The 101,451-nt window shown below is 37.8% G+C and overlaps 2 protein-coding genes across 9 annotated transcripts in view; both read right to left on the bottom strand.

Annotated features, from left to right (window-relative positions):
• The window catches only part of LOC140340223 (complement decay-accelerating factor-like), a 51,693-nt gene extending 49,892 nt beyond the window's left edge, over positions 1 to 1,801 (bottom strand). The window contains exon 1 of the mRNA XM_072425288.1: positions 1,725 to 1,801. The gene's annotated coding sequence lies outside the window, so the exon portion shown is untranslated. The remainder of the gene's footprint in view (positions 1 to 1,724) is intronic.
• Positions 1,802 to 23,162: 21,361 nt separating this feature from the next.
• LOC140340150 (C4b-binding protein alpha chain-like) lies at positions 23,163 to 95,425 on the bottom strand. 8 transcript variants are annotated; one of them, XM_072425213.1, is made up of 26 exons: positions 95,215 to 95,425; positions 85,988 to 86,080; positions 84,207 to 84,275; positions 78,636 to 78,689; positions 77,193 to 77,246; positions 74,998 to 75,051; positions 74,298 to 74,345; positions 67,904 to 67,948; positions 64,936 to 65,127; positions 62,525 to 62,719; positions 61,890 to 61,986; positions 61,552 to 61,631; positions 59,735 to 59,914; positions 58,762 to 58,941; positions 56,187 to 56,393; positions 53,095 to 53,191; positions 46,096 to 46,178; positions 42,970 to 43,149; positions 41,621 to 41,812; positions 40,017 to 40,113; positions 37,281 to 37,360; positions 35,188 to 35,364; positions 33,871 to 34,062; positions 31,573 to 31,675; positions 30,431 to 30,510; positions 23,163 to 23,974 (listed from the first exon to the last, which is right to left on the bottom strand). In XM_072425213.1, exons 2-26 carry the CDS (start codon positions 86,067 to 86,069, stop codon positions 23,811 to 23,813), a joined length of 2,982 nt encoding a protein of 993 aa, XP_072281314.1. In that variant the 5' UTR covers positions 86,070 to 86,080; positions 95,215 to 95,425; the 3' UTR covers positions 23,163 to 23,810. The 8 variants fall into 8 exon arrangements, with proteins under 8 accessions (XP_072281314.1, XP_072281323.1, XP_072281332.1 ...); XM_072425222.1 differs by having other exon boundaries at positions 74,998 to 75,048; XM_072425231.1 differs by lacking the exon at positions 74,298 to 74,345.
• Between the last annotated feature and the right edge of the window lie 6,026 nt (positions 95,426 to 101,451).

Below are 101,451 nucleotides of genomic sequence, written 5' to 3'. Positions count from 1 at the left end.
ATCCATTCCAGGTTTCCTGGATCACCCAGCTTCACTGAAGAAAGTGTATCTTCTCAAGCCTTGGAGAGCTTTAATAAATCAGCCCCCATGAGTATATGTTGGACTGATGGTCCTAAGGTGTAATATACGTAAGTCAGATCTAAATAAGAGTGGACATGAAATTACAGACTGATCAACATCTACTGCCCTTTTTGTGACCAAAAGCAAACAGCCTGAAAGAAGTCAAAGTTTTAAGAATGCAAAACTTTGTAACATGCTGTACTCATTTGTTAAAGAAAGCTGAATCAAATAGATTCTTTGTAATGATCTGATGATATTTTATTTTTAGGCAAGTATTATTTACTCAGCAGTCTTCTTGTTTGCTCATAAATAAACTCCTTGTTTCCAATCTGTTTTGCAATATATTTGTGAAAGGTGTGTTACAGACAACTGTTAAATTCATTTATGAAGTGCCGGTTCTCTGAAGTTTTCATGTACAACACAGGACCAGTAGTCCATCTACATCCCAAAAGCATCAAGAAAACAGCACTGGCTGCCAGGTGAACAATGCAGCCAACAGCTCAAAACCACTTAAAAACTCCTATAAACAACCCAAATGCTTCCATTGACATGAATAGGGTCTTGGGGCATTTGGGAGGAGTTTTTCATTACTGTAACATATCTGGGTTTAAAATGTCTTTAAATGCTGTATGGGTTATTATATGCATTTAAAAGTAAACTCAACAAGCTTTAGAATGTTGCAGTTATTTCAAAAGTATGAATGGAAAAATTCTTCTCTCTGGAACAAGTTCTAAGGTAGGCTGGAATGGTGTGATTCCTGTTTTACAAGGAGAAAGGCATTATTACAACAATTAAATCCTAACTGTGAAATTGAATATTCGCTCCACACCACCAACCCGTATTAAAAAAAAACAAAAAAACATAGGTATACTTTTACCTTAAATAAAAGACATAACAATAAACATTGTGAGTAAAATTTGCATGTGGACTCTTTACTGGATTTTAAAAAAAATGAAGCTTTTATTAAATCAGAACTTGTAAATATACACCAAGTTTTAACCTTTAAAAACAAACAGTTGTTAAGACTCAAGTATAATTCATAAGCAACCAAAGTTAGATATCTTAATGCATAACCAAATACTTTAAGAATATAAAGAATGCAATGACACATGGGCCAGTTGCTTATTAACTATTTATAATAAAGGTTAATAGGACAGGGGAGGGGGTGCCAAGGTGTGCCATAATTGTCATGACCTAGACATCATCATCAAGTTCATTTCCAGCCACAGCAATCTAGCATGTAACATAGTAATATAGTAGGTTAGGTTGAAACAAGACATAAGTCCATCAAGTTCAACCACTAGGGAAATAAACATATCCCAGATATAAAACCCTATAAGACATAGTTGATCCAGTGCAATTACAGGTTTTATCTGTGGAATCTTGAAAATTTATAAGATACCCAATGCTCACTACACAGCATACACACAAAGAATCTTTATGTTTCCAAAATGTAACAATTGTTATCAACCAATTAAATAGTGTCAGTCACTTGGCTAAAATATGATCCTTACGTTCAAGTTTTTTGTAAATACCATAACATAATCCAAAGACTTAACTAAAAAACACATGGGGTGTGCCTGTTAAGGTGCAGCAGTTTGCAGAAAAAAGGCTGTGCCTGAAACAATTGTACAGATTCATCATAGTCACTTCGCTATATGTACCTTTTAGCAGTATCCCACAGACAGCCTTGACCTATACAGCGCTTCTTCTCACACCTTCACTGTTTAAGGAAATGTTGAGGGATCTGTGCACCAACTTATTGTCCACCTTCATAATGTCACTAGCAAATGATTGATCCTTTCTGTTCTTTGAAACACAGCACCTCTGGTATCCCTGTAGATGGGTTTGCAGATTCTTCCTCCTGACTTGGTGAGTTCTTATAAGATACTAGATAAGGGGCCCAAGTAAGTTTTTTATTTTTATTTATTTTTTGTGTTTGCCTCTAAATAATAGGAATAGCTGATCTACAGATCTCCTTTCAGGACAAAGTCTGGTTTAAAGAACATAAAGGGACATTTATATATGATAGGGCACCAAGGTTTGGTAGGAGTGCTGAAGTTTTCGCGGTGGGCATCCACAAGAGTCCCCCACTTATCTTACATTTCCCCTTTTCCCTACTGTTAAATAGCAATTGGGGTTCACAGAAGGTAAGTGGCCAGATTTTTTTGACAAGTGGCATATGTTACGGATCTGCAAAAATAAAGGTATCTTTTTTTTCATTTTAGTTCCATCCCTGGTTCATCTTAGCATTTTAGGATTCAGGTTGCTGCAATTAGGTTTGGTATCAGCTCTCAAGTCACCCTTGTGTACCTTGAAAATTTACAACATTCAGTGTGAAGGTTTATACATGTGCGTAATGACAGCAGAATGGACACAGCTCTCATTCTGCTGGTGTACGATAGGTAGAATTATTTCACAGTGCAAGGTGGGTGGGGAGCAGCACATCCCCCCCCCCCCCCCCAACTCCCCTGCCATGGTTTGCGGCCTGGGGGGTTGGGGACCACTGCTCCAATAAACACCATCAGCCAAATCAAATGGTCAGTCTTTTGTCCAAAACCTAGTGTTGGCCTCTAAATAATAGGAATAGCTGATCTACAGATTCTGCATTGTGATATATTTAGGTCACATCCATATGCTCTCTCTTCCAACTCTTTGTAAGACAAGCAGTGACCAGCTATGGTACTGGTCAAATGCTGCCCCTTGAGTAAACTGATGCTGTGTATGTCTAACAATTAAATGTGTGTGTGTACACACACACACACATACACACTTGCCCTTGATTTTCAGACACCATGTTGGGAGTAACATCCTAACTACTACTGACACTCACACTGAACATTCACTCACTATGGATACATCTTCTTCCATATTTCTATCTTTAAGAACAGGTTGGCAAAGTTTATGAGAAACAAGTCCAGTATTGAAACATATCAAAGGACCATTTCCTATTCTTTGTGTGCCCTTTACAGCTCTTGTGGTCTTCAACATCATTAAGCCACATTTGTCTGTTTTCCTGCAGTTCAAATCAGAGTAAGTCGGTGGTGCAGAAAGGAAAGTGACCTCTAACTGCACAAAACAGTAAACCTTGGTACTTCTGCTACAATTTCTTCTCTAACTGCCTGAGGAAATATACTGATATTGCCCAGTGGATTACTAGTATTTATCTTAGAAAGGCTGTTTTAGAGCTTTACTTTCCACTCTGGCTGAGAAGAGTCCCTTTCACTTTCCTAAAGCTCATCTGCTAATGCAAATATGACTTCAAACCTTCCTACCAGATTACCTGTTATTCTTAAATAAGCTTCGGGTTCAACTTCTGCTTCATTTGCAATAATCGTTTTCTCTGTGTCATAGGAAACAGTGACCTGGTATCTGATAAGGCTGGTTCTTTGAGGAATCTCTTGTAAATACTGGATTCTGCAAGCCACCCCGACAAATCCACTGATGTGGTATACTTTTGGTCATTAGCCTAGAATTTAACAACAGACCCATCCCCCCCCCCCCTTAGTAAATGTGTGGGTATAAGCTTATGTATCTGGTCCTTTATTAGCCATTTGTATCTTTTAATCAAGCCAGCTGCCTGTGGATGGCATGGGGTGTAGCACAGCCACTGTTGTACTGTTACTCCAGAGAAGTGTGATCCGTTATCACTTTGGAGTATTTTGGCATTAGCAGCAATTTATTTTGTGGAGCATTTGAAGTGTCGTAGCTTGATCTACACGTTTGCAAGGATGGACATTGTCCATCTTTTTGCAGAGGCCATTGACGTACTTCTCCACTGCGCAGTTTCCTATTACATTCTTTCTCATGTGCATTGTTATAGACAATTCTCTTTGACGCCCAGTCATATGTCTCTTTCTGCCTCAAATGTCCTGATTGCCTGTGTGCCCGGATGGTCAAGTTTATCAAAACAGGGTCAACTAGCACAGTTTCAGCCGCCCTTGCATTCAAATGGGCCACTTTGTTGTAGGTCTCAAAAACTGGGACTAGGGGCACATGTGCATCAACACCCCACTTTTATAGTGTGGGAGTGGGCTTCTTTACAAATGTATTCCCATCATTCCATCAGATATAATTTTCTACCCACACCACCTATCCATGTATCATCTAGTCATTGGACTTCCACGTAGGCATCAGTTGTCAGTCCCCTAAAAAACGCCTAGCTTTTAATGTAGATAATAACATTGGAAGAAGAATCCTAATGTAGAGATATTAATACAGCTTTTAACTCGACATATCGACTAGTTTTCAATCTCCTGCAGAATGGTCAGTTCTTGGATTGTAAGATGCAGCTTTCCACGGACACCCAAATGAGGTGACTATGGATGAACCATCAGTGAACCATGCTGATCCTTTTTGTCATCCTCTGACAAATATTCAAATCTCTCAATGTCTCTAGAATGGGAGGAGACTGCACCACAGGAATCACTTCTTCTGGCTTCGTACTTGTAAAGGGGACTAGCCCTGTAAGCAGTTTTCTGACATCCTCGTCTGCAATAACCCGCCACTTCTGAAGGTAACACATCCATATCATCAGTGTCTGGTTCAGGGCTACTGTTACCCTAGTGGACAGTCCATTGTCCCTAAACCCATTCTGATATTGGCAGTGCTGTATGGATGATGACAGGAAACAACCCAGTAAGTGCTGTGTAGCCCCCAAAGAGGTACTTCTCAAGACTCATGTATCTTTTCTGAATTAGTCAGCTGCTTAGACCAAAATCCAATGGTAATTGCCTCCTTTACATTCTTTTCATTTGGCTGCCACAGACTCCAAGATAAGATACTGTTCTGCTCCACTACATCCAGCTGGAATGGTACCTTTGGTCTCAAGGGTTCCAGTCCTCAGGCCTATGGTTTCTTTAGCAGCAAGGAATGCAGTCTGCTGTTCTGAACCCTTTGAGAACTTAGCCTTTTTTCTTATTACATTGTATATGGACCTTAAGATTGTGAGATGAATGATTCCCAGAATCCCACGACTCTAATGAATTTCTATGCCTCCTTTTTGGCAGTATAGGCTGACAGTATCTTGATAGTTTGCACAACTGATTTTCCCTTGTGGCCCAGTCCACATCATTCCAAGGAATTTCACCTCTGTAGCAGGTCCCTGAACTTTTTTTCGATTTACAGCCCATTCTCTATTTTCCATGTGCTGTATTAGAATGTGCAGTGCTTTATTTACATCCTTTTTGGTTCCAGAAATCATATTGTCATCATGTCATGTCGTCATATAGTGAAACACTGACTTTGAAATTTAACATGCTCAGATCTGGTGCAATTAGTCCATGAAAAATTGTTGGTGAGTAAAGGTATCCTTGAGAAAGTACAGTGAAAGTGTACTGATGGCCATCCCGCATGCAGACACTCTGGGTCTATTGGAGAACACATCCTTACAATCCCAATTGTTATATGTGATTACAGCAAATACACTGGTTTATGGCCCTTCTTTTTTCATAAGGCATTTATCGATTTAGTCATGAGGGTTGCACACCTTTTCTCCAAATCATGAGTAGCAATTGATCATACACACTCCTAAGGTCTCTTCTAATTTCTAATTTCAGCCTCTGCTTCCTCCCTTGTTTGAATGTCAGTACATAGAGCATGAAGGAAATTGGATGAAGCATGAAGGATGTGGGACACATTTGCTATCTACTTATATAGCTGTTAGTCTAGTTCTCTCTGTAAAGCCCAAAGAAACACAGTTTTTCAGATCTGGTGCAATTAGTCCATGAAAAATTGTTGGTGAGTAAAGGTATCCTTGAGAAAGTACAGTGAAAGTGTACTGATGGCCATCCCGCATGAAGGCGAACTGGTTCTGACACTCTGGGTCTATTGGAATGGAAAAGAAAACATTAGCCAGATCTATCACAACATGATATTTTCCTGCCTCCTTTGTGATTATTTTGAGTGATGGAGATCATATCAGGTACAGCTGAGGTGCCTGAGGTTTTTTTTAGGCCTCTGTAATCTGTGGCCATTCTTCATGTCCCATCAGGCTTCCTACAGGGAACACTGGAGCTGAAAAAAGGCTTTCAGCAGGATCTGTTTTCTGAACAACTATTGAAAAAAGTTTTTTTGTGGCATCGTTGCAGTCTGTACTGCTTGAGACAGACAGGCCTATCTGATGGGATAATGTAGAAATGTGTAGAGAAGATGGGCTTCCCCCACCATACATTTGGTCTCCTGCGGTCACTGCTATCAATTGAGACCTGCCTTCTCATCGCAATGGATAAGGAACCTCCCAGCCTTCCTCCCCGTGACTCCCCAACTCCTCTACAGGATAGAGGGATTTGGGTTTGGATTCTGGCCCAGTGTTAGAAATTGATTTTAGGACTAACAGGAGGAGTATGTTCTGTTCATTCTTATTGTAGGCTAATGCTATCATCATTAGTGGTGCTTCTAACTCTGACAGTTTTCCTAATTCAGTGTTTCTCCCTGCTTTATTTATTCATCTGTAGAAACCTAATCTGGTCTTCTGCCTGTACAGGTTTGGTTTTAGTTACCTTTAGCTCCCCCAATTGGTTTAAAAGGGTAGTGGTTCCATGAATCTTGTTAACCACCAGGCCTCCCAGCAAGGACAATAATAAAAGATTAAATGGTGAAGATTTCATCAGGTTGCAGAGCTGGCATGAAGGGACCCATCCATTCTTGAATCTAAGCAAGTCCAGATATACAGCCAATCTCAGATAATCTGGCAATATCCTCTCTTATTGTTCTCCAAGGGAAGGTATTTTCCATGTCACTGGGACAAGCATATACTTGGACTATTCCATCTCTCACAAGATCTAAAGCTGCGTACACACTTCCAATTTTTGTCGTTGGAAAGGATCTTTCACGATCCTTTCCAACGACAAGGGAGTGCACGATGCATGAACGGTGCTGTACATACAGCACCGTTCATGCTCTATGGAGAGGGGAGGGGGAGAGCGACGGAGCGGCACCCTGCTGCGCGCTCTCCCCTTCCCTTTCATTAGGATCGGCTGTTGTCCATCGTCCGTGGATCCGGCAGGTCGGTCGTCCAGATGGTCGGACGATGGACGACACCGACTGTGCACACGGCAGATTTTCGCCCGATAATTGGCCGATGCCGATTATCGGGCGATAAAAATCTGACGTGTGTACGTAGCTTAACAGTGTAAAAATTCACAGTAAACTTTCAGGCCATGTCTGGTGTAATTCTGAATCATGGGTTAACACTCCCATAGCCATGACTTCATTACCTGACAAAACAACACTTTCCACCTCTTCATCCCACAAACATAGGTGCCAACCTAACAGGGGTTCTGCAGACCTTTGCCTGTGTTGTTTAGAAAGCTCTTGGCGTTCAGTTTGGGTAAATTCTCCAAATTCTACATCTCTGGGATTGTGGAAAGATACATCCCCATCTGCCATATCCTCTCTATCTTGCTGTCTTTTTCTATGCCTATTTATAAGAGGTCTGGCACACTTTTTCTTTCTCACAGAGTGATCATCATCATTTATATCAAATTCTATTTTTTTATACTATCACTTGAGGAGAACACATCCTTACAATTCCAATTGTTATGTATGTCATGTTGTATGTGATTACAGCAACTACACTGGTTTATGGCCCTTCTTTTTTCATAAGGCATTTATGAATTTAGTCATGAGGGTTGCACACCTTTTCTCCAAATCATGAGTAGCAATTGATCATACACACTCCTAAGGTCTCATAAAGTTCTAATTTCAGCCTCTGCTTTCTCCCTTGTTTGAATGTCAGTACATAGAGCATGAAGGAATTTGGATGAAGCATGAAGGATGTGGGACACATTTGCTATCTACTTATATAGCTGTTAGTCTAGTTCTCTCTGTAAAGCCCAAAGAAACACAGTTTTATGCTTTTACTCTTACTCTTTTACTAAACTATGCATACATACACACACATGCACATGCAGTCTAACCCTTCCTAGCAAGTGAACACTGATAATGTATACAAAAGAACACACTAAATGTTACTTACCTTCAGTAAGAGCTTTTCACAATTTCAGTCAGTGGAGATCAGGTACTTGATCTTGAATCATTGTTAAAGTTTCAAAGTGGTCCCATGTCAGACAGGATTCTTTCCAAGTTTCCCCAATTTCTGGCTTATCCTTGTCCTCTTGAGTGCCCCGATCCATCTCAGATGGAAACCATTTATCAGGAAAGTTTGTGGCCACTCCTAGTCGGTCTGCAAACTTGACTAGGGTAGCTCGGACCTCACAGCCCATCATACCCCCGCACACTCCCCCAACCTGTTTACCAACCATTCCTCTCCAAAAACACACCGACTCCCATTTGCGTTTAAATTGGCTGGCAAGCAGCCGTTTATTTACCAAATAAATAAATAATTACATAGCCATAAATAACCATAGCATAAAATATAAATAACCAACAATTAAATATAAGAAGAGAACAACCTAAATTATATAAACAAACATATAAGCAATCTTTCTTTAAATCAAATTAAAGATTAAAATTTACCTTGCAACCTTAAAGAATTAAACATTAACGACCAGGTTGCAGGTCATAATTCCAAACAAACCACACCACCTTGGCCCCTAGCCGCCCAGCACGCCTCAGCCATAACCATCATACCACTTAAAGAGGGACCCTAACACAGAGAATCCCTCTTACCACCAAAAGTGTCTGCCATGTCCAGGATTCCTGCCTTCTAAAATCCCAACCGCCACAGTGATCAGGCGTGACACCTCACACCTGAGCGCCCCTCCAAACTTTCAGGGCTCGTTGCACACCATCTTGAAGCCCAAGGCACCATAAGTCTGTGCCAATTGCATTCAAATGCACCCCGTCCTGCCTCAGGTACCAGCAGGTCTCCTCCTCCAACTCTTTATGCCTTTTCACTATACCAACATTTCCAGCAATAAATCTGCCAACCTCTCTGTTAATCTTTATTCCAGCCTTGTTAACCTTCTCAATTGGCCAGGCCCCCCTCCAACAAGTCCTGGCTATGATTTCAGACCAAACCACCACTAGGCCAGGAAACTCAATCCGCCACCTCTAGAAATCCAATCGAATATCCCTAATGAGCTTCTTCATGGAGCGCTTCCCAAGATCATTGCCCCCAGCATGTACAACTACTACCCCCGGAGGCCTATGTAAAACTGCATACTTTCTAATTTCGGGCACCCCCCTACTCCAAAGCAAACCAGGCACCCCGATCCAGTGCAAAATTGCTTCCTCCCCAGATTTCTCAAGCTGCTGTCCGTCAGGCCACACTGCCACTCACTTGGCTCGTCATGAAAGATATGAGTGCCCAATGATCCAGACAAGGCAGGCTGATCCTCCTATAAAATAAAGACACAACAAGTACTAAACACATACAACAACTCCCCCCCACCCAAAAAACTATTTGCAAATCTAGCCTTATAATAGATGAGGCTGCACATACACATTAAACCTCCTTGTCTCCCAGCGCCCAATGTGCTTAATAACCTCCTCTCCCAGGCCCCACCTGGCCTCCTCTGTTGGGGCCCCAATGCAAAAAGAGTCCGAGGTATAACCGTCCCCCGACATCCCCAATCTAGCCAAACACCTCCTAAACACCGCCACAAATTAAAATTTCGACAAACAAACCCCATTCTCATAAATCAGCAATGACCCCTCCATTCTCGGCCACACCCCACATAAATGACTCACCTCCCTTACTGGGCACACCTCAGACTCTTCCAACTGAAAAAGGACCACCCTAAAACCTCTACCCCTTTGATCCGTCCTAGATCGCCTAATAAGAAAACTTACCTGATCCAGCGACAAGACCACATTCTGCAACAAAATGCCACCCCACCGATCAACTCACCACCCCACTGTTGGACTCACCAACTCACTGATCCTTAAAGCACCAAAGAATGCCACCACAAATGCTGACTTGAACAAAATAGTCTTATATTCGTTTGCATAAACCTCCGCACCAACACTCCCACTAATCTCCACAACAATGAAAAGGACACTGGTCGTCGCAGGTCTGAAACCCTCTTCCCTTTTCTATACCCCTTGACAGCCTGTCTAACCACAAAATCTTTTGTCACATCCTGGAAAACATGCAACTTCAATCAAAAAGCCATTCCCGCTAACTTACTCCCAACCGAAGCCCCAGACATCCCAGCAACAAAGTCTTTGGCAAGCCAAAACAACAATAGCTGCACAAAATCCTCAGAAGCTACTTTTTCCCCAACCCCACTACGCAACTCATACCAAGCACGCCACACCCCAGAATAAGCCCACCATGTGGACGCACTCACCGAGTTCTGAATCAACCTGCTGATGATCCGGTCGCCACCCGCCACAGATACTCCGGACAAGGCTGACCATGCAGCTCTGCCTCCAGTGCCAGCTCATGAAACCTGTCCCACTGGAAACGGGACAATGCATCAGCCAAAGCATTGTGAACTCCAGGAATACGTTGTGCAAAAATATAAAAAGTGTACTGTAGACATCGTAACACCAAATGCCTCATTAACCGCACTGCTGGACCTGAACTCACCGAAAAGCGATTAATGGCCTGAACTACCCCCAAATTACAATGGAACTGCACTTTTGTATTTGACAACTCTTGGCCCCATAGTTCCACTGTCACCACGATAGGAAACAGCTCCAAAACCACTAAATCGCGCACAATCCCTAGCTCCACCCACTCTCTAGACCACACCCCTGCACACCACTTACCCCCAAAATAAGCCCTAAAACCATACGCTCCAGCCCCATCTGTATACAACTCCATGTCCATCGCACTTGGCCCATCCAACCCCAAGGCCGTCCCATTAAACGATTCCAAAAACAACTGCCACGCCTTGAAATCAGCCTGCAGTACTCTGGACACCCTAATAAAATGGGATGGCACCACCACCCCCGCTGTCGCAGCAGCCAACCTTCTACAAAAAATCCACCCCATTCTCATAACCCTGCAAGCCAAATTTAACTTACCCAACAACGATTGCAATTCTTGTAAACACAACTTCCTCCGTCCCCACACCAACCGAACCTCCTCCTTCAATCGGCAGTCTACTCTCCATGGCCACCGAATCCGACTCGATTGCAAAAACACCAATGACGTGGAAGGCCCTTCCATCTGTTCTGCCGCCAAAGGGATTCCAAATCGTTCTGCTACATGTTGCAGCGTGGCCAACAACACCCTACAAATCAAACTATTTGGCAGCCCTAATTACAAGAAATCATCAAAATAATGGATGACCGAATCAACCTCAGAGACTGTCCGCACCACCCACTCCACAAAGGTGCTGAACTTCTCAAACAGAGCGCAAGAAATGAAGCAACCCTCCCAAACTATTCCCAACAACCTCAAACTATCCGGATGTACCAGAAGCATCCGAAATGCAGTTTCAATATTTGCCTTTGCCAGCAGTGCCCGCGGCTCTTACCATCTAACCCACTGAATCGCTGCGTCAAAGGATGTGTAGGCCACTGCACAAATGCCCGGGTCAATACCATCATTTACCCATCCTCCTAGGGGAAATGACAAATGATGTATTAACCTAAACTTACCTGCCTCCTTCTTTGGAACAAGTCCCAGCGGTGACACAATCAAACCCTGAAGCAGGGCTCAAAAAAGAGGCCGCTCATCCTCCCAATACTCATCTCCTTTTGCAAATTCTATTTTACCACCTTACCAACCCCCTTGCTCCCACTATTTTTAAAGCAATGTGAGAATCTGTGCGCGCCACCCCAAACACTCATGTTTAAATCTGCATCCGGCACCAAACTTGCAGCCCTCCTCATTGAAGAGCCAACAGACTCCTTTCTTTTTAGCGTCCGACGATCCTCTGACCTGCTGACTGCCGCCTCCCCCTGAAAAAACTGCCCAGCCCCATGCCTACCAGACACCATCAACCTCATCCACAAACTAATGTCTTTATGATCCCACCTTAAGGAAGGCCGAATGGCCTTTCGCTGCTTGAACTGCTCATCGTAGTGCAGCCAAGCCACCTCACCTCCTGAATAGTGTCCAGATATCAAAACAACGCTGAACAGTGGCCCGGCTGCCGTTCCCCAATACCACTTGCCATAATCCCAAAAGCTTGCAACCTAAGAACGTGCAAGGAATTGAGCGATGGCACCTTTGTTCGAGAATAAGTCCACAAAATCCCCCTTCCAAATTTTTTCCCCGAACGTCTTCTTTCAGGTGCGCACCCAAAGGCCCCTCAAAACAAACATATACCTCCCCCTTGCTGAATCACTAAGGGACACCCCATCTGCTGATGACATCCCTTCCACCAGACCCCCTTTACTCCCTTGCACTTGCACCACAGCACTGCTAGCATCACTCCCTCGGTCCTCCACCCCCTGCCCCCCCGCTACCGTCCAGTCTGCGCATCACCTCTTTAAGCTCTTCCAATACAGCTGCAGCCTGACCCCGCTCCCCCTGACCCCTCTGTTAACCCCCCATGCCACACAACCCGCCTCCTCATGTACACTATCTGACCGTCCCCCTACTTGAAGCCCCTCCACCCCCCAAACCCCTGTGCTCATCAAAAAAACCCTGCTGCTGCTCACTAAAACTACAAATACACTCTCCCCCCACCCCCCTTCAGAAACCCCACTGCACCTACCTGGCCTTGGAAAGTTTATCAAACACATCCACAAAGGGGGGCATGGTCACGCTATGGTGGTTTGAGGACGTGCTTGCTGGGAGCTCCGTGCAACCTGCGGCTTTTCTCCAGTCTGGTCTCCCTGCTCGCATTGAGAATTCACTTAAGAGGGAAATAGAGGGGCTCAGGCAGCATATTACAACTGTTACCACCAGAGTTGCTGTGCTTGAGTCCACGTCCTCCAGTGTGGAGACCCGTCTTTTGGCGTTAGAATCTTCCTCGGCCACTATAAAGTCTCATCTTATTTATTTATATTTGATAAGATAACGAGAATAGAAATTGCAGAAACAACATAAGAATTAGGGGCATTCCTGAAGCTACTGCCAACACAGATCTGAGGTCTACTGTCACTGCTATTCTTAATAGCTTCCTAAACCGTCCGCCAACTGCTGCCCTTGAATTGGATAGAGTACATCGGGTGAATGGGCCGCGGGATGTTGGTAGACCCCTGCCTAGAGATGTATTATGTCGTGTACACTTTTATAGTATTAAAGAAGAAATAATGCGCCAAGCGTGGTGAAATGGTCCTATGGAATTTGATGGGGCACCCATACAATTGTTACCAGATCTCTCAAGCAGCACGTTGAGAACGCGTCGGGTCCTGCGACCCCTACTGGATGTTATCCATACTGCACAAGCTTCCTACAGATGGGGCTATCCATTTCACTTGGTGATCACTAAACGTGACTCTGTCTTTGCATTGCATAGACACTCTCAACTACCAGCTCTGTTTGAATTTCTGCAGCTGCCACCAATTGATCTCCCGGACTGGCTGGCCATGCCTGTTGAGGTCCCTTCTACCTCCCCAAGGATCACGAGACCGCGGAGCACCCCGAGAAGGCGGCAGACCGGCCGTACAGGCTCGCTATTCCACCCACAAGTTGGCCCTAATGTAACTTAAGTATTGGGACAATATATGTGAGCTTATTGTTGTGCTGGTGATATGGGCGATATAGTTATTATGGCGGGCCCCATGTTTGAGTGCTAATTTTGCACTGGAGGGTATATTCTTGCTGCTGTATACTATATGCTACCTGAGTTTTACTGCTAGCTGTACATGCATGTGTATGTGGTTATTACCGGCTCAGGCAATTTGGTGGGGACGGGTATTTCCGGGGTAATTCCATGTATTTAGGTGGGGGCTCCCGGGAGATCCGGATCCATGTCTTATTGGTAGCCTGGAAATGAGGCATTATATGCACTCTCCGTTTAGAAAATATGGCGCTGCAACTTTACTTGAGAGTGCCTACTAGCTGCTATTGATGCTATGCGGGTATAGAGTTGATTACTGTTTACATGGGTTGGTTATTGGCGGCTTCGTGTTGCTCAGTGGTTGTTAAAGCCGCTGGCGAGCATGTGCTCGCCGCTGTGGTGTACCTCCTCCCCACTTAGGTTGGCTCCTCCTTCCTGGAAGGGAATTTTTATAATTTTGGAGCCAATAAGATTTGATACTTAGTTTTTTATTGGTTTTATTTTTGTCTTTGCTTTTCTTTTCCTTTTTCTCATTTTTGTGTCTAACCCAATCCCCTACTCTCCTCCCACCCATGGCATTACAAATTACCTCACTCAATGTAAAAGGGCTGAATTCCCCATTTAAACGTTCCATAGTTCTCCGGGAACTGTACAGATGTAAGTATCAAGTGGCGTTCTTACAAGAAACCCACTTTAAATATGGGCATGTACAGAAAATGACTGATCGCTATTTTGATAAGTCATATCATAGTACCTCCGCTGAGTCCAAAACAAGGTAATATGTATCTTGTTACATAAATTGGTTCGTTGGTCACTCCTAGCCTGTTACACTGATCCTGAGGGTAGATATGTTAGAATTAAGGGGTCAATTGATTCACATATCTATACCTTTGTTAATGTTTACTTTCCCAACAATGGCCTGGTATTATTTTTGGAGTCTCTAATCAAAGGTATTGAAGATTTTAGTGAGGGCACACTGATTTTGGGTGGTGACTTTAATTTTGCCCCCAATCCTTTGGTGGATGTAACCAGGGGTGCTTCAGCTATATCTGAAGCAGCCCTAAGGAAGATCAAACGTATCCTACACACACATCAACTAGTAGATAAATGGCGTATCCTACACCCCACTGAGAAAGACTTCACCTTCTATTCTCATATGCACAAAACTTATTCCAGAATTGACCTCTTTCTCATCAAACACTGCTCAATAGTGACAGTGATATCTGCGGACGTGGGTGTGATTTCTATTTCAGGTCATGCCCCGATTGCCTTGACTGTGCGGGCTTCGCCTACTGAGCCGAAATCTTCCTCCTGGAGACTAAATGACTCCTTGTTGGATGCACCGGAGATACGTGATAAAATAGAGACTGAGCTCAGGTCCTATTTCTTAATTAATGCTACCTCTGTGGATAATCCACTTCATCTATAGGAAGCGCACAAATGTTACATACGAGGCTTGCTCATTCAGGCGGGTCATAGGTGCAAAAAGGAAAGGGAAGCGAATCTGAATTGGCTTCTGGCAGAATTACATGATTTAAAGACCACTCATAAATGGCAGCACGCGGTGGAAGTTGAACAACAGATTGTGGGAGTTAGAGAGCGTATTAGAGAAATTCTGCGTTACAAGACTAAATTTATGTTAACCAAATTCAGGGGTTACTACTATGAATATTCCAACAAATGTGCCAAGGGTCTCACTCAGGCACTTCGAGAAAAGAGGGCCAAAACGTTTATTCCCAGTGTGGATTCCCCGTCGGGCGGGCGAGTGCACACCTCCTCAGATATTGCGGAGACCTTCAGGTCCTTTTTTGATAAGTTATACAATTTAGACTGAGATACGGTTCCTGCAGCGGGTCCCACAAGGGTGGAGCTGATTAAGGCATATCTGGGTTCCTCGGGACTTCCCTCCTTGTCTTCTGAGGCGGTGGAGTCCCAGGGGGCTCCAATCACGGCAGAGGAATTAGCGCTTGCTAGAGCGCCCACTGGGAAGGCAACGCTGCCGTGTTATAAAAAATTCCTCTCAATACTTTCCCCATACTATCTATCAGCATTTAATGCCTTGACGGAGGGTTAGACTCTACCCAGGGACACATTGGCACCACACATTTCTTTAATTCTGAAACCTGATAAGGACCCTAACTCATGTGCTAGTTATAGGCCAATCTCACTTTTGAACTGTGACATTAAGCTATTTAGCAGCATTCTGGCAAACCGCCTGACGCCCCAGATCCAATCTATTGTACACTCAGATCAGAGAGGTTTTCTACCAGGATGTGAGGCTAGAGACAATACTGTTAGAACGCTGAATTTAATTAATTATATTCATTCTCGTAAACTTCAGGCACTACTACTAGCAGCGGATGCTGAAAAAACCTTTGACCGTGTTGACTGGGAGTTTGTGAAATGTACCCTGGCCCATATTGGCCTACCCTCTGCCTTGGTGACCTGGATTGGATCTCTATACTCTACCCCTACGGAACAGGTTAAAGTGAATGGTTTACTGTCCAGACCTTTCTCTATTACCAATGGCACGCGACAGGGGTGCCCCCTGTCTCCTCTCTTGTTTATACTGATCCTGGAACCTTTTCTGAGGCAAGTTAGAGCAAACCCAAGTATTCATGGGATTGAAGTACATGATCAGGTGCATAAAGTGGCGGTCTATGCCGATGATCTCCTTTTTTTTGTTTCCTCTCCTAGGGTCTCTTTGCCTAATTTATTACACGAGATTCATAGATATTCAGTGCTATCTAAGTATAAAATCAATTTGCAGAAGTCATAGGCATTATCCATTACATTGTCTGTTCGGTTAGTGGACTCCCTGACACCGTGCTTTCCTTTTAAGTGGGCAAAATCAGATATCTCGTATTTGGGCACCAGGATCCCTAGGGATTTGTCCTCAGTGGTTAACCTGAACTTTCTGCCTCTACTAAACAGGGTGAGACAGGACCTGCAGCGGTGGAAGCAACATGCATTCTCCTGGTTTGGTAGATGCAACATTCTGAAAATGCCGAGATTGCTATATTTGCCACAACAGGTACTCTGCAGGTTTAGGCAGGAGTTTCTCCACTTTGTCTGGGGGGGTGACAGCCCTCGTATCGGGCGACGGGTTTTAAGGTTGCCTAAAGTACGTGAAAGTATTGCCCTTCCTGATCCCCTATTGTACCACCTGGCTACACATGTGAGACGGTTGATAGACTGGTGCAGAAACGGAGGCTTTAAGCCATGGGTAACGCTTCTCAAGCTGCCGCTGATAGGAACGACCCTCCGTGTTGTGCAGAATTACCCTGTTTCTCCGATTATAAGGCACTGTCTTATGTTTTTTGAAATGCCAAAATATGCCCTAGGTCCTTTTTTCAGGGGGATGTCTTATTTTTCTATGAAGAAGACTACAGTACACATTTATTGAAATGTACAGTACACATTTATTGAAAATCACTCATGATCACTCATGTGCCATTGATTGTCCCCTTCTGAGCACTCATGTGCCATTGATTGTCCCCTTCTGAGCACTCATGTGCCATTCATCAGGTAACTCCGTTAGGGCAGGGATCTCCGTTAGGGCAGGGATCAGCAGCTTGCTTCCTGGCTCAGAATCGCGGGGGCGCGTGTGCCGGCTTCTTACTTTCAGTTTGGCTCTGCACTGCAGCCAGAAGGAGACACACACTGCAGCCAGCATCGAGGAGACACACACAGGATCGGATATCGGAGGATGTCTTATTCACGGGTGAGTGCCTTATTTTAATTATTTTTTCAAAAATCGGGGGTGGCTTTTTTTAATGGGGATGGCTTATAATCGGGGAAACACAGTATTTCAGGGTCTCTGGTGTGTGTACTTACCCTTTGCCATTGTCTCCTATTCTGGGACACCCGGGGTTTTCCCCGGGTGCATCAGATCCTAGGTTACGCTCATGGAGGGAAAGGGGAATTTTCAGAGCATCTCATTTTTTGAGGGGTACGGAGTGGGCACCTGTCTCGGATTTGACAACTGCTCATGAACTTCTAGAGCTGGGACCCTGGCGCAGCTTACAGCTGTGTCATTTTCTTCGCTCTCTCTCACTGCCATCCAGGTTTGTGCGCCCCCTATCACAGGTGGAGGGGGTGTGTGTGGCCCAGGCACCATTAGGGGGAATCTCTCTAGTGCCTACCAGATGCTATTGACGGATACTGCCCCCTCGACTTCAACTTTACCATTTTTGCGTAAATGGGAAGGTGACCTTGACACCACGTTCTCGCCAGAACAGCAGGATCGTCTCCTGTACACGGGTCATAAAGCCGCTCTCAGCAACTCTTATCAGGAACTGAACTATAAATTGCTCACGCAGTGGTACGGGGGGCCCACTGTGTTAGCCAAAATGTATGCGGGAGTAGATGATAGATGCTGGAGTTGTGAAGCGGTCTGTTTCATATATTCTGGGAGTGCTCTAAGTTGCAGTCTTTCTGGTCAGGGGTGGCGGCGGTTATTGAAGAATTAACAGAGGTAGATATACGTAACAGCCCGGAGCTAGCCCTTTTACATTTGAATGATTGTTCTAAAAAGAAATACCATGCTTCTTTACTCAAACATCTTTTAAATGCTGCTAAGGCCTGTATTCCGGCTCTGTGGAAACAATCCTCTCCTCCCACGTTGTTACAATGGTTTGGAAGAGTGAATGACATTATGGCAATGGAAGACCTTATTACCAGCCGGGACGGTAGATCGGATAAATTACGAAATACTTGGTTCTATTGGATACAGTATACCACTACTCAAGCGTACCTTTCAGTATACAGTGAGGCTGATAATGCCGAAAATGCTGAAAATGATCTGTTTTGAATGCAGAGGATATCATTTAATTATTGCTATGTGTTCCCTACTGTGTTAAATCTGGCCTTTCTTCAATCTGGCCTGCAATGCCGTGCCCCTCCCCCTCCTCTCCCTCCCACTCTTCCTCTATTTTGCTTTCTATTTCTCTTTTCTTTGGTTATTTTTGTTAATACTTTGAAAATTGCCTGTGCTCAATCATTCTGCTTGTTTGTTCATAATATGTTTGTGATGCGGGAAGATGATAACACAGTTGGTGATTTGTATGTTTTAATGTTTAATACCAGTATGTATGACCATTCACTGAATAAAAAAAAAAAATATAAAAAATAAAAAAAACACATCCACAAAGAAAGCAAGGTCATACCCTCTGCAGTATGCCAGCAGGGAAGAGGCTGTTCTACTCAGGGTGTGGCTGCTTTTTAAAGAATGCTAACTGCAGATACAAATACATATATATTGTGTGCTTCAAAGTTTATGCGCACTGGCATGCACTTTTACATTCACTGTCACCGCACAAACCCCAACTTTTCACCTGCCACCGGTACATCAGTGTGCAGTTACACACTCAATAGCACTCCATCAATGCACATTGATTTAAATGCACACTGATTCACTCACTGCCACTTCACTGGCATCCACTGCCTTTGCACTGACATACACATATGCTTTGGCTGCCACCATATCAGCATGCACATGTTGACTTACTGTTACTACACCGCCATTACACTTTTGCATTTACCACTACTGACACACATATCCAAATGTATAACATTCAATAAACTAGCAGGGACTAGTCTTTATTTAAATATTTAGATATTAATATAACTATTATTAACAATGGGTCCAAATCAAAAATTCAAAAGGTTTCCTGAGAATGTAATTATTTGATTTTTATTTATTCAGAAGAAACAATTAAGATACCAAAAAGTTTGGGCCTATCTTTGGAATCCAGTTTTTTGTTCGAGTAGCGCTAAAAAGAACAAAGAAAGGTAGGCCTGGAGCGTACGAAAGGAAGAACGTGCGGGAGAAGGGGAAGGGGGGGGGGGGTTGTAGAGAGGGGATGATAGGAAGAGTCAGTAGGAGTTCAGGAAACGGAAATAGAGTCCTTTTTCACAAGGGACAGCAGGAAAGGTAAAGTTTTCCCACCCTCCCTCCCTTTTTTGTACATTCTGGTTGCTAGGTATGTCAAATGATGTTTTGGCGGTTGAGATCTTCGGGGCTGGGGGGGCTAGTGTGCTTTTTGTTGATAATTATGTTTGAGGGACCCATCAAAGTTATGGAGTCCCCGGTTTGGTAAATTGGTTGGTGGGGTCTGCACAAGTAAGGTCATCGCATTCCCAAGCTGGGTCTATGGGTGGCTGGGAACAACTGTTTGTAAGGTGCAGAGCCCAAGGTTTTTAAAAGTAGTGGACCTCTGAGGACCTGCAACTAGTAAACAATAATTCAGAGTGTATTGTAATATTATTGTTGATTTGTAATTTTGTTATAATATTACATATTTATTTGTTCAGTTGAATAATTACATATTTGTAATGATTATTTATATATATATTTCTATTATTATTTTGTTATACGATTTCTTATTCGTTATTAATATGTTATTTATTGATAATTGGTTAAAAAAAGGCCTGCGGTCCATTGAACCACCTGGTTAGCCCGCGCTTGGTTCGGGGTAAGAAAACTTGCTAGGATTGGTTACCCCGAACCAGGCGCGGGGTAGCTAAAAATATAAACACGCGTTACAGTGCAATCCGATTGTCATACAACATTGTATGAGAATCGGATTACAACTGAAAATAAATACTTACCTTGTCCCTTCAGCTCCTCCGGAGATGTCTGTCCTCTTCTGTCTTCATCCGGCGTGTGCAGTGACGATCTTCGGGGGTTTCCCAGTGACGTCGCTGCAAGCGTCGTTGCGGGCGGGAGGTGGGGCGGGAAATTTAAATAACTTTGTATTGAACACAATACAAAAAAGCTGTATTGAGTCCAGTACAAAGAAATATATATAATTTATATATATAATTATATTATATATATATATATATATATATATATATATATTATATAAGCTACTGTACATTTAGATTACATTATGCACCATTTCTTTTAAAAAGATTTTTTTTAAAATGTTTTATAAATTTTTTTATTATTAAATTTATTAAATTTTGGACATATTTTAGTAAATTATGCCTAAGAATTATAGCCTACAATCTAAAATAAATTTCCATGCAAAAAATGTTTTTTTTTTCTTTTTGCATGGAAGTACGGAAAGAATTAGAACACCTGGCGTTCGTGTACGCATCCCTCGGTGATTCTTGATGATGTCAGTGCATATACCCGTCGACGGGGGTCGTAGCGGGAAATTCAAATATTTTGTATTGGATTCAATACAAAGTCCTGTATCCAATCCAATCCAAAATAATACAAAATATATTTATGTGGTTTTGTCTATAGGTATGTGACGTTGGACTCTGTTTTAAAATTTACCACAATAGGGAGGTGTTTTAGAAAAATATATTACTATACAGTATACCGAATTATCGCATTTTCTGTAATTTTTATTTATTTATGCATTCTTGTTTAAACTGATTTTTGTGTTTTTATTTAATTTTAATAATAATTTTTTTTTTACGTTTGTGTGTTTCAAACTTTAATATATTCAGGATATCTACTAGACCCTTGTTCAGACATATTTCTGTAAGTTACAGGTCTACAATTTAAAAAATAAAGAAAATTTCATGAAAAACAGTGTACCGCTTTTGGTACAGAAATCCAGACATCAGTGTAACGCCCAGGTGGTTAAGCAATGTTGTTTGATTTAATGTGTAAAACGGGGGCTTAAACAAATAGGGGGTGGGGGATTTAGTGGTGGGAAACGTTTTGGGGAAAATGTTATTGGTTAAGTTTTAGTGGAAAAGTTTGGGAGAAGATTTCGAAGGGTTAGTTTGGAGGTGGGGGGGGTAGGCAAGTTGACAGGGCTATGTTTTTCCGCAGTCATGATTTCAAAGCTTCTCCCAGTATTTTTTATTTGTGTTCCCTGATCTGTAGGAATCATATGCTTCAGCCTTCATACATCTGAAAGGACAGGTATGCCGATAGAACATATGATTTATGAAGAAGCCAATAAAGTGATTATAAAAGTATTAATTTTCATATGTAGCCTTTATTCTTTTTTTCTTTAAATTGCTATGAACAGTCATATTCTTGATACGTTTCTAATGATAACACTAGCTTAAATAGGGAGGTATTCTTAAATTGAGGATTACTCTGTAGAATCCATCAAATACTTCCTACTAATGATGACCAACTTCAAGAGGTAAATTTTTTACTTTTATGCAAATTGCACAACTAAAGTGAATTTTATAGTTAGTTTAAGTTTATATTCCATTATGCCTTAAGAAAATGCCCTTAAGAAAAGGCAAAAGAAAAAGAGTCCGGGATTGGTAAGAGCAACAGGTTTCAATGATTAATTTATTTCAGGGCTTTCAAATCTATAATGGAAAGGAAGGTACTGGGAGGGCCTTCCCATTTAATCCGGGTACACCCAATGGTTTGGCTACAGCAGACTGCAGGTCTCTTATAAGTAGCTCAGGTGTTTTATAGTATGTTTGACTTTGTTTACATTTAGCAGCAGCACCCCAATCCACTTTAGTTGGAGGCTGTAGCAGGAATGGTAGGGCTTTCTGGTGCTAGCACTAGAGAGCTACTGAAGAGTTATTCTTTTTTTAAGAATACAAAAAACATGGAATACTGAATACACGTATTGTGAATGTACAGATGGATTTGTATAAATAGTCTGTGCCCTTGTGATCATCCTGTGTCCTCCTTCCCACAGTAGGTTGGGGTGGGAGTGACCTGATAAGTAAAAAGTTATGTCTGTTATGCCCCAATAGGTCATGAGAAAGAAACCAGCTGGTAATATACAAAATATATCATCATAGGTGCATGTTTTTAACAGTATAATGTAGGGATGACTGAGCAAGTTCTTAAAACTCCTTCCAAAGTTTTAAGCGAGAACAGCCAGTGTAAATTCACAGATCAAGGTCAAGTTTTAAATTAAATAAAAAAAAAAATCTCTCTGGATTTTTACAACAGTGTGCGATTCGCAGCACTAGAGGTTAATTAACTTCTAGTGCCCTGGGGATCACAAACAGGAGTATTCCCAGGGAATCCCCTGTGAATCCTCGATCTTCTGATGGTATCGCAAAATCGGTTCGCGGAAATTTCACTGAACCATCAGAAGTTCGAGAAAATTTTCACGAGAATGCCAGAGGCTTTCTCGCTCATCCCTAGTAACAAGAATGTTTGGCCAAAATGAGCTAGCTATGGTCCTATAACAATCTTGGTGTATAATTGTAAGCTACAGATATCATGGAATTAAGTGCCGACACTTTCTGGATACGTGTAAACAAATGCAAGTTTCTCCCTGCTTGACTCTTCCCATTTAGAAGAAATGAAAATACTTGTGCAAATTTTACCTGCCCAAAGGCGGCCAGCAGAATAGTGCTATATCAACACTAAATATAATCTTGTATGTTTTTTTTTTTCTGTGTAGTTAAACAAGGACTTTTTTCAACCTGACTAACTATGTAACCTTTAATAGCATTCAGCTGTAAACAATATATAATAAAACACATACTGTATTGGTGTTGTTGCAAATAGCTATGAATCAAAATAAAAAATGACACAATATAAAAAATACAGGCCTATTTGCACCAGTTTATTTATTTGCAATTATAAAAAAAGCATGCATGACATGCTGCATTTTTGATCATTTAGCAACTTTGTAAGCTGTATCAAAGTTTTACTACTGCATGAATCAAAGGCATTTTATTCAATTTTTTGGTAATAATATATTATATCATGGTTAGCATTTACCATCTAAGTCTATTATATAAGCGGCCTTTTTTGTTTTGTTACATTTTGTTATATTACGCTGATTAATCTTGTGACATTTATCTTTACTACTTAAAAGGTAAAAGGGAGGCATGGTTTAAGGTAGACCAACTTGAAAACAATTCTTTTACAACTTGCCTTCTATTGAAATCAATAGATTAAAAATGGTGTAAAATGTGGTCAAAATATCTCATGGATCAAAAAGGGCACAGCCCTTTCAGAAATTGGGAAGCAACCTTCAAAGAAGATTTGGCTGAACTATTTTCACCTTTTTTGATATTTGGTGAACTTAAGCGCAGAAACTGCTCTGTGAGAACTGCTTTTTCCCGATACAGAAGCAAACTTGGACACATTTGGACATCTACAGTATAAATAACCTATTTACTCATTACATTCTGTTTGTTGTCTGTTGTATTCTTCCTCTTCTTAGCTGTAGCTAAGAGTAAGCTGTAGATTTTTTACTTCTCACTCAACTTCTTCTTCTTAATTTCAATATCCAGCTTTAGATTCTCTATCTGAAGGTAGAGGTACTGCACTTGAAGATATTTGATCCACTCATCTGGAGTTGATGTACATTTTCTAGCTTCTTCTTGCAGTTCCCAAATGTTATCACATATAGATTCTGTGAAAAGAGATTATGTCAATAAATAAAACAATAAATCACTTTAATAAACTGAATCTAAAATGTGATCCTCTAATTTCAGGTTACATTTCTGAGAATACATTTATAAAAACAATATTACTGTGTGTAAATACCATTGAACACACAACCATACATATAAGGTAAATGTAATGCCAAAAAAGTAACCCCCCTTGGGAATTTTAAACCTTTTTACAACTATCTAGGTAGCTGAATAGTTTTGGAGCAAGCAGATACAATCAAAGATGCCCTTGGAGCATGCCACATGCAAGAAGATAAATTGTGATTGCATAAAAAATGATACTCAGGTTAACAAAAACTACTGCCGGTAATGCTAACCGAAAAATTCCACCAGTATGTTAGTGTAAAAGTTGCAATGTGACCATGAACCACTAAAGTATTTAAAGTATTCTGCTTACACAAACTGGTACAACTGCTGCAAGTTACTCAGGAATGTTGTTTATCAAACTGAAATTTAACTGGACTACAACAAATATTTCTGGAAAAATTATGGATGGGGATAATCAAATATTGTAAATTATGCACCACTGGTGATTTAAGCAATATAACTGTTGCAGTGACAAAACCTTCTCTACTGACTTCTTTAAATTGTACGCCTATTTTGAACCTGGGATTATTGATTTAATGTAATAAAGATTGGGGATTAGTGGGGGGAAAAAAAACAGCAGAAAACACAAACATGCATAGTGTATACTCATACCGTCCAGCTTTGGATGTTGAGAAACAGAAAATCATTGGTATATAAAATGCAAGCACAGAAAACAGGTGTGGCTAATTTGTGCTATATTAAAGGTGTGGTCTTAAAAAACATGCCTAAATAGAGACCACGACTACATATAGGGCCTGATTTTTTAAAGCTCTCCAAGACTGGAGAAAATAAACTTTCATGGGTGAACCTTGGGCATCCAGCAGACCTGGAATTGATCTGGTTCAGATATGAAATCATTTGCCAACAAATAGAATTTGTAATGAAATTCATTCCAGGTTTACTGGATCACTCACTAGAGTCTATTTCCTCCAGTCTTGGAGAGCTTTTAAAATACAGACCTATTGTATACACTGAACGCTGTCTGTAGTCCATGAACATACATATACAAACTACATAACAAAAAATCCATAGTTACTGTGGGATACAAAAAATCATATACACAGAGAGCTAAAACTTTATCTGAATTTCCCTATAGAAGAGCCACCTTAGTTTTCCTCGCATTACTGGGACAAAAAAAGAAATCCAGTGTCATTGGATAGGGGGGATGTGGGGGGGGGGGGGGTATAATGCCTAACATAGTGTGAGGAATAAATAGTATTCAGAGACAGGAAGAGAGTGCTGTGTTTGGCAGCACAGCACAGGACACCACAGGGCAGATCAGTGCAGGGCGCTGCGGGACCTGACAGGTATTGTGGCACCAACAGATTGGGTAAAGAAGTGAGGAAGAATATAAGGTCATCTGCGAAGGCTTCGACTTTATGATGAGTTTGTCTAGTTTCAATACCTTGTATATTCTGATTCAATCTAATTGTGCAGAGATCAAAAATGAATCTGAATGAGTGCACGCCATTAGGTCCACTATCCACTATCCAGGATAGGGCCCCTATCCCCTGAAGAATAGAAGGTTGTAAGCCAGTAAATTGGAGTGTGGAATGTAAAAAAGTCCAGTCTACCTTGTCAAATGCCTTTTCTGCATCAGCGGATAGGACAAGCATAGGCTTTGCCCTCTTTTTAGCTAGGTGTATCAAGTTAATAGCCCTAATAGTATTACCTTGTGCTTCTATGGTGGGTAGAAAACCAACTTGATCCAGATGTAAAACGAATGGGAGATGGGGGTCAGTCTGTTGGCCAAAATTTAGCAAAAAGTTTTAGCTCACAATTCAAAGATTGTTCGGTAATTGGTGTGCTCCTTACCATCCTTAGCAATAACTATAATATGTGCACAGAGTGTATCATATTGTATGATATGTATGATTGTATAGTGATACCATCTGGGATTGCATTTTATGCATTTTAAAAATGAGGGGCAAGAAGGGATTAAAAGAATTTCTAATAAGGAATGCTAAACCCATTAGGGCATGGAGCCTTCCCAGGTTTAGAGGTAGAGATAGCTATGGCAATTTCCTCTGGACTGATAGTCCCTCTACCACCTCCTCGGGTAAGTTTTCACTACCCGATTCTTCCAAGTATGAAGTAATACGTTAATGCTAAAATTGGGTAACCAATGGGTCATCTGGGGGATATAAATTGTACAAATCTTTATAACAAAAAAGGCAAAAAGCTTGCACTATGTCTGATTGTAAGTGCTCTGAGGTATCCGTAGAACTTTCCACTATATGTACATACTAACATATTTACATACTGTACGTGACTGAGCTTGCTTTCTACAGAGTCTGTAGCCAAAAGTCTACCAGGCTTGACGCCAAATTAAAAAACTTATGGCGGCATTTTGCCAATGTTGCTTAAGCCTTGTAGCAGAGCAGTTAAGGATTCCCTCGCAGTTAACAGTTGAGCTACATGTTCTGCTAATAAAGGGCATTTGGACAGGGACTCTTAATGGGCCACCCTGGCTATCAACCTATCTCTGGTACTCCATTTTAATTCTGGATCCATGTTTGAATAAAACCCCTTATAGCAGAATTTATAAGACTTCCACAACAACAAGAGGTTGTCAGTGGCGTTCACGTTTGTGGAGAAAAAAATCAGTTAATTCCTTGGTGACATCAGCCACCACTTCTAGGGTTTTTAAAAGTTGTTCTTTTTACCTCTAACTCCATGGAGATGGTTGAGGCTAAAGTTAGATCAACATAGACTGGAAAAAGAGTGGGATCCTATGTAGAAAGCAGTAACTGTGCCCAGGGCACAATGAGGTACTAATATGTAGTCTATACATGAATAACTTTTGTGGACAGCAGAGTAATACATGTAGTCTCTGGTGTTCGGGTGCTGGAGATGCCAAACATCTATCAGCTGGAATTCAGAAAGTAGTTTATTAATTCTCTTTGGAGTGGTGCAGGAAAGGTGGGATGCCCCTCTGGAAATACCTAAGAGAGGGTCTATTGCAACAATAAAGTCTCCACCAATCACACAGTACCCAAAGAGAACTCTTTTAGTTGTGTGAGGGCTTCTTGTAAGAAAGAAAGCTGCTTAATGTTCAAAACATAAAAACAGGTAATAGTAAAATTATGTTGTTGGATGACCCCCTTTACAAACGCATATGGGGATTACACTGCACTTCCACACATTTCCATTGTAGGGCTCAAGAAATTAAAATACAAATTCCCTTGAATTTAGAATCTAATGATAGTCTATGATAGCTTCAGATAAAATGTAATGCACAGAGGCCTAGTTGGGGGAAAACGTGGGAGCCAAAGAGATGAGGGAGTCGGTAAGCAGTGGGAGACTATAATAATAGTATTAATATAACATGCCTAGTACAATTTATTATGAAAACAAAAAACAAATTATTTAACCATAAATCCTGAACTAGCTGTGGTAAATATAGTTGGACATCACACTGAGAAATCTGAAATTCAGAGGCCTAGGGGATTCTGAATCCTGTCCGCATAGCATGTGTCATGGTCAATATGGGACAGCAAAAGGAAATAGCAAGTGAACGAAAGCACTAGCTTCAAAGCTACTAGTAAAGCAATATATTACCGTAATTTTCATCCATTTACACTGAACTAACTCTAATAGTTAGAGTTGCACAACCAACATAGAGAAAACTCAGCAATAAATATATGCAGTATATACAGTAAATTTAAATATACAGTAAATAATAGTCATGAAAATAATAGCAAAAATGTCCAGTGCTAGTAATAGCTAGAAAAAGGATATGGATCTGTTAGGTTAGGTAAAGAGAGCTGGTCCATGGTCAGGATTCCATATTATGGAATTCATTTCCTAAAAGTAATTTGCTTTTTGTTTACTGATATGTTCCATGAAATAATTACTAAGAAAAAGATTTCCCTATATATATCTCAATATATTTCCTTTATATTTAGAAAATGTTTGTGTGAATATCTGTTTGTTTGTTTATATATGTAGAATAGACCATGACTGTATATTTATAATATCCAAGTAAATCTAATTGAGGAACCAAAGCAAGGGCCAGACAAATAATGTCTTGGCTTATTATATGTCTTTATCATGAAACAAATTATACAAGGCAGCAAACTCTGAGGAAACAATTGTCCATTGGATATCTGAATAATTGTAATACAAGATAGTAATAACACAATTTGATTTTAGAGATATTTGTGACTGATTATTAGGATGTATTAAAACTATAAGATAAATTATCTCAGTTCATATCTCGGTGTGCAAGGAATGGTATTTCAAGGGAGGCAACATTCTTTTCTTCAAGGGGGAGATTCATTAATTTTCCACTGACATGCAGAACTAACTGGCCTACTTTAATCTTGGATGATCTCAATTTATTGAGAATTCCAAAGCTTTCTTTCTTTCATTATTTATTTACCAGGAGTTTTGCATAACCAATTTTAAAGGCCCTACTGCACATATTATTATTAGCCAGTATTTATATAGCACCAACATATTACGCACCTATTTAAAAAGTCTATAGACATGTCACCAGCTGTCCCTCAATGGGGCTCTCAATCTAATGTCCCTATCATAATCATATGTCATTAACACAGTCTAAGGTCAAAGAAACCCACACAGACACAGGTAGAGCATACAAACACCTTGCAGATAGGCCAAATGCTAACCAGGGAGCCAACCATGCTGTACATACACAAGTAGTGTAGTAGTGCTTAGGGTGTGTATGCATACCCAAACAACAATTACTGTATGTACCACATATTAAGTATCGCTTTGCACTCTGGAGTGGGACAATGATTTTAAGCCACTATTTAATGTTGATAAGGTTAAAGGTGTTTAATTCATCCTCTAGGGACACATTTTGGTATCAAAGTTTGCTATTGTTTCAAACTCATTTGAAGGGGCATTTTAGCCCTATTATGAAAGCAAAAAATTAAATGAAAATATATAGTGTATAAAATAAACATACAATAACATAAACAATATTAATAACATTTATAAAAGCCCCGACTGTAAAAAGTAACACAAATGTATGCTTAGGGCATGCAAAAAATTAAGTCACAGATGTCAGACAGAACAAGAAATGAGATTTTATTCTGCTCTTTGTCCTCATGAGGGAGGGATTTTTCTTTACTCCCTATACAGGCTGATTGGTCTGCATTCTGCTCTAAAGAATACATACAAAGAATATACATGTGTCACAATTTCTTACATTGTGCATCATGAATGTGGGTGTTTACACTTGTAGTCTCAGCTATTTACAAAACACTAGGGTGGCTACAAATTAGGACATTCTAAACAGAGCATGAGCATGACAAGCATAAAACATTCATAGTTTAATGCAAAGGGTATAAAGTATTTCTGGAGAATAATTCAACAGATATTGTTAGAGCATGAAGAATAAATCTATCATTAAGGCATACAACAAATATGATTTTGTTTTCGACTCTTTAAACAATGTTCTAGAACCTCTTTCCTCTGAGCCAAAATATGCTTGGTAGATAGGTTTAACCAATTAACACTATTTTTATTATTGCTAAGGAAAAACAGTGAATTTTTTTCACAGTTTTCTTCAAATGCATTTTACTTTCTGCAGTGTATACCTTTACTACACTAAGCTTATATTACTCAAAAAATTACATTTTTAGTAGGTCAATACATCTAACATTAATGCAAACACCCACATCTGCAAGTTTTTATTTTCTAATTTAAATATTTTTTCTACTGCTTTCTACTCCTCTAAGCATATACAATATGAAAGGATTATCCTTTGATGACTATCTTTTACAAAGTGTCCTGAACTTAAGGGTAGCTGAAATCTAAATTCATCCATCCAAGGATGCTTCACCCAATCCATACTCTATAGGGCTAAAACGACACTGCTAAATGTAACTAATAGATCATGGACACCAGGTTCCTGGTAAGTAAGAATGTCTGGTGGTTAGGTCAGGAAACGACAGAATGCATGTTAACTGTATATTGTTAACTGTTTAAAATTTCATTTATTTAAAGCCCTGCTGCCCAACATGTAGCCTGTCTATATTTTAGCTTTTTTTTTCAGAAACAAATCTTGCTGAAAGAACTATCAAATGTGGTACAAGGTAATTTTAAGGCAGCTGTAAGAAGTATGAATATGTAAAAAGGGAAATGTACTCTAAAACAGTTGTAAGTGTTTCTCCAATGAAAGGGTTATTTTCTGTTGATACCTCAAAATTTTGATTTCTCACGCATTCAGTCCAACTTACAATGGTCACCATGACTAACTGAGCAAACGTTTTATCCCCTCCATAACTCCATGACTTTAAAACCTGAAAAAGTTAAACCTTGGATACACTTTTATTAATCATTTATGGATGGTTCACCTTTACACACTGGTGGTTTACCACTCCAAGTTCCATCTGCTTGGCAATCACGGTAGTTCTTTCTTGAAAACATAGTATATCTGAAAAATTTGAATAATCAGACTTAGTCATTTGACAGTGGTAGGAGCCAGTCAGTCCTATTTACAAAATATATTAGGCAATTCCAATTCCAATTGTTACATTGTATTTAAAGCTTGAAAACATTTGTTTGCTCCAGAACTTTGAGATGATTTGGCTGATATTTCAACTTATTATTAATAATTTATTATTATAATATTTCACCATTTATTCTGGGCATTAGGTGACCATACACTTTTTTCTTTTATTTTGTTAATTTGTTACATTAAAAACTCCTAGGAACCCCCATATTTTTTAATCCGAGTTTAAAACAGCAATGACATATATATATTTCTTATATCCTTTTTCTGATTTGTATCAATTAACATTTTCATTACAGGTAGTCCCTGAGTTAAGGACATCCAACATACAGATGACTCCTAGATCTTAACGGGGCTTCCTTGCAGGATGGAGGCTGGATGGGGGAGGGGGGCGGTTTGCATGACTTGCAGAAGAAATCTTTTGCTGTTCTGCAGCCTCTTGTAACTCTTGAATGATGAAGACAAACTCTGCAGTTGTTTCTTTTTGCATATCAAAACACAGCTTGCTCCAGAAGGTAATGAAATTCTAGGCTCCATAATGTTATTTTTTTTTGTTTGTGTATTTTTTTGCTTAGTTTGTGATTAACTCACAGTGAGGTTTTTGTATAGTAACTGAGGCCACACTGCCTAATATGTGGAGACAAACATCTGTCCTTATTGCATTTATTAAAATAATGTACCTGTTGCAACTTACATACAAATTTAACTTGAAAACAAACCTACAAACCCTATCTAATATGTAACCCGCGGACTACCTATATTTAAATTTTTTTTACTACTTTATTTCTATTTATCGTCTTCATATCTTCAGTCTTAAGGAACAGGATTTGCACACATTTCTCCTGAAACAGACAGTAGTATACTTAAGGTATGCTTTGCCAAGGCAGAAAAGACTATATTAATGAAAACTTGCCATGCATGTTGCCCCCAAGGACTGGAGTTCGACAGCCCAGAGCTAGACTTATTACACAATAATACACTTACCCTTGTTCCTCTTTACATGTATAATTTACACTTGATTCAAACAAAAAGTCTTTATAATGCATTTGTCCATGAGCAATGTCTGCTGGTTTGTCACATGACAGGCCTGCAAGAAAGAAAAGGTACAGTATTATTTTTCATCAACAAGTAGGAACTTTTTAATCTTATTTATTTAAATCCCAATATACTATTGTATATTTGCCAGAGTAATGGTCATCAGGGTGCAACCTATGCAGACGCCTGTGCATTACCCATGCCTTTAATGAATTTGGTCATACACATTACTGCAGCTTTGCAGAGCCATCTATATTAGCCTCAGGTGTTTTTCCTTGAACTCTCCTCCTGGTCTATGTAGATGGGTTGGGGGAAGTTGGTAATGCTATTAGGGGATGCCAAGTTGGCTGTGACTTCCTTGGGAACACTTGTGCTGTGCCATGAACTCACCCAGCAGTTTGAGCCTAGAGCTTGGACCCAAGATTTCTGGTGCACTTTTTTATATTCAGCCCCAGTATTGGGAACATGGTCACCCCAACTGTGAGGATCAGTTTGCAGATAGCTTAGGTCTTCTTAGCAGTGGGCATTCTGGATTGGGCACCCACTGGTTTGTCTTCAGCTGACCTCTTTAAGGTGAAGTATGATGGCAGGCTGCCTTCATCCTTCTTCAGTTTGTTGGGTGGGTACTGTCAAGGCTCCATACAGCTGAACAGGAATGGGAAATGGTGTGGAAATGGAAGACACAAGAGGTGTACAGAAACTTTATCTGGTGATTATACCACATAATATAGTTGTGTGTCATTACACGGTTTATTAAATTGTATTACATTGCTTGACTATGTCATATGTTTTATAATGTCCTGGGTGGGAGTTATATAGTTAGGTTGAAAAAAGTCCATCAAGTTTAACCACTAGAGAAATATAGCTGATCCAATGGAGGGCAACACTTATAAAGCATAGTTTATATTGCTGCAACAAGGGAAAAAAATCTTTCCTGATCCCGTGAGGCAGTCGGGACTTCCCTGGATCAAGAGTCTCCATAGTATTTAAGTTAAAACTTTAATACCAAGTTCTATTTTGAAATGCTAGTAAAAAATCTTGCACAGAGCAATACTTAAGTTAAAGAGGAAGTAAACCAAAAATCTACCCAAAACAAAAAAAAAAAAACACACCTTCAATCCCGCAGAGCAGTTGATCGGTATCCCCCTTCGGGCCTGCGCAGAGGGAGCCACCATCCTCTTCTCTCTTCTTCCTGGTTCTTTTTCCTACATCACCCAATGTAGACGCTAGATCGGGTGACGTAGATTGGACAAAACTTAACGATCTCACAGGGCATGCATGAGGTCGGCAATTCTTTCCCATTTGATAAAAGGGCTCCTTCTGCGTATGCCCAAGATGCTCTGTGCTCCCTTTCATTCTTGATTGCCTAGGCGATCGAGAATTAAGGGGTTGGTGCTGCACTATTTTTTTTTTAAAAGGGTGTTGCACCTGAAAAAACACAAACAGAATTTTTTCTTTAAATAAAAGGGTTGACTACCCTTTTATGTAAAGTCAAAATTCTGAGTTTGGGTAAGCTTTAGGACTGACTCAAACTGATAAACAAACAAAATGCATCTGGTCACAAATATAAGCTTGGGTCTCATGATTGTATAATTATTTTTTGTATAGACATGCTCACTTTCTAATTATTACAGTATTGCTATTAAAGAACTACATGTTTGTATTTTACATTTTTCATTTAATTGAGTGCATGCTTGAGATTTCTAAATCAGTAAATCTCCAAACATTCTCTGGTAGAGAATCAATCTCTGCCATTGAATACAAATAAAATATTATTTACCAAAGAATCTTTAGTGAATGTCTGAAATGTTAAAAAAGTAGTGTATGGTCTGAATACTTTATGATCTGTTCTGGATCAGTGATTCCCCAAATAATTATAGATCCACAGTTAGAAAGTAAGGCAAGTGAACTCATTACTAGCAATGCATGGGCTAGTAAACACTCATCATGTTTTCCCAGATTATAAAAAGACATTCAGGAATATTTATGCTGATCGAGGATCTGATAGCTGTGTCCACAGCATAGTCCTGCAAGTATGCAAGCCTAGCACAAGGGGAGAAGTGCAATAAAATGTATAAGCTATTCTTTTTGCAAGTGTCATTCTCTAAGGTGTCTGTGTATAGTGTTATGTTTATACATATATTTATATTTCGGGGAGGCATAATATTCAACACATATATTAGTAAAAAGCATAGTGAGCACATACAATTAAATCTAGTCTTATAGCACTCAGATGTACAAACTTACGTTCACAAAACACTTCAGGCTCCGACCATGTAAGGTTATCAAGACAAGTAATTTCATTGCTTTTTTTTTCCACAGGAATGTAACCTGGTCGGCATTTAAATTTCAAGGTTGTACCGATTTTAAAATACATATTTTTATCAAGTGAATTTTCTAGCACTCCATACTTAGGTTCAGCTGGGACCTTGCAGACAGCTGTCAAAAAAGAAAAAAAAGGCATTACAAATTTACAACTTTTTTTCTGGTTTAGAACTGAATTTGTAAACCGTCCTAATTTAATATCTTTAGAATACATAGGAATCTCTAGCTAAAATGATCAATGACTCTTTGGAATGCAATTCTAATTCATAGCTCTTTAAATCAACAGTATTTCTTTTTTTTTTTTAAAGTGTTATTTTAAAATGCTAATCTACAGTGCTTTTCAGGTAAATAAGTTTTAACTGCTGTCAATTATTAATAAACAGCATTGATATAGTGCCAACATATTACACAGTGCTGTACATTAAACAGGGGTTGCAAATGACTGAGTGCAAAAGAGGAATACAGACAGAGGCACAAGAGGAGCAGAAGACCCTGCCCCAAGGAGCTTACAATCTAGAGGATATGTTATTAGTGGAACTTAAGCAAGAAGTTAGTTTCTCAAGTGTTAAAAGCATTATCTGTGTATTGTTCAAAAATGTTTTTGTAATAGAAGTTTGCACTACAAAAACCTTGAGTTTTTAAGTTAAATAATTTGCTATTGTCAAATGTTTAAAGTCCTGGACCAGATCCATTAAAGGTTTGCTGGTTCACCCAGGTTCTCCTATGATAGTCTATCTTTTTCAGTCTTGGAGAATTAGTGCATCAATTGCATTAATAAATCAGGCCCAAAATTTCCATAAACATAAAATAATCTTTATTACTCAATTATGTCCCATTTGGATGTTGATAAAAAGCAAATATATATAGGGGCCTGTAAATTCACAAGAGGTCTCTTCACAAAGAATTTCTGACATTTACTGTATCATTCCCTGGTGTGAATCAATTACTGCCATTTAAACACGTGAAGATTCTCAACCAGAGAATGTTTCTGTGAATGCCAAATACCTAGCTTTTAAATAAAACCCTATGAAAAACTGAAAGGGAATTGTCACAATGTGTGATTGTTGATTTTTTTTTTTACAAAACATATTTTAGAATAGAGAGAGGTATGATATGAAGAAAAAATCCATGATGTTTAGTACTAAGCATATACAAGCAAAACAATGCTTTTTAATTTCTTTCCCCTTAACTTAAAACCCAAATTCATACATAGAAAGGAGCACATTTTGTCTTTCTAACCTTTACATTCTGGTGCCTTAGATGACCATGTTCCTTCAGCTGTACAATAGACTGAAGCTTCACCAACAAGTGTTAGGTTATCACATGAGTAAGTCACCTTATCTTCAAAAGTATATATTGGCTTTTCAATGCTGTATGATCCATATTCGATATCCTTAGGTGGAGAACAAGTCTGAACTGTAATAAAAATTCAGGGTGTTGTATATATAGTACACCAAAGCAAACAAAAGAGCATTCTACATGAGAAAAACGAATTTTAGCTGTGAACATTTTTCATTACATATAAACCTTTTGTACACATCAACCAACGTAGCAAGTTTTACAAACCACTTATAACAGAAAATGTTTCCTAATGTAATCTTAAATTGTGATAGCTGTGTTATAAGAAATATGAAATTATTATGTTATATTATCTGTCAGGACAGAAAGAAATTATAGACAAAGAAAAATATGTGCATTTTCATTTGCTTTAACGATAATTATATATACACACACAACAATAATATATGAAAATTACAAAATGACTACATGATGACAAATACCAAAAAAAAGTTTAAAAAATATTTTAAAAAATGTTAATATATCAGTTCCTTTACTTTGCCTCACGTTGAGCACAGGTCAATGCGTTTGAACACTTTATTCTTGTGTTTGCAGTGAAGTTTTTGTCTGAAGGAGAAAAGTAAATCCAATGGCAATCAGCACCATGTTGCATCCAAGAACCATGTCACAACCCCACTGCAATGCAAAAGCACAACTACAGGTAGAATGGCACCCCAGGCTAGGTAGCAGCTTCGGCATCCCCTCCTTTAGGTGACTTTAATAAAGGATGAAATAGGAACAGAAATAGCCTTATCCGAGTATTGAACTCTCCTCTTCAGAAATTGGAGGCCTACAACTCTATTTTCCCTTGTGAAGTGACAACCAGGTGCACAGCTCTAAAGAACTGTGCTAATTCTCTGTTTTATTGGAGAAACATGAAGGTTGCAGCTGGAACAACTTGTTATCTACTGGGTGGTATGGATGATCTAACTTTGATTTAGAGGATATATATGGAAAACAATTCTCTATAACATTCAATGGATCTGCTCCAGAATTCCATCACATTTTTTGTCATCAGATTCTTATTGAAAATATGGTACAGATTGACAATCGCAAATCCGGCCATCGATAATCTGGATCTTTCAGTTTCCTGGCATGAATTTCGGATCGCATTTACAATACAGGGACTGCAGTACACTGTTTGGCCACTAATGTTTTCATGGCGCTGTTCTGTGTGGTTCTTGCTTGCTAAACTAAATACATGCTGAGATGTCCCTGCTGCCTGCTCCTGCTCCCTGGAACTGTGCCAGATGTCCGCAGTGCTGCAAGAGGAAGACTGGCCTGTGTGTGGAGGTAAGTATAAAAAAAAATCTGGAATTTTCAAAAATCTTACACTTAGGTCCGGAGGTTGCCTGTCAACCTCTACAGTCTTTTGATTTATTTACAGTCTCAACTTTTGGGATAGAAGGGGTTCAGAGAGTAAAGCTGCTATCAGTTAGCAAGTCTGCGGACTCTCTGTGTAAATGCAGTCTTATGATGGTAGTAGTTTTAACACGGGCAACTCAGGCAGTTGTTTATTGCAGAAAGAGACAGGCGATGTTCTTTCCATATTATTGTTACTACCAGCCTTGATCTACAACCTGTCAAAATGTGCTGAGCTGCATATGTGCTCAGTGTTGGCTGCCAGGAATACTGACTTCCCTTGACGTGCCTTGCGTGGTAGTTACTCCTTTTTTGTATTATCTACTGGAAGTAAAGAAGAAGGAAGATGTCGGTGCCCTGAGATGGAACTGAAATAGGGGGACTAATCATGGGTTTAGTTCTGTTTTAACTGTACACAGTCCAACATAATTCAGTCATTTAAACTGTAGTGTTTTAACTAATTTTTATTAAAAAAACAAAATAGGTTTATTTATAAATGTGTTCACCCATATCATTAAGTCATTATTAAAATTAAAAGTTACCACTTTTTTTTAATTTATTTAAATGCAAAAAAACACATTTTGGATAAAATTTTAGTATAGAGATATTTTTACTTAATAGAACATTTTTACCTTTACATTGTGGGACAGGTTCACTCCACTTTTTGGTATGCAAGCATTTTCTGGAGTTGATCCCAGCCACCATTTTGTATCTAGAAATTAAATGTTATCAAAATGTAATATCAATGTTACAAAGAAACAGTTTAATAATGTATATTAATATGGTGACAAGCTCCTAACATTTATTGCATATAGTGCATACCACTTATTACTAGATCATTCACCACTGTATTTACATTTAGACAGTCTTGATTGTGTTTACTGTGGCAATCCATGGCAAACATATAGGTAACTTGACTTGGATCCAAACCCATATAAAGTATTAAACTTTTTGTTTATTATTTACACCCTAATGCTTGCTTCATATTTTCCACCTACTTTGACCAAAATGTTAGTTTTTGCTAACACAAAAGGAAAAAGGCTGCTCTATTTTAATATATTGGTTTCTAAAACTCTATGGTTGATGTTGATTGTCTAGGGTAGATTGTAAGCTCTTCGGGGCAGGGTCCTCTCCTCCTGTATCACTGTCTGTATAAGTCTGTCATTTGCAATCCCTATTTAATGTACATTGCTGCGTAATATGTTGGCGCTATATAAATCCTGTTTAATAATAATAATTACATATTTTAAGACTCCAGAAAATATTTTGTCCTGGAGCTTGACCAGGGAAAAGAGTGAGAGGATTTCCCTGGTCCACCAGAGTCATGTCTGGGTTTTCACATATGGAGGTGAAGCACAGGTGTGCCTTTATTCAGACAGTATTATGCTGCCAGGAGCTTAGTGTATTCCCAAAACTTGGAGGGAACAGAACTCCATAGAACAAACCTTAAATTGGAATTTGCTGTATTGACTTAAGGTGACTTTAATTTTGTTTTGCCTTTTCTCTACAAGTTTTGTGGAACCGCTGTCCGCTTCCTCAGGAGAATATTATGTAGATTGTTCAACCTCTCCTACATATCAAATACCAAGATGCATATATGTCCCCAGTGTGACAGGAAACTCATGGCACTTGGGCTTTGTATTTTCCTTTTATATAACAATTTTTCTATGATTGCAGTTCAATATATTGTATTTAGCTTATCCATGAATTAAATTCGTACAGGACCAAAAAACGCCAAGTGACAACCTAAACCTTATCCACAATCTACCATTTAATAAATTATTTTTAATTTTAATGAATTTACAGAAATGACATCAGTTTTATTGAATTGGCTCTAGTTCTTGTGATACAGGAATCATAATAATCAATGTTATTGGTAGATAGAGAGGCTCTACCCAAGAACACAAACTACAGTTCTGGTAAAGCTGTCAGCTCTGCTCCCTTGATTGCTCTTGCAGGTCCCGGAAAAATTCAAATTCACAAGGCCGTTCTCACCTACATGTTCGGTAGGCAAGAAAGGCTCAATTCGCAGCGAGAGCGAATTTACAAATCTCGCTCGCTCATTCCTAATAATGGATTATTAGGAATTCCTAATAATTTCTAATAATTCCAATCGGTCACTCAACAAAACCTGAATAAGAATATGAATATGGTCTTACAAAAGCTTTGCTATCATGAATACCAATGGTCCATATGTGTTGATTTAAAAATGGGGAACTTCCTACTTGGACAGCAAAGTGGATACACAGAGTACCCATGTTTCATCTGCTTGTGGGATAGTAGAGCAAAGCAGGTTCACTGGAAAAAAGTGACATGGCCTCCAAGGGAAAACATGAAAAAAGGTGCAATGAACATCATTAACAAGCCAATGGTTGACAAAGAAAAGTCATTCTCCCTCCATTACACATAAAGTTGAGATTATTGAAGCAATTTGTTAGAGCTCTGAACAAGGACGGTGATTGCTTCAAATACATTTGTAGATTCTTCCCTGGATTGAGTACTGAAAAATCAAAAGCAGGAATCTTTGATGGACCCCAGATTTGGAAACTGATAAATGATTCAAATTTCACAAGTTACATGACTGATACTGAAGCTTCTGCCTGGCACAGCTATGTCATGGTTGTCAAGAACTTCTTGGGTAACCATAAGGAACACAATTATGAAGAACTGGTACAAAACTTGCTCTTAAACTTTAAAAATGTGGGTGGTGCTATGAGCATAAAGGTACACTATCTCCAAAGCAATATGCAAAAATTTCCACAAAAACCTTGGCGATTTCAGTGAGGAACAAAGGGAGAGGTTCCATCAAGATATAAAGGTGATGGAAGAAAGGTTTCAGGGCAGATGGGATAGACACATGATGGCAGACTACTGCTGGAGCCTTTAAAGTGATTGTCCTGATCATCAGCATAAAAGAAATCATACAAACTGAGTTTTTCAATGACTTGTTTGTGATTAGTTCTGTAAATATGGAATATATTGACAATAGATATTTCAAAAATTTAATTTTGTATACGTAAGCATATCTAGTTTTGTTTTGTTTAATTTTCATGTTTCATTCGTTTTCCATGAGGTTATTATTGAGGTGATTTTTTCAGAAACTAGAGCCAATACCAATACCACCAATACCATATTTGGAATCTGTGCATCAAACATAACCTAAAATGACTTTATTCTGTTTGGCAAGAAAATATTTGTTGACCAGTGTTATAAATGATAATTTGTTGTATTATGCTATTTTAATAAATTGCTGTTAATTAAATGGATTATTCATTCATTACTGCCCGAAATGTCCCATAGATTTTTTTTGTAAGTTCTTTGTATGTGGTATTTTAACATGTTAATATCTCATAGTCTATTGAACTCACCCATGTGTACACTTATAGACTGCTTCGGAGCCAAACAAATAGTCATCTGCTTTATATACTGCATTAGGTATATTTTCAGGAGGACCACAAGATATTCCTGCAAAAAGTTATCACATTCATTTAATCAGTCACAAACAAAAATTTAGACAGAAGAACAGCAAATGAAGTTTTTGTCCAATTCAGTTGCTGGCACATATCATACACTTTTAGCTTAAATGAAGAGCTGGGAATGGGGGACAAACAAGACCTTACAACTTCAAGTCACAGTAAAACAGTTTATCAGCTGACGTTAACATATCTTTATGCAATTTTTTAACTCTGTTAACTTATTCAAAAGCCATTATTGGCTCCACTTCTATGCCTCCTAGCCATAGTCCAAGATCATATGGTGCACCGGGGTTAAAAACAAATGCCCAGACAAGTTTGGATGAATAATATGGACTTTTAAAACTAGGAAAGTGTGATTGCAGTGAATGTTAAAATATAACTGCAAATTTTTGTATACTGTATGAAATTTCATGTAACGTATTGTAGCTAAAGTTCCCCAACCATGCACTGAGCACCATGAACCGAATAAGTTACAAAAAATTCTAGTTCTAATTTACATGCCTTTGCAATCGGTAAACTAAGGCTTTACTTTAATTCTATCAGTATGATATGGTGTGGATTACAAGAATAAAGGTTGAACACAAACTACTTCAATATGTTCAAGTTAATTGTGTTGACTATCAACAGGTTCTGTTTAAGTAAATTGTTTAAATAGAAGTAGTTCTGCTCCCTCTGGATTCTCGTTATTTCAATTTGTTTTTCTCTATCTTCCTTTGATGATGTAATTTCCTAAGAGCTTAGGACGTAGGTGTCCATTATAGGGAACACATTTGTACTCCTCCTGATACATTCATATCTATCTCTGTTCACTTGTCATAGTGAGATGTGTATTTCGTTGAACATATGTACATTGAATGTAAACTTTGAGATTATGTAATTCTGTTAATGCGGAATAAACTAAAAAAAAAAAAAGAAAATCACTCCCCTTTACTTTTCAGATCTGTTGATCCCTTTGGAGGTTTTATGGATTGGGTACTGCATTGTCCTGGAGTCCTCCTTTGACCTAGCACAGAGGATACGCTTGGTGCCGCCTTCTTTTTTGCAATTTGGGTGCAGTAGATGGGCAAAAAAAGTGCCTATCTCATGGCGCATGCGTGAGATCAGCATTTTATTTTTTCCCATATTGAAGAAAAAGTTCCTTCTGTGCATGCTTGAGACCAGGAATGTGCAGAAGGGATAGCCGCAGCAATAAAAACAAAGGTTTTACCTTTTTTCTTTTTTTTTTTTTTAAAAAAAAGTGTTTTAATCCCCCCTTTTCAAAACAAAAAAGGAAGGTTATTAATAAAATATAAAAGCATTGTCTACCCTTTTATGTAAAGTAAAAATTTAAGTTTTGGTCCGCTTTTTTCCTAAATTTACTTTCTCTCAGTTATACAGTTTCCTGTATAGTGATTGGGAGAAAGTTGTCTGTCTAATCATTATGAACAATAAGTAGGGAAGAACATGGATTATTGCCTAATAACTTAAATGTCATGTAAAGTACAATGTATACTTACGTGTGCAAAAATTTGTAGAATGCGACCATTTAAAAGTTCCCAAGCAAGTTCTATTAATTTTATATTCGTGATAATTTGTATAACCGTTTATGCAAACGAAATTAACTGTTTCGCCTTTATAGAAGATTGTTTTATTTATGTGGGAGAAACTCAGCTTTGCGTTCTTTAATTCAGTAGGTGTATGACAAATACCTGTAAAGAAAGTATAAGTATATTACATGAAGTGAATCTTTTCTTGTTTCAGCTGATAGCATCTGGCTGATAAAAAACACCATTATTTGTCTATCACGGCAAACATACTTAATTGAAATATTGAGATTGGCCCTATTCTAAATATTCTATATAATAATGTACAAAATTTTTTATTTGAAATATACGCTTTTATAAATGTATTGTTAATCCCACAGTTCATGTCTGTCATCCACCAAATAATTTGCCAACACCTGAAGAAGCAGATGCATTTTAATATGCAAAACGCATTGGGATTTACTTCATATGACAACTTTTAGGATTCCACACCTAGAAAGAAGATCAAATCAGTTATGATTTTTACCAGCTACATTTGATGACTTGCTGAAAAACATCAATCCCAAGAAGAACTGAAAGCATCTTTGAATCTTATACATCGGTTTTGAATTGGTCAATGTTTGTAAAACTATTATTGAATTATGCAAAATTGTTTTGCTGTAACCTTAAAAATCCCCCCTCTTCTTTCTCATTGGAATGACTCCTGACCAATAATCAATTATTTATGCCAATAGACAATTTTAGCGTTAAACAGTCAGTAGACAAAAATAGCTGGCATTTGGAAATGGCTTTCCCTGCCTATATTTTAATATTTGTATTACAACTATGATTTATGGAAACATCCATTTTTCCATTCCTCTTTCTTTTGGGACGTGAGACTTTTAGGTACCCCAGACATCCCTAACTATTTTGGCGACAATTTAGTTCAAGGTCTTTGCAATTAATTTGGCCACTATAGACTTCAAATACAATTTGTTGTTGAAATTTTAAAAGTTGAATCAAAATTTCTACAAGAAACTCAAAATTTTTAAAGGCTAAAAAAGTTCTCAAGAAATTATTAGAAATGTTATCACATATATACTAGAAGACAGCAAAAATTAAAAAAGCAGTGTGCATTGATTTTTTTTCCTTTTACATGTGAGGCACAGTCAAAGAGGTTGAAATGCACTGTGTGTCTGTGTGGTAGCTGAATGTATTATAAAGTGCAGTGTGAAAGATGTAAAAAATGTGCAAATTATGTTGTGCGCACTTCAGGTGTTGTTGGCAGCTTTGCATAATAATAAAATCCCTATAAATTTCTACACAAACAATCTGTAACTTACCTATGCAAGTAGGTAGGTCTGGAACCCATTTTCCTTCATGATTACAGTTACTTTGAAAACTTCCATTGAGCTCATACCCTTCATCACAGCTGAAATTAAGTCTATCATTATACTGGTACTGGGGTTTTTCAGGGGTAAAAGAAGTTCCCAATGTTTTGATAGGACTTGGGCATGTTTGAACTAAAACAAAAATAAACAGAAGTAAATAATTTAGATATAACAGTAACAATACAAAATTGAACAAAGCAAAGTGACACAGAGCAGCTTCCTGGAATTATATTTTACTAATCTGTTCACTGTTTAATAAAATGTGGTTGCTTGTTCTCACATAAAAGGGCCCCCATTTAAACTCAGTAAAATATTAACATACTGTACTTCTTAATGAATCAAAAACATCTTACAAGTAAAATTTAACATGTTAACATATCAAAACCTATTGTAATGATTGCTGCATTGTATACATTTAATCAAAACAAACATTTTTACACCCATGTAATAAGTAGTAAGATTCAAAAGAAAAATTAATTTATGTGAAACATTTATTTGAATGATGTTACACGTTTTACCTTAAATATATTTTCAATTGTCATGTAGTACACTTGGTATACTGTCATTTGCTGGGACAGTATTTAACATCCTTAAATTCATAAGTAAGGTCTCTGATCAAAAAATCTTTTTAACATGTATACTGAAAATGGTTTATTTTACTTTGTTATACCTTCATCCTTAATGATTTAAACCCACTTAATGTGCCAAAAATTATTTCCTTTTTAATTGTAGACAATTTGTTTTTAATTTAAAGCTATTTTATTGGGAAGTCTAGCTGCCTCTCAAAAAAACAATTTGCAGTTTTCATAATGATTGGGCCTGAAGTTTTACCACTTTTAGTAAAGAACATTGTTTCCCGATGATTTTCAAAACATTGTGTGACTTGGAATAGACCTCACAAAATAATGCAAAAAATAGCTCTTTATCATCTGTAGAGTGACAAGAAGGGTAATTTTTGCCAACAGCATTTACCTCTAATATTTACATCTAAATTCCTAAACTGGTATGCACTTTGTGTTCATAAGTCATTGGTCAATCCTTTTCCAGAAATTGTTGTGTCAGAATTCCTAATAATTAATCTTTTGAAACAGTCTGAAGGTTTGAGGCTGTTGCCACTCGTGTGACCCAAGCTACAATATTTTATAGGATGGAAAACATGAGGTGCTCAACATGAAACCCATCTAACCCTTTACTAAGATAAGTAAAATTTGTTATGGGTAATAATACATTTAGTCAATAGTTAACTAAAGGTTAATAGTGCTGCACACATATTAAGACAATGTATGTACATATAATTAAAGTGTTGCATCAACATATAAATGTATAAAAAAGTGAACCACAGCCCAAAATCACTTTACTCACTAAGAGTTCAGTTTTGATCTTAGAAACCTTCAGTAATGTGAAAAATGGTGGTGGTAGGAATGGCGGCTGTAAAGAGATTTGTAAGTACTCAAAAAGTTCAGTGAAATTATTTTAATAAATGCTTTCAGTAAACACTGAATTACAATCATAAGTAAAATCATACTGTACCTTCACATTCAGGAAAGTGAACATATTTGTACAAAAAGGAAAATGGTAGAGCTCAAGTCCGAATTGCCAATAGCAATGTCACTGCCTTGAACAAGCCACAATGGCTTTAAAATTGGTAGGAGAAAAGCCGGATAAAAGTAAGGTTGATAAAGCACCAGGACCTGATGAATTACATCCATGTGCCCTCAAAGAGGTGAGCTCAGTCATTTCAAAGCCATTTTTTTTTTAGGGATTCTTTAACCTGGCATGGTATCAATGGATTGGTGTAAGACTAATATGGTTCCTATTTTCACAAAGGGAGACAATTCATTACCAAGTAACTACAGACTGGTAAGTTTAACTTCCATAGTTGGAAAGGTCCTAGAAAATTTAATAAAGAACAACATAGAGGAGTTTCTGCTAGGAAATAATATTTATATAATAAGTGATAGTAAGCATGGATTCAAGAAAGACCAAAGTTGTCAAACAAATTTACTCCCCTATTTTATTTTAAGTAAGTAAACAGGTAGTGAAGTAGCAGCTTATTTAGTGTACTTAAGACTTTGCTTGGAATTAAGCCTGCACAGCATGTTTATGATCTACAAGCAGACATAGATGTATTGTTTAATTGGGCAGCCAAGTGGCAAATGACATTTAATATAGATAAATGTAAAGTTATGCACTTGGGGTCTAGCAACATGCATGCTTCATACTGTCTAGGTGGAATACATTTCGGGGAGTCAGAAATGGAAAAGGATCTGGGGGTTCTGGTATATCATAGACTTAATACCAGCATGCGATGCCAAGCTGCAATATCTAAAGCTAGCAAAGTACTTTCTTGTATTAAAAGAGGAATAGACTGCAGAGATGGAGACATAATCCTGCCCCTGTATAAAACATTGGTCAGACCACATCTGGAATATGCAGTCCAGATTTGGGCACCAGTTCACAAAAAGGGCATTGTGGAATTAAATTATTGTGGAATCCTAACTAATAAAAGGAGTGGAGGAGTGCACATATGAGGAGAGATTAGCAGAACTAAATTGATTCTCCCTTGAGAAGAGACGTTTAAGGGGGATATGATCAACCTATACAAATATATAAATGGTGCATTCAGAGAACGTGCTTCTCAATTATTCACTTTAAGGTAATTATAAAGGACAAGAGAGCTCTATTTGGAGGAAAATAAATTCTTCACTGTAAGGTCTATGAAAATTTCTATGAAAATCCCTCCAGGAAGTAGTTTTAGCACATTCTTTAGATTGCTTTAGGAAAAAGCTGAATGCTTTTCTTGAAGCATATAATTTAACTGGGTATTAATGTTTTAATCTAAAGACAACAGAAACTGTTTATCCAGGGAACATCAGATTGCCTCAAGGAATCAGGAAGGAATTTTTCCCCTGTTGGAGCACATTGAACCAGGGTTTTTCTGCCTTCTTTTGTACCAACTATGCCCATAGGGTTTTTATCTGGGATTATTTTATTTCCCTAGTGGTTGAACATGATGGATGTATGTTTTTTTTCAACCTATGTAACTATGTGACAATCCTAAGTAAAATCATACTGTACCTTCACATTCAGGAATAGGCAAACTCAAGCTTCCATCTGCCTGACATCTTCTCTTGTTTGTACTGTTAGCCTTGATTTTGTACCTAAATGTTAAAGAATAAACAATCAAGATACAGAAAACATGATCAACTGTCTCTGTGACAGAAAACATATTTATGATGATCATATCAATAGGTCAGCAAGAATATTACACTCAAGGCACAAAAACATTTTAATATATTGCAAAATGCATGATTAGCTCAGCAACTTCAAGCTGCCCAGATCATAAGCAGCAAGCAACCGCAAACAATACATTTGCATCACTGTGCTACACTGTTAGTATAAAGATTTGTCCTGAAAATGTGTCTTGTTTTAACTCAATTGATTTATTAAAGCTCTCAAAGGCTGGAGAGGATACACTTTCATCAGTGAAGCTGGGTGATCCAGCAAACCTGTAATGGATGTCCAGGATTGAAGCCATTTACTAACAAATACCAAATGACTTTAAAGAAATCCATTGCTGGATCACCCAGTTTCACTGATGAAAATGAATCCTCTTAAGCCTTGTAGAACTTTAATTAATCAGGGCCAATATGCTTACTATTACTGTGGCCAAGCAATTCATTTTTGATTATTCAGTCTATGGCACATTTTTCCAGATGGACAGGTCTTTAGCTATATGTAAATAGCAAACTTTAGACTTGCTTTTAAGTTTTTGAACATTTTCATGGTACACCTGCCATGTAAAATATGTTGGCACAATCTCTTTCAGATTTTAGATGCATTCACTTTGATGCTGATGAATGCAAAAGTAACCTGAGCATTTTACAGATGTTGGAGTTTTTTCAAATAAGGCAGGGGGTGCCTCAATGCTTAAATTCACTTAAAAGTATTACAATCAGGATCACACAAGTAGAGGATATTGTAATTATTTAAACAAAGTATTCAGTTGCTAGTTGAGAGTTCTATTGTCAGGTAAGTTAAATATTTATGATATTTATAAAATATTTCATTAGAATTGTCTTGTCATTTAAAAATTCCTAATTCAGCAGTGAGGATAAGTGCTATCATTAGCTGGATCCAGAACTAAAGGCCTATGATATTAGTACATTTCCTCACTGATGAATTAAAGAAAAATTGGAAACTGTTCCATATACACAGTGTTTCTAATGGATTAGCCATTTGTATGTTATACCTACATACATACTCACTAACTCAAAAAATGACAGTTCTCCCTTTGCTGGATTGGCTGAAGGCCAAACAAATTAACTGCAAAAAAGAAAACTGCCCTCATGTGCCCTTGGGGAATAAATTTCACAGGAGATTTGGCATTTGCCAGTGTCAGAAGGAAAAGAGCGGCGGAGGACATGGGGCATCTTAGCAAGGGATCTGAAGCACAAAGCACAGGAATAACAGGAGTTGTTGTGGGACACTTTTTTACAAATCACTGGATCACAAGGGTAAGTATTATGAGTTAAAAAAAAACACAATAAAGAGATTTGATAAAAATAAGTGTGATGGTTCTAGGGAATTTTATTTATTTTTAGGCTTTATGGGAATGAGTAAGGGTTACTATGTACTACTGCATTATTACCTCAGAGTGAGCAGGTGAATTTCTTAGGGCCTCCCTATTAAAGGAGACTTCGAGATTCCAAATAAGTCCCCGGCACACATACCCCCCCCCCAATAATGCCCCTTGCCATCTGGTCAGGTTTTATCAAAAGTGAAAGAGGCTACTTGCTTTTTGCTCCTTTCCTTTTTGTCAAGACAGACTCCAGAGGACCTTTTTTATGGATAGGAGGGGAGGTACATACACTTGTTGCCCCATTTTACTTGAGAAATGTTCCTATAGGACCCCTGGCTCCTGCAGCAATTTTGGTGGGGATACTATATTTAGTAGTTTGCAATAAACATAACAAATCTGTGGCCAGCAATACCCCTCATTTGAAGAATGGATATTCCCACCTTTATTTTGACCTTACCTTTTACAAAATGACATGTAAAAAGTCAGAATTTACAAAATTTGGAATTCTTACAAATTCAATTTTTTTCAATTCTAATCACCACCTGAAGGTAAGCTCATGATGGTGCTTCTTTTGCCATGAGCAACACGTGTAAATACAAAGTAGGACTAGGCACATAGTATTCAACATCTTCCCCTCAAAAATATTTGTGTCTGTTTCAGCAGATCCTACAGTTAAAAGTGGATTTGCGGCCTTGCAGAGACAGAGTGGGCTCCCATTTAAGAAAAAAAAAAAAACAGCTGTGACCTGTCTATTATTATTATTATCATTAAACAGGATTTATATAGTGCCATCATACTATGCAGTGCTGTACATTAAATACGTACTAGAATTCAATATTACATAAGCTAAACTACCCGTATGAGCAAATAAAAATGGTAACTGACTATAGGTTGCATCATAGCACAAAGACAAGAAGTTTGGATTTCTTTGACCGAAGGCAGTGGTAGCTTTTTAAAGACGTGTTATGTGGTAAAGCCTGCAAAGTACGCCAAAGTAAATTTGTCAGCTGGGAAAACAGTGGCATTGATTATGTCATTGTGTTCATTTTCAGGTTGGAAGCTACAGTGGATTTATTGAACCAGAAGGAAGTGGAGGAACACTTTCCTCCTTTGTTGTTTGCAGTACAGAATAGGAATTGTATGAGCAATGTCCATTGCAGCACGCGGTAGAGGGCAGTGGCCTACATCAAGTAAATGAGGAGGAGGAAGAGCAAGAAGAGATGATGTAGGGAGAATTGTAAGGTATGACACTAGGAGGATACACAGGTCATCACCAATCAAATAGACATCTTTGAGACCATAGGAAGGATGAGAAAGTGGATGAAGACCAGTGAGGGAAAGAAGGAGCTGAGTCTGAGTTTTACCTGTACTAGGTAAACCTTCTTTAAAAAAACATACAGTACATACTGTCCAAATTCCTAGAAAAGTGATTTAGCATGAAAAAGCACAGCAAAAAATATGAGTGATTTTAATTATCAACAATGAGGAAATCCATAGCAATATTTGAAGTTATACATGGGAATTTTTTTTCATTGTGGCATTTTTGCCAAAAATTGATTCAGGCTGCTCCAATACAGCACCAGATTTCTAAAACTGGCTATAGAAGCCTTTGCTAGTGATTTTGCACCAAAAAGTCAAAATATGAGAAAACTGACAATGTGGAAACTATTTGTGACTGATAGAGCAGCATTTGTTTGCAGGTATACATGGCATTAAATGGCATACAATCTGCTTTTTTATGCTCAATTGGAAGTAACCCAATCATAAATCAGGATTCAGACAGACCCAATACTAAAACTGGCTAAAGAAACCGTTCCTAATTATTTTCCACCAAAATTAAGCATTGTAAACCTTTTTTTTAGTTTGAACTTCTGCACCTCTACTAATGCATGTGATTCAGATGGTGACCAGGTCCAACACCAATGCTTAATCTCCCACCAATCAACAAATTTGGTGTGATAGTCATCTCCTATGTGAAAGGCTCTGCAAGGTATGCCTTTCCTGCACGTAGCTACCCCCAGGGTTAAGGTATGCTAAAGGATGGTGTTAAGTAGACAAGAACTGGTAGGGACACTTGCTGCCTATTGTGAAGCCCTGGATATTGAGGATTTGTTTAAAAATGACTTCATTGTATTATCTAGAATTCTAGAAAAAATAGAACAATTATTTAGCATAAATGTGTTTCTATATCCATTATTTAAAAATATATACATAAGCTGTGTAATGAAAACTTTTTGGCGTGAAGACCAAGGCCTTCTACCTTTAATGGAGGGGGGGGGGGAGGTGTTTGTGCACTGTCACCACCTAATCAATACAAAAAAATTGTCCTTTCCCATGTCTTCATTGCTACCAAATTTTGTTTTTCTACCAAATTGCTGAAGCCAAATAGCCAGAGATGACATGTTACACTAAAACTCCACTTGGGCTTTTTGGGTGCTTTTCCACACAATGGCTATAGAAGTTTCATGTGCGGCCTGTGCTGAAGGACCCTCAAGCTGTGGAAAATGCTGTACTCCCGTCTTTCTCCTAACACACTGTCCCCCATGACTCTTACCCTTTCCCACTCTTTCTCCCCAGCATACTGGTCCCTGGAAAATCTCCTTATTGTGAATACACCTAAAGCACTCCTAGGTGCCCCCTCTCTTTTTTGCCTCCTGTCAGATACCTTGGTTTCAGTATCCAATAGATCTTTGGCCTAACTTGGTTTTGATTTCTTTACAGTATAATTATTGAGCACTTTTACAATCCTGTCTATCTTAAATATTGTCTTGTAATTTCCTTAACATTTTACCATGTTACCATACTGTATTGTGTACTGTGCTGTTTTTTTTTTTATTTTATTTTTTGCTTAAACACTCTTTTTGGGTGAATTATACCTATAAATGACGTAAACAGTATATGTGTGGCCCATTTTTGTTTTTAGATCAGTATAATAGGCATACAGTCTCTACAAAATCATATACAGCCACTTTCTCCAGAGCCTCAACTGACAGATTGGTAGAGGTTTGAATTAAAGGTCAAATAAACTTGAGTTCACTGGATCATAATATAGTAATATAGTATAAAACATGCACTATGCATGCACATAATATCTGGATATAGAACATAAAATCTCCCTATCACTTGTGGTGGGCAATCCACATCCCAAGTTCTAGTAAACATTGCTCTCTACTCGAATTCAATAAAATAACAACCAAACCTTTATCTTCTGGAAGATGCAATCAATTCATTACACTGCACAACAACAAATTTGCTACTGGGAATAACACATGTGATTTACATGATATTGAGTGTGCCGATTCCAATCCTGAGCTCAGAATTTGCCTATCAGGTACAGATTTTTTAATATAGCTGTTCAAATGGTGGGTTACTGGGTAATGTATTTTTACATGGGAACATTTTAACAGTTGCAGCTATCACTATGCCTGCTGCCACCTCAGCTGAATCACGTCCCCTGGTGGCATGCATGTTTCAGTTGCAGCTGGGCATGTCTGGACAAGTCAGCAGATGTTAGAAATAGATATATAAGGTGAGATGGACCAAGGGCTTGTCTCCAGTGTGTAACCATGGTATTGGATAGTACAGCTAGGCCATAGTGAGTCTGTTTTAAGCTAAAGGTGAGTAGGCACAGCTGTTGCGATTCAGATTTGCTTTGGTTGTGAAATTGGAGATCCGGATAAAAGCTGGGCACCTCATATCTGCTGTCAGGTGTGTTACGTTGGCCTAACACAATCATTGAATGGGAAAGGAATAACATGCCTTTTGCTGTGCCTATGGTTTGGTGTGAGCCAAAAGACCATAACTCGGACTGCTACTTCTGTATGAGTAAAACTGCTGGGGTTTTAAAGAAGAATAAGTCAAAAATCGTCTATTCTGATTGTGAATCTGCTCTGAAGCCTGTGCCACATGATGTGGAGAATCAATTGCCAGTCCCTCCTACATCTGTTGTTACTGACAGTGACATCGGACAGGAGGATGATGCCAATGTTAATGAATGTTATGAACCCCAATTTGAAGAGGGTAAGCCACATTTTAAAAGCCAATAAGATTTAGATGAACTAGTAAGGGACCTGTCTTTGTCAAAAGAGAAGTCTGAACTGTTAGCCTCCAGATTAAAGAAGTGGAATTTGCTACAAAATGAAAGGACAACTTCACACTTTCGTGATCGTCACACAAAGTTCGCAGGTTATTACAGGCTGGAAAATGACATTTGCTTCTGTACCGAGGTGGTGTGATGATGGAGTTAGGTTGCGAATACATACCAGACAGTGGAGTTTGTGCTTTCTGTGACTGAGGAACAGTCGTGATGACAGCAACCATTACAAAGTGAATGAATGGCCACCCAGACCTGAACACTGTTGGCCTGTACAATGTGAAGCATAAATCACTCATTGATCCACAGAAAGTTTACCTTCCACTGCTTCATAATAAACTTGGATTAATGAAAAACTTTGTTGTGGCAATGGATTGTGATGGTATGGGTTTTCAGTATCTGAAGGACAAGTTTGGAAAAGTTATAACAGATGTTAAACTGAAAGCAGGCATTTTTGTTGGTCCCCAAATCTGCAATTTAATGCGTGATGCCACATTCAGAGACAAACTCAACCCACTTGAACTTGCTGCTTGGGATTCATTTGTGCTAGTTGCACAAAACTTTCTGGGCAACCAGCAAGCTGAAAACCACCCAGAACGTGTGAACAACATGCTAACAGCATACCATCAACTTGGCTGCCGAATGTCACTTAAAATTCATTTCTTACACTTCCCATTTGAACTTCTTCCCAGAAATTTTGGGTGATGTGAGTGATGAACAAGGGGGGAGGTTCCACCAGGATATTTCTGTTATGGAAGCAAGATATAAAGGCTGGTGCAAACCCCAACATGATGGGTGACTACTGCTGGTTTCTGCAAGGGGAGGCAGCGGAGGAGAGCCACAATTCCAAAAGCAAGTGCCTGAAACACTTCTGAAGTGTGCATGTGTGTTGGACAAGGACTCAGGTGAATTATGTGTAACTGTATATGTTGTTGCAACATAAAACTACATTTTGTAATGTCATGGAACTATAAGGCAAAAGTTAGTTATGTATAGAGATTACATAGTAACTGCGGAACAAGATAATATAGCTAATCGCATCTATATGCGTAATTACCTTAAGATCCAGATGTCCTAGGCAGAAACGAACTTCAGATTTGGAATCAGCACACTTGATTTAGCATAGGACACATGGAATATACCGAGTAGCAGACAATATTTATTTTTTTGTGATGCAGTGATCATTCAAGGCTTGCTGGAGTTAGTTTGCATATGCATGTTTGTTTGTCATCCATTTTGTAACAAAATACAGTATATATAGCTATTATTTCATTTTGCACATCACTAGCAAAATATTGCTGTTAATAAATAATTTATGTTCATTGTCAAAATTATATATCTTAAATAGAGTATGGTGTTTTAATGTATTGCAAATCATATTATAGGTAATTATTATTCTCACCCACGATTGCATTCATAGATTAATTCATAGCCAAAGTAGGGGGTTCCACTGCTTATGTATCCATTATTGATAGGTTCTGGGTTACCACAAAATTTGGCTGCAATAAAAATGAATAAATAAATATTAACACAACAAAACATATTTATGATTGATTAGTCCTAGCATTTCTATATATTCATACATATTTTAGTCATAATGCACCAAGTCAACCCTTTACCTAGATTTTAAAATGCCTGATGTATGGGAAGAAATAGTTTTAAGGAAAAGTAGAGATCTTGACTCTGCTCTCATAAATATTTGGTTTGCACCCCCCACTCACATAAATGTGAGTAATTGTAAAGAAAACAGAAGGAACGTAGAGGTGTTTTAAAATAGCAAATGTACCAGCCAGCCTTCCACGGTGCCCCCCACCCATTTCCCACTGACTAATGGGGGACAAAGGGCTTTGCACCATTTGATGCACTGTGCCCTCTGCCTATGTTGCACGGCTCATAGTCCCTCAATTGACCTGCTGCTTAGTGCTGCTGGACTCTTTCTGCAGCACCGCATGCACAATGTGACTTTTGTTGACGCAGGTGCTCTTGGCTGCAGGGAACACTGACAGCTTGCTTTAGGTGGGCAGCTTTCCCACTGAGGGATCCTCGCTGTGCTGTTATGCCTCCACTCTACAGATTTTGTCCTTTCATATCCAGGTAACTTTTTTCTTCTATTGTACAATATACTGGAGTTGAAACCATCAAGTTTCCACCAACTTCTGGAATATGTAAGTTTTATATCCTTGTTATATTCAAATTTAATTACTATAAATGGAGAAGTAGATGCTAATTAGATTCTACCAATCAATTAGAGCCACATACCCTGATAGTATTACTAAAATGAATAAGTTAGGAAAGAGAAAAAGCCAGGGTATTTGTTTGCTGTGGCAGTGTATTGAAAATCTATAATACAAGTGTATTCCCTAATATCAGGAATAAAAATACAGTTAAATAGTAAATTTTTGGGATACAATAGAAATAAGCAGGTCAACCCTGCTTTGCTTGATGTATGTATCCCAGAAGGCTCTGTGCTCCCATTCTGTCTTGATCATTCTGTCTTGAGTTTAGTTCCGGTTTAAGGGCAGCATCCAGAAAGTATTGATTAATGATTTATACTCTGAATGGTTCAAGCCTAATAATGCGGTACCCCAGGGTTCAGTGTTGGGCCAATACTGTTTAATTTCGCTTTGTTTAACATTTCTGTGTTAGCAGATGACACCAAACTATGTAATGGAATTAGGTTTATACAAGATGTCTATAATCTACAAGCAGACCTGGATGCAATGTTTCATGGGCAGCCAAGTGGCAAATGATATTCAAAATTGATAACTGTAAACGTATTCACTTGGGGTAAACAAAATGTATGCCTTATACAACATGCATTCTTTCCAGGAAAAATACATTACACAAGCAAAAATCCAAAAGGTGGTTTTGGTAGATCATATACTTAATAATAGCATGAAATAATAACAAGAGGTTTGCTCACTAAGGAAGAACCAAATAGTTCTTGTGTTTGCCAAGTCTGAAAATTATTAGCTAAAAAATAAATATTAGCATGCAAATTCCAATCTGGAATTTCTGAAGTTAGCAAAGTACTTTCTTGTATTAAAAGAGGAATAGACTGCAGATATGGAGACATAATCCTGCCCCTGTACATAGCATTAGTAGGACCTCATCTGGAATATGCAGTTCAGTTTTGGGCACCAGTTCACAAAAAGGACATTGTGGAATTGGAGAGTGCAGAGAAGGGCAACTAAATTAATAAAAGGAATGAAGAAGCTCAGCTATGAGGAGAGATTAGCTGAACTGAATCAATTCTCCCTTGAGAAGTTTAAGAGGGGATATGGTTATCCTAAATGTGTCTTGGTGTTCTTTGTGTCTGGGTGAAAATAAGTTCAAAATCTGCATGCATAAGGGATTCTTCACCATAAGGTCAGTGAAAATGTGGGATAGGCTCCCTCAGGAAGTAGTTTTAGCACATTCTCTAGATTGTTTAGAAAAATCTGGATGCTTTTATAGAAGTACAGAATGAAGCTTAAAGAGTAAAATAAAGAGTATTAAAGCTTTAAAGAAATTACACCAGAGCCTGTTGAGCCAGGTAACATCTGATTGCCTTACAGGATCATGAAGGATTTCCCCCCTGTTGGAGTAAATTAAACTATGTTTATAAGGGTATTTTGCCTTTCTCTAGAATAACTCTAGAACAAACATGAATGTTTTTATCTGGGATATGCTAGTTTGTAGTATCTTACATAGTTACATAGTAGGTTAGGTTGAAAAAAGACATAAGACCATCAAGTTCAACCACTATGGAAATAAACATATCCCAGATATAAAAACCTAAAAGACATAGTTGGTCCAGAGGAAGGCAAAAAAACCCTGAAACAATTTGCTTCAACAGGGGAAAAAAAAATCCTTCCTGATTCCATGAGGAAATCGGATGTTCCCTGGATCCGGGAATATCCAGATATATTCTGTGCTTCTAGAAAAACATCCAACTTTATCCTAAAGCAATCTATAGTAGTTGCTTACAGTGAAGGATCCCTTCCTTATCCAGAGCTTAAACTTCTTTTCCTCTAGACGCAAAGAGTGCCCTCTTGTTCTTTATAATGATCTCAAAGTAATTAATGAGGAAGTGAGTTCTCTATATGGACTATTTATATATTTATACAGGGTGATCATATCCCCCCTTAAACCTCTTTCTCAAGGGAGAATAGATTCAGGTCAGCTAATCTCTCCTCATAGCTGAGCTCCTCCATTCCTTTTATTAGTTTAGTTGCCCTTCTCTGCACTCTCTCCAATTCCACAATGTCCTTTTTTGAACCGGTGCCCAAAACTGGACTGCATATTCCAGATGTGGTCTGACCAATGCTTTGTACAGGGGCAGGATTATGTCTCCATCTCTGCAGTCTATTCCTCTTTTAATACAAGAAAGTACTTTACTAGCTTTAGATATTGCAGCTTGGCATTGCATGCTGTTATTACGTCTATGATCTACCAGAACCCCCAGAATTCCACAAATTTATTATACATACACAAAGTACCACAAATACGCACGTGTACAGAACTCAGAAGGTGAGGTCCATCTTGCTGATGAATCCCAAGCATTTGTTTTGCTGCATCTTAGAGTGTCACTTTCACCAGGTACAGGTTCAAATCCTGCCTTACACTTGAACCTGAGTGTTGTGCCTTCCACAAAAGATCTGTCAGTTGTAGGCTCTACCAGCTCTGCAAAACTTATGTCAGGAACAGACTTGCAAATACCTGAAAGAAAAAAAAAAAAAAGAATAATTTATAATAAATGCTCAAAATATGTTTAGTATTTGGAAAGTAAATCAACGTAGAAGCATTAATGTTTGGTTTTAATAACATTTTATTAGGTATTATAAAAGGAGATGGAACAATTCAATGGGAACAGTAAAAAAGAAGCAAGATCAAGGAATAAAGGAGGGAGTAAGGGGTATCAGTTTACAACATAACTAGAAGCATATATGTTTAGATTTGAAAATATAATTTAATGTGTTACTAATGAGAATCTGGCTCTGCTTTACAAATAACACTAACAGCAATACTAACAAATATTCCAAAATGAAAACATGAAAGTTTTACATTTTTGCATTTGCCAGGTCGAACAAATAAGGGCATGGCATTTATATGGCAACGTGAAAGTGACAGGAGACTTTTATTTCTTTATTTTTTACATTTTGTGCTTTTTTTTAATTTGTATTTTTGAAATATCCATTTAGCCCACTTTCTGACAATATTAAGCTAAAGACAGATGTTCTTTGTGGAAACTCGTCTATTAGCCTCCCAATGCTGCCTTGCTTTGCATGCCAATTGGGGACGTAGAACCCCAATCCACAACTAATCCCAGTCGCAGAGCCAGGAACCTGGTATATCTAAACTGCAATTATTTGAGATAAGTACTTCTGGGTTCAATTTAAACAGAGCTATAGAGGGAATTGGAGAACTGCTGTTCACTAACTTCTTCCTTACTTCTCACCATCCTAAAAATTCTAATAATGCTTAGGTGCTCACATGCCCCCCCCCCCCATGGCTAAAAAAAAAAAAGGCACAATTAATTGAGATTGCTGACCATCAATGTTTAGCCTCTTTACCAAAGTGAAATATATGCTGTGACTGTCAGGCAGGAGATCACTCCACCTAAGGGTCTAGCATAAGTGCAATGTAGTGAGTGTTCTTGAATTCAGCCCTGCAGGTATATAGACATTGCTCACAGTGGCACAAGACCTTTTAGATGGTTCTGCAACATTTAACACACAACCAACAGAACTAATGATCGCCCCCTCTACCCGTTGCTAATCTCCTGCTGACATATTCCTAACTGTTACAAACACTCTTATTAATTCCTCCCCTCAGGCATGTCTTGGCGTAAACTTCATATCTGTCCACTCCTTCACCCATCACATTCAGAATATTTCCATTTTCTGCCACTTTCACATGGGCAACATCTCAAAAATACCCCCCTACACCTCCTCAGAGACCACCAAACTCCTTGTTACAAGCTCCTCCTCTCTGGTATTCCACTAAATTGACTCTCCACTACAATATATTATGAATGCTGCAGCCAGATTTTTCCATTCTTCCCATCACTCCTCTTTCACTGCTTCCATTTCAACTTAAATTCAAACTCCTGTGCTTTGCATTCAAATCTCTCCACAGCTCTTGTCCCTCCTACCTATCTGACCCAATAGAAAAATACTCCCCTAGCTGCTTTCTTCACTCCTCCAAGGACCTACTAATGACTTTCTCACTCATAACCTTGTCACAGGCATGGCTCAATTACTTTTCTAAGGTTCCCCCGATTTTTTAGAATGTTCTTTCACATCCAATTTGGCCTGCTCCTACTTTCTACACATTTAAAAGCCTATCCTTTCAAACTTGCCTACCCCTGTTCTTCTGTCTCCTAAACCCCTCACTACTTCCCACCATTCCATATCTCCCCTCCTATTGTGTGATACTTCCCCCACCTCCTAGATTGTAAGCTTGTCTGGGCAGGGTCCTCTCCCTGCTTGTCTGGGCACGGTAATATTATTATAATAGATGGCTGTCAAAAATCTGGCTGCTGTTGTTGATGGTAATAGTTAGACAATAACAGATCCCCTGGCCCCCAATGTTGACCACCAGTGTGGTCACCATTTTCATGCTAAGCTGTGTGGTTCTAATAATTTTCCTGCATTTCACTCAAAACTAAGGCTACTATGGTTCAGATAACAATGTACCTGCTGCTACTTAGTGAGAAAGCATCTGATGGGGATCTGGCATACTGCAGCTGAAACAGTGATGAGGCTAAGACTACATTTAAGCACATAGAACCAAAACAAAAATAATATACACAATCGACATGATGGAAAACCTAATATTTACACAAATATTCTTGTATCAAAACATACAAATCCTAATCTTTATTTCTTGCTGTAATATGTATTAGTAAATATGTATGCAACTAGGTATTGTTTAAATTGGCAGTGAAAACTCTTTTATTTTAAATACTTTAGTTAATAAAGGCCATTGTGTTATCAGGGAAAATTCATACTGGTGGGGAACTGAATATGTCACGGATGCAAATATCATTTTATTATGTGCAATACTATTACATAAAATGACTTACCAAGACAGATTGGAGGTTTAGGTTCCCATTGACTATTAATATTACATTTAATAGTATCAGATCCATTCAACACATGATTCGAATTACACTTGAATCTCACAACTGAATTGAAATAATATGGACCCGAAGTTCCAGATATCTTTCTTGAATTTTCCACATTTGGAGTTCTACACTGAACCTCTGAGGTAAAAAAACAAACTCATTAATATATGTATTGTTAATTTCTATCAAATGTTGTATAGTGATTCTTTTTTATTTACCTAAACTAAATTTAACATCATTCAACCTCATAGACAGCAAATTGTTTTGGGAATTACAAACAAGATTTTTGATCAAACCTTTTTTTTTTCAGCATGTTTTCGTAAACATATATATATATATATATATATAGTTGATCAACTAAATGAACTGATTTTTTTCTGTGGATAGGTAAAGGTATCTGTCCCTGTTCATCTGTTGATTTATTGATTGATTAAAACAGATACAGACAAAAACATCTATACATAGAAATTCCAAGGCCCCCTGCATAAAAAGTACGTATGTATAAATTGGTAGTCAAAAAGTGATATAAAAAATGGCTAGTCTCTCTCTCACCTTATAAATGCTTATACAATGATTGTATAGATTTTAAGTACATGCAATATTAACATATAATAAAGCCATAAAGTCATATATTGTCCACTAGATGGTATAAACAATACAAATCCAAGGGAAGCCAACCATGGATAAAAACAACATATGAGGCTCCAAAAATAGCCTGAACTGTTTGGTGGCGGTATACATGGTCTTGCGAAAATTTACTAAAAATAAGTGTTTGCCTGGGTAAATTAAAAAAAATAAAATAAAAACAAAAATCAAAAATATAGTACATAGTACAGTTTGAGAAACATATTACATACTCTTGAATTAACAAAAGTTTATATGAAAGTATAGGTCAGGTTTATGGAACTGCAGAAGCAAATACATAACTCACCTCGGCACTCTGGGGCATTTGAACTCCATTGTCCATCCTCATTACATGAGATAGAGCTTTCACCTATGAGTGCCAACGGTCTATTGCATGTGTATGTCACAGAGTCAAGATAGGCATATTCCTCCTTCCAAGGATAAAAATCACCATTTTTAATAGTTTGTGGTTGTAGACATAACTGAACTAAAATAAACAAATAAGAACCTATTTTAGACAAGTAAACTATGTTTAAAGCATTGCATCATAATCGGACGATAATCTTTCTTGTGTACAGTGCCCGTCGTCCATCGTTCAAATGACTGTCCTGGCGGATCAAAGAACGATGGACGACGAACAATCGTAATGAAAGCGAAGGGGGAGAGCGCGCAGCCAAAAACATACAGTTAGGTTAATTGGCTACCCCCCTTAGACTATATTACAGACATATGATTAAAGTAGGGACATTAGATTGTAAGCCCCTTTGAGGGACAGCTAGTGACATGGACTATGGACTTTGTACAGCACTGCGTAATATAAAGGAGCTATATAAAATATATATATAGATGTATAATAATAATTGGTGATAGTAACATGAATGGTATTCAGATAGGTGGTATTCAGGTTAAAATTACGAACGAAAGATACATGTTTTTGCATTGAATTCCCTGCCCGAGTACTAAAGAGGGTGATCTTTAAAAACAGGTCCTAATATTTATACCAAAAATTTCTCCAAAGTAAATTAATGAATATTCTACCATTTTACTATGAGGAGATACACACCCAACATTAGCCTTATACATAGACTTAGTCTAGTGATAGCTATGGCTATTTTTTTTTCCATTGGTTTTGTTTATCCTCCTGCTTTTCAGTTATGGCAATTCAGTCCTGCAACATTGTCCATACCCTGCCGTAACCACGTACCAAGCTTATTACACCACCATTCCCCAGATAATCTGTATACTAACTTGGCTACAGCTTATTCCTGTCCTCCTGTTTCAAAGCCTTGGCATTTTATTCCTCCTGCTAAGCATTACAACTCTTCTGATTTTCATTTCTGCCAGTCCACCCCTCTACCATTTTCTTCAGCAAGAGGGACATTTATCCAAGTATGGCCATGCACTATACCTAATTTTTTTAATTCAAATATCATAGAGATCATTATCTTCCTGTTTTTGGAATGTATATCAGTGAAAGAGGGATTGTAGAATTTAGCTTTTTATCATTTCATGGGACTTATGTTATTGGTATTTGATCATTTGTGTAGCATGTGTGTGCTACATCCCCCACTTCCTAGATTGTAAGCCCTTCTGGGCAGGGTCCTCTCCTCCTCTTGTGTCACTGTCTGTATCTGTCATTTGCAACCCCTATTTAATGTACAGTACTGCATAATATGTTTGTTTTTTTATTAAAAAAAATGTTTATTAATAATAATACTAAACATTGAAAATCAGGCATATATTTCAGTTTTCATCATTATTTCTAAACACAGCTGTAACATTTTTAAAATGTTAAACTACTAATGGAAAATTATTTTTCAACATGATAAAATCATTTACCCATACTTTGCAAAAGGTAAAATGTCCTATATATATATATAGCACTTAGTGCATGGTATGGGAGTTTATTTGAATCATAAAAATTCAGCACTAAATTCTAAATATGTGCCCCCCTATTTTTTGTCTACCATCTATTCTTACTGTTAGAATACTCTGCCTTCTAAGATAGTTTTTCATCCCAATGTGTATAATTTAGATGTGTTCTACACAAATGAAATATGGGTAGTAAAAGGTTGCATCATTATTATGTGATATTATATCATCTACATTTATATTTTACATTACCTTCACATTCAGGTAGTGCATTACTCCAAGCCCCATTTGCTAGGCATTCTCTGTAGTTCCTTCTTGATACCATCTTGTATCTGCATGATATAAAAAAATTGTATGGTGTGAATTTTACATTTTAAAAAAGGGTTAACTTAAAAAAAATACATCTTTGTTATTTTTTTTACAAAAATAGCATGCATACATGTGCTAGGCTTTTTAAACTGGGATTTTATACAAAAGTTATTTCCCTCAATTAAAATCATGTTTTCTAACCAAGTACATAGTTAAACATTTTCAGGATAATTACAAGACTTTTTTTTTACGAATAATGAAAACAAAATCAAAAAACTTACCCAGGATTACAAATATATGTTACTTTAGAACCAAAGAGGAAGTCCTCAGCTATCATTTCTGCATTGTTCGCTTCCCCTGGATTACCACATGTTCTGCCTGAAAGAAATAAAACAAAAATCAGTTAAATTTAGACATTTTTAGCCATATGTACAATATATATATATATATATATATATATATATATATATTTCTATGTCATTATCTCTTTTTGGCTATTCTTCTAACACCTCATAGAATCCAAAGTCCCATGTGGGCTACAGCCAAGAGCCCCGTTTTATACAACTAAATCCCTATTATTACAACTGAGAGCAGCAACACCCCATCCCACAGACCACTAGAAAAAACCCTAGCACCTCTTCAAAATCTTCACCATTTCTTTAATAGATTGCACCACCTCAAGACCATGAGGTTGGGTAACACACTGGGACCTCCTGCATTATTATTTACAGTACAACACAAGCATTATCAAATAAGGTCATCATTGTAAACCAAAATTTGCATATAATTGCCAGAATCACAAGAAAGTTTACAAAACATTTTTTCAGAATTTTTTAAATATTTGTATTACATTTCATTAAACCCAATTTATTTTAATATGTAGTTTACTTTAAAAAAATCAAAAGCTAACACTTACGTGTACAAAAATTTTCGGGGAGTGACCATGTACCATCACCTGTACATATTACATAATTGATTTTTCCTGGAACACGTGTATATCCAGGTCGGCAATCATAAAAAGCTTTGAAACCCTTAGTGAAGATAGTTTTATCCAGGAGTGACACTTTAGGCTGTGCATAATCCAGTCGTGGTAAAGAACTGCAGAAATTTGCTGAAATCACATTAACATATTAGTTATTGGCAATATTACAGGCCCTATTACAATATGATATTACAAGTATCATTTGTGTAAAGATTGCTTTTATGGTGTAAGGATAAGCATTTAAAGTTTATTTCAAAATATAAGCATCTCTAGGTGTCCGTATTCCTCTTTTCATAAGGGTACATATTCAGCTGATAGAGTATTTGAGACATTTGTACATGTGTTCTGTTGTGAGAGAAGTACAGAAGTAACTTTGACAATAATCGACAATGCTTGTTGACTGTGACTGACTTACAGGGTTTCTATGGCCACAAACACAATTTTTTTGCTCATTTAAGGTTTGGATAGAGTGAGGAAGAGTTAGACCTTTATTATTATTAATATTATTAATATTATTATTAGTATTACACAGTATTTATATATGACATAATATGTAGCGCTTTACAAAGTCCATAGTCATGTCATGGGTGACAGAAAGTTAAATAAATTCCAAAATTTAAGAGTTGTGAAAAGAGAAAGAAGTGAGGGAACAGCTTCCAGTGAATAGACTTCAATCTGTTGACAAATTTCTTAAGAAGGGATTGGGAGGAGGGTATAGGGCAGTGGCAAGAGAGCCATCTCTGCATGAATCCCCCAGTAATAATTTTAACTTCAAGTCTTATACAATCTGAAGTGCCCTACTTTGATTTTTAAAACTTTCTGATATAACATTTCTTACAGATTCCTATAAAGTGTATATTTTTTAAAAAATCTCATACTTTATCTTGGAAAAGCTGATAATGATTAATTTCATGAGCTGGATTATTATCAGAGGGCCATAAATCAGGTGTTTTCTGTAAACCATTAATTTTCAATCCTTTTTTAAGTTTTTGTACCATTTTAACAGGTACATGTGCAATACAACATGTCCCATTTTTCAGATTAGCCACACCTTGTACTTTACACATTGCTGGATCCTGCAAAGTTTAAGTATTAGTAAAACAAGGAATAACAACAATATTTTTTAGCGCTTACATGATGTCATTTTTTCCGAGGATTTTTTTTATATCTGGGGGGGCTTATTAGGAGGGGCTTCTGGATTCAAGATAAGCTCCCTACCTGCAGAGCCTTACAAAACAGGAGACACGTTGACGAAATTAAGCTTTTTCCACCCAGCAATTGGGAAGGGAGCTACATGTTTTTTGTCCCCTTCCTTTTTTGGTAACTCCAGAAGACATTTTTATGGATGGGAAAGGGGGACACACATTTTGCTGCTTCATATCTCTTTAAGTTTTGAGCCTAATTTAAAAAAAAAAATTGAACACATCCTTCAATCATGTTAAAATGTTACCTTTTTTTTTTACATTTTATAATTTTTATTTTATACTATACATGTCTTAACAGTTATATTACATTACATTTAAAAAAAGGTTATTCCCACCTGAACATAAAGTTTGCAAAATTACATGTTTATTTAACTTTTTTTTGGGGGGGTTGTCCCATGGATCCCCCGGACATTCCCAACTATTATGGTGACAATATAACCCCAAAAATGATGAAATATGGACTTTTCCCATTGACTGCAATGTACAAAAGTCAGAATTACATTGAGTTTTAGAACATAAAATTTGAATTCAGAATTTAGGAATTCTAATAATTTCAACTAAAGTTTCACCACAATTAAGACAGAGGAAGGACATTAGGTGTGTATTTTCTGTATTCTTTTTACTCTCTAATCTTACAAACTATCATATTCAAAAGCTTTAAATCCTTATAGTAAATGACTTAATAAATCCATTCCAAGTTTCCTGATGATGATGAGTTGATGGTAGATGCGAACATTTCTGATACCACTGTGTTGCTTCTCTCTGAAATTGGTATTTGACCTTCCTTTTTATGCATTCACACTTGAGCCCTTTACAAAATATGTGAAACAACTTAAAAGGTAAAAGTGATGTAAATCTTAGGCGACAAAATTAAATTTGTAAATATATTCCTTATACTATACAGCCAAGTTATACTGATTACCAAAACTAATAATGTAATATAAGTACATGGTATTATAATTAATGTATATGTATTTTTGCAAGTATCTGTTTGTATTTAATATTTGGTCAAATATATATTAATAACTGGGAGGATTAATTATGAATTATATTTTATTTTTTTTTAAAATGCTGTGTTGCATCAAACAAATTGTACTCCACCTAATAAAGGTTTTTACCATTATATTTTGTATCACTTACGTTTACAAAATGTGTCAAGAAGAGACCATCTTCCATTACTCATGCATATTGCGGTATTTGCTGCACCAGGAATATTTGCATAATTGGTTATGCATTTGTATGTAACAACTGATCCTATACGGAAAGTGTTTTGAGTAGAAAATTGTTCTTCAAGCATTCCATATAAAATATTTGGTGGGGAACCACAAAATGCTGTCAAAACAAAATACCATATTTAACCATTTGAAATACCCTTTATACAGAATAAAAAAAATATAAGGCAATTTTTTGTTTGTTTTATTCCATCTCGTTTTAGTCCAACAGGTTAAATACACACGTGCAGCAATTGTTGTTGGAAAGGATCTTTCACGATCCTTTCCAACAACAAATGACTGCACCATGCATGATTGGGTGCTGTAAATACAGCACCGTTTGCTCTAATAGGAGGGGAGTGGCACCCCGCTGCACCCTCTCCCCCTTCACTTTCATTATGATTGTTCGTCATTTGTGGATCTGCCAAGACGGTTGTTGTTTGATGCAGGAGTATGCTTTATAGTTAGGTTAGGAGATTAGGGTTAGAGCTAAAATTAGGATTAGGGTATAATATAGGTTAATTGAAAATCTGCTTCACTCCCATCTACGTAAGTGATGTGTTAAGAAAAGGTTTATTAGAACCTTAGTAGTGAAACACCTACTGAGTGCAGGTAGGGCCTCTATCCCCTTGCATTGAAAGTCCACTACTTGCCCCTCTGTGGCCCAGTGGTTTTATAATGAGATAATGCTTATGAAAGATCTCACCTCTAGTATCCATGAAATTGGTGGTAAATTTGAAGCCAGCTGGTTTTACTGGAAATATTTCAAAGACATTCCCGAATACAAGAGATTACTGATCCCTAAATGTACCCTCATGGTATGTAGCATATCTTGAAAACCTAAGATGGTTTCACTGCCTTTAGATGCTTGTTTTTGTTGTTTAGCCCTATGTCATCTTTTGGCCAGTAAATAAATATGTGCAGGGATTGGGTCAGGTAATAGGGGTCAGAGCTGAGAATACCCAAATGGTTAAAGGATAATATCTCTTTAAAAAATTCCCACTCACCCCCTTACTGTGGCTGGGACTTGCAAAATTCTGAATGCGACTAAATTCAGTCAGGAGAGTCAAAGAATTCTGAGTCCGTGTTTCCAAGTTAAAAAAACCACAAGGAACAAACTTGGCAAGTTTTAGGAATCTGGAATATTACATGGTCAATCTGAATTTAAATTTATGAACTGTGCACCTGACTGCAAACCTTTTTTAATTTTTAATAATTTAGTTTAGTTATAGGACATGTGGGGGATTACTTTTTTGCCATTTGTTTTTATTCCAAAATGTTCCACATAAAAAATTGCAGTTCTGACCAGAAGCCAATGTACTGGTAATATCACAGTGTTGAGTTTATAAAAACATTGCCACAATGTTATGCTATAAGAACAGTAAAGTGAATTAAAAATAATAACATAAAAATACCATGTGCAGTAAATCCATCAGTGGTAGCTACTTTTCCTCCAAACACGAATGATTGCACAACAGCGATAAGATAAACAACAGATTGAAGAACAAAGCAATATGGAGCAATATGGCGGATGGTTCTCTATATATGCATTTGTGTTTGTCACACTTACTTCCTCACTAAAGAGCAGGCACATGCAAGCAGTTCTGACTCTGGGTGTGGCTGCTCGTCCAAGTTTTATCAGTTTCGCCCTGCCTGCCGGCCAATCAGAAAATAGACTTTTCTATCATCCCTGGCTATTTAGCTAGTTCAAACAAAACATCTCCACTAGTGCCGAGACCCTAGTTCTGTTGAGCTAGTTCCTGTACACTTGTTACTTAATTCAGTGTTTCCTCTGTTCAGCTCCTGTGTTAACCCCTTGTCACCCAGTTTGTTGTTTCTAACCAATTCCCTTGTACTATTCTTGTGTTCCTCTTTGTATGTGGATATTCCTGTGTCACCTGTGCCTCCGGTTGCTTCAAGTGTCTCCTGTGTCCCCTGCGTCTGCAGTGGCCCCTGTGTCCCTGTTGTCTATATCCTAGATCCCTGGTATTTGACCCCTGACTTGTGACCTGACCTCTCTTGCTTGCTGCCTGCCTTGGACTCAGCCTTCCTTGACTCTTCTGCTTAGTGATTTGGTACCATGTATTATCCAGCCCACCCTGGTGTGCCCAAGGGCAGCAACCTGGCGGTAACCAGCAGTGCCAGATCCTCACCACTAGAGGCTCTGGAGAAGAGCTGGTTACTGCATAGACTCTGCACTTTGGCCCTTCTCAGGGCTCACACCACCTCCGCGCAAGCCGCAGCAGCCCCTAGTGGCCCTGTCTTCCCAAGCATGACAGTGTTTCCCAGAAGAAAAGAGTTAAATACCATCTGTAATGCTTTTTTATTTGCACTAACAGTTACATTTTCAGGGCAAGCTTTCATGAGTCACCACCAATTCTCCCACAAAAGCTTTCCAAAAAATGTAACAGTTGGTGCAAGTTACATCACATACAGTATCACATACAGTACTCAACTCTGTTGATGTTGCAGGTGCAAAAGATGGCTACAATCACCTTAACTAAAAGTAGGTAAGGTAGTTAGAAATTGGAAAAAAAGGAAAAGTAAGATGGAGTTACCTGTGACAGAATGGGGACATTTGTGGGGACGGGATTTTGTGTATTCAAAAACATTGCAATCAGACAAGTGTGTTTATTTAATTTTAAAATGACCTATATGGCCACACTTTTAAATGTTTACATTTAGTTGTGCTTTTATTGAACTTGTGATATTTTGATGCAGAAACAAAAGCAAACTTTTATGCCATTTGTGTTTAGTCTAAAATGTTCAACATTGCAGTTCTGACCAGAAGCCAATGTACTGTTACTATTACAGTGTTGAGTTTATAAAAAACATTGCTACAATGTTATACTATAGGAGCAGTAAAGTGAAATCAAGATAATAAAACATAAAAATACCATTTGTAGTAAATCCATCAGTGGTAGCTTCTTTTCCTCTATCATCTATAAGGCATAAAAAACACATGTTTGGGGTAAAATGTATAGTTTACATATAAACATACGTTATTGCACAACAGTGATATGATAAACAGCAGATTGCACAACAATCTGGAGCAATATGGTGGACGGGTATATGCCCTTGTGTTTCCCAGAAGAAAAGATTTGAGTACCGTCTGTATTGCTTTTTTATTTGCACTAATAGTTACATTTTCAGGGCAAGCTTTCACGAGTCACTGCCACTTCTCCCACAAAAGCTTTACCTAAAAAATGTAATGGTTAGTGCAAATTACATCACATACAGTACTCAACTCTGTTGATGTTGCAAGTGCACAAATATAGCTACAATCACTATACCTAGAAGTAGGTAAGGTAATTAACAGGTAGACAGCAACAGGAAAATAGGAAAAGTAAGATGACGGTGCCTGTGTCAGAATAGGGACGGGCATGTGTCTTCAAAAACATTGCAAACAGACAAGAGTGTTTATTTCATTGCAAAATGGGCATTGCCTGTTCGTTCTGAATAAAGGGACCTATGTGGTGCTTTAAATCAGCTTGTGATATTTTGATGCAGGAACAAAAGTGAATAGAAGGGGGATTTTATACCCATCAGGTTTGGATGTAGGGCCACTTCTTTTAGAGCACGGGAAATAACAATAAAATAAAGGGATTAATTTAATTTTAGGATTACAGATTCAGCGATAAGGTTTTCAAATAAAGGTTCATTTCATGGACAGGTGATGTGCTAGAAAGACCATTAAAAGACAATTTTAAACAAAAATCCTATTTGCCCCCATCCTTGGTAGAGACTTCTGGCCACAGTAATGTAACACCAGATGGCAGCACTGCTGTCACAGTGGGAGGGACGAAGGTAAGTATCTCAGTGCGTTTAGGTTAGGTGGCAAGGAGGTGTTTTATGTTTTTTATATCTGTTTCTTGGTCAAGGCTCAGCTTTAGATTGCGTCCACCTTATTCACCTGGTTTTTAAGGCCTTTCCCAATGGTGTAGCCAAGGGGGCTGTATCCAAGCCTAGGCCACAATTTTTGGGTTTCGGTTTGCTGTGAGGCCTACTCATTTGAAGGAATCTACCACTTGTACCTTGGGGAAGTGGCTTTCCCTAACCCTGATGAAAATTACCACATTAATCAAGTAGGCCACAGCAAACTGCTGATGAGCAGTCAATATCTAATTCTATATTATGTTAAAATGTAGCTAGGGCCACCTTCAGAAAGATTTTTGCTTAGCATTCCCACTTTCAAGCGCATTGCACTTGCCAATTTACGGGTAGTGTACCAAGCTGGAAAATAGTGATAGAATGGATAGGTGGTTCCTAGTAGTAAAAGTTCTGCCAACCCCAAAATTGGTAACCAAAAGAAAGGAGGGAGTAGAAAAGAGGGATTTTTTATGGCAAATATATTTAATAGTTTTAAAACAATTACATAAGCGGCAAGTAAGTATAAGTATCTCCTTTATTGGCTCTGTTCCATACAATTTTTGTTCAATCTAGCCCTGCATCTGGCCTCTCTGTTTGGGGAAATTTGAACACCTGGCGGGGAAAAAGTATATTATGCAAAACTGGCTCCTTCCCCTCCTACTTTGAGCCAGCTACAGCAAATACTTTATGGAGTGATGTTAATTGATAAGACAAAAGCTTTATTGCATAAAGAAACACACTAAACAAAATGTTTTGATACTTGGATGGCATTTTTAAAAGCAACTCCATCCCCTGATAAATTGGAGGTTATTATAGATGTCTTCCCGAGATTCAACATGACATCACCTTAGGGCTCTAGGGGCGATAATCGATTAAGAATTTCTTTTGGAAGTTTCTTTAAGTGGCAAACGCTATATTTTTCTTGATGAGAAGTAACATCTTGACTTATGCTTGTATTTTCTGAATTGATGTCCAGCATGCCAATTGTAATAGTGGTTGCAATTATACTGTATGTATATTATTAGATACAAGGTTTTTGGAGAAGGGGATATTTTGTTTATTTGTTAATCTGTTTATTAATGTAGGAAAAAAAATGATTGGAAAAAAATTGTGGTGGTCTCTTTCGACAACGTCTGTTTCTGTTACAATATACTTAGGAACTAGAATATATGTTTTTTTTTCTTTTTAGTTCTGTAATCTGTTTATTGTTGATGTATTCCTTTTCTGTATTTTACTGAATCCCCACAATAAAGCTAAAACAGGTAGCCACCTCATTATATAGGTAAGTGATTAAACATATGTTTTACACATCAAAATTTCCCCATTAACAACAATGGGGGCAGTTTTCAATTTCTAGACAGAGATTTATTATAGAAGAAGTACTATTTAGAGCACATAGGTGGAAAGAGGAAGAGTTTCGCCCTATAGGCTTCCCCAGGGAATAATGAGAGCCATCAGCCAAATAAAACATAAAAAATGATGACATATCATGTATAAGAAAATAGGGGAAAAAAAGCAAAATGAAACTTTTATGGCAGCCATATTCCAGAAAATTATCATACTTTATTGTACACTATTGCAATACAAAATGCTAAAAAAAACAGACTATATTATATCTGACTATATTAAAATATTGTGAGCCTTGCACAAAAATGTTTGCCGTGAGATAACATTAGAGTATCTACATATTTTGAACCCAAAGCTCTCTACTTTCAATGTGCTCCCGAAGATACATAAAACCCTTCAGGATCCACAAGGTAGACCGATTGTCTCTGGAATCGGGAACTTAACCTGTAATGCAAGCAGACTCATTGACCTATACCTGCGCCCACATGTTTATGGTCTGCTATCCTTTTTAAAGGATACCCCTGAGTTACTTAAACTAATAGAGGACCTAAATGTTCCCTCGGACTTACTTCTGATTACCATAGATATAGAATCATTATGATCATGTATCCCCAATGATATAAGTATCAAAACTGTGAGGAAGTATTTGATGGTAAGGGACAAAACATTATGGCCCTACTCTGAGTTTGTTTTTGAATTTTTGGGGTTTATCCTCACTAGAAATATGTTCCTTTTTGATGATACATTGTACCTGCAAAGCCAAGGCGTAGTCATGGGCACATGTTATGCTCCAGGCTATGTCAACCTCTAATTTGGAGGTTGGGAAAGGAACCTGTTCGCGGAGGAGGCTTTGTCTATGTACCTGTGCCATGTTGCGCGATAACGTCGATTCATAGACAACATTCTCATCATTTTTTGTTAAGATACAAAGCAACAAATAAAATCTGAGATTTTCTATGGATTTTAGTGCCACATGTATCCCTTTTCTGGACATTTTAATCCAGAAGAAAGAGAACAACGTACTTGTCTCATCCTTATATCGAAAAACAACAGCAGGAAACACTGTGCTATTTGCCACAAGTGCTCACCCCACCCACTTCCGGAGCATCCCCTACTCCCAGTATTTAAGGGCTAGGAGAAATTGCTCAGATGACGGGGATTTGGAGAAACAAGCCAAGGAATTACATGATCGTCTAATAAACAGAGGTTATAGTAAGAAAATACTAAAAAGAGCATCTCTTCTCAAAGAGACTAACACAGGGGGAGAAAACTGTAGGACTGATAACAACATTTTCTAGGGATCACCAACAGCTAAGACAAATTGTTTCAAAATACTGGCCACTTTTAACAAGTGATCCAAAGATCGAAGATTAAAAAATACACCTCTGATCACCACAAATTGTTTATCGGTGGGCACCCTCATTAAAAAATAAACCCGTAAAAAGCCATTTTCAAGAGGTGAATACATCACTAGTTAGAGAGAAGGGTGCTGTTAGATGTAACTCATGCAATCAGTGTTAATGGCTTTATGAACCAGGAGAAAAATCCTTTAAAGGCGTACTACCTGCCAAAATTGTTCCAAGACTGGGGGAATCTGGTTAATTGCGGTTCCTTTGGAATAATTTATTTGGCCTTTTGTACATGCGGCAGGTACTATGTAGGCAAAAACCACCACTCCTTTAGGTCCGCACATAGCATTGCAACACAATTATGACACAAACTCTCTTAGATTTATAGTACTAGAAGACATATCATTGGACTCTAGAGGAGGGGATTTGGATAAATGGCTGCTACAGCTGGAAACCAGATAGATATTCCAACTAAAAGCGAATTTTTTTCCCTGACCTAAATTATAGTTTTAGTTTCAAATCCTTTTTGTAAACAGAATGAGAGGGATTAGAAAATCAGGCAAAACTCTTTTTCTATTTGTAGTACTTTCTATTTCCTGATTGTCTTTGTGTAAGTATGTCTAATTGTTGGGTCACTGTCTACTTGTGAATTTGTGAAAAAAAATTGTATCTTTCCTTTGCCTGTGGTTTGATTTAATTTTTGATATACCACAATTTTTGTATGTATTATGATATATATTTATATAGGTACACTCTTGGCTGGGACCCACAGGAGAATTATGATGCCCTTATAGGGTGTCCCCTTGTCTGCCCTATTTAGCCATGATACACCTAGGCTGAGTGATCAGGTAATTAATAGCACCGTGTTAAATAGTGATACAATGTTGTATATTGGATGGTAGTATTGACTATTTGCGATTCATAGGTAACAATAATGGTGGTTCTTTGTTTATTTTTTATACTGATGGATTTTGTGTGCTTAGATATTTATTCATAAATGTCTCTGGTGCTCTCCCTGATCTCTTCTGCTCTCCAAGTGAAACGCATGCCTGGGCTATATTTTGGCCCGCCTCCGCACTGGGGGACAAAGTGTATAATTATGATATAATTACCTTGTCACTGACATTGATCATAATGTTATATATGGTGATAATAATACTGTTTTCTGTATTATATCTTAGTGATGCTGTGTTAGTGTATACTGAATCATATCACTGAAAAAGTTGACTATCTCTATGAAAGCATAACAATAAACCCAGCATATGTCATGTGTTGTCACAAAACTGGTCTTTAAAAGTCAGAAAAAGTTTTTTATAGCATTTTATATTGCAATAATGTACAATAAGGTATGATCATTTTATGGAATATGGCTGACGTGAAAGCCCCATTTTGCTTTTTTCTAATGGGGGATGTTGGCAGAAGTTTTCTTAAAGCATAGTTGGGATCTGACTTTATTAAGTTGTTTGGTGTTATATTGTGTATAAGAAACATTGAGGATAATAGCTATACTATTGGATATTAGATCAAAAAGAAAAAAACTAAGTTTGACAACATAACATTGTATGAATATACGTTAATACATGTCATCTCTATCCATTCGATAACTAGACAATTTTTCTCAATGTGAAACAAATAAGTTACTTAGGTAAGAAACAAAAAAGTTCCCCAATGTCCCTTCTTTTCCTCCAGTGTTTTGAATTCACACACATCTTTCCCATATATTTGCATTTTCTACTATTAAATATCATATGTATGATTCCCACATAGTTTCTTAACTCTTCATACAGCTTTTATTTACCTTAGTAACTAAGACAATTTCTAATATTTCAGATAAATTCATTTGCCATCTCTCACCTACTGAACTAATATTGCTTAGTAGTTTGTTCCTCCTTTTATATACTTTACTACCTGAATCTGAGCAGCATTTTGACAAAGGAGATCCTGGCTGGCACATCATAGGGACCTGATGAACACAATCCAGTTCAATCAAGTGCTAAGTTTGCTCAGTCGACAACCAATGACTTTGGTTCTCCATATCATTCACATGAACTGTTAGGTACTAAATATGTTTGTGCTGCACACTATTGCAGAGGTAACAGATACCTCTGCTGATTGTAATTGCCCTGCCATGTCATCTCAGGAAGCATTCCTGTCCTGCCTACTCAAATCTTTTGAATGTGTCATTAACATTATGTTTGATGGGCAGAAGCAAAAAGTATCAGTGAAACATGGTAACTTCCAGGCTCCTGTCCAGGAACATTTAATCTTCATGAAGTGGTACAATCAGAATTACATGCCCTGTGGAGGGTGATGGAATTCTGAACAGGATGGGGATGGCATGTACTACAGTGGGATAGATCCATCCTCCCCATCCCATTCAGAGCCTTGTAAGAAAACAAACAAAAGTATGATCATTGGTCCCCAGAACATGCCAGATTCCTTCCACAATATGTAACATGAATTTTCCTTTTAGAGGAACCACAACCTAAAGCAGGGAGTAATATACCTGCCATCGAAGACCTACCCCTGGAATCTTGTACATGCTCAATACTTTTCTTTGTAATGATGCACTGGTTTTGAAAGTGACAGAATCTGAATCTGACAGAGTTCTGGCCAGAAGTAAATGTACTAGTTATATCACAGTATCAAATTTGGAAAAACATTGTCACAAAGTTATACTTTAAGTGTAGCAAAGTTTAATCAAAATAACAGAACATAAATTTACCGCTTGTAGTAATCCCTTCAGCGGTAGAAATAGTAGCTTCTCCATAATCTATAAATATATGAAAACAGTAAGTATTCCTTTACTTTTTTATTTTCTATAGTAAATGTTATAGTTTATAAATATTATAAACCTAAATGACTTACAGGTTAAAGTTCTAATTTGAGCAGCAGTTTCATTACATATTTGCATAATACATTTTGTATTTTTTGGCTATGTCAAAGTTTAGAGGTTTCCCATCACTATTCTATATCTGGACCCCAAGAGCCGAAATGTAAAGGAAAAGGAAAATGTAAGATAAGTGGGGGATTCTTGTGGCTAACTACCCCTAAAATTTAATTGCTGTGGCGCCATCACATCACAGCGAGAGCGCCAGTGGCCCTCCTTACACTGCTCTAAAGCTAGTGACAGAGAATAAACCGGAGCGCAACCAGCGGGAGCGTGGGCGGCTCCCCTTACACTGCTTACACAGGAGCTGCTGAGAATGGCAGAGTATTGTATTTAAGGCTTAACCTTCTCTGCCATTCCCAGCAGCTCTGCCACCTGACAGCACAACAGCTCTTACACTACTCTGCTATTCTCAGCTAGTGTGCTGACAGGTGGGAGAGCTGCTGAGAATAGCAGATGTTACCGGGTCTTGCTGTAAGAAAGGTTGGGGACCACTGATTTAGAGGATCCATAGGTTTGTATTAAATCATCATACCTTTTGTGCTAGTGTGATCACTGTCATCACTATATCGTTGTTCTTTAACATCTTCTTTGATAACAACAGGAAAAATGAAGCATAAAAAATGAAGCATAAGACAGTCAAAAAAGGGAAGGTGAAGTATTTTCACTTTTTACTTTAGTTTTAAAACAGCATATATTACCATAATGTCACACTGCTGGTAGGTGGATTTTTACAGAATGATTCAATTACAAACAAGGAAAATATTAAAAGTAATGTATTTTTTATGTAAATAATAGAGATGAGCAAAATGCAGAAACAAATTGATTGAATCTAGTTGGATGGTTACCAAATCTGAATAGGAAAGGAATAGGAAGTTCCAATTCAGGATTTATATTTTTTTTAAATTCTGGTAAAAAATTGTTCCCCAGAAATTGTTCCCCTTTTTTTTTTTACCAATTTTAGGAACAAGCAGCATCATTTAGGAATTTATGGTACACTGTGATTAACACAATATGGGATAACTAATTTTTGTTCATGACTTCATGACCCAAAAGGTGTTACGAAAAGCCCAAGATCATAAAACCTTTACCTATCTGAGGTAGTTCAAACATGCAAAACATATCTGAGTTATGTCAACTGAGACACACATGAAAAGTCAGGACAAAAGATTAGTTTTTTTCTATAATCATTAAAGGAATCATTTTATGTTGGTTGAATTTAAGGACTAGGATTCTCCGGTCTACAGGAATGCCACCAAACACTTTACAAACAATAAATAATAAATAGTTCTAAATGCTTAATTATCAGATGTTGAGCTGATTTTCTTAAATCACTACTCTTGATAAAAAGATGCTATGTGTGATTAATGGTGATGTTGATTGTGATAGCCAGTATTATCATGCTTCGAGTGATTGCTAGTGATAGGATGGGAGAGTGATAACCTGGAAAAGGCCTGCGAGAAGCAATTGGTATCCAAAGAAGACTAAAGCTACGTACACACTTCCAATTATTATCGTTGGAAAACCAACGACGAACGATCCTGCACGATATCTACGAACGATCGTATAGCACCGATCCTGCACATAGAGATAACGACACGATCGTTCGTAGATATTGTACACACAATAGATACGATCGTTTGAGCGATAGAGGAACTATGTGCACGACAGGAAAGTGAACGAACGTTCGTTTATTACGCATACTCAGACCATGGACGATCAACGAACGACCGTACACACGAACGATGTTCAACGATCGTCGTCCAATCCGATCCGCCGGTCCGGTCGTTCGTTTCCAACGACTTTCCTCGTTCGTCGGCGTCGTTGGTTACTTTTTTTACGAACGATTTTTGCCCAATCGATCGTTCGTCGTTCGTTTTGAACGATAAAAATTGGAAGTGTGTACGCACCTTAAGCAGCATCCTGATAATGACCAACATAATATAGGTTTGGGCTAAAGGCAAAGGACTAATGGTGAGGAAAAGACTACTTCCTTATAATTGTATTAAACTATTTGCATAAACATGACTTTGTCTTTAGGCTTCAAGTTGCTTAAAGGAAAAAAATCATATTCCAAAGATTTTGATGTTCATGATAAAAAGAAAAAAAGACATTTCAGTGGACCAATAAGACAGTGAAGAAAGATTACCATAAAAGAATAGGTAATTACTCAATTACCCATACAATTATTATTTACCATGCATTTATAACATATATTTATAATATTTAATTATTTCAATAGTATCAACATATGAATAGTTAAGTACACTTCAATGTATGACCTTTTGAGGGATCAAATAGGTCTCAACCTGTAGGGTGGAGTTGTAATTAATTCAGAATCACAACTTATTATAATGTCATATTTATGTACTGACTGACCAAGGGAAGGGCAAAACATATTTTGCGTATCTATTATACTTTACACAGTTTATGCTTTTTTGGACTTTGGGACTACCCAAGAGGCTTGAACAAATATTTATGAGTTGGGCTTCACAATATTATAAATTTTTTATAATACAGAAGAATCCTGTTCTTAATACCCCAATAATAATAATATCATTGACTGAATGAGAAAAATACTATGTATACTGTGAAATATACACAACTTGAACCAATTGAATAGACCTTTTCTTACAGTATTGTAAAGGTAAAGTGTGGGTAAAAGGTCGGTGAATCTTGGGTGAAATCATTTATAAGACCTGAATGTTTTTAATAAATCTGTTATCATACCTTTTGTGCCAGTGTTATCCTTGTCATAATTATATTGTTGTTCTTTAAAATCACCTGTGATAACAACAGAAAAAAATTAGGTATAGTAGTAATGTCAGTCAGAAAAGGTAATGCGAAGAATATTCATTTTTTACTTTAGTCCTAAAGCTGGGCCTACTTCCACAATACCACACTGCTGATGAGTACAATTTGAGAGATTTATGCATCTAAAATAAATAAATAAAAAATATTGCAAGTTATGTAGTGTGTAAATGAATAATAGAGGTAAGCTGAAATTTTGAGTTGGATCAGTCTTAAAATCCAAATTTAAATTTTTGGAGATTCTCTTATATAAAAATGATTAAAAGTAATGTGGCCACCTGTTACTGGATGATTTTCCTGCACACAGGATATAAGGAACTTGAGCTGAGATTGCTCCGAGTTTTGATACAAAATTGGAATAGCTCAAATCAAAGTTGGAATAACTAAGAACCTCTATGGAAAACTTGTAAGTTGTGAGCCCTCTTGTACTTACCCTAGAAATAGTGTGTTGGAATAATGAGAAAAAATGCTATGTATTCTGTGAAGCGCACTGTAAGGCCCTGGTAAGCACCAGTCCTCACCAGACACCAGTCCCCCAATCTAACCCCACATTCTTCACCTATAGCAAGCCCCGGCTCAGCCTCGGTAGACAGGTTGCATCTCCCAGCACTCGGTTGCCCCCAGCACTTACTGCCCAAGGGATGGTGTCTGGGGATAGGCTGGCAGCAAGCCAGGAGCCCACAGATAAAGCAATACAGAGCAGAGGTCATACACCGATTATCCGTCCACCAAACAAAGTACACAAGGGCAAGAAACAAGCAGGGTCTAGGTCACAGGGAAAGGTCGGTCAAGGCAGCAAAAACTCACAAGATCAAATACAGGCATGGTCAGCAACAGTAAATCACACAAAATCACACGAAAACACACTCCAGCACAGATTAGCCCAGCTATATGCTACAACAGGCACTGGTGACTGGGAGCAGAGAGGCTATAAAGCAGCCAATAGCAGTGCAGGACTGACATTACTCTATTGAAAATGTCAACTTTGAATAAAAAGTGGGTGAATCTTGAGTGAAAACATTCATAAGATCTCTATGTTTTTAAGTAATTCTGTCATCATACTTTTTGTTCCAATGTGGATCAGTCAAGAAATCCAACCAAATTTTAAAATTTTAGAGATTCACTTAAACATTTTAAAAGTAACTTAATAGACAGCTGAATGAAAAAATTTTGGATTCAATTTAGTTGGATCAGTCACGACATCTGACCAGATTTGGAAATAGTGAATCATGTTAAATTTTTATTTAGATATTTTGGGTGAAAAATAACTAGAATTTGTTTCTTAAACCAAGTTTAGGAACTTCTGGACACAATGTGGGCAGTCTAAATCTGATTTTTCCTTTCAACTTTATCTCATCTTACCTTTTGTGCCAATGTGATCACGATCATCATTATATTGTTGTTCTTTAAAATCACCTGTAATAACAACAACAGAATAACAAGATATCACTGATAGGTGGATTGCTACAGAATTACTTATAATTGCAGTTATGAGTGCTGAATAAACCCAAATGCCTGTAAATATACAAACAGCCCAGGCTGATATAGCGTGGGGGGGACAAAGTTGAGACCAGTTCCTTATTATTGTGGTTTTGTATGGGATGTCCAAGAAGGTCTTTTACAGTAGGCTGATGGTCAGGTGTCCAAAAATGAATAGTGTACCTTATATAGAACACAACAGTGCTACACGTAGGACTTAAAATGTAAAAATAGTATTTTTTGGTAGGGATCATTTGAAAACATTTTTTGAACTAATTCAGAATTTGAAATAAATTGGGATTTGACAGACCTATTCAAACACTTTCAGGTTTTTGGTTTTACATATTTTTATACAGTTTTGTTATTGGTATTTATTTTATTTTTTTTTATTCTCTACTATTGATTTTTCAAGAAACTGTTAAATTCATTTTGTAACAATGCAACACTAAATTTACACATAAAAGGACTAATTATGTGGATACTGAAGTTGGTCATACCGCCCCCTTAATTCCTAATCGCAGAACCTCTCAGGATACCCACGTCACACATCCCATTTCATCAATAGAGAACCCCGCAGACAAATTAAAACTAATTTTACTTCAGATGTGGTAATTGAGATACCAAGGTGTCATGTAGCATCAATCCAGCACTTTTTTGTCACTGTGTTATAATTAGGGATGAGCGAGCGAGATTATTAAATTCGATCTCATTTAAGCAAGAACGGTCTTGTGATTCGCCAAGAGGTTGTGTTCTCGCCAACCAAACAAGGGAAAACGCAGGGGACAGGAACACCCACTATTTATGATGGGAATGGTGCTGCTGGGAGTGAATCATTTGCTCCCAGGATGCACAGCAAGGCCCAGCAGCACCAATCAGCAGAGATCTCAGAATAGGTATATATACAAGGAAGGGGGAAGGGGTTAGTCACTCCATCTTGTTTTCTGTGTGAGGGCGAGAAGCAGGGATAGAAGTGCACTGTGACATGGACAGGTTAGGAGCCTTCTGCATACCTAGAAATATACAGAATGTGCAGTTAAAGTTGCTACCTCTTGCTATTTTTCAAAAAAGGTTGAAACATTTCTGTCCTACTGTACAAAAAACACATATTTTACTCTGATACCTCTTGCAAGCTATCCAAAAAGCCATTACATTTTCTGTATTTCTCTCCAAAAAATACAGAAATTTATGTTGATAGCACTTGCTATATATCCACAAAGCCAGAAACATTTCTGTATTTCTCTCAAAAAATACAGATATTTAACTGTTATAGCACTTGCTATATATCCACAAAGCCAGAAAAATGTCTCTAATTCTCTCAAAAAAATACATATATTTGAGTGTGATAGCACTTGCTATATATCTACAAAGCCAAAAACTTTCTGTATTTCTCTAAAAAAAATACAGATATTTAACTGTGATAGTACTTGCTATATATCCACAAAGCCTGAAAAATTTGTCTCCAAAAAATACAGATATTTAACTGTGATAGCACTTGCTACATATCCACAAAGCCAGAAAAAATGTCTGTATTTCTCTAAAAAAAATACAGATAATTAACTGTGATAGCACTTGCTATATATCCACAAAGCCAGAAAAATTTCTCTCCAAAAAATACAGATATTTAACTGTGATAGCACTTGCTATAGATCCACAAAGCCAGAAAAATGTTGTATTTCTCTAAAAAAAAAATACAGATAATTAACTGTGATAGCACTTGCTATATATCCCCAATACCAGAAAAATTTCTGTATTTCTCTCCAAAACATACAGATATTTAACTCTAATAGTAATTGCTTTATATCCACAAAGCCAGAAAAATGTCCGTATTTCTCTCAAAAAAATACAGATATTTAAATCTGATAGCACTTGTTATCATTCCAAAAGGTGAGAAAAATTTCTGTATTGCTCTCAAAAAATACAGATATATCATTGTTTGATACCTCTTGCTATTTACCAAAGAAGACCATTTGGTACAGGTGCATTTTTGCTCGAATAAGTTAAAGATGAGTGGTAGACACAGGGGAAGGCGTGGCATTGGGCGACCTGCCCCATCTTGCAGGGGGCATACTCCCAAGCCGCGATAGGTTTATTGGGAGAGCGGACTACAATCATACAGCCACGTTATGTGGAGAGTTTTGTGGACTGGGTCACAGGGGCCTCAAGTGCAGCTGGCTCTTCTTCTACAGCAGGCTCTTCTTCTGCAGCAGCAGCAGCCAGCAGAGCTATGACAGGAGTTAGCGTGGCTAATGTGCCTGTACCTCCAGATGACTCCCCCTTTTTGTTTGACGAGCAACCTGAGGATCTGTCATTGCGAATTTCAGAGCAGGAGGCAGACTTTGAGACCCTTGGAGAGTGTGGTCAGCAGTTGCTGGGCAAAGGTTCTGCATCAGTGGCTGCATTAGCAGATGTTGGTTTAGATGAAAATGAGGATGATGATGACCGTGATGTCACCTGGGAACCACCAGTGCATAAAAGGCAGCAGCAGATGGAAGGGGCCGCAAATCTACCTCTACCGAGTGGGCAAAAGCAGGGGAACAGTCAGACGATGTGACCGTGGGGGAGATAGAGCTGGAGCAGATGCAGGGCACCCAGCAGACGCAGAGGCAGGCAAAGAAAAAGCGCAGGTGGTTGCACACACCTCTCCAGTGTGAAGCTATTTCACGCTGAAAGACAATGACGGGTGTGTAGAAATCTGCATCCTGTGACACAGGCAGATTCACAGAGAACAGGCAGGATCACATTTGGGTACAACATCCCCGCTTTCCCACATGTGCAAGAACCACAAACCAAAGTGGGAACAGTACTTGCATTCTCTTAAAGGAGGTGCAACCACGTCATTGTCTCTTCTTCTACATCCATTGACTCCTTCTCCACCTCCAACTATCATTGCTTCTACATCTCAGGAGGTTGTTGCCAGCCAGACTTCCAGCTGCAAGGAAATATCAGCTTCTGGCCGCAGGTTTTGTGGCATCAGACGACGTTTGTCGCCACAAGATGGGTACTCCAGTGACCCCTTCAGCTCCCCTAGCTCCCAGTCCATTCAGCTCACTCTACCAGAGTTCTGCATCAGGCTTTGGGCCCAGCCAACAAAGGAGTCATTGAACTCAATTCACATCTAGCCAAACTATAGGCCTTGCAGCTACTGCCATATAGAATTGTGGACACGGCTCCCTTCTGTGACCTCATGGCCTGTGCCGAGCGGCGATGGAATATACCAAGCAGGCATTACTTCTCTTGCACAGCTGTACCAGTTTACATGCACATGTAATGGGTAACCTCTCCTGGGCATTGGCATTCTCTGTGTCTAGCCAAATCCACATCACCATGGACAGCTGGACAACCAGGCACAGAGTGGGACGCTATCTGTTCTTCAACGCTCACTGGTTGACCTTGCATAGCTCAGTGGGCGGTAGTCTGCAAGAGGCAGTGCAGTACCTGGTACCCCCGTCGAGGGGTGTGCTGGGAAAGCATGGGCCAACCCAGTCCTCACCTTTCTCAGCAGCTGACCCTATACTTCATTTCTTCTACTGGCAAACCCTCTCTTTTCGACACTCAACCTGAAAGGCCAGCAGCAGCGGAGGACAGTGTAGTTAAGCAGGCACACCACCACGGCTCTCTCAAGCACACGTGTGGCCAGGCAGTGCTGAAACTGGTGTCCTTGGGGGAGAAAAGTCACACTGCCAGAGAACTCTTGTCCGCTTTGCACAGAGAGGTTGGGGCTTGGCTGACCCCCTCCCGGCTCACAACAGGCAACGTAGTGTGCAACAACAGGGCCGAACTTGTAGCCCCGCTGCGTATGGGCCGCATAACATATGTGTCCTGCTTTGCCCGCGGACTGAACCTGGTGTTGCAGAAATTCCTCCGCACGTACCCAGGACTGCGGGACTTACTGAGACCGCATCTGCAGCCATGTCAGCTGATCCCCTACTGCCGCCGCGGCGCCTAGCAAGATCCAGCACACACAGAGTCTGCCACCACATAGACTCATTTGTGACACTGTGACTAGATTGAACTCCACCCTGCACATGCCTCAGTGTTTGTGTGAGCAAACGCTAGCCATCCGCCATTATTTGGTCAGCGTGGTGCATTGAGGCAGCGGTGCCCATGGTACAGCCACAAAGCTGAGCTATTTTAGCAGTGACCAGTGGCTGCAGATGGAGACGCTATGCAAGGTACTGGCCCCCTTTGAGCAGCTGCCCCTGAACTTCATGCATTTTCTTATATCCCGGTGGGCTTTCTAAGGCCACTATCAGGGGGAGGAAACACTTGTACAACTTTATTTGCATTTTACCAAGTTAAAGCTAGCAGATTAAAAAAGGCAGTTCCCTACACAGCAATGTCTCCAATAGCTACAGCTTCTACACTGTCCATATTTCTCTTTTGTCCGTTCATTCACAACAGCAACAATAAGGGGTAGGGGGCAGACAAGATGGACAGAGTGGGCATCAAGAGGGCGGGGTAGGGAGGACTCTGAATGTGCAAATAGGTGAGAGAATGAGACCCACACCCCCCCCTACTCTGTTGCCAGGTCTGGGGGTATGGGTGAAGTGCAGGCCTCCATAGGAGAGAGCAGCAGCAGATGCAGAGTCTGAGGAGTCTGACACCTGCCCAGTACCCAGCTCTAGATGCCAGTTACCAATGTCGTCCGAACTCCATCTCAGGGCCCACCGCCTCCTCCTTCTGCTGTTGCTGCTGCCACTTGTCAGTACTATATTAACTAAAGTTGTACACTTCTGGTTGGCATTGGCGATGCACTACACCCTGATGACAGCTTACCAGAGGCAACACATTGCTACTACTCTCGCTGACCCATGCTCTGTCTCTTGTCCGCCATCCATTTACCTAATGTCACTGCACTACTCGTCACCAACTTTATGGGTGTCGTTCCTGACACATGTCATCTAGGTCATGATGCCAGCTAGCAATTATTATTATTATTATTATTATTATTATTATTAATAATAAACAGGATTTTTATAGCATAAACAAACTATGCAACTATGTACATTTAATAGGGGTACATACACTAAATTGCAATGGGTTTTCCTGCTGTTTTGAGGGTAGAGACTGTTGCTAGTGGGTTGAGTTCACCCTTTCTCAATGTCCTAATGTTTATGCTGCCTTCTGGATGCTGTCAATCATGCCAAAATCCTATTTGCCTGCTGTCACTTTGCCTGCCTATTTCTGGAAAACCACAAAGTCTTTTGGAACTTTTTTCCGTGTTGCCACTGTTCTCCTACACTTACCTAGCACATTTGGTGTCTCTAACATGTAAAGGGGCTCAAGGGGCTTTGCTATTAATGTTTAAAGTCGGCCTATTGACTTTAATGGAATTTGCAAAATTATTCACCAAAATTTCACGAAGTTACTTCCCATCGGAAGTTCAAGGAAATTTTTGCTAGACTGTCAAGAGACCTTCTCGCTCATCCTTAGTTACATTATGTACATACTTACTTGTGCTAAATTTCAATGGACTCCCTGTAGTTACTTGATACATCAAAACATAATCTGGTGCTGCTGGTACTGTATAACAAATAAAGTGAACACTGCTTACTTGATTTCAGAAAAACATCCAAAAAAAATCATACACTTCATTGGGTAATATTTTTTTTTTATTTATTTGGAAAAAAAAATGAAAATAGTAAAATATTAGTACAGTATTGTTCCCAGTAAACAACCACTATTTCACACTATGCATAGTGTCCGTTATTGCATGCTTGTTTAGGTTTACTAATTCTGTACAGGTCCCTGTTAAGTTGTTGGCATTTAGATCAGCGTACTTGATATTCAGAATGAAGAACACCTTAACCTATTACATTGGTGTAAAATGCACTATTGAAAACTGTGTTTTTTACTGCTGAACAGCATTACCAATAGTGATGACTGAACTTGCCCAAGTTTGGTTCACAACAGGTTACAAGTAATGCTCAGAAACTTCTCTGCAAACCCATGCTGACAAAGGCCACCTTTCACGTAGTTAGTAAATGGTCAAGTGCTGATCTGCCAATATAAAAAGGAGGCACTGTTTTCATTGGCCAGTAGTTGTTAGGAGTGCTACCTACCCTGAAAAACCACCAGCCAATAGGAATGCTGGTCACTATGTACATTAGCAAACTGGTTACTGGTTGGTTTCAAACATACTCAGCAGGAAGAGTTTTCATAGGCTGCTGGTTGTTAGACAAGGTTTACACAAAGCAAGAATAAAGTTGGACATAAACATTCCAATCTGAAAGTATCCTTTAGATAAAACAGAACTAAGTAATAGAAGTTATTTCTAAACAAATCAATACCATTTATATGTATTCAGGCTTATGTATTAAATAGCACAACTTTTAGTAGCTTTTTTTTGTTTTAGTTTTGGATAAAATAGGAGTAGGCTAAACACCCGACAGTTTTTTTTTCTATTTGTTTATTAGAATGTCATTTCCCCTGACTTCCTATCTTTGATATACAACAGGAAATTAGATTTATTCTCAAAGTGATTTCTTTTTAAGTGGGTAACTAACTATTTCCCCAGAAACATGTTTTTTCCATTAACCAAATATGAACAATTACTATCTCCAAAATGCAGAACATTTTTGCAATGTAAGCATACAAGATAATTGTTTTGCAATATTTTTGTTTTTTTACTAGAAGATACTTGTTGCTTATTTACACAAATGAGCTAAATAAATGTATGTTACATTACATGTTAATGTGTGTCGTGGTAAGCAACCTATTAATTTATATGTGGTGCCAGTTAACCAAAAATGTGAATGTAGTGCATCACGATACAATGGAATTCTTTTTTTAAAGGAGTTTAGGGTGTTCACATACTACATGTACTACAATGCGGTGCATTACTCCTATGCATGGTAACATGCATTACACTCATTGGTTATCCATCCAGTCACGTGCAAGCCAAAATCCTGTTTTCTTTTTTTTAGCATTTTCTTGCATATGATTGAATAATTTTAACAAAGTGAAATTTGCCTCATTTACTAAGCTAAGTGGTTATTTTCCGTGCAAGGTGATAATTCAGTATGCTAAAAAAAATAGGCTAGTGAGTGTAATGAATGTTAGAATGCAATATTGTAATGCATACATTAAAAAGATTTATTTTAAAAAATTAGATTTTTAAAAATTACCTACTAGGGAGTTTAAAGCACAATGCATATTTGACACATATTAAGGCTGTACAGGCATGACAATAACTTAAGTTTATTATTATATAAAAAAAAAAAATAATAATTTACCATGAACTTGTGAGGTGGTGAAGCTTGTCAGATATGAAAAAAGAAGGAACGTAGAATATATTCTGATAAAGAGTGGCCACATCTTTGGTAATCCTGAAAGATCATGATTCTTATTACTATTGAAAAATATAAGCAATGTTGTATTCACAGTTTAATTAATATTACCAGTAATAGTAAAATTACTGAAAACAAACAGATAATGAGACCGAAAGGTTTGCATGTATTGGTGCCAACAGTAGTTCTGAATATCCAGAGCAGTGCACTTCAGTTTTCTATGTAACTGTCCATATTTTTTACATTGCCATCATACACATCTACTTTATTGCTAATAAAAAGATACACTTTATAGCAGCTATGTAATCATAAATACATTAGGTGTGTCGGCTCTGCTCATCAGTAGTAACGGAATAAGAGAAATATCAGATCCCATTTCATGACAATATAAAAACTAGATACACAAAGATACATATATAACACATATTGCAGGTAAAACAGCTCCCATATATGTGTTCCCCCTGACTATTTGCCATAGAACAGCTTTATCTCTAGTGTTCTATCTTTTAACATACCAAAAGTTTTTAGGTGTAATCAAAGGTTCTTAAAAAAGAAAAAGGACCAGGTGATCAAACCACCATGACATTTTCATTCTTAACTGTTCTTCAGCATGCTATCCTGTATGTCAGTGGATATGGTCCAGTATACTAATATTACATTTGTATGTAAAAGAGGCAACTATTAAGTGGCTTTTATATTACATTTGAACATACACTGTGTCAGGTTTCTAAGAAGTTCAAAGGGTGTATAGTAGGGCATATATTGTATACTCAGCAGGAACTAATACAACAGCAACTAAGAAGACCTGGTAGTAGTTTGGTGTTGGTAGCAAAACCCTTTACTGTTCTCTTTACCTGTTCAGCGGTCTGCATTGAATTACAAAGTGAGTAACATAAGGGAACAGCAATAAAAAAAACCTGGTGCAAAGGAGCAACACAACAATAGAAAAACACAAAGTTAATGTTGAAAATACAGCACAATTTAGCAAAAACAATGGTAAAAAAATAGAAAAAAAAAAGGGTAATAAAACATACCAGTTACCTGTAGTAATAAACAAGACATAACACTTTGAGGCTAAAGGAAAAATATCCCAGAAGATAACATATGTGTTATTAGCACTCAAGAATACAAATCTATCTAATTTGTCCATCACTTGCAAATCAAATCCAGTAAAAAAGAGAATTGTAACATCTCATGTAAAACCTTTACACCAAAAGTGTAATGAAACCAAAAAAACTAAACTATGGGGTAAGAAGAAGGAAACCAGTCAAATGAGGGTTAATTTGGTAGCAAGAAAATACAAAGGAGGAACATCCAAGCTGCCTAGGATGATATATTGAAATAGTAGGCATTATAATCCTCCCATATCTAACTGATTTTAACTAGCCTATCTTGGATAAGCTGTATTGGGGGCAAAGTCAGTTTTCATTTGTTTGCAATAGGGTAAAGGCTGCCAGAAGTATATGAGAAGATAACTTGTGTGTCAGTGGAGGCAGACTAGATACTAAGTGGGTTAGTGGGTCCAGAGAAACCGAATATGTTTTACTTCAAACAAGCTCTTTATTTGGGACACTGTAGAAGCAGACAATACCAGAAGATATGCTCTAGTATATCTTTGTATGCACCACACAACCAACAACATGGACTGGAGCTGGTAAAAAGATGATAGAAGGGTGTAGTGCCAGTGAAATACAATTGTATACTCTATATACATTCTCCTTATATGCATTACAAATAGGGCTCCATCGAACTTTTTGGCAAATTGCTGAACTATCTCTTTCTCACATTCTAATATTCTCTCCCATACCATCTTGTTGAAAAACTTAGCCGTAAGCAATCAGCTGGCACCATACAGTAGTTCATAAACAGAGGAGGGGAGGCTATTGGAGTAAGGGCCTTCCCTGCAGATTGTTTAAAAGGTGTGAGGTCAGAAAACCTAGAGGAAGAGCGATGCAACATTGCAAAATATTGTAGGTGAATAGGTGTAAATAAAAGGAAGAATAAGGTGGATAATATTTATTCCTCAGCTAAGAATAAAACTTTTAAATATATTTATTGAGATTAGCTATATTTATTGAAGAAACATAGGTGGATAGTTTTGCTAAACAAAGCATCAGGGACAACTTATTAAGTAACCAAAACCGAAAGAGGAATTTACCAAAAACAAATTCTCTTTATACTGCACCAAAGTTTACAGCTGAACAATACGGCATCGCTACACATTTTGAAAAGCAATTCACAGTTCCATGTTTATCGAAGATAGCAAGGGTGTTGTTAATCAGTTATTCAGTTTAGCTTGGTAGTGTTGGTTGAATATCTCAATATTCGATTCAACAGCTATTCGATCCAATAGGGGGATAATGTTCAGGACTCCTGTGTTTCTCTATCCAAGAACACAGGAGTCCTGTGTTTCTGGATAGAGGAACTTTATCCAGGAATAGGGATAGTGCTCCCTGAAAGCTTTCCTAAGCTAGTCAGAGAGCACTAGAGGTTTTGAATGGGGAGACTTGTCCCATTTAACCTCTAGTGCCGCGGATCGCACACTGTTCTCAATGAATGCGACCGCGGCTGCATTAATTGAAAGATCCCCAACACTAGAGGTTAATTAACCTCTAGTGCCGTGGATTGCACACTGTTCCCAATGAATGCGACCGTGGCTGCATTCATTGAGAGGATTCCCAGGGTAGTCTCCCCATTCATGCACTTCTAGTACTCTGTGATTGGCTGGGGAAAAGAAAATCCTGATGACGCTTGAGCCAATCCTGATGACGCTCAGCCAATCGCAGAGCACTAGAATTGATGAATGGGGAGACTTGTCCCCATTAAACCTCCAGTGCCTGAGGATCCTACACTGACAGGATGATTCCCACAGCTGTGCAGCCATGGGATTCATCCTGTCATTGTGGGATAACCTGTAAAAAAAGTTAGTTACACAAATCACACACATTCAGTAAATTACTTTAACATTAATTTTTTTTTTAACAAATTTTTTCACAGACCAATTTGTGCTGCCGAATCCCATGTTTTTCAGGTCAGGTCTATCCGTCAAGAGCTAAGATGTAAAATTTACAAAATATGACTATAGAAACATGGGTGGCCAGGGAACCATAGCAGATTTGGACTGGCTAGTAGGGAGGTACTTATGTAGAGGTGGTTACCTCTATGTAGATCTGCAGAAAATGTTGAAATTCTATTATCCTATAAGGTACCATGTGCCATCTCAGCACAGTCTTATAATTAGTTTCTATTAAAGAAATCCCAAGATATGTCCAGATCAGATTTTCAGAAACATTTATAGGAAAATTAATGTGATGTAGATGATAGGGTGGAATATAAAATTGATATTAGCCCTTTAAATGCATGAAGTAATTTACAAAAGGGGTTACTCTCAAAAGGGGTAAAATAATATGGTGATGAGTCTAACATTCCTTAAATTGGTCTGGATGCATACTAGGGGGAAATTGAGAATTGCTCCCAAGATGTGTCAGTTAAACATGGTGGGAGCATAGGTTTTTTCTATACCATAGCAATGGGAGTAGGATAGTGCCAGAAAGAGAAAGAGGGGGTGGGGGGTCTAAGATTGAGAAATGTCAACATAATTGCTTTCAAGATGGAGGTACAGGAGAAGGCCTCCACTTCAACCCACTTTGGCCAAAAATCAGGAAGAGTGCATTGAGTCATCTGAGGTTGGGAACCCCTAAGCACCCTAAAGTCCTATCAGGGTGATGTTGCAGATTCTTTTATCTCCCCACATTAAGGAAAGAATCTTGGTTTGGAGACTCAATATTATTTTGAGATCAAAGTTAATGAATGAGATCAATTTATTGTTGTATATATCTATTTAATATTTACTGGATTTAAATAACACTTATGAACACTTTTGTCAAAGCCATCTAGACTTGAGGCACTATTATTTTTAAGATGTTTGAGTACACCAAAAGCTGTACTACAAACCAGAAACCGAAAATTGGTGTCTGTATTGTGCACTTTTCCAACTTGAATAAGTTCCTTGTTATACCCAACCCCCACACCCAGTCATTCAGTGATCTGTTACTTATCTGCCTGCCACTAGAACCTGCTGAACACTAGAATCTATGTCATAGAGCTACCTGCTTGGGTAACAGGTACACTTGGCTACCGATTATTTATGCTAGTTACTGAAATATTTTGACTATTAGTTGAATCTGTATTATGCTAATATCTTCATGTATATATGCCTGTTGATGATAACATCTGCCTATCCTTGATATCTAACTATAGTTGGTAATATCTGCAGGTCATTGATATCTGCCTCATCATTGGAAATGTATTTGTCATTGGTAATACCTGAATATTATTTGAAACGTCTTAATATTTTCCCATATGTAAATTATAAATTCCGGTTAGCAAAATCTGCCTTTATATACAGCTCAAAATCTCTATTAATCTTAAGGTAGAGCTCCACATGTCAGCAATCAATGCAGTCCGCCAATCTCATTTAGCAAAGTGATTCAAGACTCTTTTTTTTTTTCAAAGTTTTAATGAAATTTTCAAATGAAATAAACAAGAACATTAGACTACAAATGTGCATAGAATAACAGGAAAAGAAAAAAAAAAAAGATAGATACAAAATAAAAAGGAGGGAGGGGCAAAAAGGGTTCAAAACAAAAGAAGAAGAACCAGAAACTAGACATCAGTAGAATAAACATATGAGGTCAAACATAGTTTAACACCTCTTAGGTTACAAAATAAAAGCAAAAAAGCTAAATAAAGCAAGCGATAAAGTCGTATTCTAATGTAGACCATAACAAATATAATACAAATAAGTACAAAAATAGAGTTATTCACAGATTTGAAACTTGTGAGGTATACAGGCATATCAAGTTTAGAGTGCGATCATGACGGCTGGCAGGTGGCGGTACCTTTTAATCGTTCACCCCCTTTGTAAACATTTTAAATTTAAATTGGAATAGGAAGGAGTTAAGGGTAACACAGGGGAGGGGGAGGGAAGGGACAGGGTTTCCTGCTAGAATTATACATAATTATAATCCAAACATGGGTCCCATGTGTTGTAGAACTTGTTAGGTTGTTTTTAAGAGTACAGGTTAATTTTTCATTACCATTATCCAGTTAAGTTTGTTTTTTTGGGAACTTAAGGGGAATAATAGAAGCTTTCCAGTAACAAGCACTAGTAATCCGAGCAGCTAACAGGATATATTTAATTGGTCTAGTTAACTGTTTTGAGGATATATCCTCTAATTGTGAAGAAAGAGCACTCTCTAGTTTCCTTGGAACATTGACCGAGCGTATTAGGTTGAAAATGCGGATCCAAAATCTCTGAACTTCACATACAAAATTTAGGACACATTGAGGAAGAATTGGGTATCTGATACAAGTTTTAATAGAACCATAAAGCTGAGCACAATGTATGGTAACTGGAGAATAGAAGCATGTTTTGGCAGCTTTGGGACGCATTGGCACATTATGGTAAGGAGATGAAGGTTGGTGACACTAGGTACACTAGAAAATTAGGACACAGAGGGAACTATGAGGCTATTATGCAATATTGAACACTAGTTTTAGTTGACTAATACAAAGGGCCTGATTTAACAATGCTCTCCAAGACTGGAGAGCATACTGTTTTATGTTATGTTAACTTAACAGCATAGCAGAGTGTGGTATTAACCTAACAAAACAAAATAAATTTACATCAAAGTGTGGTAAAACTCTTTTAACTGATTAATGTATAAAATACAATACTATATGTAATTGGTTGGAATTGTGTACATTTTTTGTACCACCTTCTCTGTATGCAATGTGAATGACACCATTTTCAGGAAATAAATTAGCACAGCACTTGTAAGCTTGTTTCTGATTCATTACAATCATATTATTATTTTTGACTGACTTCCCACATGTTAGAACAGCTGAGATTTAAGAAATAGATAACATTGTCTTCACATCTATAATTATGTCATGTGCAGTTGTTAAGAATAAGCTTGAATGCTACCAGATGAAAAAAAAATATTTTATAAAATTTTTCCTTTTTTTATCTTTACAAACATTTAAAATACAAGAGTGCAGAAACAACCGGCCAGAACTAATAAGGTATCAAGTCAAACAAATGTGTATTTATCAAACAGATATACATACTGTAAGTTGTTATATAGTTACATAGTAGGTGAGATTAAAAAAAGACATAAGACCATCAAGTTCAACCACTAGGGAAATAAACATATCCCAGGTATAAAACCCTATAAGGCATATAAAACCCTATAAGGTCCAGAGGAAGGCAATTAAAAAACCCTTGTACAATTTGCTCCAACAAGAGAAAAAAATCCTTTCCTGATTCTTTAAGTCAATCGGATGATCCCTGGATCAACAGTCAGTGTTATTTTTACTTTAAAGCCTTGATACCCAGTTATATTCTGTGCTTCTAGAACAGCATCCAGCTTTTTCTTAAAACAATATATAGTAGTTGCTGAATCAGACACATTTTCACAGACTTTACAGTGAAGAATCCCTTCCTTATCTGGAGCTTAAACCTCTTTTCCTCCAGACGCAAAGGCCCTGATTCACTAAGCAAAATCGGAGGCTTGGTCGCGCATTCATATTTGCAATCCTAAATCACGGTACAAAATCGGAAGCCGTCGCGCAATTCACCAACTAAATTTCAGGCGCTGGCGTATTCCCATGGAAGTTAGTAACAGAAATGATCTCGCTGCTGGAGCCGCGCATCCCTGGCAGTTTTAAACTGGCGAGCTTGCATTAAAAGTCACTGTTACCCTAAAAAAGCATTCTTTCTAATGGCACACAAATGTTCACAAATGTTCAAATGTTTAAAACATCTATATGCGCTAAGAAAAAAGCATATTTTAAAATGACCTATTTCTTTCCTGTCGGGCAGGAATTAACTGAGTTCAGCTCCTCTACATAGGCGCCTATCTAAACGCTTATGATGCCTGAACAGAGGAGCCGCCTGGGGGTAAATCTTGCGATTTTCTGCGTCATTTTTCCAAAAAAAGTCACAGGCACACACACGTTCTTGTTTGCTTCTTATAGATATTTATGTATATGTGTGTGTATATATATATATATATATATATAATTGTGTGATGACATATTTGAAAGTGCTACTTATTATATATCCAGCTTGATAGAAATTAGTTTGCAGTGTTGCAACCAAAAAAAAAAGTAGCGAGAAGTGCAACAAATGTAACTATAAATGAAGCAAGTTTGTTATTGAGTAGAATGTAACATAAAAAAGTAGCACTTACAAAAAGAAACATCAAGCATTCAAGATGCAAACTGACCTGTAAAATGGACTGGAGATGCACACAGAACAGGGCACAGGTGTGCGCTAATCAATTGCTATCACCTCACCATTGACTGTAACATCTCCCTCTGAGTCGCGCAGCTGAAAATTAATTGCCCTAATTGGCGTATTCAAGATCTTTGCTCATTTTTGCAGGAAACCAGCAGGCGAGTTCACTAGAACTCGGGCCCGAATCGCACTAGTAGGGTTTGCTGACCGGCGCGTACGCACGCGCGTTGAGCGTACGCGCATTTCATTGATGAATCAGGCACCTAGTGTTTAGTGTTTGGGTGACTTTTTTAAGAATACAGTTACTGGATCGCATAATTTAACTTTTCTTTGTAATGTATGCTTGCATCCTTTAAATTTGTAGTTTACCATCTAATCTCTTCAGCCTTGGACCTGGTATATTACCTTCCAGGACCATACATATTTTATTTTTTCTCTTTGGTAGGTAGACATTATAAATTATGCAGTTTCAACATTGACATATACCTATTACATTTTTATCATACAGACTGTAGTTTTACAAAAAAACTATTGTGAAAGGGCCTATTAATAAAATCCATTGGGGTTGCATTGATGTCTGCAAAGTTTGCTACAATATATGAAAAAATACAGAAACAATTTTTCAAATAATAGGATGCACAAAAGACAATAAATAAAGTTTAAACAGAGGAAATGTTGTATTCCAAATCTGTGCTATGCAAGGATTCTTTCAACTATCAATAAATTAATAACATAAACCTCCCAAAAAAATTTCCAGGTGTTGAGGAAAATATTTCTATTAGTTTCTAAATGGGGAGCATAAACAAAAATCAATGGGCCCCTCAGCAAAACTTAAGATGGAACTTCCTGCACAAATAAAAAAAATAAAAGAGAAAACTCAAGATAGGAGCAGCATAGATATTGACATATCCAAATGGAGAATGTACAATATGTGCTTATCTATATATATATATATATATATATATATATAAATATTCTGATGGTTGGGACATACATGTCTCACTGATCTGTTGTCAATGGCTAGCTTGGACTATATTTCAAAAAAATATTGATAGATATTTTGTGTTCCATGTATTTATGATATTCATGATGGTACAGCTCCAACTGGTATCCAGCCTTGGAATTGAAAGACACAGTATTACATTTTGCTTAGATACATTACCAGCAGGTATGAGCTGGTAATTTGGAAATTTGGTAGTAAAATTATAATTATCTTTAGGCAAGTCTTTTATTGGTTGTTAGCAAATTTTACCAATGCTTGTGCTGAATGTAAAACTTTGAAAATATTTTTGAATGTAAGTGATTCCCTTAATTGGTTAGCTATGAATTTAAACATGCAAGTATTTTTAAGTTCTGCACAAATCTCTATATTTGCAAGAAAATGTATTCTACATCATAAATCATTATGCTTTATGAATCATGATACATCTTGTATCATGATTCCTGATGTAAAAGTCTACCTTTACAAAATTGTTAATTGAAAATGACAGCTGCGATTTACAGGATGTTTAATAGAATACATGTATTTCTTTGTAAAAGCTCACCATATACTTAACAATCTTACTGTACAATCTTCTACCCACAACTATGTATTGCAAGGTCCTGCATGCTATGATAAAATCAGATTGCCTAGTTTAGGTGGGTACTCATATTACATAGTTTGGGTATGTCTATATTTGATTATACAGAGACTCTAGATCAGATTGTAACCTGTATAGTGGTTTTAAAGAAAAAAAAATCATACCAGTATTGTTACATACTAGTATACCAGAAAATACTATTAAATAACTGACTATACTGAACCATATGGAAAATGCATTTGTACAATATATACATTTGATTTTGTTGGAATAAAAAAAATATAACTCACTTTGTGGTCACACGTTTCACCCTCCTTAAAATGTTCCTCCTCTTCTTCACAGTTGTAGCCTCTGCAGAGTGTGGATTATGTGGCTATTGTATACATGATATGTAGCTGTAAAAGTATAAAAGAAAAAATACAAAATATAAAGTTATTCACTAATGTGTTTGAGAAGCTGAATATGGTCTGTGATCAGTAAACCACTTCATAGGATGATGGAAACAGGCAGTATTTATACAGTTTGGCCAAGCAAAGAATAGGAGGCTGTATTACGGTAATTCTTTGTAAACAAGCTGATGATGAAATCTACATATTTTTAAACCTTATTTAAACATTCCACAATATGCTAATACTTCTTCCTCCACAGTTCTTTGGAAAGACATTGTTCATTAACCAGTGTAATCTTGATTTGTTCAATGAGATAGTGAAAGTGTCAAATTTATTTAAGACCATACTTGCACAATCAGTTCTAGTTAAAAGAGAAAAAAAAAGTTTCTCATTGCTTTCAGGGCAATGTTTCATGGACAGACAAACAAAAGTTGAATTGTTTTTTACATATATGCAAAAAGGTATAGTGTGGTGGAAGTAGTCTAATATTTAATAATTTAGGGCCGCAATGATATCTGCAGTGGGCCCCTCGGCAAAATGGAACCTCCTGCACAAATAAAAAAATAAAAGGGAAGACTTTTGAGTTTAAGATTTCTCTGAAGAGTTTTTTTTTTGCATATTTGACAATATTTAATAATTAAAAATAACTTCTACTGATTTAAATGAACAAATTATTATCTCAGCTTGAAGCATTATTATTATTCTAAACCAATACAATTGTCTTTGTTTTATTTACACACAGTATAACCAGTATCATTGGATGAATTAATTGCATCTGCTTTGGAGAACTGTTGGCAATATTAATTAACTTTTTCTGATCACTTGTGAAAAACTTGAGAACAGGAAGAAAGAAGAAAAGCCAGGGTATTTGTTTAATGTGGCAATGTATTTGAAAATCGTGTACAAATTTGTTGCTGATTTTAGGAATATACATAATATAAAAAAATAAAATAAATAAATATAAAAAAAAAAATATATTGTTCAGCATACAAACACAAATAAGGTCAACCTCCTTTTGACCTGGTAGCTGGACACAACATCTCTGAATATATAAAGGTAATTTTACAGTTTATGTCCCGATGCGTTTCGCCTCCGAGGGCTTCTTCAGGGGACTTTGCAAAAGTTTGTTTTTGTTTGCTGAACAATATGAATTTTGTTTTATATTATGTATATTCCTGAAATCAGGAACAAATTTGTACACGATTTTCAAATACATTGCCACATTAAACAAATACCCTGGCTTTTGTTCTTTCTTCCTGTTCTCACATTGACTAACATCAGAGTATGTGGCCCATCTCGACCAATGGAATTTTGTTAGCAAACTTTTTCCTCTTTTCCGGTGCTAATCATCTTCGCAATCACCCCAGTCCACACCTACTTTTTGTGGATTGCAACAACTATGGATATTCTACGACCTGAATGGGACAACTTTTTGTCCAGTATCGAAGATAAATGTTAAGCTGATAAACATATAGAACTGGAAAATGACATTCTCATCATGAAATTCAAGCACCTGTTGGAGAAAAAATCCCTACTTACCTGGCATACATAATTGAGAAATGCAAGCCTTACGGCCTTCGGATACAGATCTTTCCTAATGTAAGGAACAATGAATTAATTAAAGGCAAATGGGAAGAGGCCTTAAATCACTGCTCGGAGGAACTAATGAGAATTTTGATTGCCTACTACAAAACAGATATTAGTAAAGTCGATGGTGAATTTCAAACCTTGCAGAATCCTAATATATCACGCATTGGTTCTACCAATTTTCAAGACAAATTTCTGGAATTGAAAAGATACCTAGAAAAATTTAACACCTCAATCATCAATAAAAAAGGACAAAAAACTCAAAGGAGAGACAAATGGTCATTCATCAACAAAAAATCTTACAAATGGAACCCACTACCAAACCTACTCCCCAAACCAATGCATCCCTCCACCTCCACCTACCCACCAACCCCTTCCCATCCTCCTACCCCCGTTCCCCACACCTTTCCCCCAGCTCCTAACCCTACTGCCCCTCCCAATCTCCAGCCCCTCCCTCACCTCCCTTACCCAACCCCAAGTTCCCTCTCCCTCATCCTTGAACCCCTAGTGAAAGGGAAAAAAAGGTATATGAAAGTGACCATTATTAACTCACTCGTGACCCCAAAAGAGTTCTGGACCCGGATCCCTAATATACCACTCCAGATCATACCCTACCGCCCCAACCACCACTCAATAATTCAACCCAACCTGATTTCCCACCAACACTCTTGATCACCTTCCCACCACCATCAATTTACCTTTAGCCAGTCCTCCCAACTATCCATCCCTACCCACAGTACTATCCACTACATCTCCTGCACCGCAATCCCCCAACAGGAACATGGACCTTTCCATTCATGATCCCCAAACAAACCCTGATACCAGCCTTACGCCTGATCTACAAACTCTCCAAATTTACCCACCCCTCCTCCAAACACCATCTACAACTACCTCAAACCCACCATTAGCATCTGATACTCTCCTCTCCAACCAACCCTCTGCCCAACAACATTCTCCTTCAATCTCAGGGCAACCCCCAAATTACAAAAGTTTGTTTGAAGAAACTACACCCCCAGTTCCCAAACAGAGCCTCATGGACCAGTTCCTATTGAAGACAAATAAAGACCCAACAACCTAAAAATTGTCAACCTTTCCAACTACCCACTGACAGAAGTAGAAAAGGAAGTCCTAACAATAGGCCTTTCTTTCTGCCCACCAAACAATTATGACAAATTTGAAACTATTAAAGACAAGAAACTTTTTGCCCGAAACTTACAACTGAAATGTTTATATGACCCTGTCAAAGAAGATTCTTATACCAATGCACTTAGTACATGTAAAGACTTCAAAATGGAGGATTTCAGAAATCTTCGAGACCTAATACAACTTCTAACTGAAAACAAATCTTGCAACACACTAGTAATCTTGCAAGACACTACTAACACAACAAGTCAAGAACTCTCTACTACTCTCTTTAAATCCACAAATACAATTATTTGTAGATTTGGTTACAACAGACATACTTGAAAGCAACCCGACACAACATACCTTGACTACCGCTATGAAGAAAGCAGTGCAAAACCTCAAGAATAACAAAGATTTAGTCATCAAACCGTCGGATAAGGGAAGAAACATTGTATTAATGAACACAACCCATTATAAGTCCATCTGCCTCCAAATATTAAACAATAACGAATGGTATCAACCAATCCCATCTGACACCTTTCAAACTTTCAAAGATGAATTCCGTGACATAATCTGGGATGCATACAGAAAGAACATCATTGATAAGAACACGAAGGACTACCTTTTAATCCAACATCCCCTCATGTCAACCTTTTATTCTATGCCAAAAAGTCATAAGAACCTTCAAAACCCCACCGGCCGACCAATAGTGTCTGGAATACAATCAATAGCTTCACATGCAAGTGAACTTGTGGATGCCTACTTACAACCATTAGTAATAATAATGTCCTCATTTCTAAAGGACACCATAGAGCTGCTTAAATCAAAAAAAACTTACAGGCCCCATCTAACACCACCCTAGTAACAATAGATGTGGGAGTATAGATGTGGGAGTATACCCCGCGAGAAAGGCCTTGCTATGATATCCCAGGGCCTCACTAGACATCGACCGATGGCTCCTGAAGAAAACAACTTTATTCTACGATAATTGAAATACATCCTAGAAAAGAATGTGTTTACATTCAACAGAACAATGTGTCTTCAAATCCAGGGCATTGCTATGGGGGACCAAATGTGCTCCCTCTTACGCTAATCTCTATCTCTGCGAATGGGAGAGGGAACTCTTTTCCAATAATTCTACCACCCACTTTGGTCCCCACATATTTTCATTGCAATGCTATATAGACGATGTCCTTAAGCTCTGGACAGGTCCCACACATCAAATTATCAGTTTGTTCAATTGCTTCAACATAATGAAAACAACTTGAAATTCACGCCAGAACAAAGTAAAACATGCCTACCCTTTCTGGATGTATACCTGTCCATCAACCAGGACAACATGTTAACTACTTCCTTGTATAGAAAGTCTACAGCAGGGAATACAATCTTGCACGCTAAAAGTGCCCAGAATGTATGCCTTCTCTCTAGAAATAATCTGTTGACAGACAAACCAAGACGCACTGCAACACGTCAATCAGTAACAGGAATTATCACCACATTCAACCAACAACACAGATCCATCCAAAATATTTTTCAAAAGCACTGGCATATTCTGAAGGTTGACCCTACAGCTACCAAATACCTAGATTACAGACCCCAATTAACATTTCGCAAAGCACCATCTTTGAAAGACCAACTTGTGTCAAGCCATTTCACTCAGCATTTTAACCACAAATAACACCAGAGGCACTTTCAGATGTGGTCGATGTACTCAATGCAAATGGATCACAGAGTAAATGAATGTAGTACTACCAAATGGATACACACACTTCCCAAGGCACTATATAGATTGTGCAACCTCTGGGGTCATTTACATGATCAGTTGCGTGTATGTGGTGCCTGCTATATAAGGAAAAGAGGAGACTCCTACGAAAACGCATTTACAAGCATATCTATGCAGTAACAAATGAAAAAATGACCACCCCACTGAGTTATCACATGGCCACAAAGCATAATTTTGATCCGCTAGGATTAAAATTCTTTGGACATGAACACATTCCCCCTATCCCCTGGGGTGGCAACATTGACAATTTACTCCTACATTTGGAATGCAAATGGATATTGACTCTCCAAGCTACCAAATACGGCCTCAATGATATGCTGAGTTTTAAATCATTTCTTCCCAATCTTTAGTTCTCTCCAACCGTTGTTCTATAAAAACATCTATCTTTTCCACATCCGCAATTGGCATCATTCTTTGGACACCATTTTATAGTATACCTTTCCACATTGGATATTCTGCCTACGTTAACATACATTTACACTCTTTATAGGTATAATAACATAAAAACATTTTTCTTCTTTTTGCAGATACACCTCTATATGCATTATAGATATCATTATATGGGTAAATGTTTTTATATACAGAAATATATGATTATATTTTTTTATATATTTAAACTCCAACAATTGCACAGCACGTTTCTTGCAATACCCTTCACAATGTAGAAGCTTTGTACTTCTATTTAGTATGTTATATAATAACTCTCAGAATGATTATAATGTCCACATTTAGATGTATTGTATTCATTACACATTAAAGATACTGTATTTTTGTATCTTTCATATATGACCAATTGGACTAGATGGTTATGTGTTTTGCAACAAATGTATATTCCATATATTACTTTATTGTTCACCTTCTTCATAGATTGCATCTGAGTTCTGCTGTCCCTTATAACATAACATATTCATTCATCCATACATTACACACAATCTGGGTCTAAAAGATCCATTATCATTCTTTGACCTCACATATAACACCCTCTGCATACACACATTCCCCTCATATCACTCCCTCAACACTTTCCTTCCTTTCACCTATCCTTCACAAATTGACCTTCACATTATGCATCTCCAGATGTCATCCCCAGTACTCGCAAATCTGCCCCCTGCAGCATCCCTGTTCTAAACATTTAACCTCTACCCCAAGTGATGCATCCTACGCCTACCCCAGTTGGATGTGATGCTTTATGCCCCACACCTCCGTCAGACTCTCTACATCGACCACTCCCTGTCCTTTGGTACATTTGGTGCATTTGGTTTTTCAACAGCCATACCAGGTATAGCCTATCTTCTTCCTCAACCCATTCTAACCCTTCATGTAATTTCACTTGTGACTGTATATTCAGAGTCTACCAACACTTTCCGGTTAAAGTCTCTATCCATCAACGTACCATTCACTAAAAGAACTAATCCAACATTCTGTTCTATTTTAGGCACTTAGCTCTGTCCAAGTTTCCTACCCTACCCAGTGCACCAATACCCACTATAATTAACAATTATTGGCACTATCATCATCTACTAATATTCTACTTTACTTGCACCTTGTTGCTAACTTTTTTATATAACAACTGTATTTACCTCAAACTATATCTTCCACCATAATTCCCCTTTTCCAGACCCTATTGGCACTTTTGAGTGAAC

The sequence above is a fragment of the Pyxicephalus adspersus genome, chromosome 1 (genome assembly GCF_032062135.1).
Source record: "Pyxicephalus adspersus chromosome 1, UCB_Pads_2.0, whole genome shotgun sequence".
Taxonomy (NCBI): Eukaryota; Metazoa; Chordata; class Amphibia; order Anura; family Pyxicephalidae; genus Pyxicephalus; species Pyxicephalus adspersus.
Note: the sequence above shows the minus strand (reverse complement) of the source record. Positions and strands in the feature narration are given on the sequence as shown.

Coding starts and splice junctions, on each gene's coding strand:
- LOC140340150 (XM_072425213.1), bottom strand. CDS start 86,069: ATGTGGCCACTCTTTATCAGAATATATTCTACGTTCCTTCTTTTTTCA. Junction 61,632..61,889: donor ACATATATTTGTAATCCTGG/GTAAGTTTTTTG, acceptor TATATCATGCAG/ATACAAGATGGTATCAAGAA. Junction 59,915..61,551: donor TGCACTACCTGAATGTGAAG/GTAATGTAAAAT, acceptor TGTTTATTTTAG/TTCAGTTATGTCTACAACCA.